At 43.9% G+C, this 144,179-nt stretch overlaps 1 protein-coding gene across 5 annotated transcripts; it reads left to right on the top strand.

Annotated features, from left to right (window-relative positions):
- The first annotated feature begins 22,178 nt into the window (after positions 1–22,178).
- LOC134345842 (uncharacterized) lies at positions 22,179–112,239 on the top strand. Of its 5 annotated transcripts, none has more exons than XM_063047136.1 (10): positions 22,179–22,321; positions 28,119–28,204; positions 45,882–45,980; positions 50,452–50,550; positions 94,666–94,764; positions 98,716–98,811; positions 101,221–101,319; positions 101,425–101,493; positions 105,249–105,347; positions 108,217–112,239. In XM_063047136.1, exons 2-10 carry the CDS (start codon positions 28,183–28,185, stop codon positions 109,047–109,049), a joined length of 1,515 nt encoding a protein of 504 aa, XP_062903206.1. In that variant the 5' UTR covers positions 22,179–22,321; positions 28,119–28,182; the 3' UTR covers positions 109,050–112,239. The 5 variants fall into 5 exon arrangements, with proteins under 5 accessions (XP_062903206.1, XP_062903208.1, XP_062903209.1 ...); XM_063047138.1 differs by having other exon boundaries at positions 105,249–105,464; positions 108,217–108,348; XM_063047139.1 differs by having other exon boundaries at positions 105,330–105,464; positions 108,217–108,348.
- The last annotated feature ends 31,940 nt before the right edge of the window (positions 112,240–144,179 follow it).

The following is a 144,179-nucleotide window of genomic DNA, read 5'->3' on the forward strand; positions in this document are numbered from 1 at the left end:
TGGAATCGGAGGCTTGAGCTCCAACGTATTAAAATATTATGTGCACAAGACTGATAAGTTACTTATGTAGAGCCTTTTCTTTTAGTTGTTGCTACTAACCCATCACTAAAAATTTGCTATAAAGTATAATTCTTTACTCGCGCTTTGTATATTGGTTCATATTTGTGTCGTGGCTGATCATTGGGCGACTCACACCAAATCCGCACCAAAGCATCGCACTGTTTGGCGGGGTTGACGGCTATTCACCCTAGGCAACGGGGGTCAGTGGGGCAAAGGCCGTTAAATTTGGGGGCTCGTTCCGCAGATTTGAATTCTGTCAGGATAAGGGGTAAGTCGCCTGGGTTAAATTAAAAGGGATGAACGCGGATAAGACCGAACTTTAGTGTGAGATCGAGGATGTCCCGGTTACTCAAGCCTACGTATTAAGTGGGGTGGATATACGTTACCCCGGATGATTTCCGAGCTGTAGGCGCAGGGGACGGGCCAGACCTGCGCCAAGTACAGCAGCACTGAGAGCACCTCACACCTGATGACCAGGTTCTTGCCCGTTATCGACAGGGAGCGCTCTCCCCACAGTCCCAGTTTCTGTTTCACCTTGGCAGTCCGCTCCTGCCAGTTCTTGTTGCACGCCTCAGCCCCTCCGAACCAGATCCCCAACACCTTCACGTGGTCAGACCTGATGGTGAAGGGGACACTGGATCGGTCGGGCCAGTTGCCGAAGAGCATGGCTTCGCTCTTCGTGCGGTCGACCCTGGCCCCCGACACTAGCTCGAACTGTTCGCAGGTGCCAATCAACCTGCGAACTGACCTCGGATCAGAGCAGAAGGCGGTGACGTCGTCCATGTACAGGGAGGTTTTCACTTGGGTCCCTCCACTGCCTGGCAGCGTCACCCCTCTTATGCCCTCATCCCTCCTGATGGCTTCGGCAAAGGGTTCAATGCAGCAGACAAACAAGACAGGGGAGAGGGGACAGCCCTGCCTGACTCCAGACCTGATGGGGAAGCTGTCTGTTTCCCACCCGTTGACCTGGACTGCACTACGGATGTCTATGTAGAGCAGTCTGATCCAATTCCGGATTCCCTCCCCAAATCCCATTTTGGAGAGCACGTCCACCATGTACGTGTGCGATATCCTGTCGAAGGCTTTCTCTTGGTCCAAGCTGACCAGGCAGGCGTCCACCCCCCTGTCCTGCACGTAGGCGTTGGTGTCCCTCAGCAGCGCAAGGCTGTCTGAGATCTTCCTGCCCGGTACAGCACAGGTTTGGTCTGGGTGGATCACCTGTCCCAGAGCAGACTTGACCCTGTTGGCGATAGCCTTGGACAGGATCTTGTAGTCCACATTCAGGAGAGAGATGGGTCTCCAATTTCTAATGTCCTCCCTTTCCCCCTTCTGCTTGTAGATGAGGGTGATGATGCCCTTCCTTATGGACTCAGACATACTGCCGGCCAGAAGCTGCTGTCTTCAGATTCGTCTGGGGATCCAAGATGGAGCGGGTGAGACGGACCGCCATGCACAAGTCCCTGGTCAACGGGGGCAAGAACGTCCCCAATGTCGCCCTCACCCTGATGGCCAGCTTCGTATGTGGCTGCATCAGGTTGTGTGTAGAGCCCAGGTATGTGGGCACCAAGTACCATTATGTGCCCAGGTTCTACTTGTCGCCCTGGCTACGAAGGATGGGTCTGGCCCCACTCCCGCGCAACGCCTCAGTCAACTAGTCATTGCCAGCATACCTGTCCTACGTAGCAAAGTTCTTCCAGGAGAACGCCTTTGACCACAAGGCCATCAGGCAGTGGTCGGCACGTAGTGTCCTGCAGGCACTGCAGGAGAAGGACGTGATGGACACAGTGGGGTGGTTCCCTGAGCAGACTGTCCAGTTCATCTGGCAAAATGCCTCATCGCCAGATCTAACCAACAGGCACCAAGACCTTGCCTGGCTGGCGGTGAGAGGGGCCCTCCCAGTCAGATCCCTCCTGTACGCCCGGAACGTCGTCTCCGCACCCCACTGCCCACGGGAGAACTGCAGTGAGGAGGAGTCTGTGACCCACCTCTTTGCACACTGCCAGTTCGCAAAGAGGGTGTGGAGGAGGATGGACGGGCTAGTGTCACGTTTTATCCCCAGCAGCTGCGTAACAGAGGACTCTCTGATCTACTGGCTGTTCCCGGGGACACACACGGAGACCAACATCCGGTGCTGCTGGCAGATCATCAACTCGGTGAAAGACGCTCTTTGGTCGGCCCGAAACTTGATGATCTACCAGCACATGGAGATGTCCGTGGGAGAATGCTGCCGACTGGTACATTCTCGGCTGCAGGAGTACGTGCTGAGGGATGCACTGAAACTCGGTGCAGCCACCGCAAGGGCCCGGTGGGGAAGGACCATAGTATAGGTTTTTCCACCCGCCGGAGTGGGAGGGGTCGGTGAGCGGGAGTATACCCCTCAACAATGATATGCTAAGCTGAACTACTGGAGTGCCAAGCGGGTGGCTATAAATACGGATATGTACTGAGTATAATGGAAACGTATGTAAAGGATGAAAAGTTATTGAATGGTTTATTGTATATATTTTTGAATAAAGTATATTTTGAAATAAAAAAATACGTTACCCCAGATGATGTATTAATTCGATGTTTGAGTACGGTCAGAGCTATCGGTAAGGTTGAGATTGTAAGCAGAAAGATTGGTAAAACGGGGGACCCAGCCTTTGTGCTGATACAGACGGGTGCTGACGTCGAGGAATTGGGACTGCCCCAGTCTATCGGTGACCTCGGTGAGGCGGGACCATGGGGCGTGCACGCTGTCACAGAGGAACGGCTTGACGAGACACCAGAGGGGTTGCCCGAAGCTAGGAGCGGAGATTTTAGAGAGCGGGTCCAATCGTTTTTGAGGGATGAAGGAAGGGAGTGGTCAGATTTGGAGAATGTAATTAGCTCTCATTCCCCACGGAAGGGGGAGGGCTCTGAGTTGGCCTCAGCCATGAACTCTTTGGTGAACTGGGCAGTGGGTCTGCGACAGAAGTTAAGAATTTTCTCAGGGAGGGTACCCATCCCCGATGGGGAGGATGATTACGAGTCCTGGGTAGAACATACCTCTCAGTTGCTGGGTGAGTGGCAGTGTTCTGAGGAGGAGAAGCGGCAAAGATTGGGGGACAGTTTGACAGGGACGGCAGCTGAGGTGGTAAAAAGGATGAGAGTTAACCAGCCCCTGGCTTCTTGGAGGGAGTCACCCTGGAGGAGACGTTTGGGCTGACGGGAAGCCCGGTGGAGCGTTTAGGGGGTATTCAGAATCTGCGTCAGGAGAAAGGAGAAAAGCTTTCTGAGTATCTTCTCCGTCTTGAGAGTAGGTTAAATCGCTTGAGGCGTCGGGGGGTCATTTTGGCAGCTGAGGTGGATCGGATAGGGATCAACCAGGTAGCCAGGGGCACGCAGAGACATAATGCGATCGCTAAGAGCCTCCGGCAGTCTCGTAGAGCGCATCCCCCCTCCCCGTCTTTTGTTCAGTTGCTCAGAGAGGTCAGGGAGGAGGAGGAGGACGAATTGGAAGCGGAAGAAGGCTCTGGTAACAAGGTACAGTCCTCGGTAGTAGCCCCTTGTGGTGAAATGACCGGGGCCAGCTCCATGCAGGAGACACATAAGGGGTTCGCGGCAGGTGCGGCAGACACATGGGAGGGGACTAGCGGAGAAGGCCCCTCCCAGAAGAGAAGGGCGACACTGAGGCCAGGTGGAGGCCGGGGTCCTGCGAGGCGAGGCGTGTGCTATAACTGCAGGGAAGAGGGGCACTTCAGGCGGGAATGTGAAGGGCAGGGAGCCCCTTGGAGGGAGAGTCCCCGGGTGTCCCAGCAGGAAGCGGGGGGGGGGGGCGGCGGTCGGGAAACTTAGAGGAGACTCAGTGAGGGAACGGACTGGAGTCTCTGGGAAAATACGTTCCCAACAATGTGCTGCGGGACCCTCGAGAGGAAAAGACCCTATCCCAGAAGGATTGGTGGGGCCCGATCCAGCGTGTCGATACGGATAGAGGGGATAGTTGCAAAAGCCATACTCGACACTGGGTCAGGGGTTACATTACTGTACCGGTTGTTCTACAATCAGTATCTGGCACATTTACCCCTGACACCTTTCAGTGCACTGGAGATTTGGGGCATCATGATGGTCATTATCCGTACAATGGCTATTTGTCTGTGAAACTGGAGTTCCTGGAAGCTGAGATGGGGGTGTCTGAGGCTCATGAGGCTCTGGTACTGGTTTGTCCAGACCCCGATGAGAATGGGGGTGTGTCGATTGTGGTGGGGACCAACACCCCTATTGTGCGGGGACTCCTAGGAGCCTGCAAGGAGAAGGCGGGTGAAGACTTTTTGGAGACCCTGTCCGTGCACCCAGTGTTCCGAGCTGCTTTTGAGGAAGCGTGGGTTCGCCCTGGGCTGGACGCGACGTGTGAACGAGGCACTGTATGGTGCGCCCAGTCGAAGCCCAGGATGGTGCGGCCGGGTGAAGTAGCAAGAGTGATGGGGATCCCTAGATTCCCGGGGATGCCTAAGGGTGAAGGCCTTTTAGGGGACACCCCGGAAGATCTCGGAGGGGAGTCGACATTCCCTGCTGGGGTGCTGGTGAGACCCGAGTTGCAGAAGCCCTCGGTGGTGCGGGCACGTATGCTGGTGGTGATCGTCAGGAACACGACTGCACAGGGGGTCACCTTTAAGCGAGGGATGCCTCTGGCGCATTTGTTCCCGGTGACGGTGATGCATAGCGCCCCCGTGAGGCCAGTTGGGGAAGAGCAGTCGCGAAAAAGGCCTAAATTGACTGAACATACATCAAAGTTGCTGGTGAACGCAGCAGGCCAGGCAGCATCTATAGGAAGAGGCGCAGTCGACGTTTCACCTGTACCAGAGGGTTGGAAGCGGAGGCTGGTGGAGAAGATGTTGACAATGACAGATGTTTTTTCCCCTGACGAGTTTGATGTGGGTTGTTCCAGGAGCACTCACCACACCATACGGGTGACTGAGGATACTCCGTTTAGAGAACGATCACGGCGACTGGCCCTGCAGATGTGGAAGACGCGCGGCAGCATTTGGGCAAGTTGAAGGAGGCTGGGATCATCACGGATTTACAAGCCCGTATGCGTCTGCTATCGCAGTGGCCCGGAAGAGGAATGGGAAGGTTCGTTTGTGTGTGGACTACAGAACACTGAACAGGCGCACAGTCCCAGATCAGTACATGGTCCCCCGGGTGGAAGATGTGCTGGCCTGTCTGAGTTGGGCGAAGTGGTTAAGTGTGTTGGATTTGAGGAGTGGATATTACCAGATCCCGATGAGTGAGGCCGATAAGGAGAAGACGGCCTTCATTTGCCCTTTGGGCTTTTACCAGTTCGAACGGATGCCCCAGGGCATATCGGGGGCCCCTGCCACCTTCCAGAGGGTCATAGAGAAGACGGTGGGGGATATGAACCTGCTCGAAGTGCTGGTATATTTGGATGACCTCATAGTATTTGGATCCACCTTGGAAGAACACAAAGCAAGGCTAATGAAGGTGCTCAACCAGCTGAAGCAGGAAAGGTTGAAGCTTTCCCTGAACAAGTGCCAGTTCTGCCAGATGTCTGTTAGCTATGCTGGACACATTGTCTCGAGGATGGTGTAGTGGCAGACCCGGCTAAGATCGAAGCAGTGACCACCTGGCCGAGGCCACAGACCGTGAGTGCTGTGCTCATTCCTGGGGTTCTGTGGGTACTATCAGAGATTCGTGAAGGGCTATGCCAAGGTGAGCCATCCCTTGAACCAGCTTCTGCGTGGCTACCCTCCCCTGGGACAGAAAGGGAAAGGGGAGGAAAGGATTGGAGATGGGAGAATATTTGAACACGTCAGAGCCCTTTGGACAGAGATGGGATGACAAATGTGAAGTGGCTTTCCAGTCACTGACGGACATGCTGATTCAGGCGCTGGTGCTGGCTTTTGCAGACCCCCTGATTGCCTTATGTGCTACACACTGATGCCCATCATGAGGGGTTTGGGGCCGTTCTGTATCAGGATCAGGGCACTGGCCTGAGGCCTGTAGCGTTTGTCAGCCGGAGTTTGTCCCCTTCAGAGAGAAACTATCCCACTCATAAGTTGCAGTTCCTGGCGTTGAAATGGGCGGTGGCAGATAAGCTGAGTGACTACCTCTACGGGGCCAAGTTTGAGGTTTGGACCGACAACAACCCGCTCACTTACATCTTGACCTCGGCAAAACTGGATACCACAGGCCATCGGTGGCTGGCAGCTTTGTCTTCATATGATTTCTGCCTGAAGTACCAGCCAGGGAGCCAGAATGTCGACGCGGATGCTCTGTCCCAACGGGGCCGTGAGGAGCCGGGGAAGGACGAGGAGTGGGAGAGTGTTCCTGCATCCGGGGTGAAGGCGATGTGCCAGTTTGCTATCACCATGCAGGCTGAGGAGAAGGAGAGGCCAGATCGAGCAGTGGACGCACTGGGGGCATCCGATGACACTCTGTCCTTAGTGTACTGTGACATGACTACTCTGAAGACCATGCAGCTGCCAGGGTTAAGCCCTGGGGAAGTGGCCACTGTGCAGCGAGATGAACCAGACTTAGGCGCTGTCTGGCAGGCCGTGGGAGAGGGGGATGTGACACAGACAGAGAAGGCTAAGCACGGTCCCCTGTCTCTGTTATTGAGAGAATGGCTTCGGTTGGGGTTGAAGAACCAAGTTTTATACCAGGTAACGTCAGCCCCGGACCGACCTCAGCATTGGCAGCTGGTCCTGCCGGAGAAGTATCGGAAGGTTGTGTTGAAGTCCCTCCATGATGACTCTGGACATTTGGGGGTGGAAAAGACCTATGGATTGCTCAAGGACCAGTTTTACTGGCTCCGAATAAGGTCGGAGGTTGAAGAGTACTGCAAGACTTGCATTCGATGCATACGGTGGAAGACACTGCCCGGGCAGGCTGCCCCTTTGTCCCACTTGCAGAGTGCAGAGTCTTTGGACCTGGTGTGTATGGATTTCCTGTCAATAGAACCCGATGCCAGCAACACGGCAAATGGACCATCACGGACCATTATACCAGGTATGCTCAAGCTTTTCCACCTATGGGAGAAGTGCTGTGGGAGAAGTATTTTGTGCATTATGCCTTCCTCAGCGGATACATAGTGACCAGGGACGGGACTTTGAGAGTAAGCTCATCTATGAGTTACTGGGCATGCTGGGGGTTGAGAAATCGAGGACCACACCCTATCATCCGCAGGGTAATCCCCAGCCAGAAAGGTCCAATCGGACACTACTAGACATGCTCGGGACTCTGGAGATCAGCAAAAAGAATTGTTGGAGTTGACATATTGGGCATCTTGTTCACTGTTACAACTGTACACGCAACCAAGCTACTGGTTACTCGCCTTATATTCTTATGTTTGGGCGTGAGGCAAGGTTGCCCATTGACCTTTGTTTCAGGACTGATGCGGGTGAGGTGACACTTACTTGAAGTATGTGTCTGATATGAGGCAAGAACTGAAAACAGCTTACGAGTTCGCCAGGGAGGCTGCCGCCCGGCAGAATCAGGAAAATAAGAGCAGGTACGACCAGAAAGTAAAGTTCTCTCAACTCCTGCTGGGAGACTGAGTCCTCATCAGAAATCTGGGATTACCGGGAAAACACAAGCTGGTTGATCGCCGGGCAGCCACATCCTATGTGCTGGAGAGTCAGATGCCAAACCTTCCGGTTTTCCGTATATGGCCTGAGGATGGAAAGGGGCCTGTCAAGATTCTTCATCGGAATCACCTGTTGCCCCTGGGGCAAGATGTGCAGGTTGAGCAGGAGCCGGACGAGATGGCTGCACCCAGGACTCTGCGTCCCCGCAGGGTGGAGGACATGGCTACCCCGGGAGAGACGGGTCCGGGGTCCAGGCCCAGCCCTGTGAGGGATACTGATTCGGAAGATGATGACTGGGATGGTTGGTACATTCTGCTATTCGCTGATGCCCCCGGGATGGAGGAAGAGACTCCTGGCCTTTCCCCCACTGGGTTAGAAGGGGCTAGTGAGGGGCAGTCCGTGGCACCACAGGGCGCTGAAGGAGAGGATGTAGGGCCTGAACCAGAGATAGAGGGTTCCGAGGTGCAGAGGGGCTTGGGTGACTGCTCGGGGGAGGATTTGCCTTGTAGTTTCAAAGGGTCCCCTGTTGTGTCCGAGGCAGAAGGGGTAGACGAGGGGGTACATAGGCCTCAGAGGAGTCGGAAACCCCCAGAGAGGTTGGCCTACGTAGCACCCGGGGAACAAGGTGTGATCTCTACTGTTTTGGGGAGTCTGATCACTGCTTTCTGCACTTGGACTGGGGTGTGTGTTCTGCAGGAAGGGATGGCGAATTATCTGAACGTCATGAGGGCATGACTTATTTCGGTGGGGGGGGGGGGGAGAATGTAGGGTTCTCAGTAATACCAGACGGGCTGTTAACTGTTAATCGCTTATTACCAAAATGGCTTCTCTGAGGAGTTATATTAAAATGGCTGCTCGTACTGTTAACTGCTGAGCAAGGGGTTCTCTGTGACAGCAATGTTTGGGTTATACAATGTGATAATAGAAACTGAATTCACTTGTTAGCCAATGGAAGTCATGTGTGCCGAGTTGAGGAGCGCGGGCTTTTTCGGGAGGCGAGCAGAGAGGACGGACGTGTGAGGAACGGACAGCGGTTCCAGGGCGGCGGATACCAGACCTCAGGGGTTCGGAGGGTGGCCGGAGTCTTGGAAGGACGTTGTGGATGGAATCGGAGGTGTGAGCTCCAACGTATTAAAATATTATGTGCTCAAGACTGATAAGTTACTTATGTGGCGCCTTTTCTTTTAGTTGTTGCTACTAACTCATCACCAAAAATTTGCTATAAAGTATAATTCTTTACTCGCACTTTGTATATTGTTTCATATTTGTGTCGTGGCTGATCATTGGGCGACTCACACCTTACCCGCACCAAAGCAATTGCACTGTTTGGTGGGGTCGATGGCTATTCACCCTAGGCAACGGGAGTCAGTGGGGCAAAGACCATTACACAAGTAAATTTAGTGAAGGCATGTGTACCATTGGAAATGAGAGAATATAAAATGGAGAGTGAGACAGAGCTGATAATCTTGGCCTGTCTTCAGGGAAGTAGACAAATAATTTCCCAGAAACACCCGGGAACCATAGAGGACATAGAACACAGCATGCAAACAGGCCCTTTGGCCCAAAAGCTTCATGCCAGCCAAGATGTCCAATCCATTGGCCAGCATTTGACCCATAAACTTCGAAACATTTTTAATCCATTTACATGTCCAACTGTCATTATTTAATTTATTCTTGTACCTGCTTCAACGACGTCCTTTGGCAACTCATTCCAAAAATATATCAACAGGAATTCTGCAGATGCTGGAAATTCAAGCAACACACATCAAAGTTGCTGGTGAACGCAGCAGGCCAAGCAGCATCTGTAGGAAGAGGTGCAGTCGACGTTTCAGGCCGAGACCCTTCGTCAGGACTAACTGAAGGAAGAGTGAGTAAGGGATTTGAAAGTTATCCCTTACTCACTCTTCTCTCAGTTAGTCCTGACGAAGGGTCTCGGCCTGAAGCGTCGACTGTACCTCTTCCTACAGATGCTGCTTGGCCTGCTGCGTTCACCAGCAACTTTGATGTGTGTTGTCCAAAAATATATCACCTTTTTTTTTGCAAAAAAATTATTCTCAAGTTCCTCTCTATTCCCCTCTCACCTTGAATGTAATCCTCTAGTTCTGGTTCCTCATCCCTGAGTGCATTCACTCTAGTTAATGTGCAAGGGTCACTAGCAAAATCAAGTGCAGCAATCACAGAGACTTCGGCAACTCAGACAAACCTGAAGATTTATGACAGAAGTTAATCAGCAAAAGTAACAGCACCCTGACGAACTTGAAACTCTCACAATACACAGAAGAACTCATTCTGAGTTTCAGCAGTCAAGAAACCACAATGATTGAGCAAAGAGGGGTTGGCATGCCTCCCTGAACTACACCCTGGAGTACATAGGAAGGCAAGACATTGAAAGTACCATGTTAATTAAAATTATCCCAAATTGAATAAAAGTGATAAATGCAAAGAGACTTAACAATCCCCATGATGCCAAATGAGACACCTACAAAACAAAATGAAGATCCAGAGCTCGTCCAAGGAAAAAAAAATTAGACATAAAAGATAAACAATTCAATGAACCATGCGAGGTGATATTGAGAAAATACAGTCCATGTACTAATGTACAAAAAAACCCTTTTTTTAAAGTGACCCCAGGTTGTGAGAGAGTGTCCCCATGATCTAACACACATCAGTCTCCTATGCTCTAAGGAGTAAACTCCCAATCTGTCCAGCCTCTCTGTATATAACTCAGCTCCACAAATACTGGGACCATCCTTGTAAATCTATTCTGCTCTCTTTCCAGTTTAATAACAGCTTTCCTATTGCAGAGCAATCAAAACTGAGCACAATATTCCACGTTTGGTCTCACCGGTGTCCCATAAAATTGCAGCTCTTCCACCTTTTCATCTCAGTGCCCTGACTGATGAAGGTCAGAGCCTTGACTTCTGACCAGCGTCAAGGAACATAGTTAAAGCAAATTAGCATTAGTAAAAAAAAATTGTAGAAATTAATGGCATTGATAAACTATAGACTTTTTGATGTAGACTTAGTGATGTAGGGTGGGGTATAATTGAAAAATAAGAGGTGCATATTACAGGGAGATTACAATAATCATTGCTGCTAGCTCTGGCAACATTATAAGCCTTCCTCCCTCAGTAACACACATAACATACTGGAGCAACGACAGTCGGAACTTTTTCTAACTCTAGGGATAATACAGTAATGACAATGGACCTCATCCTACATATAGAGCTGGCAAAGAAGATTACTATCAATAATTTAGAAGATGAATTTCTGGAACGTACAAGATAATTTTGCAGATCAATATGTTCAGGAACAGATTGTTTTGAACCCAGTATTCTGCAAGAAATAAAGCCGATTAACTATCATCTTGTAAACATAAGAGTTTTCAATTAGGCTGGAAAGCAATGTCCTACAGTTTGAAACCAGGGCTTTCAATCTAACCAAAGCTAGGAAAGTATGTGGAGCAGATTGAGAAAATATATTAAAGTAAGTGGGAGGATACCAATGACAACACACACCTAGATAAACACTAAACGAAGTAGAATGAGTATAATTTCTTTAAGACATAATGACACGACAATAAGAACATGGATTGCAAGAGAAATTAAATCACAGAGAAAAGTTTGGATGCGCAAAAAGATCCTGCAGATGGTGAAAATGGAATAGAGAACATAGAACAGTACAGCACAGTACAGGCCCTTCGGCCCACAATGTTGTGCTGACCCTTAAACCCTGCCTCCCATATAACCCCCCACCTTAAATTCCTCCATATACCTGTCTAGCAGTCTCTCAAACTTCACTAGTGTATCTGCCTCCACCACTGACTCAGGCAGTGCATTCCACGAACCAACCACTCTCTGAGCAAAGAACCTTCCTCTAATATCCCCTTTGAACTTCCCACCCCTTACCTTAAAGCCATGTTCTCTTGTATTGAGCAGTGGTGCCCTGGGGAAGAGGCGCTGGCTGTCCACTCTAGCTATTCCTCTTAATATCCTGTATATCTCTATCATGTCTCCTCTCATCTTCCTTCTCTCCAAAGAGTAAAGCCCTAGCTCCCTTAATCTCTGATCATAATGCATACTCTCTAAACCAGGCAGCATCCTGGTAAATCTCCTCTGTACCCCTTCCAATACTTCCACATCCTTCCTATAGTGAGGCAACCAGAACTGGACACAGTACTTCAAGTGTGGCCTAACCAGAGTTTTATAGAGCTGCATCATTACATCACGACTCTTAAACTCTATCCCTCGACTTATGAAAGCTAACACCCCATATGCTTTCTTAACTACCCTATCTACCCGTAAGGCAACTTTCAAAGATCTGTGGACATGTATCCCGAGATCCCTCTGCTCCTCCACACTACCAAGTATCCTGCCATTTACTTTGTACTCTGCCTTGGAGTTTGTCCTTCCAAAGTGTACCACCTCACACTTCTCCGGGTTGAACTCCATCTGTCACTTCTCAGCCCACTTCTGCATCCTATCAATGTCTCTCTGCAATCTTTGACAATCCTCTACACTATCCACAACACCGCTAACCTTTGTGTTGTTTACAAACTAGCCAACCCACCCTTCTACCCCTACATCCAAGTTGTTAATAAAAATCACGAAAAGTAGAGGTCCCAGAACAGATCCTTGTAGGACACCATTAGTCACAATCCTCCAATCCGAATGTACTCCCTCCACCACGACCCTCTGCTTTCTGCAGGCAAGCCAATTCTGAATCCACCTGGCCAAACTTCCCTGGATTCCATGCCTTCTGACTTTCTGAATAAGCCTACCGGATGGAACCATGTCAAATGCCTCACTAAAATCCATGTAGATCACATCCACTGCACTACCCTCATCTATATGCCTGGTCACCTCCTCAAAGAAGTCTGTCAGGCTTGTTAGACACGATCTGCTCTTCACAAAGCCATGCTGACTGTCCCTGATCAGACCATGTTTCTCTAAATGCCCAGAGATCCTATCTCTAAGAATCTTTTCCAACAGCTTTCCCACCACAGATGTAAGGCTCACTGGTCTATAATTACCCGGACTATCCCTACTACCTTTTTTGAACAAGGAGACAACATTTGCCTCCCTCCAGTCCTCCGGTACCATTCCCCTGGACAATGAGGACATAAAGATCCTAGCCAGAGTCTCAGCAATCTTTTCCCTCACCTCGTGGAGCAGCCTGGGGAATATTCCGTCAGGCCCCGGAGACTTATCCGACCTAATGTATTTTAACAACTCCAGCACCTCCTCTCCCTTCATATCAACATGCTCCAGAACATCAATCTCTCTCATAATTGTCCTCACCGTCATCAAGTTCCCTCTCATTGGTGAATACCGAAGAGAAGTATTCATTGAGGACCTCGCTCACTTCCACAGCCTCCAGGCACATCTTCCCACCCTTATCTCTAATTGGTCCTACCTTCACTCCTGTCATCATTTTGTTCTTCACATAATTGAAGAATGCCTTGGGGTTTTCCTTCACCCTACTCGCCAAGGCCTTCTCATGCCCCCTTCTTGCTCTCCTCAGCCCCTTCTTAAGCTCCTTTCTTGTTACCCTATATTCCTCAATAGACTCATCTGATCTTTGCTTCCTAAACCTCATGTATGCTGTCTTCTTCCACCTGCCTAGATTTTCCACCTTACTTGTCACCCATGGTTCCTTCACCCTACCATTCTTTATCTACCTCACCGGGACAAATTTATCCCTTACATCCCGCAAGAGATCCCTAAACATCGACCACATGTCCATAGTACATTTCCCTGCAAAAACATCATCCCAATTCACACCCGCAAGTTCTAGCCTTATCGCCTCATAATTTGCCTTTCCCCAATTAAAAATTTTCCTGTCCTCTTTGATTCTATCCTTTTCCATGATAATGCTAAAGGCCAGGGTGGGGTGGTCACTGTCCCCCGGATGCTCACCCACTGAGAGATCTGTGACCTGACCTGGTTCATTACCTAATACTAGATCTAGTATGGCATTCCCCCTAGTCGGTCTGTCAACATACTGTGACAGGAATCCGTCCTGGACAGACTTAACAAACTCTGCCCGGTCTAAACCATTTGAACTAATTAGGTGCCAATCAATATTAGGGAAGTTAAAGTCACCCGTGATAACAACCCTTTTATTTTTGCACCTTTCCAAAATCTGCCTCCCAATCTGCTTCTTGGTACCTCTGCTGCTACCAGGGGGCCTGTAGAATACTCCCAATAGAATATGAGAGTAAATTCTCTTCAGAGAAAGTTGTGGACACAGATCATCTCATCACAGGGACTAGCTTCCCTCCATGCACTTTTTCTTGCACCTTGGTACCACAGCTAACATATTCAAAGATCCCATCCACCCCAGAATTTGCTCTTCACTGCTCTCCCATTGGCCATAATGACATCACGTTTTACTCTTAAAGGCACAGGCAGTTATTTTAGCATTACCAGGGTGAATACATGAGTGCACTTTAACAATAAAAGATAATATTCAGCAGGTACCTGGATACACTAAGAAGAATTTCTGACCAAATGAGCCCGTGCCACATGCTTGCACCCATTAACCTACCAACCGGTACGTATTTTTGGAATGTGGGAGGAAACAGGAGCACCCGGAGGAAACCCACACAGCACAGGGAGAACGTACAAACTCCTTATTGGCAGTATTGGGAATTGAACCCCAGTCACTGGTTCTGTAAAGCGTTACTTTAACTGCTACCCTAGAGTGCCACCCAAAAATCTTTTTCTCATTGTAGGAAGTAGCAAAAACAAAATGGCATAGGTTTAACTTTAGAGGGAAGGGGTTTTAAAGAGAATCCAAGGGTGTATGTTTTTAGCACAGAGAGTGGTTGATGTCTGGAACTCACAGTTAAAAGATATGCTGAAAGCAAATGTAACTGAGGTGCTGAGGCATTTGGACAGGCGTTTAAGTAAAGATAGGCATGCGGTCATAACCGCCCCTCCATGCACTCCGTATATACTTCTTGCTGTCTTGGTAACACAGTTAACATATTCAAAGATCCGATCCACCCCAGAATTTGTTCTTCTCCCCTCTCACATCGGGTAGTAGAAAATGGCAGCGTAGTAGCGTAGTGGATCGTATAACGCTTTACAGTACAGGCAATCTGAGTTCAACTCCCATCGCTGCCTGTAAGGAGCGTGTACGTTCTCCCCGTGACCGTGTGGGTTTCCTCCCACAGTCCAAAGATGTTCTGGTTGGTAGGTTAATTGGTCTTTGTAAATTGTCCCGTGATAAGGCTAGGATTAAATTGGGGGATTGTGGCGCCGAGTGGCTTGAAGGGCCGGAAGGCCTATTCCACTCTGGATATCAATAAAATTAAAAAAAGACACCCTGAATGCACATACCACTCGGCTCAAAGACGACAGCTTCTAACCCACAGTTGTAAGACTGTTCCCTGGTGCAATAAATTGGGCTCTTGATTTCACATTCTACCTCATTGTGGCCTTGCAGCCTGCCTGCACTACACTTTCTCTATAACTGTGACACTTCATTCCTCATAAACACAGGAGATTCTGCAGATCATGGAAATCTTGAGCAAAACACATAAAATACAGGAGGAATCAACAGTCAACACTTTGGGCGAAGACCCTTCATCGGGACTGGTGAAGAAGCCAGAATATGAAGGTGCAGGGGTGGCGCTAAGGTGGTGCTAGGTGGGGCTACAGCCCCAGCAGAAATTGCAATAGCCCCACCATAGCACCACCAAGAAATTAACTGCACTGCTTTGCTCTCTCTGTATAGATTTGAATAGAGCTTGTTTCTCCAGTTGATCTAGTGAAACAGCGTTCCCAATTACCATAGCACCCACGTAGCAAAAAAGTTATAAACTCTGTCAGATCCACTCTACACTTCGTTCATTGTCAAAGCCTTGCCGTTGCTGTGCTCATATCAGTTAAGGAACAAGAAATGGAGCGGGATTCGGAAGAGAACGTGGATGAAGCTGCTCTTGGTGCGAGTGGGAATACTGTTAGCGATGTTTGCCAGCAGCCTGAGGAAGGACCCCGTCGGCCAGCATTGAAAAAGTACCCTTCGCTGCTCGCAACAGTTTGGCAACCAGCAAAGGAGTTTTATTCGTGGCTGATTTGACCTGTACTCCTGGCTGGAATATTCGATCACGAAATATACTACATTCTGCTTCACATGCAGGCATTTCCTGTGTGGAGGACATGGGTTCCATTCTGCGTCTACGTTCACTGTCACTGGTTACTGCAACTAGGGGAAAGCTACAGCAGCTTTCAAAACCCACCATGTAAGTGCAGCTCATAAGTTTGCGATGGAGGCATGGACCGAATTCAGATTGGGAAAACAAGACGGTTCGAGATTGGGGAAATATGCTTGACAAAGGACATGCAAAGATTATCCAAGAAAATTGTGAATGTTTGAGAGCCGTGGTTGAGTCTCTACGCTATACTGCGTGCCAAGGCATTGCCCAGCAAGGACACCTGGAGGATGATGGATCTGGCAATAGGGGAAACTTTGCTGAGTTGCACAGTGTAATTGGGAAGTTTGATAAGACCGTAGCTAAAAAAAAAAGAGGAAAATCCTGGAAATGCGAAAAAACACCCATCACGATATCCAAAATGAAATTATGGGTATTATGGCAGATATGGTCAGACGTCAAATAAGTGCAGAAATCAAGGAGGCTGGATATTTTGCCATCATGGTGGATGAAAGTAAAGACTTGAGTAAAAAGGAGCAAATATCAGTGGTGGTGCGGTATTTGAATAATGAAACAGTGCTTGAAGAATTCTTGCACTTCACTCCAGCAGAAGGGTTGGACGCAGAGTCGTTTCTTAAAAGCATTGAACAGACACTCGTCCAGTGTGTTATTGATAAGAACGTGTGTATAGGTCAGTGTTATGACAGGGTGGCAGTGATGTCTGGGTGCAATAACGGGGTACAAGAGAAGTTCAGGAAAGAGGTCCCACAGGCATTATATATACGCTGCCATGCTCACAGACTTAACCTTGTTTTAGTGGATGTTGTGAGCAATGTACCACAAACGGGTGAGTTTTTTGAAACTGTGCAGCTGCTTTACAACTTCTTTTCAAACTCTGTTGCCCACGATCTTTTCATGAAGAAACAGAGAGAACTGGAATCAACTGTACAGCCCGTGGAGTTGAAGAAATTGTCAGATACACGCTGGGCATGGCAGTATACAGCTTTGTGGGCTATAAGGAAATCACTCCCTGCCATTCCAGCTACACTACAGGATATTATGGGTCAAGCAAATGCACAGAGGAAAACGGAGGCCAGAGCTGTAAATGGACTGATTGACAAGCAGTTTGCTTTGCTTCTCACTCTGTTTGAGGATTTATTCCGAGTCACCAAGTTCATGTCAGACCAGCTACAATCTCCCGGTTTGGAGCTTTCATCTGCTGTGGACTTGGCTCAGTCTATTATCGATGCACTCGCAGCAAAACGGGGAGAGGAATCATGGAGTGAAATTCAGGCAAGAGCTAGGGACCTGTGCGTCAAGGCCGGTATACAGAGCAGACCACATGAAAGGAGACAGGCCCAGCCACCCTGCTGCCTACATGATTTTGTTGTTGAGGCCCAAACTGAACGCACACCTGTCACATCCTCTGATGACCTTCACAAACACTGTTTCTATCTGGTTATAGACGGACCTCTGGCTGAAATGAAAAGACAGTTCTCAGTTGAGACTTGGGGTGTTCTGACTGGAGTCTCAGCACTGAGTCCCAAACACAAGTTCTTCCTAGACAAGAATTGTCTTTGGCCAATGGCCCAACACTATGGAGTGATTCTATGCAGAGCTACATCAGGTTCGGCGTCTGCTGGAAACAAAACAAAAGCAAGGACAGATAGTGAATGACACAGTGGAATTTCTAGCTCTAATGAGACCTTACCGCAATGCATTTACAAACTAATCTGCATATCACTGACTCCGCCTGTTACATCTGCCTCATGCAAATTGAGTTTCTCTTGCCTAAGACGTGTCAAAAACTCTTAAGGAATAGCAGCGGTGATGCTCGGAACAGCAACTTGGCCCTTTTGGCCGTAAACAACTGGAGGGCCAAGACACTTGATGTCCAGAAAATCATTGATGCTTTCTCCACCAATCACAACAACAGACAGATTGTGCTTCACTGAAAACATCAATGGTGAGTGCATTTGATTTTTTTTTAAAATTTGGGCCAAGACTAACGCTGATTATTGTTATTATTTTGTGGTGGATACCCCATAGTCCTTATGTTTCCTGCAAATCCTAAAATATTACATTTACTGCTTTTAAGCCTACTGGGTTTGCTTAGATTTCCAAGCAGTGATTCTTTTGATTTTTGTTTAAATTCAATAGCCGAATTAATTGAGGTACTGCATGGTCAGAGTAAGATTTGTTCAAGTCCTGGTAAAGCCTTGCATCTATTGTTTGCCTTATTTGACCTTAATAACGGTGTATCTTTTGGCATTGCTGTCTATGTAATGCGAATAGCAGTGGGTTCGTGTTGTGTTTTTAAGTTGAAAAGCACGTATTTGACGCTGATTGCGGGATTGATGCGTGATTCACGTTGTCCGCTGTTGCTCGGATGCTCTGCTTGTTTTTCTTTATTTATGCTCCATGTAGCCCAAGTGTCTCCGATGCCATTAACACTGTAACAGTTCACTTCTAAATTAGATCTATCAATTGCTGTCGCTTGTGAATCAACAGAGGCATTTATAGTCGGCACATAATGCTTGAAACTGACTTTTTACCACCACGCGTCTGGCCTTGCGAATACATATTACCATACAGTGCATCCCTCAGCACCATCACTGAATCATTTTGCCCCTCCATAGCACCAGCAAGAAAAAATCAGTAGGTGCAGGAGTAGGCCATTCAGCCCTTCGAGCCAGCACCGCCATTCACTTTGATCATGGCTGATCATCCACTATCAGTATCCAGTTCCTGCCTTATCCCCATAACCTTTGATTCCACTGTCTTCAAGAGCTCTATCCATCTCTTTTTTGAAAGCATCCAGAGACTTGGCCTCCACAGCCTTCTGGGGCAGAGCATTCCATATATCCACCACTCTCTGGGTGAAAAAGTTTTTCCTCAACTCCATTCTAAATGGCCTACCCCTAATTCTTAAACTGTGGCTTCTGGTTCTGGACTCACCCATCAGCAGGATCCTGCTTCCTGCCTCCAGCGTGTCCAATCCCTTAATAATCTTATATGTTTCAATCAGAGCCCCTCTCAGCCTTCTAAATTCCAGTGTGTACAAGCCCAGTCACTCCAAGCTTTCAACATATGACAGTCCCACCATCCCGGGAATTAACCTTGTGAACCTCTGCTGCACTCCCTCAATAGCAAGAATGTCCTTCCTCAAATTTGGAGACCAAAACTGTACACAATACTCCAGGTGTGGCCTCACCAGGGCCCTGTACAGCTGTAGAAGGACCTCTTTGCTCTTATACTCAATTCCCCTTGTTATGAAGGCCAGCATGCCATTAGCTTTTTTCACTGCCTGCTGTACTTGCATGCTTGCTTTCAGTGACTGATGTACAAGAACACCTAGATCTCGTTGTGCTTCCCCTTTTCCTAACTTGACTCCATTTACATAATAATCTGCCTTCCCGTTCTTACCACCAAAGTGGATAACCTCACATTTATCCACATTAAACTGCATCTGCCCACTCACCCAGCCTGTCCAAGTCACCCTGCATTCTCATAACATCCTCCTCACATTTCACACTGCCACCCAGCTTTGTGTCATCGACAAATTTGCCCATGTTACTTTTAATTCCCTCATCTAAATCATTAATATATATTGTAAACAGCTGCAGTCCCAGCACTGAACCCTGCGGTACCCCACTGGTCACGGCCTGCCATTCTGAAAGGGACCTGTTAATCGCTACTCTTTGTTTTCTGTCAGCCAGCCAATTTTCAATCCATGTCAGCACTCTGCCCCCAATACCATGTGCCCTAATTTTGCCCACTAATCTCCTATGTGGGACTTTATCAAAGGCTTTCTGAAAGTCCAGGTACACTACATCCACTGGCTCTCCCTTGTCCATTTTCATAGGTACATCCTCAAAAAATTCCAGAAGATTAGTTAAGCACAATGCATATAATGATGAAGTATATTTACATATTTCAAACACTTAATAGGACAAAAGAAAATAACAAATCATTACAGCTATGTGGAGTTGTCTTTTACTCTCACGCTGGGCCCATGGTCTGTGAAAGCACACACCACCTTCTGAACTTCCCTCGAAGTCTAACTCAAACAAACTGGATTTCTCACTGGAGTATTGGGTAATAAATTTCTAGTCACCTGGTATCAACACGGTATCAGGCACATTGAAGATTGTTATAAACAGCAGAAGCAATTTATCTCCTTTGAGGGACTTAAAGATAAATGTAATTTATCTAATAACACATTCTTCTGCTATCTGCAATTACAATCTTTTTTGAGGGACTGTTTGGGTCCATCACTGGTCCTTAAAGGTGCTCCGACATGGAGGTTCTCAGTCGAAAGGAGAATACAACTAAATTTATTTCTAATAGGTATTCTTTATTCCAGGACCAATGCCCAAAGCTTGGTATATACAGATCGAGGGAGAGATGGGAGTCCGATTTGGGCATTGTAATTGATCATCAATGTTGGTCACATCTATGTTTGGAGAGTGTTACCACTCTTATCAACTCTGGATACAGAATGATACATTTTAATTTTTTTACATCAGTTGTATGTCACACCTGAAAAAACACATTAAAATAAACCAGAAATTTCTGACAAGTGTTTCAGGTGTGGCATAGATGTTGGTACCTTTTTGCATTCCACCTGGCTATGCACGAAACTGAGATCCTTTTGGATAGATCTGGTGGGGGGGGGACTGGGGAAGATTCTGGGGATGGATTTCTGGGGAACTTAGCAGGTTTGAAAGTTAACCTCCCCAGGAATAAATCCAAATTTATTAAAATTGCGTTGTCAGTGGCCAGGAAATGCATAGCGGTAACATGAAAATCCGATTCCCTTGTACATATTGATCGTTGGAATAAAGATATGCAAAGTTGTATACCCCTTGAGAAAATTACTTCTACCCTTAGGAATGGACACACTATGTTCATTGAGATTTGGCAACCATATTTGGATTTCTTAAATGCCCAGATTGTTTAATTTATTTATTTTAATTTTTAAAAATTTAATATATCCCTTATTATAAGCTAGTTTCTTTAATTTGTATTTTAAACTGACTCTAAGAGCTGAACGCCTACTCTTCTTTTTCTTTTATTCTCTTTTCTTTTTTCTTCTCTCCTTTCTTTCCTCTGTCTTTTATGTTTTTTCTCCCTCCTTTTTTCTAATGAGGGGAGATGGTATTGGGATAGGTGCTTTTTTTTCTCTTGGACTTATTAGTGTATTTGAATTTTTTTTTTCAATATGTATTAATTCTTGTATTGAGTCCTTATATTTCTTCTTTAAAAAATTAAATAAAATACATAAAAAAAAACCACAATACCCAAAGTTCTTAATATCCGGCATTGTCCTGTGATCATAAAAAAGGCATTTAAAAAGACAAAAGTACCTTTGGTTGGCCCCCGAGAGGCCATTGCATCCAAACGTGCTGCCATCAGGGCACCACGGTCGTGCAACATTATTACAGCTTGGAGCATCAGAGTTCGGAGTTAAGTCCTGGTGTCCTCTGTAAGGAGTTTGTATGTTCACCATTTCCATGTAGGTTTCCTCCAGGTCTTCTGGTTTCCTCCCATGTTCCGAAGACATTGTGGTTGCAGGTTAATTGGTCTTTATAAATTGTCCTGTGATTTGGCTGGGGTTAAATCAGTGGGTTGCTAGGCAGTGGAGCTGAGTGGGCTGGCAGGGCCTGTTCCATGCTCTGCCTCTAAATAAAATAAAATATCATAAAATCTTACCGGGAGTTACCAGAGGAACAGGACCTTACATTCCTCATGGCTGGTCTAGAGCAGATTTGCTTGAACACTCATTTCTACAATTTGCAGTAAACTGCTCCCACTCTATCTCTTTTCTCACTCTCCCTGATCTACCTCGTTCTTCCTTGGCCCCATTTCTTTCCCTCTTCCTCATCTACACCATCAGCCCATCACTCAGAAACTCCTCTCACTGCTTTCCCTCCCTCACTTGATTTGATGCTGTGGTCTCCTTCCAATGAGATTCCATCACTTGCTGCCCCTTGTTGCATCCACCTATCGCCTCTGAGCCTCGATCTCTTCTTCCACTGTTCCCTCCTCCATCTGCCTGTCACCCTTCTCACCTGGATCCACCCATCACCTCCCAGCTCTTGCTTTGCCTCACTTTTTTTTTAAATAATGGGTATCTTCCCACTATCTTTCAGTTCATATTAAGGATCTTGACCTAAAAGGTCGACTGTCCAATTCCCTGATGCCTCCTGACCTGTTTCTTTGGATTATACTTCATGCCTTGAAGCTAGCAGCAAGATTTGTTGAAAATTTAAAAAATGTGGGCGTAGCTCATGGAAACAGGTGTTGTATAATTTATTGTTTGCCTGCTGGGGAGATGAGTCACAATGTGATTAAGAGACTGGATCCATTCAGCTGCAGTCCTCCAGCCGCCCAGGTAATTATGTTATCAGCTGAAATCAACAAACCAACTTGGAACCTGCAGCACCTGTTTATCAGCCCTGCTGTGTCATAGTGTGCTTCAACACAGTATACAGTGCTCAGTCAGTGTGGTGTACATGGATTGTGGGCTTTGGTGAGTACAAGGGTGATTTTACTAAGAATGATCATTTGTTGAATTTGGTTTTAGTCTTTTGGCCTGTAGACGTTCACAGCCTTTGTATGCAGTTACCTCTTGCATTTCTCCACTACCCACACCCCTCCCCCCTTGCAATGTAATGGTCGGACTGTGCCTGTGATCAAGTCATGCAGATTTCTGGGGATTATCGTGACCAGTACCTTGAAGTGGGACAACACCTTACGCCCATCACTAGAAAGACTGAGCAGAAGTTTTTCTTCTTATACCAGGGAACTTAACATCTCAGGGCATTCCTGCTGAATGAATGTGATATGAATTTGCTTAAGACTTCATGTATCTGCTGTTTCTTTATTGCTTTTCATTTAAAAAAAAGTCTGTTTTATGAAAACAAATTTTAAGGCCATAAAATATATGATCAGAATTAGGCCTTTCAGCCCATTGAGTCTGCTCTGCTATTCAATCAGAGGAGATTTATTAATCCTCTCTACCCCACTCTCCTGCCTTCTCCCTATAACTATAGATACGCTTATTAATGAAGAATCTACCAGCCTCTCCATGATGACTTGGCCTCCACAGACTTGCCATCCTCTGGCTGAAGAAATTCCACCTCACGTCTGTTCTAAAGGGGCATTCCTGTATTCTGGGGCTACGTCCTCAGGGCCTAGACTCTTCCCACTATAGGAAACATCCTCTCCACTTCTACTGTATCTAGGTCTTTCAATACTTAATAGGCCTCAATGAGATCCGCCCTTTGTTTCAAATGCTCTCCTGCTTCCTAATATATTTCCTCTTGCCACAGTTTATTAGGGACGCAAATCAACTTTAAATGTTCTCCATTACATATATCTCTCAAAACATTAGCAAATAATTCTCCTCCCCTCTTCTTCTACTCCCCACTCTGGCCATTTACCACTTATCACCTGCCTATCACCTCCCCCTGGGTCCCCTCTCCTTCCCTTTCTCCTATGGTCACTTTCACTCCTATCATATTCCTCCTTCCCAGCTCTTTACCTTTCCTACCCTCCTGGTTTCACCTATCACCCTCCACCCACTTCCCCTATCTTTTTATCCTGGCATCTCCCCACTTCCTGCTCAGTTCTGAAGAAGGATCTTGGCCCAAAGCGTCAAATGTTTGTTCATTTCCATAAATGCTGCCTGACCTGCTGAATTCCTCCAGCATTTTGTGTGTGTTTCATTTGGACTTTCAGTATCTGCAGGATCTCTTGATTACATTTAGTGGAATGAAACAGGCCGAGAGGTGACATTATAGAGCCCGAAAGCACACACTCAGCAATTCAGGAACAGCTTCTTCCCCTCTGCCATATGATTCCTAAATGGACATTGAACCCATGAACACTACCTCACTTTTTAAAAATATATATATTATTTCTATTTTTGCTCTACTTTTATTACTTTATTACTTTATTGTCACCAAACAATTGATACCAGAGCATACAATCATCACAGTGATATTTGTTTCTGTGCTTCGCACTCCCTGCAGTACAAATTGATAGTAAATATAATAAAAATTTAAATTATAAGTCATAAATAGAAAATAAAAAAGGGGAAGTAAGAGCCGGATATTTGGAGGGTACAGCCCAGATCCAGGTCAGGATCCGTTCAGCAGTCTTATCACAGTTGGAAAGAAGCTGTTCCCAAATCTGGCTGTACGAATCTTCAAGCTCCTGAGCCTTCTCCCGGAGGGAAGAAGGACGAAAAGTGAGTTGGCTGGGTGGGTCGTGTCCATGATTATCCTGGAACCACTGCTCTGACAGCGTGCCGTGTATAGTGAGTCCACGGACGGAAGATTGGTTTGTGTGATGTGCTGTGCTGTGTTCATGATCTTCTGCAGCTTCTTTCGGTCTTGGACAGAACAACTTCCGTACCAGGTTGTGATGCACCCTAGAAGAATGCTTTCTACGGTGCATCTATAAAAATTAGTGAGAGTTTCAGGGGACAGGCCAAATTTCTTTAGGTTGCTCAGGAAGTAAAGGTGCTGGTGGGCCTTCTTGGCAATGGACTCTGCTTGGTTGGACCAAATCAGGTCATTTGTGATATTGACCCTGAGGAACTTAAAGCTTCTGACCTGCTCCACCTGCGTACCACCGATGTAAATGGGGTTGTGCAGTCCACTACTTCTTCTGAAGTCAACAACCAATTCCTTCGTCTTGCTGACGTTAAGGGATAGGTTATTGTCTTCGCACCATGCCACCAGGTTCTTAATTTCCTCTCTGTACTCAAACTCATCATTACCCGAGATACGGCCTACAATTGTTGTGTCATCAACAAACTTATATATTGAGTTTGATGGAAACTTGGCTACACAATCATGAGTGTACAGTGAGTACAGCAGGGGGCTGAGTACACAGCCTTGTGGAGCACCAGTGCTCAGAGTGATTGTAGAGGAGAGCTTGTCCCCTATTTTTACAGCCTGGGTCCTGTCTGTGAGGAAGTTGAAGATCCAGCTGCAGATCTGAGTGCTAAGGCCCAGGTTCCGGAGCTTAGGAATCAGTTTATTTGGAATGATGGTATTAAAGGCAGAGCTGTAGTCAATGAAAAGGAGTCTTACATATGCATCTTTATTCACCAGGTGTTCTAAGGAGGAACGTAGGGCCAGAGAGATGGCATTATTTATAACTTATTCAATATGCATATATACTTACTGTAATTGATTGATTCATTCTATCTTTCCATTTATGTATTGCATTGGACTGCTGCTGCTAAGTTGATAGATTTCATGACACATGCCGGTGATAATAAAAAACTGGATTCTGATCCTGAAAATCATGATGGACATGGATAAGATAAATTGCCATAGTTATTTTTTCCCCAGGGTATGGGAGAGTGAAACCAGAGGGTTTAACATGAAGGGAAAGGTTTAAAGGAAACGTAAGAGGTAAAACTTTTACACTGAGAAGAGGCTATATGTAATGAGCTGCCAGAGAAAGTAAAGAGAGAAAAATTAGCTTTATTTGTCACATATGCATTGAAACATCAGAATCAGCATCAGGTTTATTATCAACAGCATGTGACGTGAAATTTGTTAACTTAGCAGCAGCAGTTCAATATAATATAGAATTTTAAAAAAATAAAATAAATCAATTACAGTATATGTATATTGAATAAATTTAAAATTGTGCAAAAACAGAAATACTATATATTTTTTTTAAAAAGTGAGGTAGTGCCCAAGGGTTCAATGTCCATTTAGGAATCGGATGGCAGAGGGGAAGAAGCTGTTCCTGAATCGCTGAGTGTGTGCCTTCAGGCTTCTGTATCTCTTACCTGATGGTAACAGTGAGAAAAGGGCATGCCCTGGGTGCTGGGGGTCCTTAATAATGGACGCTGCCTTTCTGAGACACCGCTCCTTGAAGATGTCCAGGGTATTTGTAGGCTAGTACCCAAGATGGAGTCAATTAAATTTACAACCTTCTGCAGCTTCTTTCAGTCCTGTGCAGTAGCCCCTCCATACCAGACAGTGATGCAGCCTGTCAGAATGCTCTCCATGGTACATCTATAGAAGTTTTTGAGTGTTTTTGTTGACATACCAAATCTCTTCAAACTCCTAATGAAGTATAGTATCATAGCCTGTGGTGAAATATGTCATTTTGTGTCAAATCAATTCATCGAGAATTGTGCTGTGGCTAACCATGACTGCATTTTTTTTCCTTTGGCTTTCCTTTGTTCTCTTTTTGCTCCTCTTTCTTGTTCATTTTTGTTCTTAGTAACACAGCCATAAGCAACAGGCCTTTTGGTTTTCTAAGTGATCCACTATTCATGAACTTCAGCTCATCCGCAATTCTGCTGTCTGTATCCTGCTCCATCGCTTACTCTACTGATCTACATTGCTCACTGGGTCTTTACCATCAAATTTTAAGTGATTATCTTTGTATTAAATAGCTTTGCCTTTCTTTACCTTTGAAAATACCCGCAGTTCCTCCGCCATTTCAGAACCTTCTATTCCACTGCTGAAACTTTGCGTATTAGATTTTGGAGATTCGAGATGAGATTTATTAGTCACGTGCACATCAAAACACACAGGGAAATGTGTCATTTGTGTTAACAACCAACGCAGTCTGAGAATGTGCTGACGGCAGCTCGCAAGTGTCGTCACACCTCTGATGCCAACATAGTATACCCTCAATGTTCAGCAGACACACAAGGCAGACACAACAACAGCAAAACAAACCCATCCCTATTTCCCCACTCCCCAACAGGTCAAGATTCCCTGCCCTCCAGCCCGGGTATTGACCTCAGGCCTCCAACCCAAGGCCTCCAGACCTTGGCCCCAGACTTGCCAACATCAGAATTCCAACATCCGGACCTGCCAGGTGACCATCCCAGCATTCAACACCCTCAGGGATCACTGTCCCTTGTCACTGAGACCCACAGAGCATGGGGATGGCAGGTTTTCATCCTCAGTGAATAAAATAAATTTTATTTTTATTTCCGGGCCAAAATTCCAGACGTGTTTAAAATCTGTAAATATGGGGGACAAGCTCTCCTCTACATTCACTCTGAGCACCGGTGCCCCACAAGGCTGTGTACTCAGCCCCCTGCTGTACTCACTGTACACCCATGATTGTGTAGCCAAGTTTCCATCAAACTCAATATATAAGTTTGCTGATGACACAACAATTGTAGGCTGTATCTCGGGTAATGATGAGTTTGAGTACAGAGAGGAAATTAAGAACCTGGTGGCATGATGCGAAGACAATAATCTATCCCTCAACATCAATAAGATGAAGGAATTGATTGTTGACTTCAGAAGGAATAGCGGACTGCATGAACCAATTTACATCGGTGGTACGCAAGTGGAACAGGTCAAAACTTTTAAGTTCCTTGGGGTCAATATCACAAATGACCTGACTTGGTCCAACCAAGCAGAGTTCACTGCCAAGAAGGCCCACCAACGCCTTTACTTCCTGAGAAAACTAAAGAAATTTGGCCTGTCCCCTAAAACCCTCACTAATTTTTATAGATGCACCGTAGAAAGCATTCTTCTAGGGTGCATCACAACCTGGTATGGAAGTTGTCCTGTCCAAGACCGAAAGAAGCTGCAGAAGATCGTGAACACAGCCCAGCACATCACACAAACCAATCTTCTGTCCGTGGACTCACTTTACACCACACGCTGTAGGAGCAGTGCTGCCAGGATAATCAAGGACACGACCCACCCAGCCAACACACTTTTCGTCCCTCTTCCCTCCAGGAGAAGGTTCAGGAGCTTGAAGACTCGTACGGCCAGATTTGGGATCAGCTTCTTTCCAACTGTGATAAGACTGCTGAACGGATCCTGACCCGGATCTGGGCCGTACCCTCCAAATATCCAGACCTGCCTCTTGGTTGTTTTGCACTACCTTACTTTCCATTTTTCTATTTTCTATTTATGATTTATAATTTAAATTTTTAATATTTACTCATTTTAATTTCAATATTTTTAATATTTGTAATCCAGGGAGTGTGAAGCGCAGATTCAAATATCGCTGTGATGATTGTACGTTCTAGTACCAATTGTTTGGCGACAATAAAGTATAAATCCAACTGAGGCTTGTTGTTGAATCCATGTTGAATTCTTCTGAAGGAGGTGACATACCATAAAGTCTTTGCTGCCGCCTTTTGTAGCACTCTGTTTAAATACCTGGTCCATGATGCAAACTCTCCAAAGTCCCTCTCCTATCGTCTTGTAAAATCTGTTTCTTTGGCTTGTTATTCTTCACATGCGAAATTACCTGCAACATTTGACAGTATCTGAGGCACTGTAAAAAGTAACATCTTTCTATTTTTTTTTCCTCAGATTGATGGAATTTATTCAAAATTAGTTTGCCTAAATTGGATCCAAGTTTTCATTACTTCTCGAGATGGAACTGTTTTCAAAAGGAGGTGATGTATACATTCCTTTCAAGTTGCAAGTTACAGAGTTATTCTCTTATGTAATAGATTAATTGTTATCAAGCACCACTCGAAGGGTTGTTTGTAATGTATTTCAAATTAGCTTTGGCCCACGCCTATGAGAGGGATCAATACAAACTTAATTTTAGTTTTAAGAGGCCACAAAGGACATGGAGGTGTTCACCACAAGGATTTATGATGTTCTCTTTATTTTCCATTTGTTCATGGCCAAAGCAATGGAAAGTTTTGCTCAGCCCATCTACATGTTCCAGAATATGGCAAAACTCCTGCCATATTCTGTCACTCAGTCACTCAGCTCCCAAGCTCAATATACTACTACTTCGTCGACTCAGGCCTAGGGGGCACGATGACGGACTCTCCACTTCTCCCTCTCCCTCCTCAGTGTGTTCAGTTCATCTACATTAACTGCGCTGCTGTCTTCTAGGAGCGTGTTGACCATAGTCTTGGGAGGGCACCCAGGGTTCATCCTCCCGTGCTTGGGCTCCCATATGATGACTAGGCTGGCAGGTAGCTCGGGGTGGCGTAGACAGTGCCCCGCTAGTTGCAGTCTTCTCGCCTCGATTTTAGTGGTGAGCATGGGTAGGTTGTTATAGAGCTTGACGTTCGTCATGTGCTGTTGCCAACTCACGTCAAGAGCCATCCGGAGCATTTGTGTATAGCAACCATATTGCTATACATGAGCTCAATATAGCCTTGGTCCAAACAGGGATAAAAGAGCTGAAGTGTAGAGCACTGTGCGAAAGTCTTAGGCACCCTAGGTATATGCATGTGCATAAGATTTTTGCACAATGCTGTGTATGTGTGTGTGTCAACATGGATCAGAAAACACATTTGTAAATTTGGCCGGGGATGGCGAAGGTGCAGCAGCGTGGGAGGCATGTGGGACAGGTGGCAGAGGAGTGCCAGGGCAGGTGGTGGCGCAAGAGCAGATATACCCAGCCCTGCGACACCAGGTAAGATCAGTTGATTCCATACAATCGGTTTATTGATCATTACAGAATGTCTCTCGGTGGTGGTGGTGGTGGGGTGGGGGGGGGAGGGTGTTTCCCACTCCCTCCCCTCACTCTTGCCCTTTTCCCCAACCATGATTTCCACTCTCTCTGCTTGTTTGCGCTCTCAGTCTGCAATAGAGACCCATGTTAGAATCAGGTCTATCATCATCCACGTATGTCACAAGATTTTTTTTTCTGTAGTAGTAGTACAGTGCAATACATCAAATTACTAAAGTACTATGAGGCACCCCAGCTATATATGTGTGCCTAAGATTTTTGCACAGTACTGTAGAGATGAAGTGAGAGTAACTGCCCATGACATCAAAGTAACATTTGATTGAGGATGGCATGAAGGAGACCTGGCTAAACTGAAACTAGAAGTCAGAGGTTTAGGGTGAAAGGCCATCACATTCATAACCTATCCAAACTTCACTTAAATGTTGAAATCGAACTTGCATGCACCACTTGTGCTGGCAGCTCATTCCACGCTCTGTGAGAAGTTTTCCTCATGTTCCACTTAAACTTTTCACCTTTCAACCTTAAGCCTTGACCTCTGGTTGTAGTCCCACCCACCCTCAGTGACAAAAGGCTACTTGCATTGACCCATCCTGTATACCCGTCATGACACTGCTTATATACCCATCATAATTTTGTATACCTCTGTCAAATCTCCTCTCAATATTTTGCATTCTAATGGAAAATGTCTTAACCTATTCATTCTTTCCTTGCAACTCAGGTCCTCCAGAACCAGTTACACTCTTGTAAATTTTCTCTGTACCCCTTCAATTTTACTTGCATCTTTCCTGTAGGTAGGTGACCAAATCTGTACACAATACTCCAAATTAGGCCTTACCCATGTCTTATACAACTTCAACATAAGATCCCAATATCTATCATTGATTTATGAAGGCTAATGTGCCAAAAGCTTTCTTTACGACCTTATCTATCTGTGACATCATTTTCAATGAGTTATGGACCTGTGTTCCCAGATCCCTTTGTCCTACCACAGTCCTCAGTGCCCTGCCGCTCACCATGTAAGACCTACTCTGGTTGGTCCTACGAAGTGCAACACCTAACACTTTTCTGTATTAAATTCCATTATTCAACCCATTTTTCCAGCTGATACAGATCCATCTACAAGTCATGATAGCCTTCCTTCCTGCTCACTACACCCCCAATCTTGGTGTCATCTGCAAATTTGCTGATCCAGTTAATCACATTATCATCCAGATCAATGATATAGATGACAAGCAACAACCGATCCGGCACTGATCCTTGCAGCATACCACTAGTCACAGGCCTCCAGTCACAGAAGTAACCAACTCCTTATCCATGTGTTAAACTGTATAATCTTCCTAGTTCTGGCCTTACTAGCATGTGGCACAGGTAGTGTTATGAACGGTAACGTTTTAGAAATAAACCAGCAGCAAGAGATTTCACACTGAGTTGGGTTTTAATGTTAAAACCACTATTTCTATTACAAACGTGTAGTATCTACTTATAATATCGTAACTTAACCAAGGTAAACAAATGTTAGCAGTGTTATGTGCATATACAGTGGCATGCAAAAGTTTGGGCACCCATAAGACAAAGGAGCAGAAGTCGGCCAATCAGACCATCCAGCCTGCTCCGCCATTTTATCATGAGCTGATCCATTCTCCCATTTAGTCCCACTCCCTCGCCTTCTCACCATAACCTTTGATGCCCTGGCTACTCAGATACCTATCGATCTCTGCCTTAAATTCACTCAATGACTTGGCCTCCACTGCTGCCCGTGGCAATAAATTCCACAGATTCTCCACCCTCTGGCTAAAAAAATTTCTTCGCATCTCTGTTCTGAATGGGCGCCCTTCAAGCCTTAAGTCATGCCCTCTCATACTAGACTCCCCCATCATGGGAAACAACTTTGCCACATCCACTCTGTCCATGCCTTTCAACATTCGAAATGTTTCTGAGGTCTCCCCTCATTCTTCTAAACTCCAAGGAGTACAATCCAGGAGCGGTGAAATGTTCCTCATATGTTAACCCTTTCATTCCCGGAATCATTCTAGTGAATATTCTCTGAACGCTCTCCAACGTCAGCACATCCTTTCTTCAATAAGGAGACCAAAACGGCCCACAGTACTCCAAGTGAGGTCTCACCAGCGCCTTATAGAGCCTCAACATCACATCCCTGCTCCTATACTCTATTCCTCTAGAAATGAATGCCAACATTGCATTCACCTTCTTCACCACCGACTCAACCTGGAGGTTAACCTTAAGGGTATCCTGCACGAGGACTCCCAAGTCCCGTTGCATCTCAGAACTTTGAATTCTTTCCCCATTTAAATAATAGTCGCCCATTTATTTCTTCTACCAAAGTGCATAACCATATACTTTCCAGCATTGTATTTCATTTGCCACTTCTTTGCCCATTCTTCCAATCTATCCAAGTCTCTCTGCAGACTCTCTGTTTCCTCAGCACTACCGCCCCTCCACCTATCTTTGTATCATCAGCAAACTTAGCCACAAAGCCATCTATTCCGTAATCCAAATCGTTGATGTACAACGTAAAAAGAAACGGCCCCAACATGGACCCCTGTGGAACACCACTGGTAACCGGCAGCCAACCAGAATTCACGCTCTATCCACGTATGTAACTTTCCCGTAATTCCATGGGCTCTTATCTTGTTTAGCAGCCTCATGTGTGGCACCTTGTCAAAGGCCTTCTGAAAATCCAAATATACAACATCCACTGCATCTCCCTTGTCTAGCCTACTTGTAATTTCCTCAAAAAATTGCAAAAGGTTTATCAGGTAGGATTTTCCTTTAAGGAAACCATGCTGAGTTCTGCCTATCTTGTCATATGCCTCCAGGTACTCCGTAACCTCATCCTTGACAATTAACTCCAACATCTTCCCAACCACCGATGTCAAGCCAACAGGTCTATAATTTCCTTTTTGCTTCCTTGCCCCCTTCTTAAATAGTGGAATGTCATTTGCAATCTTCCAGTCCTCCGGAATTATGCCAGAATCTATTGACTTTTGAAAGATCATTTCTAATGCTTCCACAATCTCCACAGCTGCTTCTTTCAGAACACGAGGGTACATTTCATCTGGTCTGGGAGATTTTTCTACCCTTGGACTATTCAGCTTCCTGAGTACTTTCTCTCTCGTAATTGTGACTGCACACTCTTCACTTCCCTGATACCCTTGAGTGTCCGGTATACTGCTGATGTCTTCCTCAGTGAAGACTGATGCAAAATACTCGTTCAGTTCCTCCGCCATCTCCTTATCTCCTATTACAATTTCTCCAGCATCATTTTCTATCCGTCCTATATCTACTTTTACTCTTTATGTACTTGAAAAAGCTTTTTGTATCCCCTTTGATATTATTTGTTAGCTTCCTTTCATAGTTCATCCTTTCCCTCTTAATGACCTTCTTAGTTTCCTTTTGTAAGCTTTTAAAAACTTCCCAATCCTCTGTCTTCCCACTAATTTTTGCTTCCTTGTATGCCCTCTCCTTTGCTTTAACTTTGGCTTTGACTTCTCTTGTCAGCCACGGTTGCATCCTTTTTCCATTTGAAAATTTCTTCTTTTCTGGAATATATCTGTCTTGCACCTTCCTCACTTATCGCATAAACTCCAGCCACTGCAACTCTGCCGTCCTTCCTGCTAGTGTCCCTTTCCAGTTAACTTTGGCCAGTTCCTCTCTCACGCCAGTGTAATTTCCTTTACTCCACTGAAATACCGACACATCGGATTTCGGCTTCCTTCCCCTCAATCTCTCTAATCATCTCTGGTTCATTACACAATACCCAATCCAGTACAGCCGATCCCCTAGTGGGCTCAACAACAAGCTGTTCTAAAAAGCCATCTCGTAGACATTCTACAAATTTTCTCTCTTGAGATCCAGTCCCGATCTGATTTTTCTAATTCACTCACCTGTTAAAATCCCTGCAATTATCATAACACTGCCCTTCTGACAAGCCTTTTCTATTTCCTGTTGTAATTTGTAGTCCACATCACTGCAGCTGTTAGGAGGCCTGTATATAACTTCCATCAGGGTCCTTTTACCCCTGTGATATCTTAGCGCAACCCATAAAGATTCTGCATCTTCTGATCCTATGTCACCTCTTTCTAATGATTTAATATCATTTCTTACCAATAAAGCCACGCCTCCCCCTCTGCCTACCTGCCTATCCTTCCGATACACCGTGTATCCTTGGACGTTCAGCTCCCGGAGACATGCATCCTTTGGCCACATCTCAGTGATGGCCACGATATCATACCTACCAATCTGTAGCCATACGACAAGATCATCCACTTTATTCCTTATGCTGCGTGCATTTAAGTATAACACCTTAAGACCAGTATTTGGTACTTTTCGCTTTGATTTCACTGCAACTTTATTGCACTGCAACTCATCCCAATGGCTGCAAGTTTGCCCCATCAGCTGCCTGTCCTTCCTGACATTTTTACTGCTCACTATCTTGGATTTATTTCTGTTTTCCCCCACCTCTGCTCTATCATTCCGGTTCCCATCCCCCTGCCAAATTAGTTTAAACCCTCCCTAACAGCTCTATTAAACTTTCCCGCCAGGATATTGGTCCCCTTCAGGTTCAGATGTAACCTGTCCTTTTTGAACAGGTCATACTTCCCCCAGAAGAGATCCCAATAATCCAAGAATCTGAAGCCCTGCCCCCTGCACCAGTCTCTCAGCCACGCATTCATCTGCCTGATCCTACTATTCTTGCCCTCGCTAGCACGTGGCACCGGTAGCAATCCGGAGATTACTACCCTGGAGGTCCTGGTTTTCAGCTTCCTTCCTAACTGCTGGAAATCTCTCTTCAGGACCTCCTCCCTTTTCCTATCTATGTCATTGGTACCAACATGTACCAAGACAACTGGCTGCTCGCCCTCTCCCTTCAGAATATTCTGGACCCGATCTGAGACATCCTGTACCCTGGCATCTGGGAGGTAACACACCATTCGGGTATCTCTATCAGGTTCACAGAATCTCCTGTCCGTTCCCTGACTATGGAATCCCCTATGACTACCGCATTCCTCTTCTCCCTCCTTCCCTCCTGCACAGCAGCACCAGGCTCAGTGCCAGAGACCCGGTCACCGTGGGCGTCCCCTGTCAGGTTATCCCCCTCAACAGCATCCAAAATAAGATGCTTGTTGCTGAGGGGGACAGCCACAGGGGTGCTCTCCACTATCTGGGCATTTTCCTTCCCTCTCCTGACAGTCACCCAGTTTTCTAACCCCTGTAGCCTAGGGATGACTACCTCCCTGTAGCTCCTGTCTATCACCTCTTCACTTTCCCTGATAAGCAGTAGGTCATCAAGCTGCAGCTCCAGATCCCTAACACGGTCTCTGAGGAGCTGCACCTGGCGCAGATGTGGCCATCAGGGAGGTGGAGGTCTCCCAGGATTCCCACATCTGACACCCTGAACAAAGCACTAACCCCTGGTCAAAATTTCTGCTACTGTGAATAGCTAAGCGAGTAAAAGATGAACTGATCTCCAAAAGGCATAAAGTTAAAGATGACAACATTTCTTTAATATTTTAAGCAAGAAAACTTTTTTATTTCCATCTTTTACAGTTTCAAAATAACAAAAAAGGAAAAGGGACCGAAGCAAAAGTTTGGGCACCCTGCATGACAGCACTTAGTAACACCCCCTTTGGCAAGTCTCACAGCTTGTAAATGCTTTTTGTAGCCCGCTAAGAGTCTTTGAATTCTTGTTTGGGGGATTTTCGCCCATTCTTCCTTGCAAAAGGCTTCCAGTTCTGTGAGATTCTTGGGCCATCTTGCATGCACTGCTCTTTTGAGGTCTATCCACAGATTTTTGATGATGTTTAGGTCACGGGACTGTAAGGGCCATGGCAAAACCTTCAGCCTGCACCTCTTGAGGTAGTCCATTGTGGATTTTGAGGTGTGTTTAGGATCATTATCCTGTTGTAGAAGCCATCCTGTTTTCATCTTCAGCTTTTTTACAGACGGTGTGATCTTTGCTTCCAGAATTTGCTGGTATTTAATTGAATTCATTCTTCCCTCTACCAGTAAGTGTTCCCCGTGCCACTGGCTGCAACACAAGCCCAAAGCATGATCGATCCACCCCTGTGCCTAACAGTTGGAGAGGTGTTCTTTTCATGAAATTCTGCACCCTTTTTTCTCCAAACATACCTTTGCTCATTGCGGCCAAAAAGTTCTATTTTAACTTCATCAGTCCACAGGACTTGTTTCCAAAATGCACCAGACTTGTTTAGATGTTCCTTTGAACCTTTTCAGTAGAACTTTTTGAAGCTGAAGGTATTGCCATAGCCCTCACAGTCTCCTGACCTAAACATCATTGAGAATCTGTGGATAAACCTCAAAAGAGCACTGCATGCAAGACGGCCCAAGAATCTCACAGAACTAAAAACCTTTTGCAAGGAAGAATGGGTGGAAATGCCCCAAACAAGAAGTGAAAGACTCTTAGCTAGCTACAAAAAGTGTTTACAAGCTGTGATACTTGCCAAAAGGGGTGTTACAAAGTACTGCCATGCAGGGTGCCCAAACTTTTGCTTTGGGGCCTTTTCCTTTTTCGTTATTTTGAATCTGTAAAAGATGGAAATAAAAAGTTTTCTTCCTTAAAAATATTAAAGTAATTTGTCATCTTTAACTTTATGCCTTTTGGAAATCAGTTCATCTTTTACTCGTTTAGCTATGCACAGTAACAGAAATTTTGACCAGGGGTGCCCAAACTTTTGCATGTATGTGTGTAAATATAGCTCCCAAACTATGTTGAGCTTGGGGAAACAAAGGCTTAGAGTCTTGATATGGTAAAGTAGGAAAGTTCAATTCATCCACGGAATGAATGATAGGAGAGAGATATTTGTAATCCAGGGTGAAACGTAGAGAAAAGGTGGTTACGTCGAATTTAAACGAAAGTATCGTCGTTGAAGATCTTGTCTGTCATATCATCCCAAATCCATGTATGAGTTATCACCAAAAGTGACCTGTCACAGGGATATCGTCTTCAAGTGGTTGCCGCACAACATACCCAGGCAAGGGTTAACATATAAGTGGTCTCCACAGGATATTCCGAAAAATCCACTCCTTTGGATTAGACAAAGTGACAGTCCCATATTTGTTGTGCACCATGTGCCGATATTTAACCCAATCTTTTTGGCTTAAAAGAGTTTCAAACCATCGTAGTGACCATCTGAAGTTTCAGCAGCTGGTCTCCTTTTTTTCTCCTCCCCCTCTCCCCCTCCCCTGTCAGTAGTGTCAGCTTGTGACTGACATCATAGCCCCGCCTCACTTAGGTGCTCTTAAAGTGACAGTCCACAGTAAACGAAACCTGCGGGTTCCTAACAGTACAATCCCGAGCTCACATCCCTGGAGGTCCTGCCCTTTTAACTTAGCACCTAACTCCCTTTGCAGAACCTCATCACTCATCCTACCCCTGTCGTTGGTACCTAAATGGACCACAACTTCTGATGGTTCACCCTCCCACTTATGAATGCTGAGGACTCGAACTGCGATGTCCCGCACCCTGGCACCCAGGAGGCAACATTCCATCTGGGAATCTCATTCTCACCCACAGAACCTCCTTTCTGTTCTCATGATTAACAATTCCCCTATCACCATAGGTCGCCTCTTCTCCCCACTTCTCTTCTGAGTCACAGAGGCAGACTCAGTGCCAAAATCCAACTGTTGCAACTTTCCTCTGGTAGGCCATCCCACAACAGTATTCAAAGTTAAGTATTTATTGTTCAGGGGATGGCCACAGGGGTACTTTGCTCTGGTTCCTTAACCCCTTTCCCCTTCCTGATTATTACCCACTTTCCTGTGTCCTGCACCTTGGGTGTAACTACCTCTCCATATGTCCTGTCTATCACCCCCTCAACCTCTCGAAGGATCCGGATTTCATCCAGTTCCAGCTCCAACTCCTTAACGCGGTTTGCTAGAAGCTGCAGCTGGGGGCACTTTTCACAGGCGTAGTTGTCAAAGACACTGAAGGTCTCCCTGCCTTCCCAATCCCACAGGAGGAGCTTCCACTATCCCGCCTGGCATCTCTACTGTCCTAACTGTGCAAATGTAAAGGGAGGAGGGAGGATGTTCTCTACCTACAGCTTTGTTTTTGCCTTCTCTGACTGAAGCCTCAAAATGTCCACTCTGACTCTGTCCACTCTGATGGTGGCTGCTCTGCCTGCCCCTGCCTTCCTTTAATTTGTTCTTGCTAATCAATCCCAAATGCCGCCTGGCCGCTACTCAAAGCCCTACAAAACTGCCACGAGTTACTGCCTTTAATAGTCGATAAGTGAACCTGAGTGAATTATATCCTCTCTAGCTTTTGATCTCTCTGACTGGTTGCTGGTCAAAGATATCTTGCCTTTATCCTCAAATGAGGCTATAGTCAGAAGTGGAGATAAACTAGCCTAAACCTCTCTGCTTTTTTCACCTTCACCCCCAAAACTTTAAGGTGTTATATAAAACTAATCTCTGTGATCAAGACTTGTCAACCTCCTCTTTTATCTCCAGGAGTTCTGTGTTGATTCTCATCTGTAACAGTTGCATGTCTACTTGCCAGTGTATAAATTTGAACAAAATGGATTTAGTGTCGGAGTAGTGGAAGTGGGTGCTGGAGGATAGGCATAGAACAATGGACTGAATGGGCTAGACTATGCAGATGAATAGTTTAGCACATACTAGATGGCCAGAGAGCCTATTTCTGTACTGTGGTGTTCTATGACTCTGTATCTCAGAGTGGTATATAGTGAGATATGATTTACTTTGAACTTTGAGTCTATGACACTGACACCACGACAGCACGGCAGTCAGTGCAAAACTATTACAGCTCGGGGCGTTGAAGTTTGGGGCTCAGTCCCAGCATCCTCTAAAAGGAGTTTCTACGTCCTCCCCCATGGAATGAGTGGGTTTTCTCCCACAGTTCTAAGATGTACCGGTTATGAGGTTAATTGATCATTTCAAATTGTCCCATGATTAAGCTAGGGTTAAATCGGGTTGCTGGGCAGCATGGCTCGAAGGGCTGGAGGTTCTGTTCTGCGCTGTGTCTCTAAATAGAATAAACCATATTGTTCTATCAGACCATCCACCACGGGGAGAAAATGGTAGCATATGAAAAGTCAAATTTGTAGTGTCTTAAAGACGAAACATGAGGATTGGCACAAAATATTCTCCCGATGTCTCTTTAATGGGTGTTTAATCTCTGATGGTTTCAAGGAGAACAGGGAGAAATAGGGAAATAAGACTGAGACCAAGAATGGATCGACTATGACCTTACTGAGTGGGAAAGCAGGTTTAAGGAGTATACTTCTTACTTTGGGGTTTCTTTTGTTTCTCTCTACCTTCAAGCTAATGAGTTGTATTTTTTTAATTTCAAGGATGATCATTCATAATAAAAATACAGAACAAAATGTATAAAAGCTTTTACAATGATGGTCAATACATTCAGTGGTGTTAACAATTCCTTTTAAATTATGGTATCATTGCCACTTATGTGGTCCTCTGGGGTGATATATCTATATATGAGGGGCTTCAACACCCATCTCAGCCCCTCCATGTGTAGCAGCAGTAAAAGCCCAGACTGTGGACCTTTCCCACAGAGCTTTTGTGTTGGCTGCACCGACCTTCAGCAGATCCTTCAGCATCTACTCCTTGCCAGCTGGCAGCATTCCTCTACGGCATCTCAATGTGCTGCCAGATCCTCAAGTTTTGGGCAGACTTTCACTAAGGTTATTCCACCGGCAGTTGATGAGAACATAAGAAATAAGAGCAGGAGTAGGCAATCTGGCCCATTGAGCCTGCTCCACCATTCAATAAGATCATGGCTGACCTGACCATGGACTCATCTCCACCTACCCGTCTTTTCCTCATAACCCTTAGTACTATGCAAAAAGCTATCCAACTTTGTCTTAAATATATTTACTGAGGTAGCCTCCACTGCTTCATTGGGCAGAGAATTCCACAGATTAACCACTCTTTGGGAAGAGCAATTCCTCCTCATCTCCGTCCTAAATTTAGTCCCCCAAATCTTGAGGCTATGTCCCCTCGCTCTAGTCTCACCTACCAGTGTAAGTAACTTTCTTGCCTCTGTCTTATCTATTTTTTTTCATATATTTCTATAGGATCTCTTCTTATTCTTCTGAATTCCAGTGAGTACAATCCCAGGCAACTCAATTTCTTCTCATAGCCGAACCCTCAAATCTCTGGAATCAACCTGATGAACCTCCTCTGTACTGCCTCCAAAGCCACTATATCCTTCCTCAAGTAAGGAGACCAGAACTGCACATAGATGTGGCCTCACCAGTACCCTGTACAGTTGCAGCATAGCCTCCCTGCTCCCTAATGTTCGTCTTGGTTTGTGACCCTTGCAAAAAGCCCAAAGATCAGAAAGTCATTTGTTGTGCTGCAGCTTGGGATGAAAAGGACTTTTGCATCTGTCTCCACACCCTCTGAGCAAATCCTCTGCAAAGAGGTGTGCGACTGTCTGTTTCCCACCACTGCTGTCCCAAGGGGTGATATTTTGGCTGTCACAGGAAGGCTCTGACTGTGATAAAGAGATGCAAGTATCCATTAGCTGGCTCAAAAATTCAGCTTGGTTGGGAGAGGTTTGGAAAGCAAATGGACACGTGACTATAGGTCACAGCAATCTGTACTGTCACTATGGAGACTGGGATCATTTAAACTGCTCCTGTCTTCACAGTAAGCCGAGGGCACTGAAAAGTTCATCTAAGAATTTCAGTAATTAATTAATTTCAGTAGTGATCTCCAGAGATTCTTTAAATTTCTGTAAACAGCGTTTGACAACTGGAGTTCCACTCCTGATTAAGGAAGGAACTTGAACACCTCTAAAGAAAAACTAACCAATCAAATATAATGTTACTTTTCCTTTGGGCTGAAATATTTGTAGGAAATTAGATGAATTTTATGTTTAAAATAACAGAAAAGAGCATTACCATTTCTCCATCCTTATGTGTACAGGATTATACTGTAATGTATTAAGCTGCTTAAGCAGATCTGCACTGTATTAAACCATGAGAAAGCATTAGACCATGAAGTGGGGAGAGGAAATCACACAGATGCTTTCAAAATCATTTTAGTAAAAAAAAAGGTTTATTCAGTAGTCTTAAGCCTCTGTGTGTCTATAAGCAGGAATGCCCAGGTCTACAGAAAGTAGTGGACACAGTCCAGTTCATCACTGGCAAAGCCCTTCCCACCATTGGACGTATCTACAAGAAACACTGCCACAAGAAAGCAACATCCACAATCAAGAATCCTCACCATCCAGGCCATGCTCTTCTCACAACTGCTATCAGGAAGGGGGTACTGGAGCCATGGGTCCCACACCTCAAGGTTCAGAAACAGTTATTACCCTTCAAACATCAGGCTCCTGAACCAGCTTGGTCAACGTCACTCACCTCAACACTGAACTAATTCCACAACCAATGGACACACTTTCAAGCATTCTACAACTCCTATTCTCATAATATGTTTATCTATCCATCTATTTATCTATTTGAGAGCTGAGAAACAATGCTAAGAGGTAAATGAATGGCAAAGAATGCAAGGACAAAAAGATGGCACCTCTGAAATATCACATAGTTAATATAAGGAAAATTCCCTAGATAGAAAGAAACTAGTTAATAGCCTACTTAATTAAAACAATGACATCACATGGGTAATATGCTAATACTTAGCCAATAAAAAAATGACAAAGGTGACAAACCAAGCAACATGCACAAAATGCTGGAGGAACTCAGCAGGCCAGGCAGTATCCATGGAAAAGAGTAGCAGTTGAAGTTTCAGGGCAAGACCTTGAGCTTTTGTGCATGTTGATTGGATTTCCAGCAAGAGCAGATTTTTTCATCAAAAGTGATAAACTGTTAGCTTAACTGCTATAATGCTTTCTGGCAGTAAGTAAGGATGAACCACCACATATGGTGAAAAATACATGAGTTTGTTCAAAGGCACAAATCTTATAAAAAGTGTTATATATAAAAAAAAATGGTGTCCAGCAACTCCTTCAGTACACTGATGTGATGAAATAGAATAGTACCACACAGGAACAGGCTTCAACCCATAACATGGTGCTGAAGGAATTAAATTGGTAATCAAGTGACTAACTAAATTAATCTCTTCTGCTTACACAATGCCCATATCCTTCCATTTTCCTCACGTTCATGTGCCTACGTAAATATCTCTTAAAAGTCTCTAATGTTTCTGCCTCTACCACCATTCCAGGCAATACAATCCATTCACCCACCACACTCTGTACAAAAAAAACTTGCCCCTCATCTCCTTTGACATGACCCCCTCTCACCTTAAATGCATGACCTCTGGCATTAGACATTTCAACCCTTGGGAAAAGGTACTGCCTGTCTAATTTATCTGTCCCTCTCACAATCATATAAACCTCCATCAGGATCTCCCCTTAGCCTCAGTTGCTCCAGAGAAAACATCCAAATTTGTCCAAACTCTTGCCAGAGCACATGACTTCTAAACCAGGCAGCATCCTTGTAAACCTCTTCTGCACCCTCTATAGTATCAACTTCCTTCCTACAATGGGGTGATTGATACTGAATGCAATACTCCAGCTGAGGCCTAACTAGAGTTTTACAAAGCTGCAACATAACTTCCTGACTTTTGAACTCGATGTCTTGACTAAAAAAGTCAGGCAGACCAAATGCCTTCTTAACCACTCTGTCAACCTGTGTAGCCACTTTCAGGGATCAATGAACTTGGACACCAAGATCCCTCTGCTCATCAACACTGTTAAGGAACTTGCCTTTAACAGTGTACACTTGACCCACTAAAGCGTAACACTTCACATTTGGCTGGATTAAATTCCATCAACCATTTCTCTGCCCATATCTGCAACTGATTAATAACCCATTGTATTATTTGCCAGTATTCTACACTGTCTACAACACAAATCTTTTTATCATCTGCAAACTTACTAACCCACCCATCTACTTTCTCATCCAGGTGATTTATATACATGACAAACAGCAAGGGTCCTAGTACATATCGCTGAAGAACACCACGGATCACAGACATCCAGATAGAATAAGTTCCTTCGACCAATACCCTTTGATTCTATGGGCAAGCTGTTTCTCAATCCAAGCAGCCAATTCACCATGGATCCCATGCATATTAATCTTCTGGATGAGTCTCTCATGAGGGACCTTGTCAAAAACCTTACTTAAATCCATGTAGACAACATCCGCAGCTCTACCTTCATTACTCACCCTTGGCAACTCTTCAAAAACCTCAGTCAAGTTAGTAAGACATGACTTGCCTCGCACAAAGCCATGCTGGCTCTCCCTAATTAGGCCATGGTTTTTCAAATGTTCATAAATCCTATCCCTAAGACTTCTCTCCAGTAACTTCCCTTCCACTGATGTGAGACTCACTGGTGTACAGTTTCCAGAATTGTTCCTGGTTCCCTTCTTGAATAAGTGCACAACATTAGATACGCCCAGTCCTCCGGGACCTCACCTGTGTCTAGAGAGAACATGAAGATATTGCTCAAGGTCCCAGCAGCCTCTTCTCTTGCTTCTCTCAGTAACCAGGGTTATAGCCCATCAGGCTCTGGGGTCTTAGCCACCTTAATGCTCTTTAATATATCCACCCTTGTCCTTCCAACTTGCTGGAACATACCTGTCCTTTACTCTGTGCACCTGGTCTTTATACACACTCCACATGTCAGATGTAGTCTTGGGCAAAATCAGCTATTCCCAATTAACTCTCCCTAATTCTTGCCTAATGCTTTTGTAATTCACCCTGCTCCAGTTTAATACTCTCCTGAAAGGTTCATACTTATCCTTATCTATAGCTGTCTTAAAACTTAAGGAGTTGTGGTTACTGTTCCCTAACTGCTCACCCACTGAAAGATCGGTCCGCTGGTCAGGCTGATTACCAGGTCCAGCACAGCCCCTCCTCTTGTTGGGCTATCTTATTGCAGACATCCCAACTCATTTCAGGGAGGTAGCATCATCAATTTGCGGGAGACTTCCGAGAGAGGTGGGATGTCTGCAATAGAGTAGCTCCTTAGCAGCTAGCCAGCTAGTTTAAATAACGTTAGCGATGCTAATGAACAAATGACACCTGTTAAACTCACCTCAACATGTCTTTTACAGTCTTAACCCACCATGGGCAATAGAAAACTCACTGTTGCAAACAGTGCAGCGAGCAACACTGTCATTATTTTGACCCCTATTAGGCAGGGGTACACTTTACTGTAGTCTGGAGTGACGTACGTTTTATATTTTTTTGGAACACTCTGCCATGGCGCACTCTCTCTCTCTCTCGTCGCTCACTCGCTCTCTCTCTCGCTCTCTCGCTTGCACACTCACTCTTTCACTCTTGCTTTCGCTGGTGCGTTCTCGCTTGCTCGCTCACTCTCGCTTGCTCTCGCTTTCTCTTGCTTTCTCTCTCGCGCTCTCTCTTGCTTTCTCTCACTCGCTCTCAAAAAAATTGATTTCCGTGGTATTGTATATAATTTGCAGGCATCAGGGAGCCACTATTAATATGCAGGAGAGGTGGGATGTCTGATATTGGTTTAATAAACCCTCCTGAGTGCACCTAATAAATTCTGCCCATCTAATCTTCTTGCACTCAGAAGGCCCCCATTTATATTATGGAAGTTGAAGTCCCCCATGAGAACAGCCCTATTGTTTTTATACCTTTCCTTAATCTGCCTACATATCTGTTCAAGAGTACTCCGGAGGCTATTGAGGGTTTGTAGTACAATCCTATCAGAATGATGGTACACTTCCTATTTTTGAGTTCTACCCATATAGACTCAGTGAATGAACCCTCTATATGTCCCCTCTAAATGCAGCTGTGATGTTGTCCCTAATTCATAGTGCAACTCCCCCACCTCTTTTAATTCCTCTCTGTCTTTTCTAAAACATTGAAACTCTAGGACATTAAGGACCCATTCCTGTTCCTCTCTCAACTAAGTCTCTGTGATGGCCACAACATCATAGTTCCATGTACTGATCCATGCTCTAAATTCATCACCTTTACCTTTACCTATAATATTCCTAGCATTAAAATACACATACTTCAAACTGTTCATCTTATCATATCTATGAGCTTTCTTCTTCCTGTTTTTACAGGCCCTAACATCTCCCTTTCTCTCCGTCCCTCCACTCTCTGATGTGGTGATCTGGTTCCCATTCCCCTGCCAAATTGGTTTAAACCCTCCCAAATAGCACTCACAAACCTCCCTCCCAGGTTCCCCTCTCGTTCAGGTGCAACAAAAGCCTCTTGTACAGTCCTCCCTATCCCAACCTGAGATCTTCAGACCCCTCAGTTAGAGGCAGGGGTCCATGGCATAAAAAAAAGTTTGGGAACCCCTGCTCACAGTCTCCCACTTGCACTATTACTATTTCGGAGAGAAACTCCATAAATGCTGGAATCTGGAGCCAAAAATTGGGAAAAAAAATTGCTGGGGGAACTCAGCAAACTGAGCAGCTTCTGAGGAAGCAGAGAGATGGTTGATGTTTCATGTTGAGACATTATATCAGGACTGTGAAATTTAAAATATACTACAAGTGCTGTAAGTATGAGGTAAAACAGAATGCTGGAAACACGCTGAGATGAATCATCATTTGTAGAGACAGAAAGCAAGTTAACTTTGCTTTATTTTTTGTTCATTAGAAACAACCAGATCTGACACAAATTGGCGAGGCTCATATCTCTGGCTGCTGAAATTAATATTGGCTTCAGAAGGCTGTGGCTTGCCTAAGCTGAAGATGAGATCTGTTTCTTGAGCTTAAATTGGGCTTCATTGGAGGGAGTGTGGGAGGCCAAAGACTGAGAGATCAGAGTGGGACTGAGCAGCTGAAATTAAAAGTTAGAAGCTCAGAATCTTGCTAGCAATTACCTTTTCTTTTAGTCAACCATTTCAGAAATCGAAAGGTTTCTAAAGATTAGTTTTATTTGACATACAAAAGTGAGATGCATCGTCTTGCGGCAATGACGAGCACAGTCCGAGAATATGCTGTGGGCAGCTCGCAAGGCGGCGCCACGCTTCCGGCGACAACATAACTCACTAACCCTAACCAATATGTTCTTGGAATGGGAAAGGAACCTGAAGCACCTGGAGGAACATGGTCATGAGGAGAACATGGAAACTTATTCCAGTGGTGGGAATCAAAGCAATATCACTGGTGCTTTCAAGATGACTGCTACACTTCCCCACTGCCTTTTTTCTATGATTAAACAAGCAAAAATCCATTTTTTGAAATTAACTGAAGTTTGTTGAAACTTTGTAAATTCTACATAAACAATAAAAAGGAGACTTACTTTAATTGCTTTCCCAAAATTACAGGTGTAGGGAAAACTCTACTTGATCTCTTTGTTCATTTTTCATTTCCTGAATTTGCACTGAATACTGCCAAAGAAGATTGCTCAGTGTTTCTCTCCTCCAGAACACTGTCAGGGCTTTGCTACCCTCTTCTGCAACCCACTCTCCCTCAGATGTCTGCATGCACCCACACGCTTAATTCCCTCCCAATGTCCCTTTCCCAAGTCCTAATATCCGTGGCATTGGCTTGGCGGCCCTTATTGCCTGGATACCATTAACTGGGGACAGTTGATAATGCAAAATGCAGTGCACTTTGAATATTTTTTAATTATATATTTTTTCTTAGATTGGAAGACTGTGTTGAAGACATTTGTCCAAACCAATTGTGTCCAAGTAGGAGCTGGATTTTTCTTTCACGTTATCACGGAACTGGTTTCAAAAACAGGTAAGACAAACCATTTAATAGATTTTCCTTCAACTGATGGTAAATTATTACTTAAAACTGTCTGATAAGGTCTAAAATATCCTCTACCTCCAATATTGGGTGGAGTGATTGTTGAATCATTTTGGTAAACCAGTCAATCAGACAATAACCCTTTTAGCATGTAGACTTGATGTGATCATACATTCTGGCCAAGATGGTGTCGAACTGCATCTCCATCGAGTTTGTGGGCTCGGGCTTAGTTTGTTTTTAGGTTCATTGTGTTGAATTCTGTTGTTTTTAATCCAGGATTCTTCTGGAAGTCAAGAAAGAGGTATAAAACATGTTGCTTCATGAAGGTTTTATGAACTGCTAATAGAACAAAGAGGAGAACTGATGCCCTCAGTTATCTGTTCGCGTGTAACTTAAGATTTTGTAGTTGGTTTCATGACTTTGGCCATTGTCTTAATTCAGTCTTGTGTAACACTTAATTCGTACATACTTTTTATTACTTTTACCGGACCCGGCTGATGACGTAGTGGCATCAGCGTTGGACTTGGGGACCTTTTCAGTTCGAATCCAGCTGGCTGCCCTGCACGCTTTCCACCCATGCTGGGCTATGAGCTGGTGATCTCTTTGGAAACTCACCCGGCAGAAGGCAATGGCAAACCACTGCTGTAACTTGCCTCGTACGCGGTTCCCCACTACGTCAGAGAGGCGTGGAGGGAAATCGTCCGCTAACCAGAGAAACTCCGGATGCGATGTACCTTTCTTTTACCGTGATCTCAAAATATTAGCAGATTGCAACCAAAGTTTAAATAGATATCCCTGCAAACAAAATAATAGATTGCAAGCAGTAGATTCACAACCAAAATTTCACTAGTTTACCATGCAACCAAAATTTCAATAGGTTGTCCTGAAACCGAAATATTATCTCATACCCTACCTACTTGTATGGCTGAGCTGATATTAATTTCAGTACTCATCTTGATTTTTACAGATCTGCTTTCTCAAAACAGCAACATAGTAGCTTCCTCATTCCAACCACCGTCTGATGATGTATTGAAGCTAGAGTTAGGTTTTCTCCCGGACAATTTGGAATTGGGAGAAGCTCTTACCTCCCTTGCTTAGGCATCAAAAATTACCACTTCATTTGAGATTCTTCCAAGTTCTTAGATTTTCACAACTATCCTGCCAACTACACCAAATTGTTGAGTTCTTTTGCTTTTAATCCAAGGTTCTTTCAGAGATCAAGAAGAAGGCATAAAACTTTTTGCTTAACAATCTTTTTATTAAGTGCTAATAGAGCAGAGAGAATTAAATATCCCAATAGTTGGAAAGATGTTGCAGTTGATTGTTAGGGATGAGGTTTCAGGGTACTTGGAGGCACATGAAAAAATGGGTCAAAGTCAGCATTGTTTCCTTCAGGGAAGATCTTGCCTGACAAATCTGTTGGAATTCATTGAGGAAACAGACAAAGGAGAATCAGTGGATGTTGTGTACTTGGATTTTCAAAAGGCCTTTGACAAGGTGGGACATATGAGGATGCTTAGGAAGATAAGATCCCATGGTATTACAGGAAGGGTACTAGCATGGAGAGAACATTGGCTGATTGACAAGGGTGAGAATGAAGGGAACTTTTTCTGATTGGTTGCCCGAGACTTGCGGTGTTCTGCAGGGATCTGTGTTGGCACTGCTTCCTTTTACATTGTATGCTAGTGATTTGGATGATGGAATTGATCACTTTGGGGCAAAGTTTGTGGATGACACAAAGATAGGTGCAGGGGTAGGTAGAGTTGAGGAAGCAGAGAGTCTACAGAAGGACATAGACAGATAGGGAGAATGGGCAAAGAAGCGGCAAATGGAATATAATGAAGGGAAGTGGATGAAATTTGGCAGAAGGAAGAAATGCATAGACTATTTTCTAAATGGGGAGAAAATTCAAAAATCTGAGGTGCTAAGGGACTTGAGAGTCCTTATGCAAGTTTCCCTAAAGGTTAACTTGCAGGTTGAATCAGTGGTAAGGAAGACAATTGCAATGTTATCAATCATTTTGAGGGGACGAGAACGTAAGAGCAAGGATGTAATGCTGAGGCTTTACAAGTCATTGGTCAAATTGCACTTGGAGAATTGTCAGCAGTTTTGGGCCCCTTGTCTTAAGAAAAGATGACTGGCACTGGAGAGTATCCAGAGAAGGTACACAAAAATTATTCTGGGAATGAAAGTGTTAACATATGAGGAGCATTTGATGGCCCTGGGCCTGTACTAGCTGGAGCTTAGAAGAATGAGTGAGGATCTCATTGGAACCTATCGAATATTGAAAGTGCAAACACGAGGAAATCTGCAGATGCTGGAGATTCAAGCAACACACACACAAAAAAATGCTGGTGAACGCAGCAGGCCAGGCAGCATCTATTGAAAGAGGTACAGTTGACGTTTCGGGCCGAGACCCTTCGTCAAGTTTCAGATCGAGTTGATGTGGAGAGGATGTTTTCTATAGTGGGGGCATCTAAGGCCAGAGAACACTGCCTCCAAATAGAGTGACATCCATTTGTAACAGAGGTGAGGAGGAATTTCTTTAACCAAAGAGTGGTGAATCTATAGAATTTATTGGCCAAGACAATGGTGGCTAAGTCATTTGGATATTTAAAAAACAGATTGATAGGTTCACAATCAGTCAGTTCGTCAATGGTTTCAAGGAGAATGTAGGATAGTAGGATTGAGAGGGATAATAAGTCAACCATGATGGAATGGCGGAGCAGATTTGATAGGTGGAATGGCCCAATTCTAGAAAACAGTGATCTAGATCACATTACAGGCCCTCTGGCCCACAATGTTGTGCTGACCATGTAACCCACTCTAGAAACTGCCTAGAATTTCCCTACTGCAAAGCCCTCTAGTTTTCAAAGCTCCAAAGAGTCTCCTAAAAGACCCTATTGTATCCGACTCCACCACTGTCACCAGCAGCGCATTCCACACACCTACCACTCTCTGTGTGAAAAACATACCTCTGACATCCCCCTTGTACCTACTTCCAAGCACCTTAAAACAATGCCCCCTCGTGTTAGCCACTTCAGCCTTGGGCAGAAAAAAACCTCTGCTCCTATATCTTATGGTCTGAGGAGAAGGTAGCCTGAAGACCCACACTTGATGATGTAGGAGCAGTTTGCCCTTTGCCTTTTGCCATCAGTTCATGTGAACCCATGAACATCACTTCACCTACTTCCTTCTCTTTCAGCACCACTCACTGTATCTTTAACATAATTCTTATTGTAACATATTTATTTGTATTGCACTGTCCGCCTCTGCAAGCAACAAATTTCACGACATATGTTGGTGATAGTAAACCTGTTTCTGACATATCATGTCAGATTAAATAGCAATATATAAAAATTCCAAATCTTCCAGGCAGGAGTTGGGACTGATTTTCAAAGCACGATCCTTACATGAATAAAACAATTGGTGGTAAGCATTTGCAAGTTACTGACAAGCGACTGCAAATGATACAATTTTCATGAAGGTGGCCCCATTGTAAATGTCAAACTCTTCCACAGTGGCCTCAAGGGGCATTCCTCAGCATATCAAAGGTCTTCCTCAACATTTCAGGGATAAATGCTGCTAAACTCACTCACAATGCATGGCTTGTTAGCACACACTGGATTGAGACTGGCCATTGCCAAGAGACCAAACATTGAAGAGTAAAATAAAATGGGAAACAAAGCATAAAAGACATTGATTATCTCTAATCGATTATGCAAACATAATTTAAGGTGTGGGGTTGGAGCGAGAGAGAGAAGGGGAGGGTGGAATTCGTTGCAGCTGTGGAGGCCAAGTCTTTATATACATTTGAGACTGAGATTGATAGATTCTTGATTAGTCAGGGCATGAAGGGATTCAGAGAGAAGGCAGAAAATTGGGACAGAGGGGAAAATTGGATCAGTCATGATGAAATGGGGGAGCAGACTTGATGGGCCAAATGGCCCAATTCTGCTCCTGTATCTTATGGTCTTATGGAGAGGGGTTGGGGGTTGATATATATCAGGACTGATGAAAGGTCTCAGCCCAAAACATCGACTATACTCTTTTCCATAGACGCTGCCTGGCCGGCTGAGTTCCTCCAGCATTTTGGGCTTGTTGCTAAGCAGACTAACAGCTTGCCCAGATAGATGGGCTGAATGGCCCATGTCTGTGCTGTAGAGCTCTAAGAGTCTATGACACCCACAAAAGAAGACTGAAGGGTCTTGACCCAAAGTATTACTGTCCAGTTCCTTTTTTAGATGCCGCCTGACCTGCTGAATTCCTCCATTGTTTTGTGTGTGTTGAAACTGTTACAGTTACACAAAGTACGGCGACCGTAGACAATGAGGTCTTCCATTTGCTTCTTAATCTGCCATCCTCTATTATTTGAATACTGTTAACATGAAACAAATCACAAAATTAAATGTGGTGCAGGAATGGAAATTATATTAAAATGTATTTTTAACTTTTCCTTCAGATTGGAAGGATTTATTGACAACTTTCGTCTGTGTCTGTTGTATCCAAGTTGGAGCTGTAGTTTGCTTTCTTTCTATAACGGAAGTTGTTTCAAAACCAGGTAATGTAAGTTGTTTTACATATATTTTTAACATATCTGATAAAGCCATTACTCTGCCTTGAAGCTTTTCTGCATTCGATAAATATAAAATATTTTATTTTTATTTAGATATACAGCATGGTAGCAGGTCCTCGTGGACTTATGGGCCTGCACTGCCCGATTAGACCAGTGTGACTAATTAACCTACTGAATTCCAGTTCAATTATCATTCAAGCATACATGAACACAGCCAAACAAAAGTTACTCCAGGGCCAAGCTGCAAAACACTCATACACAACACAAGGCACATATAGCACGTATCAAATAGTGTGTTGTGATAGTCTGCAGGCAAACACAATATGCTTGTCTTCTGCAGAGTAAACGCTTGGGGTGCAACACCGACTCCAACGCCTCTTTCCTGGGCAGCTGTAAGCAGGTGACACTGTGGCTTGAGGCCTAATCCTTGTTATGACTGAGGCCTCACAACTCCCCTGCCGTATGCCAGTCAGACTTGCAGCATTCCACATTAACAATGTCCAACAGGGTCTTGTGGTCACAAGAAAAGCAACTAACAGGAACACTCGGTGTTAAGCCTGGTTTATACTTCTGCATCAACGCGTCGCCGTAAGGTCTGCGTCGCCGCAAACCCTACACGAGAGCTTGCGTTGCTGCGACGCGCACCTCTCCCAAAATGTGACCGCGCGTCGCGGCAACGCAGACTGCAACAGCTGTGATTGGTCCACTTGGTAGCATCGCATTTCCTCCTACGCTGCAATAGCTCCCCATTGGGCGACTGAAGGGCAGGGAAGGAACTCTGGCTGCAATGCTTTCCATAAAGCTTTACAGACCTCCGAAATTATGGGGGACGCATTTCACTTTTACGAAAAAAGACGCTCGCGTCTTGTTTACCCCGAGAAAGACTACCATGACCATGAAGCCTTGCATGGGCAGATGTGTGCGCATGCGTGACATGCATGAATTGCAGAGTGACGCAGACACACCAACGCACAAGTATAAATGCTCACAACGCGCATAGGCCACTTGCATAGGTTACGGCGTCCAGTTCACGCAGAAGTATAAACCAGGCTATTCGTGCACTGACTCCTCTGGAGCCTCTCTGACAGCAGGCAGCACCATGATCCACACCAAGTCCAGCTCCTTCAGTTTCTCCATCAATGAGCAGCTCCCTGCTGGGGTGACCTGCAGTACTTTAAGTTCTTAATGTTCAGCAGGGTCTTGCAATTCTAAAAATAACATTTAAAAAAAATAAATAACACCTTTGGTTGATGCCGAAGAAGCCACTGCAATTAAACGCACCGCCATCTTATTGGAAGTCTTTGGAATGTGGCAGTAAACCAGAGCAAACAGAGGAAACCCATGCGATAAAATGGAGAACATACTAATTCCTTACGGGCAATGGCGGGAATTGAACCCTGCGCACTGGTGCTGCTGCCCCTTGAAAATATGAACCATCCTCCACAGTTGCATAACTTGTAGACTTCCTGCCTCACAGTTTGTTACCTGACCTCTGAAAGGTGAGGCCGAGTTCAAGGTCGAAGAGTGTGGGTGCGAGACGAGGTCAGAGAGAGGTCCAGGCAGGTTCGCGGGGGAGTTGGAGCAAGGTGGAGGCATATTCGAGATGAAGTCAGAATGAGGTCAAGGTACGTTCAAGAGGGAGTTGGAGTGTGTGAAGCAGAGGAAGCTGGGAGAGAAGTTTGATCAATCTAAGCACCAGGCTGATTTGGAAAGGGCATTTAGGGCCAGAACGTGGTGGTGAGTCCAGGCCCAGGGCACACTGAAGTGACAGGTCCTGGGTCCTAGAGTGAGAAATCACCTGATGGTTGGATGATTTAAACACCAGGCCAGATAGATTGAAAAGGCCAGATGCTGGGACCAGAAACAAGGGCTGGACTGGTTCTGCTCTCTGCTCCATGACATTAACTCCACTCTGTGCTGGGCTGAGGCTGTGGGCCTGCTCTGGCCTCTCCAGGCTTCGTGTCTCAACGGCCTTCGTGTCTCAATGCTATTTGCTTGCTTTTATTGTTTGCATGAGTTGTTTATTCTCATTCATTCTCTCTCTCTTCTCACACACACACACACACACACACACACACACACACACACACACACACACACACACACTGGGTGGTTGTCGGGTTTTTATATGGGTACTTTTGGGTTTTTGTTCTGTGACTGTAAGGAGACGAATCTCAAGGCTTTATAATGTAAACATGTTTTGATAGTAAATGTACTTTGAACTTTGAGCTCTTTCTGGAGTTTAGAAAAACGTAACAACAGGAATTCTGCAGATGCTGGAAATTCAAGCAACACACATCAAAGTTGCTGGTGAACGCAGCAGGCCAGGCAGCATCTATTGGAAGAGTTTCAGTCGACGTTTCAGGCCGAGACCCTTCGTCAGGACTAACTGAAGGAATCATATCCCCTTTGCCAATCACCTGTCCAACTCTTGGCTACATCCCTCCCCCTCCTGTCTTCTCCTATCATTTTGGATCTCACCCTCCCCCTCCAACTTTCAAATCCCCTACTAGCTCTTCCTTCAGTTAGTCCTGACGAAGGGTCTCGGCCTGAAACGTCGACTGAAACTCTTCCAATAGATGCTGCCTGGCCTGCTGCGTTTACCAGCAACTTTGATGTGTGTTGCCTGTCTTTCTGGAGTTTGTATGTTTTCTCTGTGAGCACATGAAGCTCAGAGATCAGAGAGTTATATCATACAGAAACAGAATCTCCAGTTCAGAATCTACATTCCAATGTTGTTTGTCATATATATTAATGATCTGGATGATAGGGTGGTAAATTGGATTAGTAAGTATGCAGATGATACTAAGATAGATGGAGTTGTGGATAATGAAGTAGGTTTTCAAAGCTTGCAGAGAGATTTAGGCCAGATGGTAGATGGAGTTTAATGCTGATAAATGTGAGGTGCTACATTTTGGTAGGACTAATCAAAATAGGACATACATGGTAGATGGTAGGGCATTGAAGAATGCAGTAGACAGTCATAGTCATAGCATACTTTATTGATCCCGGGGGAAATTGGTTTTTGTTACAGTTGCACCATAAATAAATAGTAATAGAACCATAAATAGTTAAATAGTAATATGTAAATTATGCCAGTAAATTATGAAATAAGTCCAGGACCAGCCTATTGGCTCAGCGTGTCTGACCCAACAAAGGGAGGAGTTGTAAAGTTTGATGGCCACAGGTAGGAATGACTTCCTATAACGCTCTGTGCTGCATCTCGGTGGAATGAGTCTCTGGCTGAATGCAGTCCTGTGCCCACCCAATACATTATGTAGTGGATGGGAGACATTGTCCAAGATGGCATGCAACTTGGACAGCATCCTCTTTTCAGACACCACCGTGAGAGAGTCCAGTTCCATCCCCACAACATCACTGGCCTTCCGAATGAGTTTGTTGATTCTGTTGGTGTCTGCTACCCTCAGCCTGCTGCCCCAGCACACAACAGCAAACATGATCGCACTGGCCACCACAGACTCGTAGAACATCCTCAGCATCATCCGGCAGATGTTAAAGGACCTCAGTCTCCTCAGGAAATAGAGACGGCTCTGACCCTTCTTGTAGACAGCCTCAGTGGTCTTTTACCAGTCCAGTTTATTGTCAATTCGTATCCCCAGGTATTTGTAATCCTCCACTATGTCCACACTGACCCCCAAGATGGAAACAGGGGTCACTGGTACCTTAGCTCTCCTCAGGTCTACCACCAGCTCCTTAGTCTTTTTCACATTAAGCTGCAGATAATTCTGCTCACACCATGTGACAAAGTTTCCTACCGTAGCCCTGTACTCAGCCTCATCTCCCTTGCTGATGCATCCAACTATGGCAGAGTCATCTGAAAACTTCTGAAGATGACAAGACTCTGTGCAGTAGTTGAAGTCCGAGGTGTAAATGGTGAAGAGAAAGGGAGACAAGACAGTCCCCTGTGGAGCCCCAGTGCTGCTGATCACTCTGTCGGACACACAGTGTTGCAAGCACACGTACTGTGGTCTGCCAGTCAGGTAATCAAGAATCCATTATACCAGGGAAGCATCCACCTGCATCGCTGTCAGCTTCTCCCCCAGCAGAGCAGGGCGGATGTGTTGAACACACTGGAGAAGTCAAAAAACATGACCCTCACAGTGCTCGCTGGCTTGTCCAGGTGGGCGTAGACACGGTTCAGCAGGTAGACGATGGCATCCTCAACTCCTTTTCGGGGCTGGTAGGCGAACTGGAGGGGATCTAAGTGTGGCCTGACCATAGGCCGGAGCAGCTTCAGAACAAGTCTCTCCAGGGTCTTCATGATGTGGGAGGTCAATGCCACCGGTCTGTAGTCATTTAGGCCACTGGGACGCGGTGTCTTCAGCACAGGGACGAGGCAGGACGTCTTCCATGGTACACGAACCCTCTGGAGCCTCAGGCTCATGTTGAATACATGGCGAAGTACTCCACATAGCTGAGGGGCACAGGCTTTGAGCATCCTGGTACTGATACCATTCAGTCCTGCAGCCTTGCTTGGGTTGAGACGTTTCAGCTGTCTTCTCACCTGTTCAGCTGTGAAGCCCACCGTGGTGGTTTTGTGAGGGGAAGGGGTATAGTCATGAGAGCAGGGTGGGGGACTGTGAGGAGGGGTAGGAGGGGAGAGTGGAATATGTGTTCCTAGAACAGAGGGACCTAGGAATAATGGTGCATAGTTCCCTGAAGGTGGAATCTCATGTGGATAGAGTGGTGAAGAAAGCTTTTGGTATGCTGGCCTTTATAAATCAGAGCATTGAGTATAGGAGCTGGGATGTAATGTTGAAATTGTACAAGACATTGGTGAGGCCAAATTTGGAGTATTGTGTACAGTTCTGGTCACCAAATTATAGGAAAGATGTCAACAAAATTGAGAGAGTACAGAGAAGATTTACTAGAATGTTACCTGGGTTTCATCTCCTAAGTTACAGACAAAGGTTGAACAAGCTGGGTCTTTGTTCTTTGGAGCGTAGAAGGTTGAGGGGGGACTTGATAGAGGTATTTAAAATTATGAGCGGGATAGATACAGTTGACGAGGATAGGCTTTTTTCCTTTGAGAGTAGGGGAGATTCAAACAAGAGGACATGAGTTGAGATTTAAAAGACAAAAGTTTAGGGGTAACATGAGGGGGAACTTCTTTACTCAGAGAGTGGTAGCTGTGTGGAACGAGCTTCCAGCAGAAGTGGTTGAGGCAGGTTCTATGTTGTCGTTTAAAGTTAAATTGGATAGATATATGGACAGGAAAGGAATGGAGGGTTATGGGCTGAGTGCAGGTCAGTGTGATTAGGTGAGAGTAAGAGTTCAGCACGGACTAGAAGGGCCGAGATGGCCTATTTCCATGCTCTAATTGTTATATGGTTATATGGTTACATGTTGATGCACAAGTACCTGTCAATGTTAATTTCATTTACCTGCACTTTGTAAATAACACTCCACACTTTTCCGGATTGAACTCCATCTTCCAATTCTCAGCCCAGCTCTACGTCCTATCAGTGTCCTGTTGTAACCTACAACAACCTTTTACACTGTAGGAAGAAACTGAAAAGTCATATCGAGTTCGTCTTTAAAATCACGTTAGTTTTTTTAGTTTAGGGAGAAGACTGAGAATGGAGTTGAGAGGGAAATGGATCAGCCATGATTGAATGGCAGAGCAGACTCGATGGGCCAGATTGATTAATTCTGCTCCGTTGTTTTATGGCCTTATGTGTTTATAACGGTAATTTACATGGTGGTCTCTTTATTAAGTACAGTACCTCCTCTATTTAACTGGGTATATGCAAGGCAGAGGTTGATAGGTTCTTGATTAGTCAGGCCATGAAGGGATGCGGGGAGAAGGCAGGAGATTAGGACTGAGAGGGAAACGGATCAGCCATGATTCAATGGCAGAACAGACTCAATGGGCCAAATGGCCTAATTCTAGTCCTATTTCTTGTGTTCTAATGGTCGTATAAAGTGTTATTTGCACTCAGTACCTCTTCTACCTAATAAAGTGGCCACTGAGTATATGTTTGTGGTCTCCTGCTGCGGTAGCCCAACCACTTCAAGGTTGTGCATTCAGAAACGGTCTTCTGCACACCACTGTTGTAACACATGGTTATTTGAGTTACTGTCACCTTCTTGTCAGCTTGAACCAGTCTGGCCATTCTCCTCTGACCTCTCCCATTAACAATGCATTTTCACTCAGAGAATTGCCGCTTGCTGATGTTTTGGTACCATTCTCTTTTTAAACTTCAGAGTCTGGTGCATGAAAATCCCAGGAGATCAATAGTTTCTGAGACACTCAAACCACCCACAATTATTCCCATGGTCACTTCGATCGCATTTTTTCCTCATTCTACGGTTTCGTCTGAGCAACAACTGTACCTCTTGATCGTGTCTGCATGCTTTAGTGCATTGAGTTGCTGCCATATCAAAGAAAATGTATTACCAAAGTACATATACATTACCATATATAACCTTGATTCATTTTCCTGTGGGCATAATCCATGAACCTATAGAATAATAACCATAACAGAATCAACGGGAGACCGCCCAACTTGAGCATTCAACTAGAATGCAGAAGACAACAAACTGTGCAAATACAAAAGGAAATAGATAATAATATTAAATAAATAAGCAATAAATATCGAGAACATGAGATGGAGTCCTTGAAAGTGATTCCATTGGTTGTGGGAACGTTTCAATGATGGGGCAAGTGAAATTGAGTGAAGTTATCCCCTTTTGTTCAAGAACCTGATGGTTGAGGGGAAGTAACTGCTCCTGAACCTGGTGGAGCTGAGGCTCCTGTGCCTTCTTCCTGATGACAGCAGAGAGAAGAGAACATGTCCTGGGTGGTTGGGGTCCCTGTTGATGGATGCTGCCTTCCTGCGACAGTGTTTCATGTGGTGCTCAACGGTTGGGAGAGCTTTAGCCATGATGGACTGGGCCGTATCTATTACCTTCTGTAAGACTTTCCATTCCCTTCTGTAAGACTTTCCATTCAAGAGCTTTGGTGTTTCCATACCAGGCTGTGATGCAGCCTGTCGGTATATTCTCCCCCATACATCCATAGAGGTCTGTCAAAGTTTTAGGTGTTATTCCGAATCTCTGCAAACTACTAAATAAATAGAGGCACTGCCATGGTTTATTTGTAACATGCTGGACCCAAGACAGGTCCTCCAAGGAATTTAAAATTGCTGACCCTCTCCACCTCTGATCCTCCTGTGAGAATTGGTTCATGGGCCTCTGGTTTCCTCCTGCTGAAGTCTATAACCAGCTCCTTGGTCTTGCTCACATTGAGTGAGAGGTTGTTGCTGTGGCACCCGTCAGCCAGATTTTCAATCTCCCTCTTGTATACTGATTCATCACCACCTTTGACTTGGTCTATGGCAATGCTGTTGTCAGCAAGCTTGAATATGGCACTGCAGCTGTGCTTAGTGTGTAAATCCCAAGTGTAAAGCGAGTAGAGCAGGGGGTTAAGCACACAGTATTATGGCGCTACTGTGCAGAAGGAGTTCAGCATGTTTGACTGATGAGGTATTTGCATTAAGGAGCAGGGGTGCAGGTGTACCTAATAGAATGGAAACTGACTGTATTAAAATCTAGTGTGTACCAGGAGACCTTCAAAAATTATCTACCTGAGCATGATTTTGGCATTCTCGGTTGATGACAGTAAAACTTTAATCTTGGGAACAGAATGGTGGCAACAGGAAGACTTAATTAAGAAACAGACAGGTCCTGATTACAGAATAAAATGATCATCCACAAGACTAACAGTAAATCAGTTTTCTATTACAACAATAGGTACACATTATAACATAATTTACGAAGTTCCTGAAACTTCGATGTCAGCAGTTCTACATTCCATTTCTCTACTTCTTGCCATTCCTTGTGTTCCCTGTTACCATATTCGTATAATCCACATCCCGATTTACAAGTTATTAACTCTTTTTATTTTTTCCCTTACAACATACATTATCCACAACACCAGCGTTGCTGATTAGCTGGACTCTGAACATGAACATACACACGAACATACACACACACACACACACACACACACACACACACACACACACACTACTCAGTCATACTTTATATCACTTGTGCACAAGGGGAACAGTATGGTCTCTGCCACCAGAAGTCACAACAGAAAATGCTCTTTTTATGCAAAATTAGCCAGCAGTTATGGATATTGTCCATTTGGTAAGCTGTGTATGTTTGAATTCCTTCCTTGAAAGATCAATAGCCATTCAGAATACACATTACTGTGCAAAAGTCTTAGGCTCGGGTGCCTAAAACTTTTTGCACAGTTCTATATTTGTTGACGTGGAGAGGAAAGTTAGTTTGTAAATCTGGAAGGAGCAAAGGATGTGGGGAATGGTGAGGATGGAGCACTGCGGGAGAGGTGTTGGACAGGTGGCAGATAAGGAGTGCCAGGGGTGTGGGGGCTGACATGGATGCAGACACACCCAGCCCTGAGACACCTGGCAAGGTCTCTATTTCCTGAGGTCCTTTAACATCTGCCGGACGATGCTGAGGATGTTCTACGAGTCTGTGGTGGCCAGTGCTATCATGTTTGCTGTTGTGTGCTGGGGCAGCAGGCTGAGGGTAGCAGACACCAACAGAATCAACAAACTCATTCGAAAGGCCAGTGATGTTGTGGGGATGGAACTGGACTCTCTGACGGTGGTGTCTGAAAAGAGGATGCTGTCTAAGTTGCATGCCATCTTGGTCAATGTCTCCCATCCACTACATAATGTACTGGTTGGGCACAGGAGTACATTCAGCCAGAGACTCATTCCACCGAGATGCAACACAGAGCGTCATAGGAAGTCATTCCTGCCTGTGGCCATCAAACTTTACAACTCCTCCCTTGGAGGGTCAGACACGCTGAGCCAATAGGCTGGTCCTGGACTTATTTCATAATTTACTGGCATAATTTACATATTACTATTTAACTATTTATGGTTCTATTACTATTTATTATTTATGGTGCAACTGTAACGAAAACCAATTTCCCCCTGGGATCAATAAAGTATGACTATGACTACTAAGGTCATTTGATTCCAAACAATTAGTTTATTGATCATTATAGAATGTTTATCTGGTGCTTTCTGCTCCTTCTGCCCCTTCCCCTTTTCCCAACCATGATTCCCCTCTCCCTGGCCCCTTCCCGCTCTCAGTCCACGATAGAGATCCATATCATCACTTACATATGTCATGAAATTTGTTATTATTGTCGTAGCAGTACAGTTCAATACATAAAATTACTGTAGTGCTATGTAAATATCTCAGGCTCCCTAGCTACAGTTGAAGTCAGAAGTCCACATACACCTCAGCCAAATACTGTAGATTTAAACTCAGTTTTTCACAATTCCTGACATTTAATCCTGGAAACCATTCTCTGTCTTAGGTCAGTTAAGATCACTACTTTATTTTAAGAATGTGAAATGTCAGAATGTAATAGTAGAGAGAATGATTTATTTCAGCTTTTATTTCTTTCACCACTTTCCCAGTGGGTCAGAAGTTTACATACACTTTGTTAGTATTTGGTAGCATTGCCTTTAAATTGTTTAACTTGGGTCAAACGTTTTGGGTAGCCTTCCACAAGCTTTTCACGGCAAGTTGCTGGAATTTTGTTCCATTCCTCCAGACAGAACTGGTGTAACTGAGTTAGGTTTGTAGGCCTCCTTGTTCGTACATGCTTTTTCAGTTCTGCCCACAAATCTTCCATTGGATTGAGGTCAGAAAATGATGTCAAGTCTGGTTTATCCTTTGGAGCAATTTCCAAATGCCTGAAGGTACCACGTTCATCTGTACAAACAATAGTGTGCAAGTATAAACACCATGGGACCACGCAGCCGTCATACCGCTCAGGAAGGAGACGCATTCTGTCTCCTAGAGATGAACGTACTTTGGCGCGAAAAATGCAAATCAATCCCAGAACAACAGCAAAGGACCTTGTGAAGATGCTGGAGGAAACAGGTAGACAAGTACCTATATCCACAGTAAAACGAGTCCTATATTGACATTACCTGAAAGGCTGCTCAGCAAGGAAGAAGCCACTGCTCCAAAACCGCCATAAAAAAGCTGGACTACAGTTTGCAAGTGCACATGGGGACAAAGATCTTACTTTTTGGAGAAATGTCCTCTGGTCTGATGAAACAAAAATTGAACTGTTTGGCCATAATGACCATCATTATGTTTGGAGGAAAAAGGGTGAGGCTTGCAAGCCGAAGAACACCATCCCAACCGTGAAGCATGGGGGTGGCAGCATCATGTTGTGGGGGTGCTTTGCTGCAGGAGGGACTGGTGCACTTCACAAAATAAATGGCATCATGAGGAAGGAAAATTATGTGGCTATATTGAAGCAACATCTCAAGACATCAGCCAGGAAGTTAAGGCCCGGTCGCAAATGGGTCTTCCAAATGGACAATGACCCCAAGCATACCTCCAAAGTTGTGGCAAAATTGCTTAAGGACAACAAAGTCAAGGTATTGGAGTGGCCACCACAAAGCCCTGAACTCAATCCTATAGAAAATTTGTGGGCGGAACTGAAAAAGCATGTGCGAGCAAGGAGGCCTACAAACCTGACTCAGTTACACCAGTTCTGTCTGGAGGAATGGAACAAAATTCCAGCAACTTGCTGTGAGAAGCTTGTGGAAGGCTACCCAAAATGTTTGACACAAATTAAACAATGTAAAGGCAATGCTACCAAATACTAACAAACTGTGCGTAAACTTCTTACCCACTGGGAAAGTGATGAAAGAAATAAAAGCTGGAATAAATCATTCTCTCTACTATTATTCTGACATTTCACATTCTTAAAATAAAGTAGTGATCCTAACTGACCTAGACAGGGAATGTTTTCTAGGATTAAATGTCAGGAATTGTGAAAAATTGAGTTTAAGTGTATTTGGCTAAGGTGTTTGTAAACATCTGACTTCAACTGTATACATGTGTGCATAAGACTTTTGCACAGTACTGTAGATTAAAAGTCAATATAAAATACAAGCCAACACCCAATGATACAATGGGACACAACGGGACCCGTGGACCTAGGCCCAATTAAGCAGTTGCCCTACTATCTGGTTTCATGGAAATAGTTAAAAAGGTTTAGAACAGACAAACTGAGTAACAAAATGTGTATATGTGAAATACAGCACAGAACAAATTAGAGTACTACCAAGAATACTGCAGTACTATAAAACTGTGTATTAGTTCCCACTAGTTATCTACAGAGGAGTTCATCCACACTGCATTCTTTTGACTGTAAATGAACAAAATCAGCGCAGACTCCTAGTGCAGATAATGGTCTGCATTCATGCAAAGCTGTCGATGACTGCATCCACCAAGTCTTCATTTTTATTCAAGCTAATTGTCGATACCTTCAAATTCTTCTTAGTTTCTAACTTGTTGAAGTAGTGAAATCGTTTTGTTTTCACTCCTGGCCATTTCTGGCATCTCCAAGCCTGAATGCTCGAAACCTAAGTGATCAACACAGTTCTGAATTGTCTGACTGCTTATTTCTCGCCAATTATCAGTCTCAAAATTCGCTGATGTTCGAACATAAACACATGCAACTGGCACTATTTAAAATCTGTTTGCTTGGAGCACAGTGTTGTGTCTAACAGCCGCACAAGTTCATGTGACTGATGCTAGTCAGAAACTGTTCAGCAACAGGTTCCTGCGCCAATGAAATAGCATAGTGTCCCAAATAAATGCTGGAAATCCTGGCTATTTTTTTGGGTTAGTTTTTGTTCTTTATGAGTTGTCCCTAATAAGTGGCTGCCACGATTAAGCTCTGGACCAATTAACCAGAATCCACTGTACTTTGAAGTCAGTAAAGCAATTGTCTCTTAAATGTTTTGTATGCTTCGCATCCTTTAGTCATGGTCATATCTCATCTCCAGTAAGTGAACGTAGGTCCAGGAACCTGTTCTGTAAATGTTTCAATGCTCAGTAGTTCAATTTAATATCAGATAATGTATGCAGTATACAATCTGAAATCCTTACTCTTCACAGGCATCCATGAAACAGAGAGAAAAAAAACCCAAAGAATGAATGACAGAAAAATGTTTGAACCCCAAAGTCCCCCCCTCCTTTCCACACACAAGCAGCAGAAAAAGTATCAACCCTCTCCCTCCCCTTCGCCCTCCCTACTCTAGCAGAAATATCAGCCCCCACCACTACACACCATGCAAGCAACAGCAAGCCCCCAGAGACTGTAATCTGGAGTCCGTCAAAAACTATTGTCCATCCTTTATTGCTAACTGCCATTGAGAAAGCAAGCAATGGTAAGCTTCTTTTTTGAACTATTGTAATCCTTGTGGTGTGGCTACACCCACAATGCTGCTAGTCGAGAGCTCTGGGAGTCTCACCCAGTGATGGCCAAGGCATGGTGATATATGTCCAAGTCAAGTTGATATGTGGTTTGGAGGGTAACTTCTAATTGTAGTTCTCCGTGGCTTTGCAGCTTTAGTCCTTCTGGCTGGTAGAGCTGGCAGAAGAATTAATAATTGGTTTATTATTGTCACAAGTATGGAGGTGCAGTGAAAAATTTTGTTTGCTTGCCATCCAGACAGATTATTCCAAACACAAGTATGCTAAGGTAGTACAATTGGAAAGCATGAAACCGAGGAAGGATGAAGAGGAACCTCACTGAAACCTGATGAATGGACATTGAAGCAGCGATGGCATGGACGTGGAGAGGATGTTTCTTATGGGCACCTTGGAAGGTTTCCAGGGCACAGGCCTGGGCAAGGTTGTATGGAAGACTGGCAGTTGCCCATGCTGCAAGTCTCCTCTCTCCACGCCACTGATGTTGTCCAAGGGAAGGGCACTAGGGCCGATACAGCTTAGCACCGGTGTCATCGCAGAGCAATGTGTGGTTAAGTGCCTTACTCAAGGACACAACACACTGCCTCAGCTAGGCTCGAACAAGCAACCTTCGGATCACTAGACCGACATCTTAACCACTTGGCCACGCACCAACACATCCAGGTTGTTAATAAAAAATCAAGAAAAGTAGAGGTCCCAGAACCGATCCTTGTGGGACACCACTAGTCACAACCCTCCAATCCGAATGTACTCCCTCCACCATGACCCTCTGCTCTCTTCAGGCAAGCCAACTCTGAATCCACCTGGCCAAACCTCCCTGGATCCCATGCCTTCTGACTTTCTGAATAAGCCTACCGTGTGGAACCTTGTCAATTGCCTTACTAAAATCCATGTAGATCACATCCACTACATTACCCTCATCTATATGCCTGGTCACCTCCTCAAAGAACTCTATCAGGTTTGTTAGACGATCTGCCCTACACAAAGCCATGCGGACTGTCCCTGATTAGACCATGATTCTCTAAATGCCCATAGATCCTATCTCTAAGAATCTTTTCCAACAGCTTTCCCACCACAGACGTAAAGCTCACTGGTCTATAATTACCCAGACTATCCCTACTAACTTTTTTGAACAAGGGGACAACATTCGCCTCCCTCCAATCCTCCGATACCATTCCCGTGGATAATGAGGACATGAAGATCCTAGCCAGAGGCTCAGAAATCTCTTCCCTCACCTCGTGGAGCAGCCTGGGGAATATTCCATCAGGCCCCGGGGACTTATCCGTCCTAATGTATTTTAACAACTCCAACACCTCCTCTCCCTTAATATCGACACGCTCCAGAACATCAACCTCACTCATATTGTCCTCACTGTCATCAAGTTCCCTCTCATTGGTGAATACCAAAGAGAAGTATTCATTGAGGACCTCGCTCACTTCCACAGCCTCCAGGCACATCGTCCCATCTTTATCTCTAATCGGTCCTATCTTCACTCCTGTCATCCTTTTGTTCTTCACATAATTGAAGAATGCCTTGGGGTTTTCCTTTACCCTACTCGCCAAGGCCTTCTCATGCCCCCTTCTTGCTCTTCTCAGCCCCTTCTTAAGCACCTTTCTTGCTACCCTATATTCCTCAATAGACCCATCTGATCCTTGCTTCCTAAACCTCATGTATGCTGCCTTCTTCCACCTGACTAGATTTTCCACCTCACTTGTCACCCATGGTTCCGTTATCATACCATTTTTTACCTTCCTCACCGGGACAAATTTATCCCTTACATCCTGCAAGAGATCTCTAAACATCGACCACATGTCCATAGTACATTTCTGTGCAAAAACATCATCCCAATTCACACCCACAAGTTCTAGCCCTATAGTCTCATAACTTGCCCTTCCCCAATTAAAAATTTTCCTGTCCTCTCTGATTCTACCCATTTCCATGATAATGCCAAAGGCCAGGGAGCGGTGGTCACCGTCCCCCAGATGCTCACCCACTGAGAGATCTGTGACCTGACCCGGTTCGTTACCTAATGCTAGATCTAGTATGGCATTCTCCCTAGTCGGTCTGTCAACATACTGTGACAGGAATCCGTCCTGGACGCACTTAACAAACTCTGCCCCATCTAAACTATTGGAACTAACCAGGTGCCAATCAATATTAGGGAAGTTAAAGTCACCCATGATAACAACCCTGTTATTTCTGCACCTTTCCAAAATCTGCCTCCCAGTCTGCTCCTCCGTATCTCTGCTGCTACCAGGGGGCCTATAGAATACCCCAAGTAGAGTAACTGCTGCCTTCCTGTTCCTGACTTCCACCCATATTGCCTCAAAAGAGGATCCTGCTACATTACCCACCCTTTCTGTAGCTGTAATAGTATCCCTGACCAGTAATGCCACCCCTCCTCCCCTTTTTCCACCCTCTCTATCCCTTTTAAAGCACTGAAATCCAGGAATATTGAGAATCCATTCCTGCCCTGGTGCCAGCCAAGTCTCTGTAATGGCCACTACATCATAATTCCACGTATGTATCCAAGCTCTCAGTTCATCACCTTTGTTCCTGATGCTTCCTGCATTGAAGTACACGCAGTTTAGCCCTTCTACCTTACTACCTTTACACCCTTTATTCTGCTTCTCTTTCCTCAAAGCCTCTTTATATGTTAGCTCTGACTTTACTCCGTGCACTATACTTGCACTTCTGGCATGACCTTTATCCTCCTCCACTTTGCTATCTGCTCTAACACTCTGGTTCCCCTCCCCCCTGCAAATCTAGTTTAAACCCCCCAGAGCAGCACTATTCTGCTGTCCTTAAATACTGGTTCCCTTACCCAACCTTTGGGTGAGGACAGGTACCCCAAGCTGAAGTGAAAACTTGGTGGGCAAGTGGAAAATGTGAAAGTTGTTAGAAAGTCACCTGAAACATTGTGAAAATATTTCTGAAAGCTTCCTGAAAATAAGCAGAGTTAAGGAAAGGATGGGACCATTATGAGTATGTTGCATTGCAATCAGAGTAGAGACTAACAAGCTGTCAGAATACAAAATGATTTGCCTTTGAAACGTACAAACATTTGTGAACTACAAAGCAATATAAAAACCGAGTACAATATGAAAATCACAGTGGGGTTTATTATCAGTGACACGATGTGAAATATTTTGTTTTGCAGCAGCAGTACAGTGCAAAGACATAAAATCCATACTTTACAAAAATAAATAATACAAAATAAATGTTACTGTTTTGCCTTGTTCTACCTCAATGCACTGTGTAATGATTTGATCTTTATGAACATATGCAAGACAAGCTTTTCATTGTGATAATGATCAACCAATACCAATACTAACGAGGTAATGTTCATGAGTTCATGGACCACTTAGGATGGCACAGTAAAATAATGGTTAGCGCAGCACTTTTACAGCACCAGTTGTTATTCCCCTCCGTACCTTGTAGCACTTCAGGCAGCAATCTTGCTGCTACTTTAGCATTTGTTTTTCATTTAGAAGGATGGAAGGTGTGTAAGGTGCACAGTGACCCTGGCTCAATTCCCACTGCCGCCTGTAAGGAACTTTTATGTTCTCCCCATGGTCGCGTGGGTTTCCTCAGGGTGCTCTGGTTTCCTCCCACAGACCAAAGACATACCGGTTGCTAGATTAATTTGGTCATAGTAAATTGTCCCATGACTAGACTAGGGTTAAATCAGGGATAGCTGGGCAGCACAGTTTAAAGGGCCAGAAGGGCCTTTTCCATGCTGTATCTCAATAAAAATATAATAAAAAATCATAAATCTGATGGCAGAGGAGAAGAAGCTGCTTCTGAATCATTGAGCCCACATCTGCTCCCTGATGGTAGTAATGAGAAGAAGGCACATCTTGGATGGTGAGGATCCTTGGTGATAGATACTGCCTTCTTGAGGTGCCACCACTTGAAGGTGTTCTCACTAGTGGAGGGGGTTGCATTCATGATGGAAGAGTTGTATCTACCATCCTTTGCAGACTCTTGTGATCCTGTGTACTAGAGCCTCCATACCCAGCAGTGATGCAACCAGTCAGAATCTTCTCCTCCTAACATAAGATCATAAGACATAGGAACAGAATTAAGCCACTTGGCCTATCTAATACACTCTACTATTCTATTATGGCCAATTTATTATCCCGCTCAACTCTATTCTCCTACCTTCTCCTGTTTGATGCTATGACTAACCAAGAACCAATCAACCACCACTTTAAATACACTCAATAACTTGGCCTCCACAGCTGTCTGAGGCAACAAATTCCACCCTCTTGCTAAAGAAATTCCTTCTCATCTCTGCTCCAAATGTTTGTCCTTCTGTTCTGAATCTGTGTCCTTAAGTCCTAGACTCACCCACTATAGTAAATATCTATCACCTCCCTCTGGTCCTCATCCCCACTTTTCTTTCTTCCAGGTTCTTCTGTCTCTTTCACCAATCAACTTCTCAGTTTTTACTTCATTCCTCCCCCTTCAGGTTTCACCTATCAAATTGTGTTTCTCTCTCCCCTCCTCCCACCTCTTAAATCTAGTCCTCAGCTTTTTTCTCCAGTCCTGACGAAGGGTCTCAGCCTGAAATGTCGACTGTCCTCTTTTCCATAGATGCTACCTGGCCTGCTGAGTTCCTCCAGTATTTTGTGTGTGTTGCTCGGATTTCCAGCATCTGCAGGTTTTATCTTCTTTGTCACAATATTCCAAGTGCCGTCTGATTGATGCTTTATAAAGCCTCAGCATCATATCATTGCTCTTGTATTCTACTCTGTTCCATCATGCATTTGCCTCCTTTTCCACAGACTCAACCTGTAAATTAACCTTCTGGGAGCCTTGCATGAAGCCTCCTAAGTCCCTCTCAGTTCTGATGTTTGAACCTTCTCCCCATTTAGATAATAGTCCGCACTATTGTTCCTTTATCCAAGATGCATTATCATACATTTTCCAACACTGTATTCCATCTGCCACTTTTTTGCCCATTCTTCCAATTTGTCCAAGTCCTGCTGCAATTGCATTGCTTCCTCAGTACTACCTACCCCTCCACCAATCTTCAAATCATCTGCAAACTTTACTACAGAACTATCGATTCCATTATTCAAATCATTGACAAACAATGCGAAAAGTAACCATCCCAATATTGACTCTTGAGCACCACTAGTCAGGGGCAGCCAACCTGAAAAGGCCCCCTTTATTCCTACTCGCTGCTCCCTGCCTGTCAGCCATTCCCCTATCCTTGCCAGTTTCTTTCCATAGGATTTTATCTTGTTAAGCAACCTCATGTGAGGTACCTTATCAAATGACTTCTAAAAATTTAAGTAAATGAAATCCACTGCTTCTCCTTTGTCCACCCTGGTTGTTACTTCCTCGAAGAATTCTAACAGATTCTAATGGGACCAGGCCAGAATCAAATGATTCTTGAAAGATCATGACTAATGCATCCGTGATCTCTTTAGTAACCTCTTTCAGGACTCTGGGATCTAGTCCAACTCTAACTACAAGATCATCTGCCTTATTCCGTATACCGCATTCATTCAAATGTAACATCTTTAGTCCTGTATTCATCACCCCTTTTTGATTTTGCTCCCACGTTACACTTCAGCTCATTACACCAACTACAATTTGGCCTATCACCTGTCTGTCCATCCTTACAGTCTCCATACATACTGCATTGACTTGTATATCAACTGCCCCATCCTCAGCTCTATCAATTTGGTTCTATCCCCCTGCCAATTTAGTTTAAAGCCTTCCTAACAGCTTAGCAAACCTTCCCGCAAGGATTTTGTACCCCTTGGGTTCAAGTATAATCTATCCTTTTTGTGCTGGTCATACCTTCCCCAGAAGACATCTCAATGATCCAATGATCCAGAAATCATGCTCCATTTCCTCAGCCACTCATTTATCTGTACTATTTTCCTATTCCTGCTCTGACTGGTACGCGGTAGTGGGAGTAATCCAGAAATTACTACCTTGGAGGTCCTGCTCTTTCGCCTCTTCCCTAACTCCTTATACTCACTGCACAGGATCTCATCCCCAACTCTACCAATGTCATAGGTGTCAATGTGCACCTCAACCTCTGGGTGCTCATCCTCCCTCTTAAAAATCTTCTGCAGCTGCTCTGAGACATTCTGGACCTTAGCACCTGCAAGGTAAAACACCATCCTGACTTCTCTTCTGTGGCAGCAGAATCTGTTGTCTGTTCCCCTGGCTATCACTTTGCTTGACTTTCTCTTCCACGCTGAGCCTTAGAGCTGGCCACAGTGCCACTCCCATGGCTGATGCTGCTGTGCCCTGATAAGTCACCCCCCCCACCCCAACAGGGTCCAAAGGGGTATACTTGTTACTGAGGGAAATAACCACAGGGGGACCCTATATTGACTGCTTACTCCCCTTGCTTCTGATGGTCACCCATCTACTATCTGAAGCCTGCATTCTGAATGTGACCACCTCAGAAAACGTCTCTCCTACTGGCTGGTCCTGAGTGCATCTTGCTCCAGCTCCAGTTCTTTGATCTTGTCAGTCAGGAGCTGAAGTTGGGTGCACTTGCTGCAGATGTAGTCATCAGATAGACCATTAAGTACCCTGAAATCCTACAGCAAAAGCATTCTATTACCTGAAATACCATCCTGCCTACATTTGCTATATCTCTAACTTCTCAAACTTAAGTCTAGCCTCTACCTGTTCTCAGCTAAGCCTGTTGAGCCAAAGCCTGACAATTCTAACACTGTCCTTTCACGCAATGGCTACTCTGCTGAAGCTTCACTTCTTTTTATTGGCTCTCGCTACATTAGTATTAAGTAATCTCCCGCTCTGCAGACAAATTCCCACAGACCCCACTAACTTTTTAAAACTGGTGTGTAAACTGTATAAGAACTGTTTCAAACTCACTCTGCGATCTCCCCCCTCCAGAGTGCTTGGCAACATAACTCCAAATGAAGTAGAGTCACTTTTTGTGATTGTAGCAATGTGTTGGGCCCAGGATAAATCCTCCAAGATGCTGATGCCCAGGAATTTGAAGCTGCTTGAAGCACAATTTAATCAAAGAAAGATAGTCTTTACTGAATGTCTATCCCAATTCCAATTAGGCCGATCTCCATCCTTCTCTCCTTCCCCAGTGACATAGCCTAAATTGTGCTCCTCATTGTCTATACAAAGTTCAAGAACACCCTGATTGATGCTATTGTCACCACTCTACAAGCAGTGAACCCCAGAGCATACAATGGTGTTTTTTCTTCATAATACCCTTTTCATCTTTGCTTCAAAACTTTAAACCTGTATCTTCTAGTCTGTGGAGCATAGACTAATGGGAATAAAAGTCACTGCCAATGTTTAGGTCAAGACCCTCTATAGGACATTGCAACTTGATGATGTGTCTAGACCCTAAATAATCTATTATTTTGTTGCCACAAATGATGTTCAACCTCAGATTCAGATTCAATTATTTATCTCATGTGCAGTACATTGAAATATACAGTGATTGTCAGTTTCTTGTTTCATGATGCTCAGATCTGCTAAACCGTGTCACTTGTGTTAACAACCAACACAACCTAAGGATGTAGTTGGGGCAACCTGCAATTAGTTCACATTTTGGACCCTACCACATTCAGCAGAGCAACACAAGCAAAATCAACACCATCAACAACAAAACACAACAACAACAGCAAAACAAGCCCCTTTCTTAACCTGATGAGTTACTCCAGCAGATTGGCTTTTTCCAGCAGCTACTTTCTTGTGTCTCCAATGGAGCAGAAAATTCTCCTGCTTCCAGAATTTTCTATCTATACTTCCCTCTTGCAAGTCTCTTGTCCGCCCTCTCTTTGATCCTCACAATCTTCTTACAGCAAAATCAGCAGAAATTGATGCAATAGCCGTGCCTTCCACATACATCATTAACCACTCTTTGAATGTACCTGCAGTTTCATGGTGGTTTGATCTGCTAAACTGGCCATTTGTGTGGGTTTTTTTTCAAACACCTCCTGAGAACGGACATGAACAGTACCCACCTCATTTGCTTCACCATTCTTCTCTGAACCCCCATCAAAATATTCACTTAGCTTTGATGAAAACAATTTGGTTTTCATAAATCATGTTCAGATTTCACTCATTCACTCAAATTCTCCAAGTGTCTCTTAAAGTTTCCCCATGTTTGTCACTTTCTGCTTCTTTACTGTATCTACATAGTGCAGGAAGATAATGAGAAACTCTTCTTTAATCACTATTTCCTTGGCTATGGAAGACTTTTTGGTTAGTTTATTGTTAATTGTCCTTTTCTCATCATGCCTGCTTTGCTTGTCTCTTTTTTTGCCTTTTAACTCCCCTTTCAGCTCATTATATCTGGTACAGTCAGCTTAAATGTCAGATGAATTATAAAGGTGCCATTTCTTATGCATCCTTTGTTGTGGTTCTATTATTCTTTTCATTCAGAGAGATTTGGTTTTGATTTAACCCAGGCTCCTCTGTTGCTCATGTTGGTACTCACAGCTGACTCTTCCCCACCATTGAAGCTTACTTCTCTCCAGTTAAGAAGTTCACCATAGCTTTCTCCTTGCTTCTTTTTATTACTGAACTAAAACTCTTATGAGCTTTCTGAGTTTTTTTCTCCTCAATTCTGCCACTGACATTTGGTCCACCGGAGCCAGTCAATTCTTTCAAACTGGACACAGCACTGAGCACAGTAACCTGGACGATAATGCTTTCCAGCACCAGTTGGAAGACTGGGGTTCAAATCCTACCACTATCTGTAAGGAGTTTGTACGTTCGCCCCTGTGATTCTGTAGGTTTCCTCCGGATACTCCGGTTTCCCCACACATTCCAAGGATGTACAGATTAGGGTTAGTATGTGGAGAGGATGTTTCCTATGGTGGAGCAGTCGAGGTCCGGGGGCACAGTCTCAGAAGAGAGGGATGTCCATTTAGAATTGCGATAAGGAGGAATTCCTTTGGCCAGAGAGTGGTGAATCCATGGAACTGATAGCCACACGCTGCCGTGGAAGCCAAGTCATTGGGTATACTTACGGCAGAGTCTGATAGTTTCTTGATTAGTCAGTGCATGAAGGGATATGGGGAAAAGGCTGGAGTTTGGGGCTGAGAGGGAAATGGATCAGCCATGGTGAAATGGCAGAGCAGACTTGATGGGCCAAGTGGCCTAATTCTGCTCCAATATCTTATGGTGTTATGGATTTATGGTCTTAGTAGGTTGTAAGCATGCTGTGTTGGCACCGGAAACATGGCAACGCTTGTGGGCTGCTCCCCAGCACATCTCGGGCTGCATTTGGCATTGACACAGATGATGCATTTCACTGGGTGTTTTGATGTACACGTGACAAATAGAGCTTATCTAAATCTAATCTTGGTGGGTCTGATTGTAGTCTCAACTGTGTGTTGCCAACTAACTTGGTGTCCTTTCACCTCCTTGCTTACCAACAATCCTTCTACCCATAGCAGTACTCATTATAAGGCAGAATAGCAGTTCCATCATGGACAATGTCAGAAGATGTTGTAATGTGTGAAGGAATCTAATGGATGTCTCCAAGTGCGGAGGACAAAGTTCTTCACACGAGAAGCATTAACAGATCCTTTCCCCAAAACGCTGAGCGAATTTCTAGGTAGTTGAACCATTTGCTTTTTTTTATTTCAGAGATTTTCAGTGTTCCCTCTTTTTATTGATTGATTACTCTAACTGAAGAAGTCAGTTAGAACATACATAGTGGCCATTTCATTAGGTACACCTGTATACCTTCTCATCAATGCTAAAACCCGAACATGTGGTAGCAACTCAATGCATAAGACCATGCAGATATGGTCAAGAGGTTCAGTTGTTTAAAACAAACATCAGAATGGGGAATAAGTGTGGTCTAAGTGACCGTGGAATGATTGTTAGTGCCAGAAGGGGTGGTTTGTGTATCTCAGAAACAGCTGATCTGGGATTTTCATGAACAGCAGTCTCTATAGTTAACATGGAATGGTGTGAAAATAAAAAAAAAATCCATTGAGTGTCAGTTCTGTGAGCAAAAACGCCTTATTGATCATCATCATCATCATAATAAGTACTCTATTGATCCCGAGTGGGAAATTCTTTCATTTCAGCAGCAACATTTAAAAACACACTTTGCAGTGTGCAGACTTAACTAATAATGTACAGAATAAAAATATACACAATAATAATGTATCAATGTGCAATAATAATGTATGAAATAATAATGTATGAAATAATAAAGCAGACTATGTGTCGCACAGAGATGAACTGTTGTATATGCTTTTTGCATTTGGTAGGAAAGATTTTCTGTAACGATCCTTGTGACGGTGGAGCTGAATGAGTCTGTTCGAAAGGGTGTTCCGCTGCTTACTCAGTAGGTGATGGGGCAGATGTGCTAGGTTGTCTATAATGGATAACAGTTTGTTTAGTGACCTTCTCTCCACCACTAACTCAGAAGAGTCTGGGTTGTAGCCAAGGACAGATCCAGCATTTTTGATGAGTTTATTTAGTCTTTTTGCATCACCAGCATTGCTGCTGCTTCCCAACATAAAGTAGCAAAGAAGACTGCACTCGCTACAACAGACTAGTAGAAGATCTCCTACATCCTGCTGCGCACATTGAAAGATCTCACCTTCCTTAGATAATAGGTCAGACAAGATCGGAAGGGAATGGCCAGACCAGCTTAAGCTGACAGGGAAGAGATAGTAACTGAAACAACAGTGGTGTGCAGAAGAACAATGCATTGAGCCTTAAATTGGATGGGCTACAGCAGCAGAAGACAACGAAGATACACTCAAAGTTCAAAAGTTAAAAGTAAATTCTATTATCAAAGTACCATATATGTCACCAAATACAATCCTGACATTCAGCTTCTTGTGGGCATATTCAGCAAATCTATAGAATAATAACTATAACAGGACCAATGAAAAATCAACCAGAGTGCGGAATGCAACACACTGTGCAAATGCAAATCTAAATAAATAGCAATAAATAATGAAAGCATGAGATATTGAGATAAAATGCCCTTGAGAGTGAGCTCATTGGTTTTGGGGACATTTCAATGTAAAGGCAAGTGAAATCAAGTGGCGTTATCCACTTTTATTCAAGCGCCTAATGGTTGAGGGTTAATAACTGTTCTTGAACCCAGTGGTGTGAGTCCTGAGGCTCTTGTACCTTCTACCTGATGGCAGCAGCAAGAAGAGAGCATGTCCTGTGTGGTGGGGATCTCTGATGATGGATGTTGCTTTCCTATGGCAGCATTTCATGTTGAAAGTTACATACGTGGATAGAGCATTGGCTGATTGGCAGGAAACAGAGAGTGGGAATAAAGGGATCCTATTCTGGTTGGCTGCCGGTTACCAGTGGTGTTCCACAGGGATCAGTGTTGGGGCCGCTTCTTTTTACATTGTACATCAACGATTTGGATTATGGAATAGATGGCTTTGTGGCTAAGTTTGCTGATGATACGACGATAGGTGGAGGGGCCGGTAGTGCTGAGGAAATGGAGAGTCTGCAGAGAGACTTGGATAGATTGGAAGAATGGACAGAGAAGTGGCAAATGAAGTACAATGTTGGAAAGTGTATAATTATGCACTTTGGCAGAAAAAGTAAACGGGCAGACTATTATTTAAATGGGGAAAGAATTCAAAGTTCTGAGATGCAACGGGTCTTGGGAGTCCTCGTACAGGAGACCCTTAAAGCTAACCTCCAGGTTGAGTCAGTACTGAAGAAGGCGAATGCAATGTTGGCATTCATTTGTAGAGGAATAGAGCATAGGAGCAGGGATGTGATGTTGGGGCTCTATAAGGCGCTGGTGAGACCTCACTTGGAGTACTGTGGGCAGTTTTGGTCTCCTTATTTAAGAAAGGATGTGCTGACGTTGGAGAGGGTTCAGAGAAGATTCACTAGAATGATTCCGGGAATGAGAGGGTTAACGTATGAGGAACGTTTGTCCGCTCTTGGACTGTATTCCTTGGAGTTTAGAAGAATGAGGGGAGACCTCATAGAAACATTTCGAATGTTAAAAGGCATGGACAGAGTGGATGTGGCAAAGTTGTTTCCCATGATGGGGGAGTCTAATACGAGAGGGCATGACTTCAGGATTGAAGGGCGCCCATTCAGAACAGAAATGCAAAGAAATTTTTTTAGTGCAGGGTGGTGAATCTATGGCATTTGTTGCCACGGGCAGCAGTGGAGGACAAGTCATTGGGTGTATTTAAGGCAGAGATTGATAGGTGTCTGAGTAGCTAGGGCATCAAAGGTTATGGTGAGAAGGCGGGGCAGTGGGACTAAATAGGAGAATGGATTAGCTCATGATAAAATGATGGAGCAGACTCGATGGGCCAAATGGCCTACTTCTCTCCTTTGTCTTATGGTCTTATGGAGTGTTTGATGGCTCTGGGCCTGATTCTGATTCTGATACAGAATCAGTTCTGACCACAGAAAGGACAAATGTACACCCATAACACCATACACACCTTTGTTACTTTCACTTCTCTCTCCAAGCCTCTACTTACTGGAAATCAGATGGTTATACAAAGTTCAACAGCATAGTTTTGAGTGCGTGGAACACAGATATGGTTGGTGATCACGCGACTCACTGAAGCAGGGTAGTTTCAGTTTCCATCTGTTGTGCTGAAGTAAATAAAAGTTTAATTAAATTAATTCCTATACAATGCCCATATCTGTCTATTTTCTGAACATTCATGTGCCACTTAAATGCTTCTACTGTATTTGATCCCATTACCACCCATGGCAACGCATTTCTGTGAAAAAAAATCTTGCCCATCTCCTTTGAAATTACCCCTCTCATCTTAAATTGGTATCTTCTGATATTAAATGCTGCAGCCATAGGGGTGAAAAAAAACCTGTTCGTTGTCTAGTCTATCTATACCTCTCATAAACCAACAAACTTCTGTCAGGGCTTCCCTCAGCCATCATTGCTCCAGAGAAAACAACACAAGTTTTTCCAAGGTCGATAACCATGTAACCATATAACAATTACAACACGGAAACAGGCCATCTCGGCCCTTCGAGTCCATGCCGAACTCTTACTCTCACCTAGTCCCACCGACCCGCACTCAGCCCATAACCCTCCATTCCTTTCCTGTCCATATAGCTGTCCAGTTTAACTTTAAACGACAACATCGAACCTGCCTCAACCACTTCTGCTGGAAGCTCATTCCACACAGCCACCACTCTCTGAGTAAAGAAGTTCCCCCTCATGTTACCCCTAAACTTTTGCCCTTTAACTCTCAACTCATGTCCTCTTGTTTGAATCTCTCCCACTCTCAATGGAAAAAGCTTATCCACGTCAACTCTATCTATCCCCCTCATAATTTTAAATACCTCTATCAAGTCCCCCCTTAACCTTCTACGTTCCAAAGAATAAAGACCCAACTTGTTCAACTTTTCTCTGTAACTTAGGGGATAAAACCCAGGTAACATTCTAGTAAACCTTCTCCGTACTCTCTCTATTTTGTTTACATCTTTCCTATAATTTGGTGACCAAAACTGTGCACAATACTCCAAATTTGGTCTCACCAATGCCTTGTACAATTTCAACATTACATCCCAACTTCTCTACTCAATGCTCTGATTTATAAAGGCCAGCATACCAAAAGCTTTCTTCACCACCCTATCCACATGAGATTCCACCTTCAGAGAACTATGCACCATTATTCCTAGATCCCTCTGTTCTACTGCATTCTTCAATGCCCTACCATTTACCATGTATGTCCTAGTTTGTTTAGTCCTACCAAAGTGTAGCACCTCACATTTATCAGCATTAAACTCCATCTGCCATCTTTCAGCCCACTCTTCCAGCTGGCCTAAATCTCTCTGCAAGCTTTGAAAACCTACTTCATTATCCATAACTCCTCCTATCTAAGGTGCCACATAAAAGACTTATCCATAAGATAAGGATGCATAGAGTTGGGAGTGATGTATTAGCGTGGATAGAGGATTGCTTAACTAATAAAAAGCAAAGAGTTGGGATACGTGGGTGTTATTCTGGTTGGCAATCAGTGGTGAACGATGTGCCACAGGGGCCGGTGCTGGGCCCACAACTATTCACAATATACATTAACATTCTGGAAGAGATGACTGAGTGTAGTGTATCTAAGTTTGCTGATGATACTAAATTGAGTGGAAAGGCAAATTGTGCAGAAGATACAGAGAGTCTGCAGAGAGATATAGATAGATTTAATGACTGGGCGAGGGTCTGGCAGATGAAATGCAATGTTGGTAAATGCAAAGTCATCCACTTTGGAAAGAAAAATGGAAGAGCAGATAATTATTTAAATGGTAAAAGATTGCAGCACGCTGCTGTGCAAAGGGACTTGGGAGTGCTTGTGCATGAATCACAAAAGGTTGGTTTGCAGGTGCAGCAGGTATCAGGAAAGCAAATGGAATGTTGGCCTTCATTGCCAGAGGGATTGAATTTAAGTCAGGGAGGTCATGTTGCAACCCTACAGGGTGCTGGTGAGGCTGCACCTGCAGTACTGCATGCAGTCCTGGTCTCCTTACTTGAGGAAGGATATACTGGCTTTGGAGGCGTTGCAGAGAAGGTTCACCAGGTTGATTCCAAAGATGAGGGGGTTAGACTATGAGGAGAGATTGAGTCACCTGGGACAGTACTCACTGGAATTCAGAAAAATAGGGGGAGATTTTATAGAAACATATAAAATTATGAAAGGGATAAATAAGATAGAGGCAGGAAAGTTGTTTCCACTGGTAGGTGAGACTAGAACGAGGGGGCATAGCCTCAAGATTCGGGGGAGTAGATTTAGGATGGAGATGAGGAAGAACTGCTTTTCCCAGAGAGTGGTGAATCTGTGGAATTCTCTGCCCAATGAAGCAGTGGAGGCTACCTCAGTAAATATATTTAAGACAAGGTTGGATAGATTTTTGCATAGTAGGGGATTTAAGAGTTATGGGGGAAAGGCACGTAGGTGGAGATGAGTCCATGGCCAGATCAGCCATGATCTTATTGAATGGTGGAGTAGGCTTGATGGGCCAGATGGCCGACTCCTGCTCCTCGAGGCAGCATCCTGGTAAACCTGTTCTGCATCCTCTTCAAGGATTCCGCATCCTTACTATTATGGGGCAAACTGAATTGAATGCAGTAAGAACAATCAGATCCTAAGAGATCCTGTCTGCCACAGGTACAAGTTCCCTGCCTTATCCTCTTTGCCTTGACCATGAACAGCAGTTCATTATCCAACGAGCCCTGTGGGAAAGAATGTTGAATATTCCAAACGCTTCAAACAAATACATTTCTCACCACAGCCTTATACTGTTAAATTGTCCTCCCACCCTATGCTATTCTCAGTTCTTAGACCATAAGACTTTAAGACACGAGAGCAGAATTAGACCATTCAGCCCATCAAGTCTGCTTCATCATTTAATCATGGCTGATTCATTTCCCTTTCAATCCCTTATATAATAACACTTGCATTCGCAGAATCATTCCCGTCAACCTCTTGTGAACCCTCTCCAATGTCATCACATCCTTTCTTAAATAAGGTACCCAAAACTGCTCACAATGTTCCACTGAGGCCTCTCAAGTGCCTTTTACAGCCTGCACATTATGTCCTTGCTTTATGTCTGCTTGAAATGAGTGCTAACATTGCATTCGTATTCCTAACACAGACTCAAGCTGCAAATTAACCTTTGAGAAATCTTTCATGAGGAATCCCAAGTCCCTGTGTGCTTCAGATCTTTGAGTTTTTTCCCCGTTTAGAAAAGAGCCTGTGTTTTTCTTTCTTCTATCAAACTGCATGACCATACACTTCCCTACACTCTATTCCATCTGCCACCTCTTTGCCCATTCTCCTCATATATCTAAGTCCTTCTGCCCCTTGACCAATCTTCATATCATCCATAAACATGAATTGAATTGAGTTGAATTGACTTTTACTTCCTCTCAACCCCAGATCTGTTGATGTCAATAGGGGTTAGCCCGCCTCCGTTCCTCCTGTAATCCACAACCAACTCCTTTGTTTTTGCGACATTGAGGGAGAGGTTGTTTTCTTGACACCACTGTGTCAAGGTGATGACTTACCCTCTGTAGGCTGCCTCATTATTATCTGAGATTAGCCCAATCAGTGTAGTATCATCAGTAAATTTAATTAGCAGATTGGAGCTGTGGGTGGTGACACGGTCATGGGTATACGGAGAGTAAAGGAGGGGCTTAGTACACAGCCCTGAGGGGCACTTGCGTTGAGGGTCAGAGGGGCAGAGGTGAGGGAGCCCACTCTTACCACCTGCCAGCGATCTGACAGGAAGTCCAGGATCCAACTACACAAGGCAAGGTGAAGGTCAAGTTCTCTGGCCTTCTTGTCGTGCCTGGAGGGAGTTATGGTGTTGAATGCTGAACTGTAGTCCAAGAACAGCATTCTCACATAAGCATCCCTCTTCTCCAGATGTGTAAGGACAGTGTGAACAGCTGTGGCTATTGTGTCATCTGTCAATTGGTTGTGTGGGTAGGCAGATTGTAGGGGTCCAGTGTGGGTGGCAGCATGCTGCAGATGTAATCCTTGACCAGCCTCTCAAAACATTTGCTTATTGTTGAGATGAGTGCAACAGGACGCCAGTCATTCAGACATGTTACCTTGGTTTTTTTAGGTACACAAATTCATGGTCACAAAGCCATGAATTTTATCATCCAAATTGTTAGCATACAACGTAAGAAGAAGCAGTCCCAACATAGACCCCCGTGGAACACCACTAGTCACCGGCGTCAGATTCGAAAAGGATCCCACTGTTTGCTCCTGCCGATCAGCCAATGCTCTGTTAGAGTGGATTTCTTTTTGGGTAGATGATTTGTTAACACTTAAATGATTTTGGCCACCAAAGTTCTATTTTAACTGTTTGACAAAGGACTGTGGATTGAGTCCACCACAATGGGCTTTCTAAAAGGTGTGAATACCAGATGCTTCTGGTAGTTTGACCTGATGCTGTAGTTTCGAAGGCAGTATCACCTATGCATTATAAATATTAATTGTCTTCTATGTTAGCATGGGAAATGCCAAATAAATGTATCGTAGACTTACATTTCTAAAGGCTGTGGATACCATGATGGTGTCGGGAGTAAAGGATGGTGTGAGATTTTGTATGTATCTTCAATAGGAAGCATTCTCTATGCATTGTCTATAACTTTTAAGTAGTGATTGCCTTTGTGTTTAGCATATAAATATACGAGCGCACATTGAGCTAACAGACCTTTCTGCAGAAAGCGTCTCCGTCTGTTAAGATGCCTGCTGTACCTTGTTGTGTCGAATAAAGAAGCTGCTTTGTATCTACCAGTGACTCTGTTTCTCCGGTGAGAAACATGTCACGCGCTGGCCAACATTACACAACAATCCCAAATAAATATAAATGTATATGGCGAATAAAGGTGACCTTTGATACTTGATCACTTCCGCATAGATTCTATCATTCACTAGCAGACTGGGAGTGATTTACGGTTGTCCATTTATCAGCCAAGACACAGCCTCATAATAAAGGGACATCCATTTAGAACAGAGATGAGGAGGAATTTCTTTAGCCAGAGAGTGGTGAATCTGTGGAATTCACTGCCTTGGGCGACTGTGGAGGCTAAGTCATTGGGTATATGTAAGGCAGGGGTTTATAGATTCTTGATTGGTCAGGGCATGAAGAGATACAGGGGGAAGGCAGGAGATTGGTGCTGAGAGGGAAATGGATCAGCCATGATAACATAGGCCAAATGACCTAGTTCTGCTTCTGTATCTTATGATCTTATGGTCAATCTGCACATGGGCAGAAACTGGAGCATGCAGTCACAGGGAGAAACTGCAAACTGCAGAGGGATAACATCCATGATCATGATTGAACCCAGAACATTGGAGCTGAGTGACAGTTCCTCAAATACCTGTGCCACCCTTTCAAAATAGATGAACTTGAACATGTCAGAAATGGTTCTGTTGATTGATATCTGGGTGAAGAAGTCGGGAGGAATTGGACTTCAGCCTGGGTGAATGTTGTTACGTACCCCGTAACTGGGTTGCCAAACCAGCAGAAATGGATCACTCAGTTGGAGTCTGGAGTACTAGAACTAAGAAAGTTTTATTAAAGAAACAAGCAACACAGTAATTGAAAGGATAATAAATGCAACAGTTCAACAATGATAACCACATATGTGCACAGAATTAAGATAACAGCATCAATCAAGCTCTATCGTTGTCTAGGGGGTAAATGACCAAATTTCAAAATGACTCAAAGTTCAGTCCAGTTCAGTTCGCAGTAATCGTGGCCATGGCGAGGGACAACGTGGGGGGAGAGAGAGATAGAATAGGAACAACTGATCATTCAGAACACTGCTTCACTCACAGACCAGCGAGATGGCTCACAAACAGCTTTTGGGCGGGTCCTTGGTGATGTCACCTGAGGTCACCGACTGTGACCCCTCCTCCAGATGCGGTCGATCCTCTGCAGTGAACCCGGCACCCAGGCAAGGGCGGACACACACCGGGTTCCCGCTGATCGTACCTTTCCACCCTTGTCGTTGTCTGATACTTCTCACCCACTCGTGAGAGGCGCACCGCTTCCAGGGTCTCGTTACCTCGGGTGGCGTGTGTCCCTGTCTTAGCGAACCTGTCCCTTTTTATCCCCCTGCTGGGGTATCGCCTGTCCATCACTTCAAACAGTTCAGGGTTCAAAAGGGGGAGCCGCTCCAGACAGCTCTCTCTCCCACATCCCTTCATTACACATCTCCAGACGCTGCTCCATTGTTCCTTATCTCTCCTTCCCCTGAGGGCAGGTGGCAGACCAACTGCTGATGCCACTGATGCTAGCCCAGGCCAGCAAACATCTTAATTTTATGTGTATTCTCGTAACAATGTTCATTGAAGTTTCAGAGAATGGGACACAATCTCCTTAACTGGTGGAAGAATCTGAGAGAAGTTGACAGGATAGATGCTGAGAAGAGGCTTTCACTTGTGGTGAGGATAGAGTACTTAGTTTCAGAATATGATGTCACCCATTTGAAATGGAGATATGGAAGATTTTATTTCTCTCTCTAGAGGTTATGAAGCTTTGAAATTCTCAAATTTTGAAGGTTAAGTGGTTGAAAATATTCAGGTTCAATATTTACAAACTGTTGAACTAAAGTAGCTCCCCGATGATAGCAACGGAGGATGTCAATTTGAAAGAGTAGCTTCCTTTGACACATGTACATCGAAACATCAAAACATACTGTGAAATGCACCAATGGTGTCAAGGACTAACACCATCTGAGAATATGCTAGGGCAGCCGTAAGTGTCTTCATGCTTCTGGCACCAAAATAACATACCCATAACTTAATAACGCTTACCCAAGGGTCCCCAGCCTTTCTTATGCCATGGACCAATACCATTAAGCAAGGGGTCCGTGGACCCCAGGAAAGTAAAATGCTGTTGTTAATATAGTAAATCATGTTCTGAAAGGGAAAAATATAATTTGTCTCTAAGACGAGACATATCATTAGCTTATGCAAGAAATCTAATCTTTAAAAAATCTTTTACACAACCAAGTTCAATATTTGTTTTATTTCAGTAGTGAGGTCTCTACATGGTAGCTAACTTATTCAATTCTCCAAGAAGCACAAAGCATTACAATTATTTGTGATAGGCGGGAAAATTCTATAATACATTGACCAGGTTAAAACGATCTACAATGTACTAAGAAAAAGAATGCATCATTAGACATATTTCATCATTACACATTGTACACTGAAAGGCTAGAACACCTCAATGGATTTGAAAGAGGATCTTGTTTTGTTGACATAATGTAAGTTTTGGTCAACAAATAGAATAAATGCTTTATATTTACAAATTTTATGAACAACAAATCATATTTTAATCAAGGGAAAAATCATTAAAAAGTTTTATTAAATGGTATTTTTCATCAGTTGAAGATCAACAGTTTAGATTCCAAACACAGACACAAACACAAAGGTTGCCTTTATAATGCAGATCAACTATGATATTAGGGTGACCTTAACTCTGGATGCAGAACCATAGGTTAAACTACTCCCCATTAGTTTGAAAGATTAATTCTTATAACTGAACATTGTGAATCAGAATCAGAAACAAGTTTCTTATCACTGACATACTGTATGTTGTGAAATTTGTTGTCAGCAGTACAGTGCAATACAGAAAGTATAGTATAAATTGTAATTAGAATTATACACAGTGGCCACTTTATTTGGTACACCTGCACAGCTGCTCATTGATGCAAATATCTAATCCGCCAATCATCTGACGGCAACTCAATACATAAGAGCATGCAGACGTGGTCAAGAGGCCAAGAGGTTCAATTGTTGTTCTGATCAAACATCAGAATGGGGAAGAAGTATGTTCTAAGTGACTTTGACCATGGAATGATTTTTGGTGCCAGAAACTGCTGATCTGCTGGGATTTTTACCCGCAACAGAGTTTACAGAGAATGGTGTGAAAAATGAAAAAAAAAACATCCAGTGAGCAGCAGTTCTGCGGGAAAAATGCCTTGTTAATGAGAGAGGTTGGAGGAGAATGGCCAGACTGGTTAATACTAACAGGAAGGCGTCAGTAACTCAAATAACCACACATTATAACAGTGGTGTGCAAGGAGTATCTCTGAACACACAACATGTCCAACCTTGAAGTAGATGCCCTACAGCTGCAGAAAACCATGAACATACACTCCTTATTATGTTCAGAAGGTCCCTGATAAAGTGGTCACTGAATCTATATAATTTGTCTAATAGCAAGTAAAACTGAGAAAAGTGGGAATGCTGGCGTGACCAACTGATATATACTGGCGTGGGACAGTCAAGAGAGGCCATGTCAAGGACAGACATTGTTTAGAAGCACTTAAGAGTTCCCTTGAGTAGAGTTGCCTCTATCCTCAATGAGTTAGTTTGTGTTCTTGGCTCTCATTGTCATGGGGCTTCAGCTGTCTTTGCACTGAGGGTCTTTGAAAATCTAAAGTAGAGGCTTCTAACTTTTTTATGGCATAAAAGGGAGAAAGAAAAGGGGGAGGGGAGGAAAAACCATTTTAATTCCATGTCGCATTCCCATTCTGATATGTCTATTCACGGCCTCCTCTACTGTAAAGATGAAGCCACACTCAGGTTGGAGGAACAACACCTTATATTCCGTCTGGGTAGCCTCCAACCTGAGGGCATGAACATTGACTTCTCAAACTTCCGCTAATGCCCCACCTCCCCCTCGTACCCCATCCGTTATTTATTTATATACACACATTCTTTTTCGCTCTCTCCTTTTTCTCCCTCTGTCCCTCTCACTATACCCCTTGCCCATCCTCTGAGATTTCCCCCCCTCCGCCTTTTCTTTCTCCCTGGGCCTCCTGTCCCATACCCTTTTGCCAATCAACTGTCCAGCTCATGGCTCCATCCCTCCCCCCCCCACCCCCGTCTTCTCCTATCATTTCAGATCTCCCCCTCCCCCTCCTACTTTCAAATCTCTTGCTAGCTCTTCTTTCAGTTAGTCCTGATGAAGGGTCTCGGTCCGAAACGTCGACTGTACCTCTTCCTAGAGATGCTGCCTGGTCTGTTGCGTTCACTGGCAACTTTGACGTGTGTTGCTTGAATTTCCAGCATCTGCAGATTTCCTCGTGTTAGCATTAGTTTTTATTTAGTTTGAGCGTTTTTAGTTAGTGGCTCAGTTGGTCTAACAATGATTATTTTCCTTTGTTCTGAATAGTTCTTATTACAACTCAGTGAACTCTTCACTCTGTGTCCGTGCCTCTCCCTTTGCATTCGGGACATCACTGAACTCCTGTCACATTCGATTTGACTTGAAGTACGGTTTGCATTTTCAGTCCTTGGGAAGAAAGCTGGAAAATGCAGTTGAAAGGGACAATAAAGCAGTCATGATCAAATGGAGGAGGGGACTCGATGGGCCATATGGCCTAATTCTGCTCCAATGTCTTATGTCTTCAGCCAAGTGGAACAATTCCATATTCTGAGAAGTAGGTTCACTTGCAAATGGGCTCAACCTTTTTTGGGGAATCATAAAACTGAGAAGGAGTCCAAAGATTCCAGGAGAGATGTGAAGGAGAGAGACTTGGGAATGGGATTGTCGGTAGTTTCGTTGTATATATTTACATTTAGATGACAATTAACTTGATTTACTCTTCTATTATTTTGTGATTAATTACTCTGTGCCCTAATACAGGAAGGACTTGGAGACTTAGGAGTAAGTGCATAAAAGGTTAACCAGGATGTTGTCTGGTTTGGGATGCATTAGGATTCTAAAAAGGAGTTTGGACAAACTTAGACTGTTTTTCAGAGGCAGGGTAAAGAGGGATGTAGACCATATGCTGATAGATGGGATTAATTAAATTGGCCCCATGCTTGGTACAGAAATGGTTTGCCAAATTGCTTGTTCCTGTTTTGTATTCTTCTGTGTTCCATGTTCTACACCTGACCCTTACCTTCTCATCAGAGTCAGAATCGGGTTTAATATCACTGCCGTATGTTGTGAATTTTTTTGCCTTACCAGCAGCAGTACAATACAATATATAACAATAGAGAAATAAAACTGAACTACAGTAAGTATATATTTATTTATGTTGTTAAATTAAATAAATAGTGCAAAATGCAAAAATTGAAATAAAAAAGTAGTGAGGTAGTGTTTATGGGTTCAATATCCATTCAGAAAATGAATGGCAGATGGGAAGAAGATGTTCCTGAACCCTTGAGTGCATGCCTTTGCGTTTCTGTACCTCCTTCTTGAAGAACAGGGTGGCGGGGATCCTTAATGATGGATGCCGCCTTTTTGAGGCATCACTCCTTGAAGATGTCCGGGATACTACGGAGATCAGTGCCCATGAAGGAGCTGACTAATTTTACAGCTCTCTGCAGCATGCTTCGATCCTGTGCAGCAGCAACCCTCCCAATCCATACCAGGTGATGCAGCCAGTTAGAATGCTCCCTGTAGTACATCTGTGGAAATCAGCGAGTGTGTTTGGATGACAGACCAAATCTCTTCAAACTCCAAATGCAATATCGCCACTGCCTTGCCTTCTTTTGCAGCTCCATCAATATCCTGTATCAATATTAACACCAAAGAGCTTGAAATTGCTCACTCTCTCCACTTCTGATCCCTTGATGAGGACTGGTGTGTTTTCCCTCATCTTACCCTTTCTGAAGTCCACAATCAGTTCACGTATAATCATCTTAGACTTTAATGTAGTGATATGATACCGTCGCTTGTAGAAAGAACAAAGAAAAGACTATGTAGTTGACAGAGGGAAGGAATGCTTCAGGTGTCGAAAGGCTATTTGTAATTTTGGGTAGAAAATGGAATTCAATACAAGGAAGAAATGCAAAGAAATGAATTTCAGAAGGTGGGAAACAAGTAAGATTGTGAATCAAGTGGATGAACAGAGGCAGCTTGGAAAATCTAACTATATATTGGAAAAACCTCAGCAGGGAAGGAAGCATTCGTGAAAAGAGAAACAGAGCTAATGTTTCAGGACAGAAATGACTCAATGTTCCTAGACATGAAGCGTGAGCTAGCGCCCTCTCTCTCTCCACAGAGGCTGTCTGATTTGCTGAATATTTCTAGCATGTTTTTCTGTTTTTACTCGGGTTTTCAGCATCTGCAGTTCTGTGCTATATTCTCACCTTTAAGTTCCTGCCACAACACTGGCTAAGCATAAGCACTGGGAAGAGTTCAAGTCAACTCATTATAACAAAATTGAGACAATATAAAATCTGAATCGTCCATGACCTCGAAACTTACCAGCTTTCTGGTTAAGATATGAAAGAAAAGGTTATTACAAAAACATATTTATATGCCAGTGTATTGCCTTCCTTAAAATTAAACTCTGAATAATTCTAGGTCAACTTTCTAAATATCTTGGACTGTATTCCTTGGAGTTTCGAAGAATGAGGGGAGACCTCATAGAAACATTTCGAATGTTGAAAGACATGGACAGAGTGGATGTGGCAAAGTTGTTTCCCATGATGGGGGAGTCTAGTACGAGAGGGCATGACTTAAGGATTGAAGGGCGCCCATTCAGAACAGAAATGCGAAGAAATTTTTTTAGTCAGAGGGTGGTGAATCTATGGCACTTGTTGCCACGGGCAGTAGTGGAGGCCAAGTCATTGGGTGTATTTAAGGCAGAGATTGATAGGTATCTGAGTAGCCAGGGCATCAAGGGTTATGGTGAGAAGGCGGGGGAGTGGGACTAAACGGGAGAATGGATCAGCTCATGATAAAATAGCGGAGCAGACTCGATGGGCCGAATGGCCGACTTCTGCTCCTTTGTCTTATGGTCTTATGGTCTTAGATATGCTCAATCAGTAGGGGAGCTTTACCCGTGATGAACTGGGCAAATCCACTACTTTTTGTAGGAATTTCCATTGGTGTTTCCATACCAGACTGTGGAGCTGCCAGTCGATTTACTCTGCATTACACACCTATAGAAATTTGTCTAAGTTTTAGATGTCATGCTGAATATCTTGAAACTCCTAAGAAAGTAGAGGCACTGCCGTGCTTTCCTCAGAATTGCGCATGTGCTGGGTACACGACAGGTCCTCTGAAATAGTAGCACCAAGTAATTTAAAGTTGCTAACCCTCTCCAACTCTGCTCCTCAAATGAGGACTGCATCATGGACCTTTGGTTTCCCTCTCCTGAAGTCTACAATCAGTTCCTTGGTCTTACTGACATTGAGCGAGAGACTGTTGTTATGACTCCTCTCTACTAGATTTTCAATCTCCTTCCGGTATGCTGATTCGTCACCACCTTTGATTTGGTCTATGACAGTGGTGTCATCATCAAACATGAATATGGCATTGGAGCTGTGTATAGTCACACGGTCATAAGTGTAAATTGAGTAGAGCAGGGGCTAAGCTCACAGCCTTGTGGTGAACCTGTGTTTATGGAGATCGTAGAGGAGATGTTTTTGCCAATCTGAGCTGACTGGGGTTTACAAGTGAGGAAATCTAGGATCCAATTGCACTAGGAGGTACTGAGGCTAAGATCTTGGAGCTGATTGATTAGTTTTGAGTGGATTATGGTATGGTATTGAGTGGATTATGATCCTTTGTTTCACGGAATCCTTGTTGATCTCTTCCGTACCGGATGCAGCGACTCAGATCGACGGGTTTACTATTCACAGTCAGGATAGATCTATAGAGTCTCTCAAAAGCAGAGGTGGAGGAGTATGCCTCATGATCAACTCTTCTTAGTGCACAAATATATCAGCGCTGTCCCAATTCTGCTTGGAATATCGAAACAGTTAAGTGCTGTCCTTTTTACCTACTGTGGGAGATTTCCGGGATCATTTTGGAAGCAGTGTACATTCCACCTCAGGCCAATGTCAATCAGGCTTTAGTTGATCTGAGCAATGGGATCAACATGCAAGAAACAGCACACCCGAATGCCTTCACCATCATTTTGGGGGATTTTAAACAGGCCAGTCTGAAAAATCACTAAATAATTACCATCAGCAGATCACTTAAGGAAACAACCCACTGGACCATTGCTACACCACCATCAAGAATGCCTACAGTGCTATTCCACATCCTCACTTCGGGAGCCCTCACCTGGCTGTACTTCTACTCCCTGAGTATAGGCAGAGACTGAAGACTGCAGCAACAGTAGTGAGGACCAAGAAGTGTTGGACAAGAGAAACACAGGAGAGCTTACAGGACTGCTTTGAATCAGTGGACTGAACTGTATTCAGGGATTCATCTTCGAATCTGAATAAGTATGCTACAAATGTTACTGACTTCATTAAAACCTGTGTGGATGAGTGTGTGCCTGCAAAGACTTACTGTACATTCCCAAACCAAAAGCCGTGGATGAACCAGGAGGTACGTCGTCTACTGAAGGCTAGATCTATGGCATTCAAGTCTGGCGACCCAGGCCTGTACCAGAAAACCAGGTATGATTTGTGGAGGCCTACTTCAAGGGTGAAGAGACAATTTCAAACAAGGTTGGAGGTGACATCAGCGCAGGGTTTGCAAGACATTACTTCCTTCAAAGCAAAACCCAATAGCACGATGTTTCTCTACCAGGTGAACTCAATGCCTCTATGCCCACTCGGAAAGGGAGAGTATAACTACAGCTGTGAGTATCCCTGCAGCACCTGATGACCCTGTGATCCCTGTCTCAAAGGCTGATGTTAGGCTGTCTTTAAAGAGCGTGAACCCTTGCAAGGCGGAAGGTCCTGATGGAGTACCGGGTAAGGCTCTGAAAACCTGTGCCAAACAACATATGGGAGTATTCAAGGACATTTTCAACCTCTCGCTGCTATGGGCAGAAGTTCCCAGTTGCTTCAAAAAGGCAACAATTATACCAGTGCCTAAGAAGAATAATGTGGGCTGCATTAAGGACTATCGCCCGGTAGCACTCACATCGACAGTGATTAAATGCTTTGAGAGGTTGGTCATGACTAAACTGAATTTCTACCTCTGCAAGGACCTGGACCAATTGCAATTTGCCTATCACGACATAGGTCAATGGTAGATGCAATCTCAATGGCTCTCCACATGGCCTTAGAACACTGCACAACATAAACACCTATGTCTGGATGCTGTGCATTGACTATAGCTCAATAATTAATACCATCATCCCCACAATCCTGATTGAAAAGTTACAGAACCTGGGCCTCTGTACCTCCCTCTGAAATTGGATCCTCAACTTCCCAAAGGGAAGACCACAGTCTGTGTGGATTGGTGATTACATCTCCTTTTCGCTGATGATCAACACTGGTGCACCTCAGGGGTGTGAGCTTAGCCCACTGCTCTACTCTCTCTATACCCTTGACTTTGTGGCTAGTCATAGCTCAAATACTATCTATAAATTTGCTGATGATACAACCATTGTTGGTAGAATCCCAGATAGATATAAGAGGGTGTACAGGAACAAGATATACCAACTAGTGGAGTGGTTTTTCAGCAACAACCTGGAACTCAACGTCAGTAAGACGAAAGAGCTGATTGTGGACTTCAGGAAGGGTGAGACGAAAGAACACATACCAATCTTCATAGAGGGATCAGCAGTGGAGAGAGTGAGCAGTTTCAAGTTTCTGGGTGTCAAGATCTCTGAGGATCTAACCTGGTCCCAACAAATTGATGCAGTTATAAAGAAGACAAGACAGTGATTATACTTCATTAGGAGTTTGAAGAGATTTGGTATGTCAACAAATACACTCAAAAACATCTAAAGATGTACATGGAGAGCATTCTGACAGACTGCATCACTGGTATGGGGCGGCGGTGGGGGGGGTGGGGGGTGTTACTGCACAGGACCGAAAGAAGCTGCAGAAGGTTGTAAATTTAGTCGGCTACATCTTGGGTACTAGGCTACAAAGTACCCAGGACATCTTCGAGGAGCGGTGTCTCAGAAAGGCAGCGTCCATTATTAAGGCCCTCCAGCACCCAGGGCATGCCCTTTTCTCACTGTTACCATCAGGTAGGAGGTACAGTAGCCTGAAGGCACACAGTCAGCGATTCAGGAACAGATTCTTCCCTAATTCCTAAATGGACGTTGAACCTGTGAACACTACCTCACTTTTTTAATATACTGTATATTATTTCTGGTTTTTCTGCAAGATTTTTAATCTATTTGATATACGTATACTGTATTTGATTTATTTATTTATTATTATTTTTTCTTCTTCTATATTACGTATTGCACTGAACTGCTGCTGCTAAGTTCACAAATTTCACGACACATGCGATGATAATAAACCTGATTCTGATTCTGAATCCTGAGCTGTGGTCGGTAAAGAACACCTTGATGTATGCACCTTTGCTGTCCAGATGTTTCACGATTAAGTGAAGAGCCAGTGAGATGGCATCTGCTGTGGACCTGTTGCTCCAGTAGGCAACTTAGAGCAGATCCAAGGCCCCTCTCAGGCAGGAGCTGATATGATTCATCACCAGCCTCTCAAACCACTTCACTGGCTATAGGAGTTATCTAACAAAGTAGCTACTGTGGGTGTATTCATTACATTATAAACTTTGACAAGCAACTTATACTAAATTCAGGTGGTGAGACAGTAAGAAGATACTCAAATGAAAGTGTTATTTTAAAGACAGAACCCATGATGCGATTTGGTCAGAATTACAATGAACAGATCACCTCACAAATATAAATGTGCTGTAGTAAGCTGACAGAACAAGGTGAGATTAAAGGAAGGAAAGCATGTGAGGAACTTTTATTTCTTTTCTTTGGAGGAAATGTGGCCAAGAATGCCACTGCCAGTTTGCTTAGAAACAGCTTTTATTGTGGCCACACTTAGTCCTAGTACTGACTCTGTGACAGAGCTGCATTTTTAGCTTGTTAATTGATCAGTTGGGTTACAGGGTGGAGATTCGTCTCTACCAAAGGAGGTGTAAGGTTTTCCTTCCATCCACTAGCCTGCAGGCCACCCTTGGGCAAGGTGTAGCACCTGTTTAGCCTCCCTCCCCTCCAATCAGGGTCACATGAAACAATGGAGTAGGTGTCGGACGGTTGTATGAGTATATCACAAGACTGATTATGGGACCACTGACTCCAGGCAGATAATCTCTGAAGAATATTGATCATGGCTGAGGTCACCTGTCTTATAAAGACACTGCCTAGAAGAAGGCAATGGCAAACTACTCTGCAGAAAAATTAGCCAAGACCAATCAATGTCACGGACAGATGGAAAGACCATGATCGCCCACGTCATACGGCATAGCACATAATGATGATGATCTATCAGTGGAGGTAACAACACAATGTACATACAAGATGTGTTAATGGCAGGTCCATTGATCCATCTGTTGGATTGTCAGCAAATTGATAACAGTATTAATGATGAGGAAAAATCCCACGGCAACCAATACGTCTTCCTGAGCTGATCTCATCTGCCTGCATTTGGACAGTGTCCCTCTCATTCGTTCCTACCTATAAACCTGTCCAAATGACTTTTAAGCAACACACATAAAAGTTGCTGGTGAACGCAGCAGGCCAAGCAGCATCTGTAGGAAGAGGTGCAGTCGACGTTTCAGGCCGAGACCCTTCGTCAGGACTAACTGAAGGAAGAGTGAGTAAGGGATTTGAAAGCTGGAGGGGGAGGGGGAGATGCAAAATGATAGGAGAAGACACGAGGGGGAGGGATGGAGCCAAGAGCTGGACAGGTGATAGGCAAAAGGGATACGAGAGGGTCATGGGACAGGAGGTCCGGGAAGAAAGACAAGGCGGGGGGGACCCAGAGGATGGGCAAGGGGTATATTCAGAGGGACAGAGGGAGAAAAAAGAGAGTGAGAGAAAGAATGTGTGTATAACAATAAGTAACAGTTGGGGTACGAGGGGGAGGTGGGGCTTTAGCGGAAGTTAGAGAAGTCGATGTTCATGCCATCAGGTTGGAGGCTACCCAGACGGAATATAAGGTGTTGTTCCTCCAACCTGAGTGTGGCTTCATCTTTACAGTAGAGGAGGCCGTGGATAGACATGTCAGAATGGGAATGGGATATGGAATTAAAATGTATGGCCACTGGAAGATCCTGATTTCTCTGGCGGACAGAGCGTAGGTGTTCAGCAAAGCGGTCTCCCAGTCTGCGTCGGGTCTCGCCAATATATAAAAGGCCACATCGGGAGCACCGGATCTCCTTTCTTGCCTTAAATACACCCTCTATCACCTTCTCTAGAAGCTCATTCCATATACATAAGAAATAGGAGCAGGAGTAGGCCATGCGGCCCATCGAGCCTGCCCTGCCATTCAATAAAATCATGGCTGATCTGTCTGTAAACTCAGCTCCATCTACCTGCCTGTTCCCCATAACCCTTAATTCCCTTACGATGTAAAAACCTATCTAACTGTACCTTAAATATACTTAGTAAAGAAGCCTCAACTGCTTCCCTGGGCAGAGAATTCCACAGATTCATCACTCTCTGGGAAAAACAGTTTCTCTTCATCTCCATCCTAAATCTTCTCCCCAAATCTTGAGGCAATGTCCCCTATTTCTAGTCTCACCTACCAATGGAAACAACTTTCCTACTTCTATCTTATCTATACCTTTCAAAATTTTGTATGTTTCTATAAAATCCCCTCTCATTCTTCTGAACTCCAGAGAATATAATCCCAGGCGACTCAATCTCTCCTTATAGGAGATTCATCTCTGGAATCAACCTGGTGAACTTCCATTCTCTGTATGAAACATTAGGCCCTATGGACCCTTTTAAATCTTTTATTCTCTCCTTAAGCCTTTGCATTTATTTGCTGGAAATCTGAACTAAAATAGTGAATACTCGAGAGAGGAGAGACTGCAGATGCTGGAATCTAGAGCTGAAATACAAGTTGCCGGAGGAACTCAGCAACTTTGTGCGAATAATTAGAATCAGATATATTATCGCTGACATACTGTATGTCATGAAACTTGTTTTCTGGTAGCAGCACAGTGCAATGCATAAAAACAGATTGTTAATGATTAGTTTCATTTGTCACATGTAACAAACAGTGAAAATGTGGCATTTGTGTCAAATCAAATAAGCAAGGACTGAACATCGATTTCTCGAGCGTCTGGTAATTGCCCCCCACCCCTTCTCCATTCCCATTTCCGTCTCTCACCTTATCTCCTTTCCTGCCCATCATCTCCCTCTGGTGCTCCTCCCCCTTCCCTCTATGCCTTGGCCTTCCTTCCTCTTCTATCAGATTCCCCCTTCTCCAGCCCTTTATCTCTTCACCAATTGACTTCCCAGCTCTTTACTTCACCCCTCCCACTCTCCCAGATTCACCTATCATCTGCTACTTGTACTTCTTCCCCTCCCCCCCACATTCTTTCTCTGACTTCTCATCTCTTGTTTCCAGTCCTGATGAAGGGTCTTGGCTGAACCATCGACTGCTTACTCTTTTCCACACATGCTGCCTGGCCTGCTGAGTTTCTCCAGCATTTTGTGTGTGTTGCAGCAAGGATTGTGCTGTGCAGTCTTCAGGTGTTACCACACTTCTGGCTCCAACACAGCACGCCTACAGCTCACTAGCACTAACGGTTAGTACTTCGAATGTGGGAGGAAACCAGAGGAAACCCATATAGTACTGGGGAAAAGGCACAAACTCCTACAGACAGCAGTGGGAATCGAACCCTAATCTTACAGCTGGGGCTGTAAAGCATTGCGCTAACTACTACTGTTATAAGTTACAACAAGAAAAACATTTCTTACTGCTGAAAGAGAGCAAACTAATGACATATTGTTTATGAGTTCATGGACTGTTCAGAAATCTGATGGCGGAGGGGAAGAGGCAGTTCCTAATTATGAAACATCTCTTTGCCTCTTCAGATGTTGCTTATTTTGTGCAGGTAAAATCTTGCTTGGCCTCCTCCAGATTTGGAATTTGTATTGGATTCTGCCAAAGGAGATGAAAACCATGAAAATATCTCCCTCCCTTTAGATGTCTGTGTCTCACATAAATGATTCCTTTCCCAGATCCCCTTTCCACTCTTGAATCTCTGCCTAATATCAGCTTTGCATTCCTTAGTGACTGTTGTTATTAAAGATTCAAGATTCAAAGTACATTTATTATCAAAGTATGTATGCAATATACAACCCTGAGAGTCGTTGTCCCATAGACAGCCACGAAAGAAAGAAAACCATGCAACCCATTCAAAGGAAAACATCAAACCCCCAGTGCAATAAAAAAGAACAAATCGCACAAATAATAAAAACAAATGAGTGAAAAACACAGGATATTAAACATCAAACCCCGCAGTCAACAAAATAGTCCAGGAATGCTCAGTTCAGTTTTACCAGAAGTACTTGAAAACGTTGCAATATTAAAAGTATGTTTCTTGATGCAGCTTGTATATTTTCTGATATTTTTTTTTCTCTCTCAGATCGGAAGAATTTGTTCAAGTTGTTTACCAATATTGGATACATCCAAATTGGAGTTGGGTTTACCTTTCTAATAGTCACGGAACTGATTTTACAAATAGGTAATGTTGCAATTTTTTTTTATTAACAATGAACCTAGAAAGACCAATGGATACCTCCTCACCTGGATTCACCAATCACCTGCCAGCTCTTGCCTTGTCCATTCCCTTCACTAATCTATACTCTCTACTTCCCCTCTGTCTTCAGTCCAAATGAAGGGTCTTGACCTCAAATGTAGACTCTATACTTCCCTCCACAGACTGCTCACCTCTTTGCGAAGAGGCTGTAGAAAAAGATGCAACGGTCTGTGTCATGGCTCATCCCTAACAGCCGTGTGACAGAGGAATCTCTGGTCTAAGGGCTGCCTCCAGGGACACACACTGAGATGGACGTCAAGAGCATCAACTCATTGAAAGAAGCCCTTTGCTCTGCCCAAACCTTGTTGGACTGCCAGCACAGCAAGATGTCTGATAAGAAATGCTGCCGACTGGCTGCAGGAGGAGAACTGAGGGAGACACTGAAGCCTGCTGCAGCCACCGCTCGGTGGGGAAGGGCCTCAATATAAAGGTTCTTCTGCCGCTGGAGGGTGAGGGGCCAGGTTGAGTAAGGAAGCCCTTCAGCTATGGTCGTAGTCTACCATCCTGAAGGCCACAAAAATGACACAGATTTTTTGGTTTAAGGAATGTAACAAAACAGCATTGACTGTGAATGTAAGAATGAATCCTGTATTTATGTATTTTAGTATTATGAATAAAGTTTACTTCGATATAAAAATTCCCCTCACAGATGCTGCCTAACCCACTGAGTTCTTCCAGGAGTTACTAGTTTTGTTTTTGATATCTTGAAACAATTACCTCCTCCACCTATAAGCTAGTGGGACAAGAATGCAGACTTGCATTTTCTCAGAAGCTCTGAGTTTTCTTTAATCTGAGAATGTGGGGAAAATAAAATACGAGGGGTGACTTATAAGTTTGTGGCCTAAGGTAGAAGGAGTCAATTTAGGAAAACCTAGCACATTTATTTTTCAACATAGTCCCCTCCTACATTTACACACTTAGTCCAGCTGTCGTGGAGCATACGGATCCCTTCTTTGTAGAAGTCGGCGTCTTGGACGTCCGGAAAGTGGTCCACAGCAGGGGTGATTGATAAGTTCCTGGCCTAAGGTAGAAGGAAATGAGTTATACAGCTCTAATTGCATGCATGTGCAGTTCAACTCTTTGAGTGATTATGCAGGAAGTTTGAAGTTAATAACTCATCTTCTGCCCTAGGCAACGAATTTATCAATCACCCTGCTGTGGACCACTTCTACAAAGAAGGGATCCATATGCTCCAAGACTGCTGGACTAAGTGTGTAAATGTAGGAGGGGACTATGTTGAAAAATAAATGTGCTAGGTTTTCTAAAATTGACTCCTTCTACCTTAGGCCACAAACTTATCAACCACCCCGTGTGTGTGTGTGTGTGTGTGTGTGTGTGTGTGTGTGTCTATATATTGGATTAATGTTGGAATGAGTGCTTGATATTGACATGGCTATAGAGATCTGAAGGGCCTGTCTCTTATTTCTGTATTTCTCTATGACTCCTTGAATCTATAACTTGCCTTGGATCCCATGGTCTATAAGCTTTTAAACTAATTTTCAATGAGTGACCTTGTGAAAGGCCTCTCAAAAATCTATGTTGAATATATCAACCACATCACCTTCATTGATACACTCAGCCATCGCTGAAAAATATTCAAATAATTTAGTCCAATAGTATCCCCCCTTCAAAACCATGCCAACCATTTATATAAATCCTTGCTTTTCTAGATGGCGATCAATACCATTTCTCTGAATAATGTCCATTAATTTCCTTACCTGAGAATGGCCTGTAATTACCCAGATTATCCCCACTGCCATTCTTGAATAAGGGCATTGTATTTGCCCTCCTCCAGGCATCTAGTACCTCACCTGTGGGAAGTGGAGACTTAAAAATATGTGTCCTGGCCCCTGCAATCTCCTACCTTGTCTTCGTTAGTTACCTGGGCTAAATCTCATCAGTATCTGTGGATTTATCCACCAAGTCAACTTGTACTTTTACTGCCATAGTGATAATGTGTTTACAAATTTTACCATTCTCTTCCCTGAATTGTCCAACAATAATGTCCTTTCCTTGGATCAAGTTGTATCCAAGTTGCAGGAGTTGGGTTTTCCTTTGAAGATATAGTCTTATAATCTTATAGTCTCATGGAACACCTCCTTTGCATCTTCTAGTTCCATTTTGGCTCCCATTGGGCCCTTACACTTTTCCTGGTTAATTTATTGTCCTTAATAAACTGCTTTGGGATTTTTATTAAACTCATCCTTCAGTGATCTTTCAGTCAAAATGAAGGGTCTTAACCCGAAACATTGACTCCACAGATGCAGCCTAACCCATTGTGTTCCTCCAGCAGCTCATGTTTTGCCCCAGGTTTCAGAACCTGGAATCCCTTGTGTCTCCTGTGATTTTGCATGCCCTGCTAAATTTAAGTATCTTCATACTCCCAAAGGTTCTTCCTGTTTTCATTTCTCTGTATCATATCCTCCCTTTTCTTTAATTTATTGAACCCTCAATGTTTCCTTGCCATCTTCGCTAAAGAGAATCTTCCAAAGCCTCAGGCAGGCAATGTTCTGTAGTCTACCTCATTACTGTCTTTCATCACCTCTCACAGGCATTTCCTTTGTTCTCTCTCAACATGTAGAGTACACAATGCTGGCAGAACTCAGCAGGTCAGGCAGCATCTACAGAGGAAAATGAATGGTAACCTTATTGGGTTAAGATCCTTCAACACCTGGCTCCAAAGATACTGCCTTCCAATTTCTGATGAAACTTCACCAACGAACAATTTCATCCTGCTGTGGATGTGCCCTAGAGAACATCCTGTACAGATGCACCACAGCTTGGTGTGACAACTGCTCTGCCTTAGACTGCAGGAAACTCAGAGATGTGAATGCAGCCCAGTCTATCACACCAACCAGCCTCCATTCTATTGATTCTCTGCACTTACTGCTGCCTTGGGAAAGCAGCCAACAAAATCAAATACCACGCTCACCCCGGGCATTCTCTCTTATCCCTTCTCCCTTCGGTGGGTGGGAGGCAAGGGGTGGGGAGATTGCAAAGCTTGAAGGCACATACCACCAGGTTCAAGGACACCTTCTATCCCGTTATCTGACTTTTGAATGAACCTCTCATATGATAAAGATTTATTTATGATCTCCTAATCTATCTCATTGTGGATCTTGGCATTTTATTAGTCTGTCTGCACTGCAGTTTCTCTGTAACTATAACACTATATTCTGCTTTCTGTTTATATTTTTACTACCCTGATGCACTTAGGCTGGGCGTAAGCTGCCAGAACAATGTGCAAACAAAAGATTTACCACAGTATCTTGATCAATAAACAACAAATAAACCAAACAGAAACATTAATTCTGTTTTTGCATAGCACAAAAGCTGACCAATTCCACAGTTTTCAGATTGGATTCAGCTTCAGATTAATTTATTTTATAGCACGTACAATGAAGCACACAGTGAAATGTGCCATCTGCATTACCAACCAGCACAAACCTAAGGATGTGCTGGGGGTAGCCCACAAATATCACCACACATTCCAGCACCAACATAGCACGTCCCCCAGAATTTTATTCCACTGACAGAGTTTCTTCTCTCTAGAACAGGGTTACTCAACCTCATTTATGCCATGGACCCCTACCATAAACCGAGTGGTCTGAGGACCCCAGATTAGGAACCCCTGCTCTAGAACATTATCCAAGCTCTACCTCACTCTTATCTCTAATCTATCCCTTTGGATATCTGCATCATATAATTTGAAATGCCTTCTGAAAGTATTTTTCCATGTCCTTTAAGAAACTGCTTCTAATAACTACTTCTCTGACAACTTCAGCTGTTTGATTATGCCACATTTGGCAATGTCAATTGTTGCGGTTAATAAATTCAACTTGGAACGTGTTTTATCATTTGTCTTTTTTCCCTTAGATTGGAAGGAATTTTTGAAAACATTCTTTGGCAACAGTTGTATCCAAGTTGGAGCTGGTTTTTTATTTGTTTTAACTGTAATTACATCAAACACAGGTAAAGTAAACCACTTCATTCCTTTTTATTTGACTTGCGAACAAACAAGATTATTAATGTTGAAGCACCTTTTCATTTTCCGTCGTGGGAAGGATACGGAGGGTTGGAAGAGGATGCATATTGGGCAGATTTGAGTTGTTGGGAAATGGAGATTTAAAAATCTCGGTTCTGGCTCCTGCAAACTCCTATCTTGTTTCTCTGAGTAGTCTGAGCTAAATTTCATCAGCTTCTGGGCAAATTGGAATTGTATTCTCTAGAGCAGCAGAGCCTGAGGGGGAGACCTGATAGACAGTTATAAGATTAAGGGGGGCATAGACAGTTGGTATCTTTTTCCCATTTTTGAAATGCCTCATACAAGAGGTTGGGTGATAGGGTGGAAATACATCTCTACCAAAGGATGTGTAAGACGCTCCTTCCCTCCACTAGCCTGCATGTCACCCTTGGGCAAGGTGTAGCACCTGCTTAGCCCCCCCAGTCAGGGTCATGTGAGGTCATGGGAGCAGGTAGTGGATGGTCATATGAGCAGCTGGTGCAAATCACAATTCTGGTTATGTAACCAGTGACGCCAGGCAGACAATCTTTGAAGAATATTGACAATAACTGGGGTCACCATCTTGTAAAGACACTGTCCAGAAGAAGGAAATGGCAAGCTGCTTCTGTAGAAAAATTGGCCAAGAATAATCATGGTCAAAGACCATGACCGCCCTCATCATATAACATGGCACATAATGAACGAACGTTGAATACTAGAGGGCATGGATTCAATTTGAGAAGGGGTAAACTTAAGGAAGATGTACGGGACAATTTTTATTTTTACACAGGGTGTGGTATGTGTCTGGAATTCACTGTCAAGTGTGGCAGAGGCAAATACAAAGAAAAAGAAAAGGTTAGCCTTATTTGTCACATGTACATCGAAACATGTGTGAAATGTGTTCATTTGCATCAGGGGTATGGGTGGCAGCCTGCAAGAGGTGTTTAATAAGGATGTTTTAAACATTTTAATAGAACCTTCAACAAGCAGAGCACGCAGAGGTATAGACATGTGTAATTAGAAGAGATTAGTTTAGTTAGCTGTTTAATGACTAGAGTAATTAGTATGGCTTAACATTTGGGCCAAAAGGCCTGTTCTTGCGTTGTACAGTTCTATTTTCTTTGTAAATAGAAAATGTTCAAAAGATCAAGCAGTATCTTTGGGAAGGGAGTTAAAGTTTCTGGCTTCCTAGTAGCGAAACATTTTAATTCCAATTCCCTTTCCCATTCTGACATGTTGGCCCACGGGCTCCCCTTCTCCCATTATGAGGCCACCCTCAGGGTGGAGGAGCAACACCTTATATTCTGTCTGGTTAGACTCCAACCTGATGTCATGAACATCGATTTCTCCTTCTGGTGAGCATTTTTCCCTTGCCCTCCCCTCTTCTATTCCTTACTCTGGCCGCTTACTTCTTTTCACCTGCCTATCACCTCCTTGTGGTGTTCCTCCACCTTCCCTTTTAACTATACTTCACTCTCCTCTCCAGCTTTTTACCTTTCCTGCCTTCCTGGCATCACTTATCACCTTCTAGCTATCTTCCTTCCCCTCCTCCACCTATTTAATGTAGAGTCTTCCCCTTCCTTTCCAGTTCCTTTCCAAAACATCAGTAGCTAATTTCCCTCAATAGATGTTGTCTGATCGGCTGAGTTCCCTCAGCATGTTGCTTATTATTTGGTTACTGTTATGATATGTTGAGATTTTCAGATTCAGATTTATTTATCACATGTACATGGAAACATACAGAGAAATGTGTCATTTGCATTAACGACCAACGATGTGCTGGGGGCAGCCTGCAAGTTTTGCCACACGTTCTGGCACTAATATAACTTGCCCACAATGCTTGGCAGGGTAACACAGAATGCAACAAGCAACAAAACAATAGCAGAGCAGGCCTCTTTCCTCTGTCCCATCCACCCATGCACACGGACAGTCCTTCAACTCTGGGACAGGACTAGAGGCCTCCATTCTCCATTCCCTAGCCTTCAGCCATCGTGTTAGGACTTCCAGACCAGCCCTTGTGCCTCCTGCTGGTACAGACACCCAATCCCAGGACCCACCAATCTGTGACAACCTGATATCCATGCATGTCTTTCGTCACCCATCCACATCGCTTACCCTCAAGTCCTGATGTCCACATCAATGGTCTTCCAACACAGAGCAGAGGCCTAGACTGCAGCCTGACCTCTAACTCCTCACATTCTGCCCCTCGACTCTAACCTGAACGCCAACTCCCCTTCTGTCCCCAAAACTATCCTATGAATTAAAAAAACAATTGAGCCTGATGGAGACCACAGCTTGGTGCCATCTTGATCAGAGTAACTTAGTACAATGTTAACCCTGCTGTATAAATGTACCATTTTAAATATTTGTTTCCTCAGCTCGAAGGAATCTATTGCTGATATTCATCCAAACCAACTGTGTCCAATTTGGGGCTGGGTTCCTCTTTCTTGTTGTAATAGAACTGGCTTCAAACACAGGTAATGTTACCATTTTAGACTTTATCTTGGAATTGACTATAAAGCAAGATGACAAATTATCAAATATTTTTCAATGATCATACATAAAATCTTCTCTACTTTTAGCATTACAGGAACTGATTATTCAACCAGACACCGAGTTGTTCAGTCACCTGAATGACATATGGATCACAGGTGAGTGTGTAGTACAGAGCTACATAGCATTCCTTGCTCCTGATCAGGCCTTTGAGTCCATCTTATTAATTTAGCCCATATTATTCTGCTGAGCTCCATCGAACCTCACCTGGACCATCGCCCTTTATACCACTCCCATCCCTGTACTTACCCAACCATCTCTGAGATCTTGAAATCAGACCTGTATCCACCACTTCCGCTGGCAGCTCACGCCACACTCTCACCACTCTCTGAGTGAAGAAGTTGCACTTCATGCTCCCCTTAAGCATTTCACCTTTTACCCCTAACCCATGACCTCTCGCCCAATCTCAGTGGAAAAAGCCTGCTTGCATTAACCTTGCCTATACCCCTCATAATTTTGTATACCTCCATCAAATCTCCCCTCTTTCTACATTCAAACTCTCCTTATAACTCAAGTCCCGACAACATCCTTGTAAATTTTATCTGTACTCTTTGAATCTTATTGCTACTTTTCCTGAGATCCTTTTTCATATCTCATCACACCAGTCTAACTATAGAGTAAATTAAACTATAGAGTAAAATGAGAAAATAAGATTTGTAGAGTGAAATATAGGCTTAGAGATTGTGTGACAAAACGGTGTGCTGGAGACCAAATCACAGACTGGTAACCCATTCATCTCCTCCCTCACGACCATTCAGGAACCCAAACAGTCCTTCCCGTAAGCCACCTGAATGACTATTAAGGTCATCTACTGTCCCTGGCGTTCTCAGCGTGGCCTCCTTCATATCAGTGAGACCCGATGTAGACAGAGGAACCACCTTTGCTCTGTCTACAACAGGGAGGATTTCCTGGTGGGCAGCCATTTTAATTCCATTCCCCATTCCCCTTCCAACACTTTGGTCTATGGTCTCCTCTACCCTCAGGTTAAAGGAGCAGCACCTGATATTCCATTTGGGTAGCCTCCAACCTGACGGCATGAACATTGATTTATCCAACTTCTGATAATTTCTCCCCTCATCCCTCCTTCTCTCTTTTTCCATCCCCCATTCTGGCCCCCCTTTTACCAGTTCTCTTCTCCTCACCTGCCTATCACCTCCCCCTGTTGCAAAGAACCCAAACGCAGGACACTGGCACGGAGATTGAGTTAGGGTGTGAGAGTGGCTGGAGCTGAACGGCAAACAGGAGGGTGAACAGGGAAAACAGGAGCCAGGCAGAACTTACCTTGACACGGAGCAGAGAAAGGCAAGCGGTAGACACGGAGAGATGGAGTTACACAGGTAAACCTCGGTACTGAAGTAAAACTTAGAATGCACAATCCTAGGCGGCTGGGAACGTTAATTACCATACTGACTAAACAATGATCTGGCAACGGGTCGATTCCAAGCCGGGGTTTTTATGCTGCGGGTCTTGATGTGAACCAGGTGTGTCGCCATCAATGGGAATTAGGAGAAAATGGGGAATTAACGGTCAGGACCGTGACACCCTCTGGTGCCCCTCATTCTCCCCGTTCTCCCATGATCTGGTCTCCTTTCCTTTCAAAGTTCTTCTACTTCAGACCTTTATCTTCCCCATCTCTGACCTCCCTAAGTTCAACCCCCTCCCCCATCCACCCACCTTCTCCCTCAACTGGCGTCCCTCATGGTGTACTCCTCGCTCTCCTCCCACCTTCGTTATTCTGGCTTCTTCCCCCTTCCTTTCCTGTCCTGATGAAGGATCTCGGCCCAAAACACCTACTGTCTGTTCCTCTCTGAACATGCTGCCCGAACTGCTGGGTTCCTACAGGATTTTATGTATGCTACTCTGGTAGCTGAGAAGAGTATCATTAAACAGGAAAGTGAAAAAAACTATGATACGTGAAGGCTCATCTTATATGCAGGAGCTGAAGGTACTGAACCATCATCTCTTAAGATTATGTTGAAGCAAGATTAACCCAGTGAACATAATGGTGATGTGATGACATTTAAAGAAGATGCATGGATCCATTATCAAAGAAGGGTATAAAATTTGGTGGATGATAGAGTATGAAGTGCATAGAGTACGTACAGAACTGTGTAAAGTCTTAAGCACATATATAGATCTAGGGCGCCTAAAACCTTTGCAGAGTACTGTGTTTGTCAATGTGAAGCGGACAGCGAGTCTGTAAATCCGGCAAGAGCAAATTATGTTGAGAATGGTGGGGGTGGAGAACCACGGGAGGGGTGTGGAACAGGGGGCAGAGAAGGAGTGCCGGGGCGGGGGGGAAGGTGACACAGGTGCAGACACACCCAGCCCTGAGACACCAGGCTAGGTCACTTGATTCCAAGCAATTGATTTATTGATCATTACAGAATGTCTTTCTGGTGCTTCCCACTCCCTCCCCTCTCCCTTCCCCCAATTTCCAAACATGATTCCCCTCTCCCTGTCCCCTTCCCATTCTCAGTCCACAATAGAGACCCATATCAGAATCAGGTTTATCATCACTCACATATGTCATAAAATCTGTTGATGTTTTGCTGCAGCAGTACAGTGCGATACATAAAATTACTACAGTACTGTGCAAAAGCTTTAGGCCCTCTAACTATATATACACATGCTAAAGACTTATGCACAGAACTGTTGAACACTGTGCCACCACTGGGGCGACACGGTAGCGCAGTGGTTATCACTTCACTTTACAGCGCCACTCCGCTGCTGTCTGTAAGGACTTTGAGTGTTCTCCCTGTGACCGTATGGGTTTCCTCCCACACTCCAAAGATGTACGGGTTAGAGTTAGTGAATTGTGGACATGCTATTTTGTACCATGGCAACACTTGTGAGTTGTCCCGTGCAATCCTTGCTGATTTGATTTGGCGCATTTCAGTGTATGTTTCGATGCTAATCTCTCTGAGTATATGGAACTGACAGGAGGGCGAAGAAGCACTTGAAGTTCAAATGTGCAAGTTATTCTAAATGTATGCAGAAAATAAATAGAGCAAAAGGGGTGAGGTGATTCAAATATATCCATGGGTGATTGTAGGAATAGCTGGTCACCAGAAATACTAAATAGAATATCTCCTGATTGAGGAGTGAAGGTATCACATCAGATAGTTAGGGAGGAAGGAGAATATCAAAGCAACATATGGAATGAGTACAATATCACTAGTATTGGGAATAAATCAAAGAATTAGTATCTTTTCTGCACAGGGGAAAACACTTCAAAGTTCAAAGTAAATTTATTATCAAGGTACATATACATCACCATATACTGCCCCGAGATTCATTTTTCTTGCGGGCATTCACAGAGCATACCAAGAAATATAATAGAATTAATGAAAAACTACACACAAAGATGGATGAACAATAAAATACAAAAAGAAAAACTAACTAACTAACTAACTAACTAAATAAATAAATATTGTAAAAATGAGGCAGAGTCCTTGAAAGTGAATCCATCAGTTCAGTGTTGAGGTGAGTGAAGTTATCCACGCTGGTTCAGGAGCCTGATGGTTAAGGGGTAATAACTGTTCCAGAACCTGGTGGTGTGGGGCCAAAGGCTCCTGTACCTGCCTCCTGAAGGCAGCAGTGAGTAGAGAGCAAGGTCTGGCTGGTGGGGTCCTTGATGATGGATGCTGCTGTCTTGTTGCAGCGCTGCACGTAGATGTGCTCAATGGTGGGGAGGCAACATCTGCCCGCATTTTAGCCATAAACATCTAACCTTTCCCATCCATTTGCCTGTACAAATATTTTTAATATTTCAAAATTGTTTTTTTTTTAAATATCTAACAATGTTAAGTATGCTGTTTAACAGAGTATGTTCTAATTTTGTTTTCTTCAGACTGGAAGCCTCTGTTGCAGAGATTCACCAATACCAATTGCGTACAAATTGGTGTTGGAGCTTTCTTTCTTGTTTTTGCAGAACTGGTTTCAAAAACAGGTAGCGTAAATTGCTTCAGAACACAAATACCTAGGAAATCTACTGCCCCCTGTCCACAGAGCAGAATTAGAGATCCCTCGGTCCTCATCTTCCAACCCACAAGCCTCCAGATCTAAGGTATCATTCTTTGTCATTCCTGCAAGCTTCATCAACGAAAACAATGCTGAAGTAGAGGAGGTCACATTGACACAGCTTTTCTGAGCACCCTGTTCTGTATCTGCCATAGCAATCCTGTGCCTCTGGGCGCAAGTCATTTATTCTCTTTCCTCATTCCCACACTGACCTGTCGGTCCTCGGTTTTCTCAATTCAGAATTAGAATGAGTTTTAATATATATCATCATCTTATATGACATGAAATTCATTGTTTTGCAGTACAGTGCAAAACTTAAAACTACTATAAATTGCAATTAATGCCAAAGTGAGGTCAAATGGAGATGAGAGGAACAGCATCTCATATACTCCAATTTCAGGTAACCTGCTCCACCTCAGTCTGTTTTCTTTCTCCTCCTGATCCGCTCATATTAATATTCATGCTCACATAATACTCATATTCAACTCCAAATTCATATCCTATTCATATTGTTGTTTACATTCAAATTCATATTCACATCCAAATTCATATTCATGATCATATCCATATTTATATTCAAATTCATATTCATGTTTAAATTCAGATCCAGATTCATATTCAAATTCAGATTCAGATTTATTTATCACATGTACATCAAAACAGTGTTTGCATTAACCTCCAACACACTCAAGGATGTGTTGTGAAATCCTGCCAGCACAGCGTGTTCACCTCCTACGCTCACGCAAGACCCCATCGCCCAGTTCCTTTCCTTTCCTCCACGTTATCCATCTGCCCATCACCCACACACTTCTGTCACTGAGATCCTCCCTCCATTTCACATCTGCCTACCCAACTCCCTTATCTGCCCCCTCCTTCTCCAGGACATGCCCCCTCCTCAGTGCTACCATCGGGAAGGAGGGGCAGGAGCCTGAGGGCACACACTCAGTGATTCAGGACCAGCGTCTTTCCCTCTGCCATCCGATTCCTAAACAGACATTGAACCCTTGAATACAACCTCACTTTTTTAATATATATTATTTCTGTTTTTTTGCATGATTTCTAATCTATTCAATATATGTATACTGTAATTGATTACTTATCTATTTATTATTATTTTTTTCTTTCTTTATTATGTATTGCATTGAACCGCTGCTGCTAAGTTAACGGATTTCGCGACACGTGCCGGTGATAATAAACCTGATTCCGATTCTGAGATTACAGGACACAATAATCAAATATAACACCACAGAATGAAGCTGTTGAAATTTACCTGTATAAGCAGGTGTACGTGACAGTGTGACTGGGGCAGCTCACCTCCATCGATTGAGTGAAAAACATTCACCGCAGGGAATTATCCTCCCCTTCTCCTTTGAGATAGCACCAAGGCATCTTGGAAGTCCTGAAGGAAGGTTGACTATTTATTAATTTCCATAGATGCTGCCTCACCTGCTGAGTTCCTCCAGTATTTTGTGTATTGTTGCTTTGGCAGCATCGGAACTTGGTTTATAATTTTTTTTTAGATTAGATTATGAGGACACTCAGTCCTCGTTTATTGTCATTTAGAAATGCATGCATTAAAAAATGATACAATGTTCCTCCAGAATATCACAAGAAAACACAGGACAAACCAAAACTAAAACTAACAAAACCACATAATTATAACATATAGTTACAACAGTGCAAAGCAATACCATAATTTGATAACGAGCAGACCATGGGCACGGTAAAAAAAAAGTCTCAAAGTCCCGATAGACACATCATCTCACGCAGACGGTAGAAGGGAGAAACTCTCCCTGCCATGTACCTCCAAGCGCCGCAAACTTGCCGATGCAGCACCATTGGAAGCACCCGACTGCAGCGGACTCTGAATCCGTCCGAAAACTGAGCCTCCGACACAGCCTCTCCGAGCACCATCCTCTGCCGAGCGCTTCAATCCCACCCTGGCCGCCGAGCAACAAGCAAAGCCGAGGACTTGGGGCCTTCCCCTCCGGAGAGTCACCTGAAAGGCAACACCACCAGAAATGAAGCATTCTCTCAGCTGAAGTGCCTGTCTATATTTGTGGGCTCAACACTTTAGAATAAGATTTGAACCCACGACGCTTAGGCAGTGCACCTCAATTCCAATCTTTATTTCCTTCACAGGGACATATACACAGTGGACACTTTAAGAAGTATCTTCTGTACCTAATAAAGTGGCCACTGAGGGTACATTTGTGGTCTTCTGCTGCTATAGCCCGTCCCTTTCAGGGTTTGACGTGTGGTGCTTTCAGAGATGCTCTTCTGCACAACACTGTTGTAACAAGTGTTATTTGAGTTACTCTCACATTCCTACCAGCTTGAACCAGTCTGATCATTCTGCTCTGACCTTTCTCATTAAATAGGTGTTTTTGTCCACAGAACTGTTGCTTACTGGATGTTCTTTGTTTCTGGCACCATTTTCTGTGAACTCTACAGACTGCTGAGCGTGAAAAGCCCAAATCAGCAGTATCTGAGATACGCAAACCACTCCATCTGGCATTAACAATCATTCCATGGTCAAAGTCACTTAGATCACATTTCTTCCCCATTCTGATGCTTGGTCTAAACAACAGCTGAACTTCTTGACCACGTCTGCATACTTTTATGCATTGAGTTGCTGCCACACTGATTAGATATTAGGTATGCCTAATGAAGTGGCTACTGAGTCTAGAATGGCAACTGAAAAAGCATTTCTGTTTATGTTAAATGTGCATTATTTGTTTTAATTTGTATTGCATTGTAATAATTCAAATTATGTGAAAAACCTCTTGATTTTCTAGGTAATACCTGGACCAGCTTCCAAGTCCTGTTCCTTCGATGGATAAAACGGTCGACAGAGTATACCGCAGAGCTGCGAATGATAGCCAGCTCCACAGAGCAGTATCACAGAAGCGCCACCATTGTGAATGTTGCAGCCTCTTCTGCAGGGCTTGCGGGAGGAGTTCTAAGTATCGCAGGATTAATCGCTGCTGCTTTCACAACGGACCGATCGTTCATTCTCGTCGGGATGGGAATGACTTTGGGTGTGGTTGGAGGGGCCACTAAAGTTATAGCTTACGTTACCGATAATGTCACACAAAAGAGCAAACAGAAACGGGTTAATGAGATTGTAGAACAATATACAGAAGAGACCAAATACCTGACGAATGAATTAGTTCTGATCAACAGGGCGATTCACTTTATGATTGATGATACAGAGAAAGACCTAGTTAAATATGCATTTATTAATGCGTCTCAAAGTGTGGCATGCAGTGTAAGCTGTACCTCTGCAGTAACTTTAACAGTGACCAGAAATACCATGGGCACTTTCATTGCTCTTTCCGGAATTCTGTCGGCACTCACTGTCATGTGGGATCTCTGTTCCATAGTGAAAGAAGCGAGGGAACTTTACAGAGGAAGGAGGACTGAAATTGCTCGGATGATCCGAGAAATAGCTCAGCATATGGAAGACGAAATTCAGTATATAGAGAATGAGATATCAAAGTGTGAAACTAATTTTAACGATCTGACGACATTTCTTAAGGAGCATGGATCACACAAAAGTCAAATTAATATCACTGATCTTCTGAAAAACCTATTCCAAAATCAGAATGAGAATCAGAATCAGGTTTAATATCACTGACAAAGGTCAGGAATATTTTTTTTATTATGCGGCAGCTGGACATTTCAATTCATTAAAAAAACTTATAAATTACTATAAGAAAAATATCATAATCAGCCACATTATGTGCCATGTCGTATGATGTGGGCAATCATGGCCTTCCTCTCTCTATCCATAAGCATGTCTGTTCTTAGCACATTTTTCTGCTGAAAATTAGCCATTGCCTTCTTCTGGGCAGTGTCTTTCCAGCCATGATCAATAGTCTTCAGAGATTGTCTGCCTGGCGTCAGTGGTCGCATAATCAGGACTTGTGATATGCATCAGCTACTCATACGACCATCCACCACCCGCACCCACAGGTTCATGTGACCCTGATCGGTGGGGTGGGGTGGGGAATGTAAGCAGGTGCTACACTTTGCCCAAGAGTGACCTGTAGGCTAGAGGAAGGAAGGAATGCCTTCCACCTCCTTTGGTCGAAACATATCTCCACCCTGCCACCCCAAGAAATATATATACAAATTAAGTTATTTAAGTAGTGTAAAAAGAGAGCTAAATTAAATAGTGGGGTATTGTTCTTGGACTCGTTTATTGTCCATTCAGAAATTTCATGGCAGAGGAAAGAACCTGTTCCTAAAAACATTGGGTGATTTCAGGCTTCGGTACCTCCTCCATTTTGGTAGCAATGAGAAGGGGGCATGTCCTGGGTGATGGGGACCCTTAATGATGGACGCTGTTTTTTTTGAAGTGTGACCTTTTGAAGATGTCCTTGATGCTGAGGAGGTTATTGCTCACGATGGAACTGGCTGAGTTGACAACTTTCTGCTGCTTTACCTGATGATGTTCAGTGGTCCTCCATACCAGACAGTGATGCAGCCAGTTAGAATTCTCTCCACAGTACATTGTTACAAACTTTCCAGAGTCTTTGATTACTTACCAAGTCTCATCAAACTCCTAATGAAATATAGCCAATGTCATGCCTTCTTTGTAATTGCATCAATGTGTTGGGCCCAAAATAGATCTTCAAAGATGTTGACACCCAGGAATTTAAAACTGCTCATCCTTTCCACTGATGATCTCTCAGTGAAGACTGGTGTGTGTTTCCCTCGACTTCCCCTTGCTGAAGTCCACAATCGATTTCTTGGCCTTGATGACGAGGACGGTGTCTACATCCAATACTGCACCGATGGCAGCCTGTTCGACCTGAGGCAACTACAGTCCCACACCAGGACATTGGAGCAACTCATCTGAGAGCTACTCTTCGCTGACGATGCTGCCCTTGTTGCCCACACAGAGATAGCCCTGCAGCGTATAACATCCTGCTTCGCAGAGGCTGCCGAGCTCTTCAGACTGGAAGCCAGCTTGAAGAAGACAGAAGTTCTCCATCAGCCTGCAGCTTAGGAAGATTACCACCCTCCCTGCATCAGCATCGGTGACGTAGAGCTGAAGACAGTCCACCAGTTCAGCTGCCTGGGGTGCACCATCTCGTCAGATGCCAAGATCGACAAACAGATTGACAACAGACTGGCAAAGGCAAACAGCGCATTCGGCAGGCTGTACAAAAGAGTCTGGAACAACAAGCATTTGAAGAAAGGCACAAAGATCAGCGTGTACAGAGCCATTGTACTGACCACCCTCCTGTACGGCTCCGAGTCGTGGATCACCTACCGTCACCACCTACGACTCCTTGAGCATTTCCACCAGCGCTGCCTTCATACCATCCTCAACATCCACTGGAGTGACTTTGTCACCAACATCGAAGTCCTCCAACAGGCGAAGATCACCAGCATCGAGGCCATGCTGTTGAAGACACAGCTGCGCTGGGCAGGGCACGTCTCCAGGATGGAGGATCATCACCTGCTCAAGATTGTACTGTATGGCGAACTCTCCACTGGCCACTGTGACAGAGGGGCGCCGAAGAAGAGGTACAAGGACTCTCTGAAGAAATCCCTTGGTGCCTGTCACATTGACCATCGCTACTGGTCTAATCCAGCCTCCGATCGCGAGGCCTGGCGACACACCATTCACCAGTCTGTCTCCTCCTTCGAGAACGCATGCAGGGCTGGCATTGAGGACAAAAGGAGAAGGAGGAAGAACCGTGACACAGCAGCACAAAACCCAGAACAGAATTTCCCTTGCAGCCACTGTGGTCGGACCTGCCTGTCCCGAATTGGCCTCGTCAGCCACCAGCAAGCCTGCAGAAGACGTGGGCAGCTCCCTTCCAAAATCTTCGTTCGCGAAGCCAAGCCATGGTGATGACTTGCATTGATTGCAATGTTGTCTTTGTTTGACCACTCAACCAGCTGATCTACCTCACTCCTGTATGCCTCGTCATCATCATCTGAAGTTCTGCCAATGACATTTGTATCATCAGCAAGTTTATAGATGTGTTGAAGCTGTGTCTAGACACCCAGTTAAGGGTGTAGTGAGAGTAGAGCAGTGGGCTAAGCACGGATCCTTGAGGTGTTGATTGTCAGCCCTATTTCTTATCTTAATGTAGTTGTTGTCACCACCATATAGGAAGTACATGACGAAGTTAGAGAGAGCACAGTAAAGATTCACAAAGATATTTCCTAGTCTGGAGGGTTTGAATTATTGGGCAAGCTTGCTCAGGCTGGGATTGTTTCTCTTGGAGCAGAGGAGGTAGAGGTGCTCTTATAGAGAAATACAGAATGATGAGGGACATAGAGAAGGTAGATAGTCACAATCGTTTTCCCAAGGCAGAGGAGTCTAGAACAAGACAATGCAAATTTAAGGTGAAAGAAAAGATGTAAAGTAGATTTGAGGGTTAAATTTCCTACACACCGGGTGGTAGGTATATGGAATGAGCTGCGAAAGTCGGTGGTAAAGGTAGGAATAGTTACAACTTTTAAAATATGGCACATTTGCACAGGTACATGGATAGGAAAGGTTGAGCTAAATGCAGGTAAAATGGAGTTAGCATGAGAAACTTGGGCTGAAGGTCCTCTTTCCAAGCTGGATAGCTCTATGAATCTATGTATATAATTTATGGAATTATGTGTGTGTATATATATATTGATAGATAGATAGATATAGAAATACTGAAAACATATAATCAATAGTTGTGTTTCTCTAAACCTGCAGGAGTCATTGTGCCTATCCAGTACCATTGTTTGACCTTTGTCAAAGGTTATTTGAATTGAGCTTTGTTGCTGTGGTGTGAAGAAAATATATAAACTGCTGAAACGACAGAAATCAGCTCCTGCTTTTTTTTGTATTGTGATTGTATCGTGTTCCCTGTCTGCAAAGCCCTAAATTCAAAATAAGTCTTTAAGACCTATCTGATATAGGTATCTCTGGGTAATCTCACTATGGGGAGGTTATATTGTAATAAGAGGCTGGCCGATGGTGTGGTGGCATCCACACTAGATCTTGAGGTGTGTGGTCCAGGGTTAGACTCTGGCTGGCTCCTTGCACGCTTTCCGTCCGTGCTGGGTTGAGCGTTGAGCTAAGCAACACAGCCTCGTAAAAAACAGACAAATGCTATGGAAACGGTAAGGCGCAGAAAGGAACAGCAACAACTGTATCAAAGATGAGTTTACTTTCCTGTCTAGTCCCTGCAGTGAGGTCTAGCTGCCAATGCCCACTATTTCAGCGGAGGGTTCTCCCTCCCTATCGAGGAGGTACTTCCAGCTGATGAAGCAGTTTAAACACCAACCTCATAGTCCCCTTACTTTGCAAGGCTCATTTCTGCCTGCTGTTAGAGATCCACAAACCTGACTTTCTGTGTAGGCCAACTGCTCCTGCCCTACTGAACTCGTGTCTGCATTTCATCATTCTTGGTTCAGTCCCTTCCTACCTACATCCACGACACTTCACATGTTCTTGATCTCCTCAGCAACTGGGCCCTAGCCTTGACGGCCTCAGTTTCACCATGGATGTCCAGTCCCTACACTCTTCTATCCCCCCATCAAGAAGGCCTTAATGCTCTCCGCTTCTTTCTTGACAACAGTTCCCCTCCACCACCACCCTTCTCTGTCTGGTCCTCACACATAACAATTTCTCTTTTGGCTCTCCCACTTCCTCCAAACTCAAGGTGTAGCCATGGGTCCCAGCTATGCCTGCCTTTTCATTGGCTACGTGAAACAGTTCATGTTGCAAGTCTTCCCTGGTAAAGCTCAGCAATTCTTTCTGCATTACATTGATGACTGCATTGGTGCTGCTTCAAGCACCCATGCTGAACTCATCAATTTCATCAACTTTCCTTCTCATGTCCAAATTCAAGCTCAAGTTCAACTTTATTGTCATTTGACTGTACAAATATATAAAACCAAAAGAAACCAAAATGTTATCATAAATGTTAACAGAATATAATTCAAAATGCATGTAGCGTGCAGCACATGTAAATAGTAAACAGTAAGGTGAACAGAAAACAGCTCGCTGTCCTAATGATGAGACCTTGATGGTGGCAGGTGGCATTTCTCTCACAACCTGAGGACAGGAGCTGTTACCCAGTCTGGCAGTCCTAGTCTTGATAGTCCTGCGCCTCCTTCCTGATGGTAGAGGGTCAAGGAGATTGAGGGATGGGCAGTAGGGATCCTCAACAATGTTTCGGACTCTTTGTCTGCAACGCTCCAAGTAAATGTCACAATAGGGGTGATGGAGACCCTGGTAACCCTCCTGGCGGTTTTCACTGACCTCTGGAGGGTCTTGCGGCTCGACACCTTGCAGCTTCCATACCGCACAATAATGCAGCCAGACACTCTCGGTAGTGCTCCAGTGGAATGTTTTTAGAATGGCTGCAGATAGCCTTGCACACCTCAATCTCTTCAGAAACTAGAGACACTGCTGTATCTTCTTTACTAATGATGAGATATTGTTGTCACAACCACAGATTCGTCAGCGCAGCAGGTATGGCAGTTGTGCTCATGAATATACACATGTCACTGATAGTATTTAACTTCATTCATTCTGTGATAGTATTTAGAAACGTAGAAAACCTACAGCACAATACAGGCCTTTTGGCCCACAAATCTGTGCCAAACATGTCCTTACCTTAGAAATTACCTGAGGTTACCCATAGCCCTCTATTTTTCTAAGCTCCTTGTACCTATCCAGGTGTCTCTTAAAAGACCCTATCATATCCGCCTCCACCACCGTTGCCAGCAGCCCATTCCACACACTCACCATGCTCTGGGTAAAAAACTTACCCCTGACATCTCCTCTGTGGCTACTTCCAAGCACCTTAAAACTGTGCCCTCTTGTGCTAGTCATTTCAGCCCTGGGAAAAAGCCTCTGACTATCCACACGATCAATGCCTCTCAGCATCTTGTACACCTCAATCAGGTCACCTCTCATCCTCGGTTGCTCCAGGAAAAAAGGCCGAGTTCACTCAATCTATTCTCACAAGGCATGCCCTCCAATCAAGGCAACATCCTGTAAATCTCCTTTGCACCTTTTCTATGGATTGCATGCCTGCATGCTTTCATGTATTGAGTTGCTGCCACGTGATTGGCAGATTAGATATTCGTGTGAGCAAGCAGGTCTGCAGGTGTACCTAATAAAGTGGCCACTGAGTGTACTTACAAGGTAAGCAGCATTTAGAAAGTGGTTGCAAAGTTCAAAAATTCAAAGTAAATGTTATTATCAAAGTACATATATGTCACCGTGTAAAAATCTGAGATGTGTTTTCTTGTGGGCACACTCAATAAATCTATAGAATAATAACCATAACAGAATCAATGAAAGACTGCCCAACTAGGGCGTTCAACTGGAGAACAGAAAACAATAAACTGTGCAAATACAAAATGAAGAAATAATAATAAAACTAATAATAAATAAATAAGCAATAAAAGCGAGAACATTTAAAGGTTTAAAGTGTATACAGTGACTGAGGTGGTAGATGGGGGAGGGGGTGGTGAGGCTAATTAGAATGATTGACCAGATTATCTGCCCGGGGAAAGAAATTTTTAAGATGATGTGATTTTTTTTTTTGTTTTACTAGCCCAGTAGCACTTTTCAGAAAGGAGTTTTTCGAAAACGCATTTTGCGGTGTGGGTAGTGTCCGTAGTGAAAATGTGGACATTTAATGAGAATGCAGGGAGAATAAAAAGTTGGATTAATGTAGATTAGTGTAAAACTAGTAGTTGACGGTGGGTTTAAGGTATTGATACATTATTGTTACATGCACTGAGATGGGGTGTAGGGGGTATCTAGGGAGGGGTAACACCTCTGGTGAATGAGCTTGTCATATCCATTCCGGGGAAGCTCACTCACCTTTGGTCCCCACTGGACACTCAGCTCTCACCTGAGGCTCCAGGTAGCTGTTTGCATGAAACAGTGGCCACACCCCAGTACAGCGCTTTGACAGGTGGGCTAAACCAGGTACCAGGTGAGGGTAGCCGGCAGCATCACACCCCAGTGAGACAGTGACATGCCTGTCCCAGCATGTGAAGTCAGCTCTGGCAGACTGGGCAGATGAGGTCTACAGTGCGATCTAACAGCTAGGAAGGTGGCACTGCAACACTCCGTAGACAAGACATCATGGTCATCCACTGCAACCAAGGAAGACCCCAGTTTGTGATGCCTATTCGTACCACTGGACCCAGACGTCTGAGGTTGAGAGAGTGGCTTCTCCACTTTAAAAACTCTCCCACAGAGGTTTCCTGTCATTGTCAGACAAGATGGACAGCCACCAGGCAGTGAGACAGAGTGAAAAACTTTTGTTTGCTTGCCACCCGGGCAGATCATTCCATAAATAATTGCACCAAAGTAGTGAAGAGGAAAACATTTTGTCCTATATGTCTCTATGACTCCAATGCAAAATATTCACTTTGGTCTCTGAATTATTGCTCTGGCTATAGAAGTTTTCCATCACCACGTCCCCTGAAAGGCAATTAAAGCTACTGGAGGATAAGCAGATGTCAAAGCTCTGTCAACGGTGGAAGTGATGAATTATATTGTGATTGATTAAAACCCAGCCACATGGAAGCTGGTAACTGAGAAATATAAAAGTACTTATTCGCACAACAATTCTTCAGAAGACAGGATCTTAGAGAATCTCACTTTCCTGCAATGATGTCTTATACTTTTAGAACTCAGAGTTAAAATAAATGATGAACTACGGTTTCAGAATCAGAACCAGGTTCAAAACCACTGACATGTGAAATTTGTCATTATGTGGCTGCAGCACGTTGCAATACATAATAATAATGACTGTAAATTATAGTAAGTGTATCTATATTTAAAAAGTTAAATTAAATAAGTAGCGAAAAAAAGAGAACTAAAAGTAGTGAGGCAATGTTCATGGGCTCAATGTCCATTTCGAAATTGGATGGCAGAGGGGAAGAAGCTGTTCCTGAATCGCTGAGTGTGTGCCTTCAGGTTTCTGTACCTCCTTCCTGATGGTAACAGTGAGAAAAGGGCATGCCCTGGGTGCTGAAGGTCTTTAATGATGGATGCAGTCTTTTTGACGCACCCCTCCTCGAAAACGTCCTTGGTACTGGGATCAGTACCGCCTTTTTGAGGCACTGCTGCTTGAAGATGCCCTGGAGGATGGTGCCCATGATGAGGCTACTACTTTTACAACTTTCTGCTGCTTATTTCGATCCTGCGCTGTGCCTCCGTCCACCCTGTACCAAATGGTGATGCAGCCAGTTAGAGTGACTATCATCAGTGATGAAGAGGAATTTCTTTAGCCAGAGGGTTGTGAATTTGCTAAATTCATTGTCACAGATGGCTGTGGAGGCCAACTCATTGGATACATCTAAAGCAGAAGTTGATTGGTTTTTAATTAGTAAGGGTGTCGAAGATTATGGGGAGGATGCAAGAGAATGCCGTTGAGAAGGATAGTAAATCAGTCATGATAGAATGGCAGAGAAAACTCAATGGGCTGAATGGCCTAATTCTGCTCCTATGTCTTATGGTCTTATTGAATGCCTAACTTCAATATCTGAATTACTTGGATAACTTTGCAGGAATACATACCTACAATGGCGGCACATCCCAACTAGCATAACCCTATTAAATATTCAACAAAATCCTGACATCCAAAGTATCCCTGTTTTGTTCCATTGCTGATGTATGGCTCACTGATTAGATAACTAGGCAGATTGCATAGTGATGACACAGGCTTCTCCTGACTGACAGGCAGAGTGCACCTTCAAAAATGTATCAATGCAGGGGATTTGCCGGCCGGTGGTGTAGTGGAAACAGCACCTGATTTCCGGGCGAGTGGTTCTGAGTTTGAATCCAGTCAGCTGCTTGCATTTTTTACATCCATGCTGGGTTGAGGGCTGAGCCAGCAACTCAGTCCAGTAAAAAACAGTCAAATGCTATGAAAACAGCAAAAATGCAGCCCAATGTGCCACAAGGTGTGAAAAGGAACAATACTGTATAGGCATTGGTCATGTCAGGAGGATCAACTCGCTTTCCCACAAACATCTGGCAATTTTCTGCGGTGTGAGGTCAGGACACAACATGCAACAAATAGAACATTCCACAATTATCATGAATAAATCATTATATAAAAATAAATGTTAGAGGTTAAAGTACAGATATGGAATAAAATGTTCATGAATACATAAATACCAGCTTGTATTAAAAGTGGTTTACAGTGCTGTGCAGTCTCTGAAGTAATAGATAGAGGGGAGGGTAGGGTGGTAACTAAAATGTTTGAGTAGATTAACTGCCTGGGGAAAGAAAATTTAAGCTAACAAGAAGTATTATTTTTTGTTTCAATTCCCCTAGAACACTTCCCAGAACGCGATCGTGGTCTTTGACCATGATTGTTCTTGGCAAATTTTTCTACAGAAGTGATTTGCCATTGCCTTCTTCTGGGCAGTGTCTTTACAAGACAGGTGACCCCGGCCATTATCAATACTCTTCAGAGACTGTCTGCCTGGTGCTAGTGGTCACATAACTAGGACCTGTCATATGCACCAGCTGCTCATATGACCATCCACCACCTGTTCCCATGGCTTCATGTGATCCTGATCGGGGGCTAAGCAGGTGTTACACCTTGCCCAAGTCTTTATTCATACAGTAAACCTTCAGGAGAGGGGGTCATAGAGAATCTTACTCTCCTAACACAATTTTTTTTTACTTCTTAAACACAAAAAATAACTGAATAACTACAGTTTGAGTGATGTGGGGCCAACATCCAGCGGCTGTTGACATGGTGATGTGTGCATGGCCTAACACTGCATCCATTTGCTAAAGGAAAATTTGCTCTGATTATCATTTGCCTTCGATTCAATAGAGTTCATTGGTTACAGGTCCTGAATTAAGAATTACGTCCGCATGGGGAGAAGATAGGGGAAGTGATAACTACCTGTTCAAACCCATTAAAAACTCCAGGAATGCAAACACCTGGGCAAAGTTACTGTTGTAATCATAAAATGCAAACATAGTCCCTGAATTTCAAGCACTGTCTTTCAACAATATTGCAGTGTGCACAAACACTATTCCATGGTATCTAACTCCTGTTTCCTGCTGAATCTGGTGTCAGGGAAATCTCTCTCACTGATTGGGTGGGGTTCCTTCTTTGGCTCTAGAAGGGGTGTGCAGACAATAATGCTATGCAGTACATCCTGGATGGTCTATAATGTTCTTTGGAGTAACTTCTGGATGGAATAAAGTGACTCTGAAGTAACTCTTAGTAGGTCCATGATAAACTCTGGATTAACTCTGACAGGGTCCATAATAGGCTCTGCAGTAACTCTGGAAGGGTCTTTAATGAGCTCGAGTAACTTTGTTAGGGTCTGTAATGGGGTCTGGAGTAACTCCAGGATAGTCTGTAATGTAAGTAAGCTTTTTCCAAAGTTCAAAGTTTAAAGTAAATTTATTACCAAAGTACATACATGTCAACATGTACAACACTGAGGTTCATTTTCTTGTGGGCATACTCAATCAATCCATAATATTACAGTAACCATAATAGATTTAATGAAAGCCCACACCAACTTGCGTGCTCAAGCAGTGTGCAAAAGGCAACACACTGTGCAACAAAATGAAAGAAATAATAATAATAAATAGTTCCTTTCTTTGTCACATGTATATCACGTGGTGGCAGGGAGCAGATATGTCTCTCCCTAAGGAGGTGTTAGGCACTCCTTCCCTCCACTGGCCTGCAGGTCACCCTTGGGCAAGGTGTAGCACCTGCTTAGTCCTCCCAAGGGTCACGAGAAGCCTTGGGAGCAGCTGGTGGATGGTTGTATGAGCAGCTGGTACATATTACATGAAATGACGTGAAATGAGGTCAGCGAGTATTATACTGGGCAGCCTGCAAGTGTCGCATTGCTTCCAGTGCCAACATAGCATGCCCTCAACTCCCTAACCCGACTATACATCTCGGAATGTGGGAGGAAACCAGAACGTTCAGAGGAAACCCACAGGGAAAACACAAACTCATTACGGACAGCAGTGGAAATTGATCACTAATCTTAAAGCTGGCTGTTGTAAAGCTCTGTGCTAACCATTACGCTAACATACCACCCAAACCTAAATTACCTCCTCTGGTCCTAGATTCCCGTGCCCTGGGAAAATGATTCTGACCATGTATTCCATCGAAGATGAAATTCATCACAAGTTTCATTGTGAAGGCACAAGATTTGGTCAGTCTAGGGAAAGAATACTTGAAGATCAAGACCACAGATTCATAGTGTGCTGGTTAGCAGATGTCACCTATAGTGTACATGCTTCTGGGATCTGGTCTATCTACAATGGGCATCTCAATTAAAATACAGTCTCTGTAACATTCTACAAGTAGTTGCCTACTATTGCACCCTGCACCATGCTGAAGAGGGTGTATCTTTAAGCTCCTTCTTTGGCACTCCCTCAGGATTGAGAATGATTTCCTTTCACCATGATTTTGTGGGTCCTAATGGGGGTGACTTCTACAAATAATAGAACTTTAAACAAAGCAACATCAGTGTCCTGCCCTGGCCAATACCCCCAGTGGTGAGACCCACTTGCAGTCAGATATGTTGGGCAGCTGACATTGTTTTCATGCCAATATCTGACCCCTTAAACCAACATGAGAAAACCTACAGATGCTGGAAATCTAAAGCAACACACACAAAATGCTGGAGGAACTCAGCAGGCCAGGCTGCATCTCTGGAGAAGAGTAAACTGTCAACGTTTCAGGTCAACACCTTTCTTCAGGACCTTGAGGAAAGGTGAGAGATGTCTGAATTAAAAGGTGGGCGGAGGAGAAAGAGCCTAGCTGGGGGCTCAGGTAGGTGGGGAAGGTAAAGGGCTGGAGAGGATAGAATGTGATAGGAGAGGAGTGAACAATAGGAGAAAGGGAATGAGGAGGAGACCCAGAGGAAAGAAATAGGCAGTTGAGAAAAAGTAAAAAGTCAAATTGGAGAATAGAGTCGGTGGTGGGGGGGGGGGAGATTTTTTGTTCAACGGAAGGAGAAATCGAATTTCGTGCTGCAGAGGGATACTCTGTACGTTCAATGAGAGCAGATTCCTTCGTAGACACAGAAAGTGTTTGAAGACGTGGTTAAAACTTCTTTGCAGAAATACAGGAACTTTACTGCCTCCTGGTGAGATGTAGCATTCAAGAGAATTGCAAATCTTGATGACATGCTTAGTATGTAAGATGTGAGGAATGATTCTTTAATATCAAAATAAGCTTTAATGAATATAAAAAATAACTTACAAGAATAAACCTTTAATTCTTACATTCATAGTCAATGTGTTAATTCAGCTGTACATGGGAAGTCCAGAAATGCAGGTGTAACTTTAAGTGAGGCACCAACATGTCACATGGTAGCGTGATGACATATATGTTTAACCTATTTTTACATATAAACTGTAATAAATTATTTAAATGAACTAGAGTGCAAAATATTAAATACAGAACAGAATTTATGAAAGACCGGACCAACTGGGCATTCAAACAGTGTGCAAAACACAACAAACTGTGCAAACACAAACTAAAAAATAAAATAATAATAATAATAATTCAAATAGAACTATTTTCAGATGATATAAACATGAACTTTGGACTGGATAAATGTAGAGTGTGAAACATAAAGAAAGGTGCAATAGAGCTAATAGAACATAAAGCAGAGCAGCAGGATACAATACAACCAATGGATGAGTATGAAACATACAAATATCTGAGAAATTAACAAGCAAAGAAAATTGATCATAAGTGTGATAAAGGAAAAACTTTTGACAGAATTTATTTCAAGGCTTAAGAAAATCTCCCAGAGCTCAATGGTAAAAATATAACAAAGGCAATAATTACTTTCACTATATCTATATTAATGTATTCATTTCACATAATACCTTGGCCTGAAACCGATCGAGAAAATTTACAAAGAATAATAAGAACTGAAATGACAAATTTCAGAATATATTTGTGTATTCGAATACGTTTAGGTTAACACTGTCTGAAACGGAATGGGGAAGTGGAATAACAGACATTAAAAATCTACACAACAGTCAGTTAAAACTTCTAAGGATATACTTTCATTAATGAAAACAGGAATCAGCACTCCACACATATGCAATTCCGATAAGAAGTAAATACCACTAAATTTAAATGAGACTACAATCCAGAAAAACAAAGACATTATCACTATTGAAGAAGAAGTTAACCAATGGAAGAGCATGACCCTCCATGGAAGACATCCGCATGATCTGCGCAGACTAGATGTTGACAACGAAGCATCGAAAGCCTGGCTCAGAGTTGGAGACCTCTTCCCGGAAACAAAAGGTTTCGTTGTGGCAGTACCGGCCAGGTAGTTAACACAAACAAATAATCAAAAATACATAATAAAAGACCAACAAATTCAAGATGATAAATGTAGAAAATCCCAAGAAAAAACAGGAACAATCCAACACATTACAGGATCCTGTAGCAGTTTAACACAATCTGATTACTTACACAGGCACAATCAAGTGGCAAACATTATTCATCAAAACTTTGCTTAAAAATACAAACTCATAAATAAAATCACACCTTACTATAAATACAAACCTGATCTAGTTTTAGAGTCAGAATACTACAAATTATATGACTGATCAGTTATTGCAGATAGGACAATCCATAATAACCACCCGATTATAATTAAACAGGATAAACACACAAGAACAACTTACTTAATAGATATAGCCATTCCAAATACACATAACTTACAGAATCAGTAAGTGAAAAACACCAGAAATATGCCAAATTAAAAGTGGAAATTAGAAGACTTTGCAACATGAAGCGGGTATACATTGCCCCAATAGTAATTTCTGCAACTGGTGTCATCCCAAAGGCACTACACAATAGCATTAAACAATTAGGGCTACATAGTCATATCTATGTCAATCTTGAGAAAGCCATAATAGCAAACACCACTAGAATGGTAGAAAAGTTCCTAGCAATTGACAAATGAGTATGCTTGGCTATGTCTGTGTTTCAGGTTTTACAAGGTTGAGCTGAGAAAAGATAACATAATAATAATAATAATAATAATAATAATAATAATAATAATTCAGATAAAACTTCTAAGCATATATTTTCAGCAACAAAAACAAGATTCAGCTCTCCACGCAAGCATATGCAATTCTGATAAGAAGTACACACCACAAAACTTAAATGAATCCATAATATAGAAAAATGAGGAAATTATCTCTATTGAAGAAAAAGGTAACCAATTGAAGAGCATGACCCTCTATGGAAGACATCCTTATTATTTGAGCAGACTAGTTGTTGACAAGGAAGCATCAAACATCTGGCTCAGAGTTGGAGACCACTTCCAAGAAACAGAAAGGTTCCTTATGGTGATACAGGACGAGTTGGTTAATACAAAAAAATGATCAAAAATATATAATAAAAGACCAGCAAATTCAAGATGATAAGTGTAGAAAATGCCAAGGAAAACCAGAAACAATCCAACACCAAACCAGGATCCTGTAGCAGTCTAACACAATCTATTACTCAGAATAGAGGGGCATCCTTTTGAGGAAGAATTTCTTTAACCGGAGAGTGTTGAGCTGATTGTGGACTTCAGGAAGGGTAAGACGAAGGAACACATACCAATCCTCATAGAGGGATCAGAAGTGGAGAGAGTGAGCAGCTTCAAGTTCCTCGGTGTCAAGATCTCTGAGGATCTAACCTGGTCCCAACATATCGATGTACTTATAAAGACGACAAGACAGTGGCTATACCGTATCAGGAGTTTGAAGAGATTTGGCATGTCAACAAATACACTCAAAAACTTCTATAATTGTACCGTGGAGAGCATTCTGACAGGCTGCATCACTGTCTGGTGTGGAGGGGCTACTGCAGAGGACTGACAGAAGCTGCAGAAGGCTGTAAATCTAGTCAGCTATGTCTTGGGCACCAGCCTACAAAGTACCCAGGACATCTTTGGGAAGTGGTATCTCAGAAAGGCAGTGTCCATTATTAAGGACGTTTTCTCACTGTTACCACTAGGTAGGAGATACAGAAGCCTGAAGGCACACACTGCGCAATTCAGGAACAGCTTCTTCCCCTCTGCCATCCAATTCCTAAATGGACATTGAAGCTTTGGACATAGCCTCACTTTTTTTAATATACGGTATTTCTGTTTTTGCACATTTTAAAAAATCTATTCAATGTACGTAATTGATTTACTTGTTTATTTATTATTATGGTTATTTTATTTATTATTATTTTTTTCCCCTCTGCTATATTATGTATTGCATTGAACTGCTGCTGCTAAGTTAATAAATCTCACATCACATGCCGGTGATAATAAACCTGATTCTGATTGAATCTCTGGAATTTGCTGCCACAGGTGGCTGTGGAGGCCAAGTCATTTAAAGAAGAGGTTGATAGATTCCTGATTTGTCAGGGCATAAAGATGCAGGGAGAAGATAGGAGATTGGGGCTGAGTGGGAAAATGGCCCAGCCATGATGAAATGGCATAGCAGACCCAAAATGGCCCCACTCTGCTCCTATATCTTATGATATTATGTCTGGAATACAGTTCAATGGAAATTAGGAGAAGCCAGTATGGTAGCAATGTTTATGAAGCATTTAGACGGGCACATGACAGACATCTAACAAGTGGATATCATTCATGTGAAGGCAGAATGGATTACGATTAAATTAGCTTAATTTATCACATGTACATTGAAACATACAGTGAAATGTTTTTTTCACCACACAGCCAGTATGTACAGACCATCTGAGGTCCTCGGTGATGTGTATGCTGAGAAATTTAAAGCTGTTCACTCTCCCAACCCCAGATCCATTGATGTCAATAGGGGTTAGCCTGTCTCCATTCCTCCTGTAGTACACAACCAGCTCCTATGTTTTTGCAACATTGGGGGAGAGGTTGCTTTCTTGACACCACTGTACCAGGGTGATGCCTTCCTCTCTGTGGGCTGCCTCATTGTTATTTGAATTTAGGCCAATCAATGTAGTATCATCAAAATTTTAATTAGCAGATTTGGAGCTGTTGGTGGTGACACAGTCATGGGTATACAGAGAGTAAAAGAGGGGGCTTAGGACACAGCCCTGAGGGGCACCTGTGTTGAGGGTCAGAGGGGTAGAGGTGAAGAAGCCCACTTTTACCACCTGCCAGTGATCTGACATGAAGTCCAGGATCCAGCTACACAAAGCAGGGTGAAGGCTGAGGTCTCTGAGCTTCTTGTCGAGCCTGGAGGGAATTATGGTGTTGAATGCTGAACTGTAGTCCAAGAACAGCATTCTCACATAAGTATCCCTGTTTCCCAGATGATTAAGGACAGTCTGTAGGGCTGTGGCTATTGTGTCATCTGTCAATCAGTTGTGTCGATAGGCAATTGTAGGGGTTCCAGTGTGGGTGATAGCATGCTGCAGATGTAGTCCTTGGCCAGCCTCTCAAAGCATTTGCTTATTACTGAGGTGAGTGCGACAGGACGCCAGTCATTCAGACATGTTACCTTGGTCCTTTTAGGTACAGGAATAATGGTGGATGTTTTGAAGCAGGAGGGCACTCTACACTGAAAGAGGAAGAGATTAAAAATGCCTGTAAACACTAAACACACCTGCCATGCACGCTCTAAGTAACCGCCCTGGGATGTCGTCTGGTCCCGCAGCCTTGCGATTGTCCACTGGTTGGAAACACCTGCCTACTTCAGCATCAGAGATGACCAAGCTGCAGGTTGCTTTGGTGGCTTTCCACAGGGGCTCAGTGTTGGTGACATCAAATCAAATGTAAAAAAAAGATTTAACTCATCTAAGAGAGAGGCAGAGATGTTGGAAACACCGCTGCATTTAGTTTGAAGTCTGCAATGGTGTGCAGACCTTGCCATAAGCTTTGTATTTTGTTGATGGAGAGCTGTGTCTGGATTTTGTCCCTGTATTGTCGTTTTACTGCCTTGATGACTTTGTGTAGATCGTAACTGCATTTCCGATGCACTTCCGGATGAAGCTCGTGACCCCACCCATGAACTTGGAAACATCCTCATCAGGAAAGACATACCAGTTGACGTCATCAAAGCAGTCCTGTAGCATGGAACCAACAGGAATTCTGCAGATGCTGGAAATTCAAGCAACACACATCAAAGTTGCTGGTGAACGTAGCAGGCCAGGCAGCATCTCTAGGAAGAGGTGCAGTCGACTGTACCTCTTCCTAGAGATGCTGCCTGGCCTGCTGCGTTCCTGTAGCATGGAGACTGATTGGTCGGGCCAACAGTGGACAGTTTTAACTATGGCCGCTTCTAGTTTCAGCTTTTGCCTGTATCTCGGCAGAGCAAAATGGAGGAGTGATCTGATTTTGCAAACGGTGAGCGAAGGAGCACTTTGTCGGTGTTGTGGAAGGGAGAGTAGCAGTGGTTGAGTATGTTATCTCTCTGTGTGCTCACCTGGATGTGTTGACAAAACCTTGGAGAGAATTTAGACAGTGACGCTCGATTAAAGTCACCGGTGACGATGAATGCAGCCTCTGGATGTTCAGTCTCTGAGGTGCTGATGGTCTCATACAGTTCCTCGAGAGCCAGGTCAGTATCAGCCTATGGTGGAATATACACATAATAATGGTTGTGAAGTCCCTGGGCAGCCAGAAATATCTAACGGCAACACAAGGTACTCCAGATCTGGGGAACAAAAGGATTTGAGGGCATGCAGCATTCCAGGGGTCACACCAAGCATTCTTCAGACTATTTGTATCATGTACGGAATTTGGAGAAACAAGAAAGTAACTTTTATTAAATGTAACGTGTTTAATTGTGTAACAGTGCTAATGCTTTGAAATAGTTCAACTAAGCTAAAATGTTTCGTTGTTTATTTCATTTGGACTCAGGGTCTAAGGTTTCTTGCTTAAGTGTCCAATGATAATCAGCCAGCATTAATAGATTCCAGTTGCCCTGACACCGTTTCTCCATGGCCACAATGTCCTGGTGAAACCTTTCACTACGCTCGTCACTGACAGTAACAAGATTTGCAGGGAGGAAATCTAAATGGAACGTCAGGATTCAATTCATCCACCATTTCCTTGATCCCCATTGACCCCCCCACTCTCCAGCAACATTTTGCAGTGGCCCAATATTTACTTTCACCTCTCTTTTACACTTTATGTATCTGAAGAAATGTTTGGTATCCTCTTTAATATTATTGGCTTGCTTACTTTCATATTCCATCTTTTCCATCTTACTGGGATTTTTAGTTGTCTTCCGTTGGTATTTAAAAGCTTCCCAGTCCTATAACTTTCCACTAATTTATGGTCTATTTTGTGCCCTCTCTTTGGCTTTTATGTAGGCTTTGACTTCCCTTGTTAGCCATGGTTGTATTATTTTGCCTTCAGATTATCTCTTTCTCTTTAGGATGTATATACCCTGTGCCTTCCGAATTGCTACCTGAAATTCCAGAGATTGCTGCTCTGCCGTCATCCCTGCCAGTGATCTTTTCCAATCAATTCTGGCCAACTCTTCTCTCATGCCTATGTAAGTCCCTTTACTCCACTGTAATACTGATACATCTGACTTCAGGGTGAATTTGATCACATAATGATCACTTTTCCCTAAGGGTTATGTTATTTTAAGCTCTCTAATCAATTCCATTTCATTGCGTAACACCCAATCCAGAATAGCTGATCCTGTAGTGAGCTCAACCACAAGCTGCTCTAAAAAGCCAAAGGCATTCTATAAATTCCCCCCCTTGGAATCCCGTACCAACTTGATTTTCCCAATCTACCTGCTTATTGGAATCCTCTGTGATTTCTGTAACATTGTCTTTTTGGCATGTATTTTTTATCACCCATTATAATTTGTAGACCACATTTGGTGCTTGTATGTAACTCCTATTATGCTCTTTTAACCCTTGTAGTTCCTCAGATTTATCCACAACGATTCAACACCTTCCAACCCTATGTCACCTCTTTCTAATCATTTAATTTCATTTTTTATCAACGGAGCAACACCATCCCCTTTGCTTTCCTGCTTATCATTTTGACAGAATGTGTACACTTGCATATTAAGCTCCCAGCTGTAATCTTCTTTCAGCTATGATTCAGTGATATTTACAACATCATACTTGCTAATCTGTAACAGTGCTACAAGTTCGTTGTCCTTATCACATCCAAATATAACTTCTTCAGTCCTGTATTCACCCTTCTCAATTTTGTTCACCTTTTACGTTGGATCTTATCCTGTTGGCTGTAACTTTGCTCTATCATCAGCCTCTCCTCGCTAGGAGTCTCACTGCACATTGCGTCTTTTTGTAACCCAACTAGCTCATCTTCGGCGCTATAACTTCGGTTCCCGTCCCCCTGCCAGATTAAGTTAAACCCACCCGAACAATCCCGGCCAACTTGCCACACAAGGATATTGGACCCCCTCTGGTTCAGCTATCTGAATCCCTCTCTCTGCACCAGTTCCTCAGCGCACACATTCACCTGCTAAATCATCCTATCCTTTCCCTCATCGGCACACAGCACAAACAGCAATCCAGAGATTATTATCCTGGAGGTCCTGTTTCTCAGCTTTTTACTTAGGTCCCTATAATCTCTCTTCAGGACCTCCTCACCTTGTCTACCTATGTCATTGGTGTCAATATGTACCAAGATGTCTAGCTGCTCACCTTCACCCTTGAGAATGTCCTGGACCTGATCTGAAACATCCCTGATCCTGGCACCAAGGAGGCAACATACCATCATGTATCTCTATTGTGCCCACAGAAGCTCATCTCTGCTCCTCTGATGAAGGAATCTCCTATCAACATGGCAGTCCTCTTCACCTCTCTGATCTTCTGAGCCACAGCACCAGACTCAGCGCCCGGGACCCGGTCACTGTGGCTCCCCTTGGTAGATTGTCCCCATCAACAGTATCTAAAGTTGTATACTTATTGTTGAGGGAAACAGCTACAGGTGTACTCTGCACTGGCTGTGCATTTTCCCTTCTCCTCCTGAGAGTCACCAAGTTACCTGTCTCCTGCAACCTACGGGCGACTACCTGTAGCTCCTGTCTATCAGCTCCTCATTCTCCTATATGAGTTGAAGGTAATCGAGCAGTCGCTCCAGTTCCTTAACATGCTCCCTCAGGATCTGTGGCTCGGTACAACTGGTGCAGATGTGCCTATCTGGGAGACTGGACATCTCCCAGTCTTCCTACATCCCACATGCAGTATGAAATACTGCCCCAGAACCATTCCAGATGCGGGTTCAACTGTAACACTTAAGGGAAGTTTGGATAGATACATGGATGAGAGTAGTGCAAAGGCGTTGGTCCTAGTTCCAGTAGATGTACTAGGCAGAGAATCAGGTCAGCATGGACTGGATGGGTTGAATGGCCTTTCTCTGTGCTGTCATGTTCTATGACTCTAAATTGCAATTGCAAAGTAAACCACGAACAAAGTGCTGGTGAAACCTGATCGGGTAGTTATGGTGGTGAATGGTGTGTTGGCGTGCATGAGTCAGGGGATTGAGTTCAAGAGCTGCAAGGGATTGTTTCGTAGCTCTATAAAACTCTAGTTAGACCACACTCGGAATATTGTATTCAGTTCTGTTTGCCTCATTATAGGAAGGGCATGGAGGCTTTAGTGAGGGTGGCAAGGAGACTTACTAGGATGCTGCCAGCATTAGAGAGCAATTCTTGTGAGGGAAGGCTGAGCGAGTTAGGGCTTTTCTCTTTGGAGTGGAGGAGGATGAGAGGAGACTTGATAGAAGTGTATCAAATGATATAGGACATAAATAGAGTGGATAGCCAGAGACTTATTCCCAGGAGTTCTAATTTTAAGGTGATTTAGATTATGAGAACACTCAGTCCTCGTTTATTGTCATTTAGAAATGCATGCAGGCATTAAGAAATGACACAATGTTCCTCCAGAGTGATATCACAAAAAACAGGACAAACCAAAGACTAACACTGACAGAACCACATAATTATAACATACAGTTACAACAGTGCAAAACAATACCATAATCTGATAAAGAACAAACCATGGACACGGTAAAAAAAAGTCTCAAAGTCCCAAGTTGATTGACTCCCGAGTCCGTAATAGCAGGCAGCAAAAGAGAGAAACTCCCTGCCATAAACCTCCAGGCACCGACAACTGCCGATGCCTTGGAAGCAGCCGACCACAGCCGACACTGAGTCCGTCCGTCCAAAAACTTCGAGCCTCCGACTAGCCCCTCCGATACAGCCTCCCGAGCGCCATCCTCTGCCGAGCGTCTTCGACCTCGCCTGGCCACCGGAACAAGCAAAGCCGAGGATTCAGGGTCTTCTCCTCCGGAGATTCCGGACCACACAGTAGCAGCGGCAGCGAAGCCGGCATTTCAGAAGTTTCTCCAGATGTTCCTCGGTAGGAGGAAAGAAAAGGGGTGATGCCAGAGGTAATTTCTTTCTACAGAGAATGGTCGGTTCATGGAATGTACTGTCATGGGCAATGGTCGAGGCAGATGTATTAGGGGTACTTAAGAAACTGTTAGATAGGCACATGGAAAAATGGAGGGCTATGTGGGCAGGAAGGGTTAGAGTGATATTTAAAGTCCTGGAACACATTGTGGGCCAAAGAGCCTGTACTGTGCTGTACTGTATTATGTTCTATGTTCTATATATACGAATGTGCAGAGAATGGAGCGATATAGATCATCTGGAGGCAGAAGGTATTTGATGGCTTTGGTTTAACTGGTTCAGCACAACATCGTGGGCTAAAGGCCTTGTACTTACTGCCCTGTTCTATGTTAATAAATGAATATTGTCAGTTTGCTGTGAAACGTTGCCTTTGTAATTTTCCAGAAAATATCCGGAGCAATTTTCAGCAGGATTTCTCAAGGCAGCTAGCGCAAACAGCAGAGAGTGTTGTGGAACTGAAAACGATGGCAGAGGAGACTGACAACTGTCACAGAAATGCCACTGATGCAAACGTCACGGGCTCGTCTGTAGGACTGACAGGATGAATTCTACGCATTGCAGGATTATTTGCTGCTCCAAGCAGATCATTAGTGCTGGCTGGGATGGGAATGACTTTGGGTGCTGCTGGTGGGGCCACTAACATCATATCGAATGTCTCTGGTAGCATTAAACAAGAGAACAAACAGAAAAGGGCAAATAAAATCAATCAACAATACAAAGCAGAAACTAAACAGCTGAGAGATGAATTAACACAGCTCAAAGAAATACTTGAACATTTTATAGAACGTAGAGAGGGTGGTTTACCAAATAGAGTATTTATTGGCATATTTGATGCCTTGCTGAAGAGTTTAAGTCATACTGTTGCAGTATCTTCAGCAGTGACCAGAAATTCCTTGAGAACACTCAAAGCTGTGCCAGGGGTGATGGTGGGACTCTTTACAATATGGGACATATGCATAGTGGAAGATGCAAAGAAGATTCACAGAGGACAAAGGACTGAAATTGCACAGAAACTCAGGGAAATAGTTCAACATGTTCAGGGTGAAAGGAATTATATGAAAAGTGAAATACAAGCACATGAAACTGAATATGAAAGGCTGATGTCATACATTGAGATCAAATATTACACAAAGATCAGATTTAAATAGTCATCACACTGAAGTTGCTCTCCCTACATTCAACGTGTAGTTTTTCATTGGTTCTATTGTGTTTTTTTCTGTCCTGCTGTGAATGCCTGCAAGAAATGGCAGGTAGTGGTTAGCACAACACTTTGCAATACAGTCAGTCTGGTTTCAATTGCCACCACTGCCTGTAAGGAGTTTGTACGTTCTCCCTGTGACTGTGTGGGTTTCCTCTGAGTGCTTCACTTCCCTCCCACATTCCAAAGACCCACCGGTTGTTTGGTTGATTGGTTATTGTAAATTGCCCCATGATTAGGCTCGGATTAAAAATTGGGGAATTGCTGGGTGGCCAGTTTGAAGGGCCAGAAGGGCCTATTCCACGCCGTATCTCAACGAATATCTAACTAACTAACTAGCTGGTCCTCTGGGTTCACAGGTTCAGCTAACAACAAAAATGTTACGGAAACAGCTATGAAGAATCCTTCTACATCTGAGCGCAGTGATATTCCTGAGTCTCCACCCAGGACTTGAGTGAATAACAGTGGTGAAACCGAGAGGAAGCTCCTGACACGATGAAGGAAGCCCTGAACACCACCAGAGATGGAGGACCTTCATTGCTGCCCTAAGCACCAGTGATATAACAGGCAGTAAGTTAAGTAACTAACTAAATAAATAAAATGAATCTGAAGGTAGTACATGGTGACATATACATACTTAGATAATAAATTTACTTTGAACATTTGAAATGAAGCAATTTGTATTACTTAAGCAACAGACAATCTGCTGGAGAAACTCAAGCAACACACACAAAATGCTGGAGGAATTCAGCAGGCCAGGCAGCATCTATGGAAAACAATACAGTTGATGTTTTTGGTCCAAAATATGTGTGTGTGTGTGTGTGTGTGTGTGTGTGTCTGAGATCATGAATTTTGCTGAACAGCGTAGCGTTAATTTAGTTTAATCAGAAATCCACTGTAAGTATAATGGAATATCAAGCTGAAGCTTTATTTTAGGTAACCCAGTTAAACTCCAATTAGCTACAAAAGCATTAACTGCAAGAATATGCATGGAAAAATCGAGCTGAATAGGATCTCAGCATGTCTGTTTTATCGTGTAGTGTGTTATGAGTAGAACTGAAATATCAATGCATGAGTAACTGTCATTGAATAATAGACTTTAGTAGAGCAATGATTTATGCTATATGCAGTCCTCGAGATCTCTCAACCAGAGCAAAGCATTACCAGTGTACTTCAATAAAAGTTGATCCAGATATTTTGGAAACCTTGATGCAGCTGATATTGTGCAACAGAAGCACTTCTTTCAAAAATGGTACTGAATCAAAGAAAGGCATAATTATGTTTTACTTGGCAAATAAGGAACTACACAAATGAATCAATTAATAACATGGCAAAGTGTAAAGTGTAAAGTCATTGAAAAGGAAGAAGTTAATTAAATATATGACTTTATAGTTCAATTTCAATCTACACGTCATGGGGAAGAGATGAGAAAATAGCTTAAAATATGGTCCTGTATAATTTAATTTTCATTTCTTATGAGCTCACAGCAGTACAGTGGTCAGCACAATGCTTTACAGTACAGACGACACGGGTTCAATTCCCACCACTGCCTGGAAGGAGTTCATACGTTCTCCCCGTGACTGTGTGGGTTTTCTCTGGGTGCTCCAGTTTTCTCCCACAGTCCAAAGACATATGGTTGGTAGGTTGATTGGTCTTGGTAATGAAGCGAGGATTAAATCGGGGGATTGCTGTGCAGTGTGGCGTGAAGGGCCCGAAGAGCCTTTTCCGTGCTGTATCCCAATAAATCAGAATCCGGTTTATTATCACCGGCATGTGACGTGAAATCTGTTAACTTAGCAGCAGCAGTTCGATGCAATACATAATCTAGCAGAGAGAGAAAAAATAATAATAATAAATAAAATAAAACATAATAATAATAAATAAACGAGTGAATCAATTATGGATATTGAATAGATTATAAAAAATGTACAAAAACAGAAATACTGTATATTAAAAAAAGTGAGGCAGTGTCCAAAGCTTCAATGTCCATTTAGGAATTGGATGGCGGAGGGGAAGAAGCTGTTCCTGAATCACTGAGTGTGTGCCTTCAGGCTTCTGTATCTCCTACCTGATGGTAACAGTGAGAAAAGTGCATGCCCTGGGTGATCTACGCTGCCTTTTTGAGACACCGCTCCCTAAAGATGTCCTGGGTACTTTGTAGGCTAGTGCCCAGGATGGAGCTGACTAGATTTACAACCTTCTGCAGCTTAAATAAATAAATAAATAAGCTGCAGCAGGTTTTGTAACCCTAACCATGAGGTTTATTAGTAAAATGCTAATTTATATTAATGTGATAAATTGTTTCTATCATAATATTGCAAACACAAGAACCAACATATCTGATTTAAGGTTTCAAGTCTCAGTGGTGTATTTGATGGGGTAAAGCCAGCTGGTGGAGTAGTGGCATCAGCACTGGACTTTGAAGCAAATGGTCCCCGGTTCAAATCTGGCCGGCTCCTTGCACGCTTTCCATCTGTGCTGGGCTGAGTGTTGAGCTAGCGCCTGAAAGACAATCAAATTCTAATGAAATGGCAAGGTTGCCGCCCGATGCGCCACGAGGTGCGGAAAGGAACAACAAAATCAACAAATTTGATGGGGCCTCGAAGAGGAGGAGGGTAATCAACGAACATCCTCATTCTCAGTACTGGCAGAGAGACCGCCAAAGAAGGATGATTTGTATCCTGTGGGAGAAGCAAAAAAGCAGACAGAGGAGAGTGGTGGTGGAGAAAAAAAATAGACGGATTTGTATCCTTTTCATTCAAGGTCAAATAGTACTCACTCAATGTCACCAGAAAAGCTGCTCACGCACTCGACATTTTAGGAACAGATTCTTTCCCTCCAGCATCAGATGTCTGAAAGGCAATGAACCTATGAGCAGTACCTCACTATTTTTGTTCTCTTTTTTGCACCATTTATACAGTACATATTTATATATGTATTTTTTATAATCTACACTCAGTGGGCATATTATTAGGTACACCTGTACTCCCTGTTAACAGAAATACCTAATCAGCCACTCGTGTGGCAGTAACTCAATGCATAAGGAGAAAGAGAACCTGAGGTATGTCAAATGCCGGCTGAAACACAGGGTCTTTGGGGTGGCTGCAAGTCTGTGAGTTTGCTATTGCTTTGCTCATGCCTGAGTGCTCAGTGGCTGGTGCTGATGTTTTTATTTTGCCGGTTGGGGGAGAGAGGATTGCTGCTTGCTGCTGTTTACACGCGGGAGTGGGGAGCTTGGGGGTTCTAACGTTTAACTGTCGTTCATTCTTTGGGGCACTCCTCTGTTTTCATGGATGGTTGAGAAGGAAAAGCATTTCGGGACGTATATTGTATACATTTCTCTGACATTAAATGTACCTTTGAACCTTTGAAAAGCTTGCCGACATGGTCAAGAGCTTCACTTGTTATTTAAATCAAACCTCAGAATGAGGAAGAAATGTGATCTCAGTGACTTTGACCTTGGAATAATCACTGGTGCCAGACAGGGTGATGTGAGTATCTCAGAAACTGCTGATCTTCTGATATTTTCACATACAACAATCTCCAGAGTTTACAGAGAATGGTGCGAAACACAAAAAAGAAACATACAGTGAGCAGCAGTTCTCTGAGTGAAATGCAAGATCCAATTGCACAAGGAGGTATTGAGGCCAACATCTTGGAGTTTATTCATCAGTTTTGAGGGGATCACGGTACTGAATGTTGACTTGCAGTCAACAAAGCATATTCTGATGTATGCATCGTCTCTGTCCAGATGTTCCAGGGTTGAGTGAAGAGTCAATGGGACAGCATCTGCTGTGGACCTGTTGCTCCGGTAGGCAAATTGGAGTGGATCTAAATCGCCTCTCAGGCATGTTTCACCATCACCCTCTCAAAACACTCCATCAGTGCTGATGTAAGTGCAATTGAGTGATAGTCATTCAGGCAGCTCACCATGGGCTTTTTGGGCATCAGTGTAAATGAAGCCCGCTTGAAGCAGTTGGGTACCACAAGCTGTCGAGTTGAAAGGTTAAAGATCTCAGTGAACACACAGGACAGTTGATCACCATAGATCTTTAGTACATGGCCAGTGACCCCATCCAGTCTGGATGCTTTTTGTGGGTTCAGCCTGCTAAAGGCAGCTTGCAGGTTGGCTTCAGAGACTGAAATGACAGGATCATTGGGGGATGTAGGAGTTTATGATGGTTCCTCCATGTTCTGACAGTCAGATCGAGCAGAGAAGACACTGAGCTCTGGCTGTCTCCCATGTTACTTGATTTACTGTATCTTTATATGAGATGATAGCATTCAAGCCCTATCACAGAAGTTGAGTATCCCTCATTGACTCAAGTTTGGTCTGGAATTTCCACCACATCTCCTGAATGAATGAATCTTTATTACGAAGCTCCTGGTTTTAGTCTGCAGGCTGGGAAACTAGCGTCCTTGCATTAACCCTGTCAAGACCTGTAAGAATCGAATTGGTCCAGTAGAATCTCTGTTTGAGTAATTTGATTTATTATTGTCACATGTACCAAGGTGAACTATAGCGGATCGACTGTGGGAATGTGGCAAGTGTGCACGCTGCTGATTGATCACACATCGTATCAAAAGGGCACAGGGAGTGGGTGGCTCGGTTGATAAACATTGAAGTCAAATCATTAGAAAGAGGCAACATAGGATCAGAAGGTGTAGAATCATTTTGGGTCAAGTTAAGAAACTGCAAAGGTTAAAAACAACCTGATGGGAGTTACATATGGATCCCCAAGCAGTAGTAAAGATGTGGTATACAGATTACAACGGGAGATAGAAAATGCATGTCAAAAGAGCAATGTTACAATAGTCATGGGGGTTTTGATATGCAGGTAGATTAGGAAAATCAGAATTGGATCCCAAGGGGGGGGATTTGTAGAATACCTGCAAGATGGCTTTTTCGACCAGCTTGTGAGGATCAGCTATTCTGGATTGGGTGTCGTGCAATGAACCTGAATTTATTAGAGAGCTTAAGATAAAAGAACCCCTGGGGACAAGTGATCAGAATATGATTGAATTCACCCTAAAATTTGAGAAGGAGAAGCTAAATTGAGATGAATCAGCATTACACTGGAGTAAAGGGAATTACAGGCGCATGAAAGAGGAGCTAGCTAAACTTGATTGGAAGGAAACACCAGCAAAAATGACAACAGATCAGCAATGGCTGGAATTTCTGGGAGAAATTCGGAAGGGTTAGCATGGATACTTATAGAACATAGAATAGTACAGCACAGTACAGGCCTTTCGGCCCACAATATTGTGCCGACCCTTAAACCCTACCTCCTATATAACCTCCCCCACTTTAACTTCCTCCATATACCTGTCTAGCAGTCTCTTAAACTTCACTAGTGTATCTGCCTCCACCACTGACTCAGGCAGTGCATTCCATGCACCAACCACTCTCTGAGTAAAAGACCTTCCTCTAATATCCCCCTTGAACTTCCCACCCCTTACCTTAAAGCCATGTCCTCTTGTATTGAGCAGTGGTGCCCTGGGGAAGAGGCGCTGGCTGTCCACTCTATCTATTCTTCTTAATATCTTGTACACCTCTATCATGTCTCCTCTCATCCTCCTTCTCTCCAAAGAGTAAAGCCCTAGCTCCCTTAATCTCCAATCATAATGCAGGTTGACGGGGAAGGTGGGTGAGGAAACAGGAGGGGAAGGGGTAGGTTGAGGGGGAGGGTGGGTGAAGCAGCAGGAGGGGAAGGGGTAGGTTGAGGGGGAGGGTAGGTGAGGAAACAAGAGGGGAAGGGGTAGGTTGAGGGGAGGGTGGATGAGGAAACAGGAGGGGAATACAAGTGGGACTGAGTAGGAGGATGGTAGGAGTGGGAGGGGGAAGAAGAGTGTTGAGGAGAGGGTGAGGTAGAGGGCAGGAGCAGGAGTGTTGCTGTGGAGATGGAGTGCGGAGGAAGAAGTAAAGGAAGACGGGAAGTGGGGGGCTGAGGGGAAATAGAGGGGCAAGGAAGGTGGAAGGTTGGGAGTGGGAATGGAGGGAGATGGGGAGGAAGGCAGAGGGGAAGGAGGAAGGGTGGAGAGGTTGGAGGAGAATGGGAAGGGGAGGGGTGCGGGTAAGGGAGGGGCAGGGGAATGTGGTGGTGAGGGGGCAGGGAAAGGAAAGGGGACGGATGGAGGAGGGGATGGTGAGGGGGTTGGGGTGGGGAGGGGAGGGGAGGGGAGGTGGGGGATGGGTGGGCGGGGAGAGGGACTGAGGGGGAGCGGGTAGGATGAAGATGGAGGGACGGCTCCCTCATGAGGTCCCAGACACTCCCCATACCCCACCCCCCCCATACCCCCCATACCCCACCCCCCATACCCCCTCCACCCCAGACCATCCCCCTCTGGAATCGGCCCCATTCCCTGCCCGGGGCTGGGGGTGAACATTGAGCTGCTGAACCTGCAAGAAAATGGATCGTCTGATAGATTATGGTTCATGTACTTGGAAAATAAATTTACTTTGAAATTCAACTTTGAAATCTGTTGTTTGTAAAACATGTACTGCTGAGAAATGGTCTCAATGAATGTCTGAGAGTGGAAAACACTGGTGTTCAGTCCCACTGCCCCTTGCCAGTCAAGAACCCCCACCTGAGTCTGTCCCATCTGCCTGGCTTGACCCATCTCTCTCTGAAGTTTCCTCTCCGCCCTGTCTACTCAAGCACATGTCAACCTCTGTTTTAAATATAGCCAACTGTGCCAATGAATTGCTCAGATTCATCACCCTCTGGGTAAAGAAATTCCACCTCATCTCTATAAATGAATGCCCTCTGTTGTTAGACAGTTTGTCCCTGGGGTGGGGAGGGGTGTGTTGCGGGAAAGATACCAGCTATCAATCTATGCCCCTCGTACTCTTGTCACACATTATCATTCTCCCCTCAGCTCCACCACTCCTTAGAAAATACCCAAGTTTGTTTGCCCTCTCCTTAAACAGTAACTTATGCCTTTAATCCAGACTGCATCCTGGTGAATCTCTTCTGCGCCCTCTCCAATGTATCACTGTTACAGTGGGTCAACGGCAATGACAGATTCATCCAAGAGGAGCTGGCCAAAGTTGATGGGAATGGGACACTAGGCAGAATGACAGCAGAGCAGCAATGACTGGAGTTTTTGGGGCAATTTAGAAGGTGGAGGGCAGATGCGTCCCAAAGCTGAAGTATTCTAAAGGGAGGATGAGGCAAGTGTGGCTGACAAGGAAAGTCAGAGACAGCATAGAATCAAAAAGGAGGGCATAGAGTAGTAGCAGAAAAGAGAGGGAAGCTGAATGATTGGGAAGCTTTACAAACCAACAAACGCCAGTGAAAAACAATGAGGAGAGAAAAGATGAAATCTGAAGGTAAGCCAGCCAATAATATTAAAGAGGGAGCCGAAAGCTTTTCTTCCAGAGGTAGAAAGAGTAAAATTAAGGCAGAGTGGACATTAGAGTGCTGGAAATGACACTGGAGAGGTAGTAATGGGAAAAAAGGAATGGTGAACAAACTGAACAAGAATTTTGACAGCGAGGGGGAGAAGTGAGTGTAATCACTGTTGCCAATGAGAAGCTGAAATGTCGCAGGTAGATAAGTCATCTAGACCAGTTGGACTACATCCCAGTGATCTGAACAGATTAGGGAGGCTTCAGTAGTGATCCTTCAAGAATCAGCAGATTCTGGAACAGTTCTGAAGGACTGGAATATTGTCACTTTACTCTTCAGGAGAAAAGGAGGTAAAGGAAAGGAAATTATCGGTCAGTTAGTCTTCTTCAGTGGTTGACGAAACATTAGAGTCCATCATTAAGGTTGAGCTTTCAGGGTCCCTGCTGGCAAGCAATACAATAGGCCGAAGTCAGCACGGTTTACTGAAGGGGAAACCTTACCCCGGCAAATCTGTTGGAAATTTTTGAGAAAATGAGAGAATCACCAACAGAGATGTTGTTCACTTGGATTTTAATGAGGCCTTTGACAAGATACCACACATGAGGATACTGAAGAAGAGAAGAGCTGGAGTACTACAGGAAATATACAAGCATGGATAGAAGATTGACAGATTGACTAGAGTGGGAATATAGGAGGCCTTTCCCAGTTGGAGTCCAGTGACTTGGAGGTTCAGCAGGGGTTCGTGTTGGGTCTGCTGCTTTTTACACAATATGGTAGCAATTTGATTGATGGAATTGATGGCTTTGTGGCCAATTTGCAGATGATACAAAGATGATTGGAAGGGCAGGTGGTATTAAGGAAGCATGGAGTCTGCAGGAGAATGGCCAAGGAAGCACCAGATGGAATACAGTGTCAGCAAGTCGTGCACTTTGGTAGACAGAATAAAGGGTGCAGCGGCTACTGGAACAAACCAACAACACTTACAGACAAAGCAGGGGAAGGAGGGAGTTGATCTTGTGCGATACTCTCTCCAATCCAATAAGAGCATTCCAAAGTCTAAGAATACCTTCGTCTTTTATTTGAAAAGTAGCAAAACAAGCAATCTTGATGTGATAAATCTAATGAACTAAAATCAACGATAAAACAAAATAAACAATCAGCGTATTTAATGTACGTAAGCCAACCATTCTTAAATGTATTCAAGAAGATTCCAAGATGGAATTATAGAAAAATATAGTGCAAAATCTGGCCCTTTCACCCATCTCGTGTATGCTAAAGCATTTAAACTGTCTACTCCCATTGACCTGTACAGGGACGATTGTCCTACATACGCCTGCAATTCATGTACCTGTGCAAGCACATCTTCAACATTGAAATCAATCTCACATGCACCAATTGCATTGGCAGCCCATTCCACACTCTCCTGACCCTCAGAGGAAGAAGATTCCGCTCATGTTCCCCTCAAACATCTCACCTTTCACCCTTAACACATGACCTTTTGTTGTAGTACCAACCAACCACATAGGGCTGCTTGTAATTACCCTATCTTTTCCCCTCATAATTGTTATACTTCTATTAAATATCCCGTCAAACTTCTATGTTCCAGGGAATAAATTGTGAATGTATTTAATCTTTCCTCCAGTCCAGCAAGATCCTTCTAAACTTTATCCATACTCTTTCAATGTCATTTACATCTTTCCTGTTGGAAGGTCACCAAAATTGCTCACAATACTCCAAATTAGGCCTCACCAGTGTCCTACACAACTTCAACATAACATCCCATTTCCAGTAGTTAGAACTTTAATATATGAAGGCCAATGTGCCAGAAGATTTCTTTACAGTCCTATCTACCTGTGAATTATGGACCTGTATTCCCAGAGCCTTTTCTTCTACAGCTCTCCTCAGTGCCCTACCATTCACTGTGCAAGACCTATCCTGGTTGGTCCTACTGAAGTGCAACACCTCACACTTGTCTGTCTTAAATTCCGTCTGCCATTTTTCAGCCCATTTCTCCAGCTGGACCAGATCCCACTGCAAGCCAGGATAGTCTTCCTTGCTTTCCACTACACCCACAATCTTGGTTCATCTGCAAATTATCATCCAGATCATTGATACAGATGACAAACAACAAGAGACCGAATACCAATCCCTGTGGCACTCCACCAGTCACAGACCCCCAGTCAGATATACAACCATCTATGAACACATAGTCATAGTCATACTTTATTGATCCCGGGGGAAATTGGTTTTCGTTACAGTTGCACCATAAATAATTAAATAGTAATAAAACCATGAAGTTAAATACTAATATGTAAATTATACCAGGAAATAAGTCCAAGACCAAGCAACACACATCAAAGTTGCTGGTCAACGCAGCAGGCCAGGCAGCATCTCGAGGAAGAGGTACAGTCGACATTTCGGGCCTAGACGCTTCGTCAGGACTAACTGAAAGAAGAGCGAGTAAGAGATTTGAAAGTGGGAGGGGGTGGGGGAGATCCAAAATGATAGGAGAAGACAGGAGGGGGAGGGATGGAACCAAGAGCTGGACAGGTGGTTGGCAAAAGGGATATGAGAGGATCATGGGACAGGAGGCCCAGGGAGAAGGAAAAGGGGGAGGGGGAGGAAACCCAGAGGATGGACAAGGAGTATAGTGAGAGGGACAGAGGGAGAAAAAGGAGAGAGAGAGAAAGAATGTGTGTATATTAATAAATAATGAATGGGGTACGAGGGGGAGGTGGGGCATTAGCGGAAGTTAGAGAATTCAGTGTTCATACCATCAGGTTGGAGGCTACCCAGATGGAATATAAGGTGTTCTTCCTCCAACCTGAATGTGGCTTCATCTTTACAGTAGAGGAGGCCGTGGATAGACATATCAGAATGGGAATGGGATGTGGAATTAAAATTCCTCGTGTTTAAGTCCAGGAACAGCCTATTGGCTAAGGGTGTCTGACCCACCAAGGGAGGAGTTGTAAAGTTTGATGACCACAGGCAGGAATGACTTCCTATGACGCTCTGTGTTGCATCTCGGTGGAATGAGTCTCTGGCTGAATGTACTCCTGTGCCCACCCAGTACACTATGTAGTGGATGGGAGACATTGTCCAAGATGGCATGTAACTTGGACAGCATCCTCTTTTCAGACACCACCGTCAGAGAGTCCAGTTCCACCCCCTCTCTGGTTATCCCACAAAGGTAAAGTCTAATTCTATTTACTACCTCATCTTGAATGCTGAGCAACTGAATCTTCTAGACCAATATCCCTTGCAAGACCTCATCAAGAACCTTGCTAAAGTCCGTGCAGATAACATCCACTGCCTTGCCTTCATCAGCCTTCCTGATAACTTCCTCAAAAAACTCTAAAAAATTAGTCAGACAACCTACCACACACAAAGCTGTGCTGACCATCCCGAATCAGTTTCCTGACTAGTAACAACCCTCCCCCTCTGTTGTGTCTAAAATAACAGAATCCCAAAACCACACCAATAATTGTTCTGCACTCTGGTTCCCACCACCCTGCAACTCCTGTTTAAATCGCCCATGAAGCACGAGCAAACCTTCCTACTAGGATATCAGTCCCCTTCCAGTTCACTTGCAAACGGGTTTTTCCCTACAAGTTGCAAGTTCCCTGGAAGACAGCCCAATGATTCAAAAACTCTAATGCTATTCCTCATCCGCCAACTCCTTGACCATGAGTTGAACTATACGATCTTCCTATTTCTGGCCTGACTAGCATGTGGAAAAGGTGTCAATTCTGAGATCACAAACCTGGACATCCTGCCCTTTATCATCCCACCTAACTCCATTAATTCACTTTGCAGAACCTCATCACTTGGTACCTACATGAACCACGACCTCTGGCTGCTTACCCTCCCTCTTGAGAAAGCTAAGGACTTGATCTGAGGTGTACTGAACCCTGGCCCCCGGGAGGCAACATACCATCTGGGGATCTCGTACTCGCCCACAGAACTTCCTGTCTGTTAACCTAACGAACGAATCCTCAATCACCACAGCTTGCTTCTTCAACGTCCTTCCCTTCTGAGTCTCAGAGACAGACTCAGTGCCAGAGACCTGACCATTGTGACTTTTCGCTGCTTGCTCATGCCCCAAACAGTAACCAAAGATGTTGTTGAGGGCGAGTGACCAAAGGTTTAGTCTGCACTGGCTGTTTAACCCCTGTCCCCTTCCGACTGTCACCATGCTCCTGTGTTCTGAGACTGTGACAGACCCTGACAGACATTACCTACCCCACTCTGACCCATCCCCAGTGAGAGAAGGACAACCCCAGGCAGACATTTCCCACCCTGACACATGCCCAGACAGAGCGAGACAAACCCATTCAGTTATTCCCATCCCCAGTGAGAGTGGGACAGACCCAGGCAGACAATCCCCACCCCCACACTGCCCATCCCCAGTGAGTGTAGGACAGACTCAGGCAGACATTTCCAATGCAGACCTGTCTCCAGTGAGAATGGGACTCCATGGCAGACATTCTCCAACCTGACCCTTCCCCAGTGAGAATGGAACAGAACCAGGCAGACATTTCCCACGCCCAAACTAACCATCGCCCATGAGAGTGGGAAAGACTCAGGTAGTCTTTACTGACACCCCACCCTAACCATTCCCAGGTAGAATGGGATTGACCCAGAGAGACCCTTTTTCCCCTCCCTTCCCTCTGTCCCCATCCAGACATGAACAGGGCAGAACTGCACTACTGCTCTGCTTCAGGTTGCCACTGTGCTCTGCTTACTGACAGGGTTGGAGATGGTGCAGCAGAACAATGAGGGGATGAAGGTGTCCATAGCATTGATTGAGACAAGGAGGTGCTGTCACCGTTGTTGATGTTGTGTAGCTGGTTGAAGTTCAGCTAAGAGAGTGGGCGTGAGTGAGGGTCCTCACCATCCAGGGAAGGAGATGTGGATCTGCAGGGTGTTGGCAGCAGGAAGGAGGGAGTGCAGGGTCCCAAAAGGGGAACGATGATTTATAAGGAAGCATTAGTGATGATCTATTACTGAGGAGAACGTGCTTGGAAAGCTGAAGTCTGATGGTAGTTAAGTCACCTGGAACAGATCGACTACAATTCTCGGATCTGATAGAAGTAGATGAGGAGCTTGTGCAGGCATTTGTCATCATCTTTCAAGAATCATGAGATTCTGGAATATTTTTGGAGGAATGGAAAGTCCAAAGGTCACTCCAGTTTGATGAAAGGAGGGAGGCAAAATGCAAGAAATTATAAGCCAGTAATCCTGACTTCAGTGGTTGGTAAAATGCTGTAATCCATTATTAAGGATGAGGATTCACAGTAGTTGGAGACACTTGGAGTATTGTCTGCTGTTTTGGGCCCCTTATCTGTACTGCAAAATGACCAGAGGAGGTTCACAAAGATGATTCTAGAATTCATGTTCTCAGGATTATTTCTTGCACAGTTTGTCTTTTGCACTTTGGTTGTTTGTCAGTCTTTATGGGAAGCTTTTTTATAAATTCTGTTGCATTTCTGCATCTTCCTGTAAATGCCTGCAAGAAAATGAATCTTAAGGTGAAATACAGTGCCTTGAAATAATATTCAGTCCCCACAACCACAGTAATTTCATGTTTTACTCTGTCATTTTCTAAATATTTTGAGGTACAATTTATTGAGCTAATCGACAAAACATTGTGCATATCAAATCAAAAGAAAAATTTCAAACTTTCTCAACCATTTGCTAAAAATTAAACCAAACTTGTGAGTCTGATAAAGTATTCATCCCTTCCTCTGTAATTACCAAGATCACTTTTCTCAGGTGCCATTTGTGATCTCACTAGCTCACCTAATT

This window comes from Mobula hypostoma, chromosome 4 (genome assembly GCF_963921235.1).
Source record: "Mobula hypostoma chromosome 4, sMobHyp1.1, whole genome shotgun sequence".
NCBI lineage: Eukaryota > Metazoa > Chordata > Chondrichthyes > Myliobatiformes > Myliobatidae > Mobula > Mobula hypostoma.

What these genes read in the sequence shown, in the direction of transcription:
- LOC134345842 (XM_063047136.1), top strand. Translation starts at nt 28,183, where the DNA reads ATGGAACTGTTTTCAAAAGGAG. An exon ending in GGAAGTTGTTTCAAAACCAG is followed by an intron (nt 50,551 to 94,665) that starts GTAATGTAAGTT and finishes TTTCTCTCTCAG; the next exon opens with ATCGGAAGAATTTGTTCAAG. An exon ending in AGAACTGGCTTCAAACACAG is followed by an intron (nt 101,320 to 101,424) that starts GTAATGTTACCA and finishes CTCTACTTTTAG; the next exon opens with CATTACAGGAACTGATTATT.